Source organism: Nuphar pumila, chromosome 4 (assembly GCF_984573655.1).
Source record: "Nuphar pumila chromosome 4, dmNupPumi1.hap1.1, whole genome shotgun sequence".
In the NCBI taxonomy this organism is placed as follows: Eukaryota; Viridiplantae; Streptophyta; class Magnoliopsida; order Nymphaeales; family Nymphaeaceae; genus Nuphar; species Nuphar pumila.
In genome coordinates, this window is record NC_143252.1 from 104,384,239 (window position 1) to 104,528,417 (window position 144,179).

Here is a 144,179-nt window from a genome sequence, read left to right on the forward strand (position 1 = left end):
GTGTGTCTGATGATACAAAAGATTGTACCTACAATCTAGTTTGAATCTCATAATGCAAGTTGTTTTGACACAATCTAATTTAATAGATGTGTTTAGCATGCTCGATTTAGTAGGAATCGACTCTTAGATAATATTTTTTGGCCAAAAAACATGTTTTTATGAGTCAAAAAAATTAAAGCCATCATAGCCATTGATTTTTTTATCGCCGAAAAAATCTATATACAGGTCGGATTCCAGCGACCCTAAAGCCATTTCTTAAACAAAACATGTCAGATGTGAGACATAGGCCCAGAAGGCGGGGGTCCCAGCCATGAAAGGTTGATCTATGATCTACCAGCTACCAGGTTCAGGGGTTTATCCGTGTAACTAAACCCCAAGAAAAAAAACATCCAATCAACCATGTCATGGACACAAGAGTTAAGACCCATGGGATTCGCCATACATGCTTAACAGCATAATCCTATTTAGAATGTTTAAACAAAGATGAATATAATAACTTAGAATGTTATAAACCCTTTTGTGATCGTAGTGGCAAACACTTAAAATAACAAATTGAATTTCTTTTATCTTCCTTGCATTTTTATAGGCAAAATACCAGCAAAAGAATATAATTTAAAGATACAATTTTTCACAAGGGAAGTTTAAACAATTAGAATATTGATATTTATGTTTTTATTTGCTTAATGGCATATCGTGTTTCTTCTAACATTTTTTTTCAAGAAAATGCCGATATTTGTCACACTGCCTGTCATATGAATAAATGGTGTTTGGTTATGCCCAAAAAATCATTTTTATGATATTACCTCCAAAAAAACTTACACCAGAGATTTTCAAACACAGAAAAAAAGGCTTGAGATTTTCCTCAATATTTAGGGACTTCTGGCTAGTGATGCAAACATTCAAGATCTCGGATGAGAAAATACATTGGAAAGTCGGATCCAGTCAGTTCCTCATAGGGGTGTCAATGGGTCAGGTGTGACCCGGACCTGACCTGTACCAAACCCTATAGGGTCAGGGTTTGGTAATAAATGAGAAGGTCAGATTAGAATCTGGGTCAGGCCCGAAGGGTCCGATTAATATATGGAGTCGGGTACGGTTTGTGAAATTTCATACCAAACCAGGGTGCAACCTGAGTTCCGACTAAGATCCACAATTTTTCAATATAAAAAAGATAAAAAAGTATATATTATTTATGGTATATATGGTTCGGGTATAGTTCATGTAATCCTTATAGGATCCGGGTATGGTTTCTCTCATAGCGGGTTCGATTGGACCCAGGACCAAACCCTGCACCATAATCTCAAATTTAGGTCTGATTCCACCTGGGTCCGAATCAAACCCGACCTGTTGACACCCCTCAGCATAAAATTGCAAAAGCCTCATCCTGAGTCTGAACCATTTGCAACCCTACTTCTGGAGGCTGGCCCTACCAAAAACCTACAGTATTGAATGCCTAAATGAGAGCTTTCATGCCCACAGACTCCACAATGCACACATGCAGGTCAGATTTTTTGCAGCAGCATGGTCTTGGAGTAATGTGAGATGTATTCTTCTCTACAGCCAGTGAGGACACATGCAGATTCTGACCAACATGCCACACCAAAAATTTCAGGTGCATTTTAATATAGTCATTCAGAACAACGTTTTCAGTATTCGTAGCGAATCGGCCTGAATTTGCCTGTTTACACCGTATCGGCAAAAAATCGATGCCAAACGAGCTGAATCGGTTTATCTTTTAAAAACAACTTAAGAAGGGTTAAAAAAAATTGTTTATTAATGTGTCATCTTCTGGTTAAAAATTAGCCGATTCAACTGGATTTGATTCGAAATCAGAATTGGCTGATTCCCTGAATCGTTTAGAAAATCATTCAGGGTACGATACCATTCTGACCATGCATTGATTCAGAAGCTAAACATTATTCAACGTTTCTTGTAGTAGTAAATGCCACCTTCCTATCTTAATAATTGTACATGTTTTGGGTACGATGTTCACTTCTGAATCTTTGTACACCATTGAAGGCTGTCATGATGGAGACAGCCTGAAACAACCCACATTCAGTCATTCATTGTCAAGTATGAAAGACAATTTAAAGGAATATGAGACACAAATTCTGTATGTAATCATCGAAAATATCATACTAAACTTCAAAAATCAATCATCTTTTTTTTATATTTACACAGAGAAACCGCTACAGCTGTGCAGGCTTTGTCTGTCATCGCTGTCCTGGCAACGTAAAACTCCTTAAGCTTACCCCTTGCCCCTCATAGAGTCGCCACACTTTGGCTTGCGGCCTAGGTCCTATTACATTAGGCTAAAACCCCTTTGGGGGCCAGAATCAATCATTTTACTTTTACATATCATAAACTTAATATGCCTGTATGCTTGCTTAGATAGGATCACTTGAATTTATCTAAATCCCATGTTGCAAAATTTGAAAATCTCACTTTATTCTCTACTCTTGAGATGCAAGTTTTATGCTAAATGTTGGATCGATTTTCGGAGCACACAGTTTCACAATCATCATCATGGTATAAAACATGATATAAACCATAATATGCAGCAAAACCGGGAGTAGGCATGTCGGGTTCTGCATAACACCAAAATCCAGGCACAAACAAATAGACAAACAGATGCAAGAAACATAATAGAAACAACAAAGACGTGTTTAGATTATGTAAAAGGCTAAGGCGTACAAAAGTACTCTCCTTAGAAAAGATTCGCCCCCACATATTGTGCAAACAGGGTCCGGTGTCCTTTTCCCATGATACAATAGCCTCGACGATCAGACCGGTGCACTCCGACGGATCGTCCTTCGAAAACAACCTCTACGAACCGAAGTTGCAGAAAACCTCTTTCGGGATAACTTAGGAAAGAGAGAGAGAGAGCAACAGGAAAAGAGAAAACCGCAGAGCTTTTCTTCAGAAATCAGTGCGACTAAGATCTATCGTAACCCCAGCCCTAACCATGCTTTTATAACCCACGAACGGTTACAAAGCGTGGAAGGAACCTGTTATAGAATCCGAGGAGACGTGACCCATTAACGAAAATCGAAGAGTCGAGATCCGTTAACGGAATCCGAAGAGCCATAATGGACACGGACTACGAGAAGTCGTGACCCGTTATCATTTCTCATAACCCATTAAAGAATCCAAATATCCACAGAAACTTTGAGCAAAAAGATACTTTGGTCTTGATTGGATATGGCCTTAAAGGGCCAATTACCCGAACCGGCCCGACCCGGCTCGGCTTGGCACTGCACGACACGACGGGCGCGTGCACGTGCACGCATGTGTGTGGTAGTCATCCCAACCTCTTGTTCTCAGGAACAAGTGTAAGAGTTTACATGTGGATTATAAATCTCACAACAAACTCAAACACGATCAATGTGGGACTCTTCCACGTCATTAAAACCAAACTTTCTCTAAAACAGCCCAGTTTCTTCTTTTGAATTCTCTCTCCCCTCCCTTCTTACACCTAACACTAAACACCTAAACAGGGTCGCAGTCAATGTGGCACCTCTCAGTCCGTAACCGGACATCCAAACCACAACAGTTGTTTCTCTTTATTATCCAATAAGAAAACCCGCGGGTGGCATCTCTTACCACAAAGACGAAGCTGGGTGTACTCCCCGGTGGATCATAAGGAGACCTGATCAAGGGTTTTATCCAATGTTGTCAGTATTGGTATCGGGCCCTGAATCGCTTTGGCCAACAATTCAGCTGTATCGGGGGGCGATACCGATACTCTAGTGAATCATTATCTATCAGCCAAAAAAAACATTACGTGTCAATCAGAACATGACACATGTGAAAACCATTAAAATAATATTAAAATTTAATTTTTAGTATTGTTTACATTTATTAAAAAATAGCCGATTCAAGGGTGACATGTATTGATTTTCTACCGATTGGTTAAATCAATTGGAGGCCAGCCAATATGTGGTTGGTGAAGGTTTTTTTTTTCCTTGGATTATAAAAAAAAATGCAAGTTCAGGCTAGAGGTTGATTGAAACAAACTAACTCTACATGGTCCTAGAATTCATGACTTTTTTGGTCCTAGAAAGGGTGAAGCACAAAACAGGAGGAACATATTCTTCGGTGGAGCACAAAAGGCAAAAGAAAAGGTGAGAAGACAAGCTGATGGCATCATTAGGCCCCCACATGCTCAAGTCACCTTTGGTGCTAGAAACACTAAATTACCCTATTCATGGGTTTGTGTCTATATGCTCAGAGCTTTTGAAAGGAGCAAACTCAGTGATAATACTCCAAAAATTATGGCCAGTAACTCTTTTCATCCACGGTTGCCCATTGAACCTAATGTACAAGTCAAAGATAGGTGGAACAAGTCCTTTTCACACATTAAGCTTTGGCTTTCTAGAATGTAAAAGAAGCATTGCTTTCTCTTTTTTTCAGTTTAAACATATTAAAAAAATTAGTAGTTCCTAGACAGTTTTATCTTCTAACCATTCTAAACACTTAAAAAAAAGCATAGTCGCAAGCATTTTTTTTTACTTAACCCAAACTGTTAATCTATACCAAAATATTTGTAACTTCATACTAAGCAAAGACCACATATGCTTTCTTTACTTTTTTCTTTAAGATGTTTAGAATGGTTTAAAAAACAAGACCATTTAATTCAGACCTACCTGTTACATTTTGAAGTTGTATGTTATTCATGAAAAAGACTGTTCTACCCATGGTTTTAAAACCCAGTTTAAGTTTATATTTTATATAAAATATATAAATATATATATATATAATTTATATTTTAGAGTATTTTATCAATATATTATATATAATATGCATTATATGATATTTTTTATAATATATTTAATGTATAATTTTATTAATAAAGATATACCCATATTTTTATATATAATATTTATATTATATTTCATATAATATATGTAATTATATATATATATATATATATATATATATATAACTCGCCCACCACTTGGCCGACTCAGCTCATAACTTAGTTAAACATGTTTTTTGACCCAGTGATTAGGTGATCCGGACCGAGTCAACCGATTCACTGAGTTGTCCCAGCGAGCTTTTAAAACTATGGTTTTACCAGCAGGAGCTTAAACGTGGTGCAGTGCGACAAAGAAGCAACAACAAAGTGCAATGAACGCAGAAAGAATATGCTCCTTAAGATGGATACTGACAGTAAAGACAAAGGTTAAAAAGTTGAGAGAAGTGGAAGATGATCAAAATATGTGAATTTAGATGCCTTGAGAATATTCTACATAAGACAAAAGCTGCAGAACATCATGAGGAAGATCATGTGACATTATTGCCCAAATATATTAGCAATTTTTTTTATTAATTTTGTAATATCAATGAAAGTTTTGGATACAAACGATCCTCTGTGCATAATGATACCTTTATAAATAAGAGTTAATGTTTGCTACAGTCCATTATATTTACAATCGACCTAGCAAACAACATTTTGTTTCCTTACACATGAGACACTCTAAATGTGATATACATGTTAGACCCAAGGGGTTTGGCGTAGTGGGATGGAGCCTATACAGTTTCACGGGCAGTCTAGGTTCAAATCTCATGAGCGTCACCTCCCGGGTAAGCCCAAGCTTGACGACTCTCTGAGGTACATCGGGGCAGGCTGAGCTAGTGTGGCTAGATCTCTTTACATGGGGCGGTTTCTCCAATTTAAAAAACAAACAAACTGATATACATGTTTTTATTAGTAGGAAGTGGCATTTGTATTGCCAGAATTCGACTGGTATACAGTTTTTTTCGTTGATCCAAAAACCAATGGTTATGAATGCATCATTTTTTCTCAACTCAACAAGAATATAATTTTTTCATCAAGAAAACATGATCAAAGAGTCGATTCCTAATAAATCCAACATGTTGAACACATGTATGAGATTGGATTGAGTCAAAACAGCTTTGGGTAATGTGATTCCAACTCAATTGCAGGTACAATCAATTGTAGAAACTGACCTTATTAAAGCCCATAGAAGATATGACTGAAGATTAGCACCATTTAGCAGCAGGCCTTGTGGGACCCACAAACCCACTAAGACAAACAAGAAAGAACAACTATATGTGTTTGTATGCTTTGAGGGACTGCATATGGTCCCCTTTGAACCCAACCTCCTGGCTTTCATCCCCGCGCCTCGGCCTGAACATGCCCAAAGGTTGACCACTGTTTCGGCTCTGCAGTCCGCACATGCTTGGGGGGGAATTAATGAATTGAGGGAACAGTGCCTCCTGTCCCGTCGCATCCACGGACATTCCAGAACGCACTATCCTGGCCTGTCCAAGCATCATTATTATTATTATTTTGAACTTTGTGACTGTCCGTCCGCCACTGTTTTGTGGTGGGTGAGGGAAGGGGCACAGAGCAGCGGTGGATGCCAAATAAGCACCTGCGGGATACACCAAATCAGCGTCTGCAAGTCCTGCGTTTGCGTGGGCATGCGGACACGCATAAGGCTCGCACTCGGTGCACGGGGATTCAAAAGCCCCCTAAGATCTACCAAGTACCAGAAAATTCACCTTTTTAGGTCGTTATTCCTCAAATCATATAATTAAAACTCTCAGAAACTTGTGAGTCAGCATCTTTCATCAGTTAGTTCTATGTAGAAGTTAATTGTTGCCCTTCCCCTTGGTTGGTATAAGTCATCAACACTTAGAAAGGACCATGCTATAATTATATGGTGAGAGGAAGTTAACGTGGGACCTCTTTTCATGACACCTACAACTACAAAAGAGCTAAAATTTTGAAAGGAAGAAACAAGGAACTCAAGGCAACAAATCATGTGATTTTGCAGCATATTCACTCTCACCTTCCATTGTCACCATGATACCAATGCCACCATTCAAGGCAGAGGGGAAGAACCCAGTTGTATGTAACATAGAAAACCAAATTGCAGCTTTCTACGGTTTCCTAACACGTACAAGGTGCTATTATTTCGATTGAAGTACCTCACTTGGTGGCACAGGCAGAAAGGCAATTGTTGGTGCAGGGTTATTAATTGACAGTTATTGCTAATAACTCTTCTCTTTGAGTTGGCTATTCCAGGTAAGATAATCAATGTACAACAGTTTCATGGTGATATTGCTTCCTGATGGAATCCGTATTCGGTGATAGTGAAATTGACTGAAGAATGTAGAGTGATGTATGCTTCGTACAAATTTGCACAACATGGCCTGATTGCAACTCAGTATCGCCATTTTGTTTTGGTATGACATTGCTTTTGTTAGTTTAGACAGCTATCTTAACAAATGTTGTCAGTATCGGAATCAGAAACGATTCAGGTGAATCAGCCGATATCGATTCTCAAGTAAATCGTTCTGGATAGGCCAAAAAACAATTAAAAATATTGCGTCAATCAGAACATAACACGTGTTAAAGTCATTAGCATAATATTAAAATAATGATAATAAATTAGTTTTAAGCTATTTTTTTGCATTTATCTATTTTTTTGGCGATGCGATAAGTACCAACCGATATTGACAACACTGATCTTAACAATAAAAATGAGCTGCACACAAGGGTTTCATTCACCAGGCAGGGGCACCTTGCCAATGTTAACAAGTTGACAGGACTTCACAAGTTCTAAACCCATGGGTGGCATCTCCCTTGCCACAAGGTCAAAGCTGGGTGTACTCTCAGGTAGGCAGAGAAGACTTTTTTTTTTTTGAAAGGCAAGTTGGGTTTAGGCAAACTCCTACCAAATTTCATTTTAAGCATAGAGATTAGAAAATTTATGTTCAGTCCCTTAATGGGGACCAATCCGGGGGGGTGATCCTTCCAAGTTTTTTTCACCATGTCTTTCTCCAAAGTCTCAGCTGGCTGACCATGTGATGGCAGTTTGTTGTGCACCATGTCTGTTTCCTGATCTCCTTCCTTCACTTTCATTGGTAGGCTTTCAGGTTCATCGACAAAATTCGGGTCCTTGATCGGGCCAGGTAGGTGACATCAGCACAATCAAAGGCATAGCTGGGGGGGGGGGGTTTGCGGGACTGGGCTGTAGCAATGTGACTGTACTACGAATTCAGTATACGTGCAAGTTAACTTTTAGACTTCTATCATACAATATGAATAACATTCTAAAATTTTAGTTTAGGAATCCTACCTTTTCGATGTGTCAAAAGGTAAAATGAAACTCAGGATCCTGAAAGTCTAGTGCAACTATCACACAATACGATCTATTCGTCCCTCTACCGTGCTCCACAAACAACAATAACATTTATCTAAATACGCTTTCGCTCACAAGCGATAAAAGTCCACATGACATTTGGTAACCCGATTGGCAAAAACCAAAAAGCGAAACCCTGACAAGTCCAAATCAAATTGGACAGCCATGTGGTGCAGCTCCACAGGCTGTACGCTGCCTCGTGCATCACCCCAGTGATGACACAAACATCGAGGTACACTATGTCGAGAGAAAGATTTTATATCTTCATGCGAAACGAAACCAAAACATGGAAAAGAATACTAGCATGCACAGGGGACACCTGTTGTCATGGCTGACAGTGGTGTCGACAACAGCCTGGTATGATTCCTAATGTTGAGAATCAAGCACGTAAAACAAGGCAATGATGGTAATGAAGATCAGCTAGAATAATACGTAAACAATATATAATCCATAGTTGAAAATTAAAATAAGGCGCGTAGTTATCATTTTAATCAAAACAATTCAATCATAAATCATTTTAACTTGTCACTTAAATCTGATTTATGGCCCAACCGAAATGTAAATCACTTTATTTGATAAATCATAGGAAAACCTCAATTTCTAAAATGTCAAGCAAAATATAAAGAGCATGGTGTGTTGGTCACGCAGTCGGTGACCCAGGCAACACCGAGCATAGACAGAATGAAAATGAAAACAAATACTACATGGCAGAAAGGAAAACATGAAAATGGACAGAAGAACAAAAGGAAAAAAAAAAGAGTTGCTATTCCAAATGGCGAGACCCCCCCCCCCTCACAATTGGGGGTCATTTTCAAGCGGTGCAGGGGTCCGGCCACCTACGGTGGTCCGAATCCAGTGAAAATAGGGGAAATCGAACCCCAACAAAGATGCACAAATGGGGAAATTAAACCCCAACAACCAAAAGGCGCCTATCAACAACATGCAATGTTGAATAGAGAAGGAAAAGAAGAGTAGCAAACATAAATTTGTATAGAGTGGAGGCACAAGGTGTAACTCATTAACAGGCAAAATCCGGAGCACAACTAGGTCCATAGGTGATAGTAGCTCACATATGGCTTCCGGCGATGGTGGCCCGGTGTGGTGAATAGGGGCTCGGCCGGTAAAAGGTCGCTCGTCACTGGTTCTGCACGAACTGGGGAAAGAAGAAGGGGAAAGAAGGAAAGAAGAGAGGAGGGGAAGAGGATTCATCGGCGAGGTGGGGGTCGGTGTTGGTGCCCGGCTTCGGCCAATTTTCGAACGGGAAAGGAAAGAGGAGGAGGAAAAGAAGATGAAGGGGAAAAAGAGAGGAAGGAAGGAGAGATGGCGTCGACCGGCGGAGGTTGGCGATGGCCTGGCTTTGGTCGATCTCTGTTTGAGGAAAGGGAAAAAGGGGAGAGATTGTCTGCGTGAGAGAAAAATGAAAAGAAAAGAAAAAGAAAAATGTGGGTTTGCGTGTTAGGGCATTTACGGGTGCATCATCGTGTCCGGTTCGGGCCCGACTCAAGAAACTTAAATAAGAGAAAAAAAAGAAAATGAAAAACCATTTGAAAAAAAAATAAAACTAAAAAAAATCTATAATAAAATGAGAAAAGTAAATAAAAATAAAATAACACTAGAATTAAACTATTTGATTTTAAAGAAAATGCTTTAGTCAATTAAAATATTTTTCCAAGATTAATCTTATGACTAAAATACCCTTTTTATGAAAATATTTTGAAAACCATTAAAATATGTTGTGTTAAGTTTGAAACACCTCAAAAACACCTAAATGGGTTTATGACTCATTAAAATGATTAAATTTAATATTTTAATATTATTTTATTTACCACCATTATTGAAATAACCATTTTATCCTTATTTGTCAGAAAGATAAAAGTAAACGTATAAAACACACAAAATTGACAATAAAAGATAAAAACACCAATTTTAACTCGAAAAGAGTCAATTCCTTTATTTATTTTCTCTTGAAAATTTATAGGTTTTACAGAAGCAGAGAAGAATGTTGTGATCAACAAAACAACCCTAAAATGATCTGATTGCCACAATTTCCAAATCATCATATGGAAAAATAAAAGGAAAAAATAACAAATTGAATACTCCTCAACAATCACAACCGAAACCCTAGCAAAACACAACCTCCAGCACACATCCATCACTGAATAGAAACACCGAAAAATAAAATTAAAAACTAATCTTTCTCAACAGACCAAAAAAAAAGAAATAAAAAAAACATATATAACAAAAACAACAATAAAAAGAGATAAACCTCACCTCCATCTAAGGGAGTATCATTAGGGCTGCAATCAAAGCCATCACAGAAACAAAACTCCTAAATCAACCGAAACCCCCCTAAAAACTAACCTAAAAAAGAGGATAAAAAAAAAAAGAAAACAAAGATTCTACTCGAAGATCACAGTGTTCCAAAATATGATGTTGTTATCCTGAGGCGTGTCGCTGATTTCGACATTTGCAGCAGCAAAAATGACAGGTTTGTCGCCTCAACAAATCTCGTCATCATCTCATCCCATCACTCAAACTCATCATCGCTCTTCCCAAATCCACCCTCTTTCTCGTCCTCCCTCGCTAGGGTTTCTTGAGGGAGGAGGAAGGGAATAGAGCGGCAGTTCTCGTGAATGTTCATCATGCAAAGGCAAAAGGGTGAGGTTTTTTTATGAAAATTTTGCAAGAGTATTCCAAGCACCAAAGTTTTAACTACGACTTCAAGCAGCCATAGTTAATACTTTATTTTTACCCTGCAAAAGGTTTAGTGAGAGTGTTAACTACGGCCTGTAGTTAAAAGTTACATAACCTATTATTAATTATGATTCTTTATTTAAACAGTAATTAATAATTACTTTTAATTGTAACTTTTAGCAATTGTAGTTACTTCTTTATTTTGTAGAGTCAGGCTGTAAAATGGCATGTGGCATGTATCCACATAAACACTGCCAAGAATCACTTGTGCAAGCTCATAAACCCTAAACAAGAGAGAGACCATTGGTGTATTTGTTGAGGTTCCAACTAGCAAACCCCACCAAATTCCTACCAACCGTCCGAGCCATGTCTCTTGCTCCTTCCTTTTCCTCTCCTGCCAACATCAACGTCCCTTTCTTTCTCTTTCAGATAGTCTGATTCTATCTATAGCACTGCAAAAAATGACCACAAACTGAAGGGGAAAGGCTCGCGGAAAATGCAAATAAGGGTTGGATGGCATGGGGCATGTGACACGTTACACGTTCTGCGTGTTTGGTGTGTAAGACCTTGGCCTATTACTGGGGAGGGTGGTGTATGTTCACCCTCGATGATTCACTGAATCCCACATCTGTGTTCGGGGGTCCCAAATAGCACCACGTATATAAGCACATGGGGCTTGTATTCCCGTGTATGTTGACATCACTCAGCATTGGAATCTGGTTCAGTTGCAAAGACTTAAGTACCCTTTCTTGCTATTCTTGCCATAAAACGACAGTTTGAGAAAATGATAAAAATGTCCTTCATTCAAAAAAGGAAAACAAACGGTTCGAAAAAAGGACAAACATGTCCTTCATCAAAAAAGTCGAGGATGATGTTGACTCTTCAAAGTCTACACAGCGAAATGAACCTTAGCCGACGATCCGATGGTCATCCGGCGAAACGAATCTGAGTCATCAAAAATGTTTGTTTGAACTTTTCATCGTCATCTTCTTCTTCTTCCTTCTCCATAAAACACTGTAAAACCCCCCTCTCTCTCTCTAGAGAAGAAATCAAGGGAGGCAAATAGTTCCCCCTAGAGAAGGCCATGAACATCAACCCTCTCACACTCTCTCTCTTCTCTTTCTACTTCTGTGCACATCTAGCAGACGATCATACATTGTTTCATCAAACACCGATTGACCTGCACACTGACTGTAGCATCGTTCAACTTGATTCGTTGTGGAGCCTGATTTAGAGTTTTTTCCCTTACAAAAGGGGGTCCCCCCCCCCCCCTGGCGCGGGTCCCGCTGCGCGGTCAGCGAGCCCCTTGGCGGGGGGGCTCGAGGGGCAGCGCCCCCCGGACCAATTTTTTAGGGCCTTGTATAATTTTTTTATTTTCTTTCCCTTTTTTAACTATCGAAAAAGAGCAATAAAGCGTTTTGTTTAATTGTGGGGCTCATGTTTCCTTCGGTTCTTTCTTGCTCGAGGTTTTCGTAACACCCCTTCCCACAATTTTTTTATTTTTCTGTTTCTGTTTCTGTTTCTGTTTCTGTTTCTGTTTCTGTTTCTGTTTCTTTTCCATGATTGTTTCAATGACTATAACGATTTGTAGTATTTTGGGGTCTCCATCGAGCCCCACAACGATTTATAGTATTGTTGGATCTCACTATAGCGATTTATAGTGTCTTCCGCGAATCACTATGGCGATTTGTAGTATTTTTGGGTCTCCATCGAGCTCCACAGCGATTTATAGTGTTTTTGGATCTCACTATAGCGATTTGTAGTGTCTTTCGCAAATCACTATAGCGATTTGTAGTGTTATTCAGTAAGTAAATTGTTGTAAATCGCTACCCAAATTATGACCAACTTGTCATGGCCATATCTCCCTAATCGAAGGTCATATTTCAAATCCGTAAAAAGTGGTGTCTTTGTTATTGTGTATAGTTTATTCTTGTACATTTTCAGTGATTTCTATTGTCATTTCATTCCCCATTTTAACTAAAAATCAGACCTCTATTATTCTGTATTATTTGAGTTGCACAATAAGGGTCTGGTTTATAGTTAAAATGGGGAATGAAATAATAATAGAAATCGCTGAAAATTTACAGGAAAATCTTGAGCAAGAAAAATCGTGAGAAGCGGGACCCGCACTGGGGGGAGCTCCCGGACCCTCCTCCTGTAAGGGCAAAAACTCTAAATCAGGCTCCACAACGAATCAAGTTGAACGATGCTACCCACGTTGGGAGGATCCCCCAAACCCCCCTCCTGTAAGCGCAAAAACTCTGAATCAGGCTCCACAACTAATCAAGTTGAATGATGCTATCCACGCTGGGAGGAGCCCCCAAACCCTTCTCCTATAAGGGCAAAAACTCTGAATCAAGCTCCACAACTCATCAAGTTGAATGATGCTACCTACGCTGGGAGGAACCCTCAGACCCCCCTTCTGTAAGGGTAAAAACTCTGAATCAGGCTCCATAACTCTTCAAGTTGAATGATGCTACCCACGCTGGGAGGAGCCCCCAGACCTCTCTCCTGTAAGGGTAAAAACTTTGAATCAAGATCCAAAACTCATTTAGTTGAATGATGCTATCCACGCTGGGAGGAGCCCCCAAACCCTCCTCCTGTAAGGGTAAAAACTCTGAATCAGGTTCCACAACAGTCAATGTGCAGGTCAGTTGGTGCTTGATGGAGCAATGCAGGATCCTCTGTTGAATGTGCACAGAAGCAGAAAGAGAAGGGAGAGAGAGAGTGAGAGGGTTGATGTTCATGGCCTCCTCCAGGAGAGATTTCTTTCTCGGATAATCCTGCAGTGCAGAGACTGGGTCTTAAATAATCATCTTTTGGGCACTTAAGTCTTTACAATCACTCATTTTCTAGAATCGTTATATTTTTTGGCACCAATAGAGAAGAGGGTACTTAAGTCTTTACAATCGTATCAAACTCTAATGCTCTCTAATGCTAATTAATGCTGACAGGGGATACGAGACACACAGGCTTAAATACGTGGTGCTTTTTGAGACCCCCAAGCATGAGATGCCCTATTCGGGAGGGGGGGGGACATATAACCTACTTCGCTATTACTGGGTTGCAACGTTACTCATACACAACATGTGTCCACTGCAACCCGGTCGTTGTTAACGTAGTCTTGTGTTTGCTGCTTAACCTTCTTTGCACAACACGATTCATGTGATTCCTTAGTGACCCAAGTTAGAGTGGATTCTCTATTCAAATGAATTCTCTCTAAAAAAAAATTTAAATGTAAAAATTAAAATATTACAAAAATGCCATCATTCTTCAACTTTGAAATCCTTTTATTAGTAATGCGTAAAAATCATAATATATATATATATAGTGACTAAAAATATGATAACTATGAATTGGGCATTTCAAACACATTTTTTTTAAAATTTACATACCATAAATTTTGTTTTGTATAACTAGTTTTTGTGCTCTGAAATCATATCTCCGTCTGATTATACTTCATTGTAATAGATTTTTGTTTTTATCTTCATACTTATGGATTTATTTTAGAATACTTGAGATTGCAGTGGGTTTAATTAATATTTATGTTTAATTTAAATATTATTTATTTGCCAAAAAATTTAAAATGCCACTTGAATCTTTGAAAGAGTTGTTTATGCTTCTAAACAAAAGAGGGAATCATCTCCTCCTCGTAAATACATTTGTCTTGAAATCCAATAGTTGTACTTCCCTCGACTCCTTGCAACTCCTTCCCAAACAAAATTTTGCAGACCCCTACCACTTATACAACCATACCATGGGGTTCGAACTTGGGGGCCTTGAAACATGACACCAAATTTTGCATGGGAAAGAGATTTTGAAGCGTTAATAGTCGTTAGGAATCACTTCCCAATCAAAAATTATCATAAAAAATCAGCTGATCTCCATGGACAAATTGTCTAGAAGTACAAAATCATCAATGCTATTTGTCTGTGGCACGCTTGAGGTTTGGTTACAATACAAGCAACCACAAAAGTCATAGAAAAAGCTGTGCCGCCTGCTTGATGTTGGTTTCAATGCAAGCAACCATCAAGGATCATAGAGAAAAGTTGAAAACACGGTGTCCCCATGTTTCAGCTTTTCATAATGCATGCATCGACTGGCCACAGTGACGTAAAAATGGTCCAGTATAGTATAGACCGGAAAGACAGAACCAATCCTTTGCTAGTGTGCAATAGAGTTGGTCCCACAAGGGACCATTGGAATAAAGAGAAACTGGGCACCAGTCAAATCAGTAAATAAGTTCACTTGGGACCAGCTTCCTATTCTGAACTAGGTGCACCCACCAAAAGATCTTCTTATCTCAGTCTTTCAATTTGCATCATTAACAACCTGATGTCAATCATTCACATGCCCTTAAATGGACCCCAAACAACCCCAATAAAGGGGTGCTCCAGCTTGGGCCATCTAGATGGCAAATCCATCACGCCTAAGCAAAAACGATGAGTGAATCGGTTGCGCTAGGCAGTCAATGGATTGGGCATCCAACCCATCAGGGTGCACCCAAATCTGCCCAAATAACAAAACCTCGTGTTCAGGTTTAGGTTTGGGTAATGTAGGATCATGAAAATGAAATCTCAAACCAGACGCATGTAATTTGGAGGGCACTTAGAACACTTTTTTTTATACTATATATATATATATATATATATATATATATATATATATATATATATATATATATAGAGAGAGAGAGAGAGAGAGAGAGAGAGAGAGATGTGTATCTTCCAGATCATTTATCACCCAGACCGTCCCAGACCCCTTAACATACTTGCATGCAATTTTTGTTTAATCTAAACTCATTGATGTGATCTCTACACTTTATTTAGTTTTAACATTTTTTTATGTGTGGATGTGCTTTTTAGCTCAATGAAAAAATCAACAATATATATTACACCAAAAACTTGATCAAGTAAAAATAAAAAACTCATTAATTGATTTGATCCAAAGTAAGGTTTTTAGTAAATAAATAATGATAAACACATCCACAGGTTTGGATTAAACAAAAAAGTTAAGCAAATATGTTTTTTAAAGAGGTCCGGAACAGTCTGGGAGATACACACAGATTATATATATATATATATATATATATATATATATATAGAGAGAGAGAGAGAGAGTAACATGTAGGTGCATGATCTCTTTTGAACATGACCAAAATGAACTTGCGCGGAGTTTCCATTGCGCGCGTGATGGACGCTCCACGCTTGTTTCCGCCGAACAAGGGCTTTAGCGGTGACAAAAGTCTCATCCAAGACCTTTAGCGGTGACAAAAAGTCGCCGCTAAAGGTCCAATACCTTTAGTGGAAACAAAAGTCGTTGCTAAAGGTCTTCTTCGGCGGAACCACGTGCGGAGCATCCATCACGCGCGCGATGGATGTTCTGCGCGAGTTCATTTTGGTCATGTTCGAAAGTGGTCATGCACCTATGAGTTTTCATGTGTGTGTGTGTCTATATATATATATATATATATATATATATATATATATATATATATATATATATCAGTCAGCCAGGGATCGCATATCCAACAAAAATCATAGCCCCAAACCTGATGTGCATGTTAGGTTTCAGTCAACCTTAATAACATTCAGATTAGCATTTTTACGCCCATTCTCAGATATCTGGGTTAAACTCGGTCAGGTCACATGATAAACCCGACCCATTGACAGCCCTAGGACAGGCTTCTAAGCCCTTAAGATGAACGTCAGTACATGAAATTAGGCTGTTATTGTAAAATAATTTTACACCTCAGGTCCAGTCAAGTCCTATTGACTATCGAGCTGACTCCAGGTCAAGGATCAGTCAAGTTCAAGCGCATAAATTGAGGTGGCTAAGGTGGACCAATCCCCCGTGGTGTTCCCAAACATAGTGCTACCTGGTCCGAAGTCGAGTCTTAGGGATGACGATGAGATATATATTTGAAAAAAAAACAGTTTTAGGTTCCTAATGTTAACCCAGGTTAAGATTTTGTTTGGACACCTAGAGCTAGCCACCTTTTAGATACCAATAAAGGTTTTTATGAGAGAAATTGACAAAGTTATAACCAGCCTATATGGAAATCATTCCTTGACCTGTTGGTGATCTTAGAAATAAGACCTAAAGATTTCAGCTGCATCTCTATAACTGTAGAGCTTGCTTTTCCCAAACTCCTTCACCTCATACTGCTTGAATTGCTGGGATTTAGGTTCATGGACAAAGTGAGGCTTCTTTTTCAAACCTTAAGAAAGGGGTTGATTGGTAGCCTCGAACCAAGTTGAGTTTCAGCTGCTATAACCGAATCCACACACACACACAGAGTTAATTGGGTAGATAATATTGGATGTAAAATAATCAGATTCAGTAATATTTGGAGTCAGATTCATAGACCTATACAGAACCAGGATCCAATCCGAGTATATACCCTAATATCAGGCATATACATATAATTGGGCCAAATCTTGTTGCATTTAACATCAGACCGAATCAGATTGGAACTCGAATATGAGAAAGTTAAACTGAATCTCAAAGTTCAATTAGCATTAAAATACTATTTCGCATACCCAATCCGACAAAACAGAACTGGATTTGGTCAAACATCCAACCCAATTCCGAAACATTTACATCCCTAATAACATACACCAACATGCATTTACGTGTTAATTCGACCGACCGGCGGTATTCTTGGCAAAATTGCAACACAATTACCACAAACTCCTGTGTTTCCTGTGTTGGGCTTGCTGGTGCCCATGCGATGCTACAGCTTGAACCAGGGAACAGACTACGGACGTATATATTTACAGATATTTTTTAAGTGAAGTAGCAGGTGGTAGCATGGCTTGAAAAGAAACTGAACCGACTGGGACCTGGCAATTTTCACCAGGGCAGGCCATTTCAATATTACATCATAGTCGTGGTTCAGTTTAGGGCCACACAGTTTAGCCTTTTTTGTTTACCCTTTTTTTTAATATTTACATGGAGAAACCGCCCTCAGGATCAGAGACTTAGCCGCACTGGCTCTGCCTGCAGATTTCAGTCACAGGCCATCTAAAAGTAACACAGTATGTTCATCAATATGGACTTGATTTTGGATCATACTTGGAATCAACGCAAGTTCACATAAACAACAAATGGGGCTAAATATTGCATAGCTAGCATTTCCATCTACTACTAAAATTATTGCAGTTTCATATTTAACAGGATCAGATATAACAATTGAACAACGTACCATATTGATGGGTGCCAGATCAATCTTTTTGGTTGCCAGACCTGGTCCCATCAAACGATTGTAAACCTGTCAACTATATCACACAGACTCTCCATTTTGCCCTCTGTACCTGTGTCGACACACGTAGACACCTGGACACGCCATTTTACCCTCCCTACATACAAGTTTGCATTCACTTTATAATTTATAATTATATTTTCAATTTATAACATTATATTTTCAATATATAATATATATTTTAGATATAGCATATATATTTAGATTATATTCAGTTTATTTTGAATTTATTTTGTATTTATATGATATATATAATCATGTCCCCATACCCACATTTTTTTGGAATTGCCATGTCATACCCTCCGTACCCAGGTGACAGCCTGTCAAAGAACCATGCAATATCATTTTTGACAACAAACTGTTACTAAACCTAAATGGCAGCACAAAGCAAGAAATTTTATGGGAATATATATAGAAAATTTATATACGGGCAATGAATTACAAACCTCAAGAAGTTTGGCTTCGAAACTAACAAATACTACTGCCGGTACACATCCACTCTCTAAAATTCCGGAGCTTAAAGCATACAAGAATCGCCAGATAGTGATTTGAATCAACAGATGAATAAGTAGGAATCCTGAAAAGGTCATGGAATGAAAGAAACAACATATGCTGGAGATGGAGGTGGTGGTTCGTATTGGATGAAAGAGGCTTCTGATCATGCAGCAACTTCTGAGTCAACACCAGCTTTGGCAGCAGAGGTTTGATCAGTTTCCTTGCGAGATGCCTCCCACAGCAGTGATTCAATCCCAAGCTTCCGCAACTCCATTAGACCACGCTCAACTGAAACATAAATATCATGTTTTCCCTTTTTACAGTTGTTTTCCGAGCACCCCACGTTTAAGACATGCTTTGTTAAGACAATGTGGGAATACATGAGAGAGTCAATGGCGGGATGAGTGGGCACTATCCTTGTTGGATGACTTGATCACTCAATGAGGAAGATGAAAGCAAAATGAGAAAAACTGAAGGTTCCTCATGTAACAATGTGCAGAAATTTGGGTGTTCATGAAATAGTGAACAAGTCTATTGAATGGGTAGACTAATAAAGAATAGTCACTTCCGAAAATTAAGCATGATTCTCTATGACACTGCAATTTGCATATACAACAAGCCTCATGTAGGTGAAAATTACCGTCCACGGCATCATGCGAAGTTAGAGATTGCCCACTTCCACTAATCCAGAACTGCAACCGATCATCAGCAATATCTTCCTCCACGCCATGGGTTTTTGCCCTCCTCCAAAAGTATTTCAGCCAGGCCTGGAAGAAACCATCACAACCACTGATTTACACAATAGGAATAGTTTTTTATCATTTCCAAGTCTCCAAATGAAATGAGGTGGTAATAATAAAGAACAGGACCAAATTTATATTTTCTTAACTTATAGAACGACACATGAACAGAATCGTTTTCACAAATGGAATACCAGAAGACACGATATTAGAACCACAACCAAGATGAGATACTCAAAAAGTTAAACAAGATGTGTTCCCTGTGTACGCTGAAAATTTCAAGATATTCTCCCTAAGATTTCTGAAACAACCCAAAGACTACTCTAAGATTCACAAAACCTCAACCAATTCATGATACTAATGCAGATCATCCCGATTTCCTCCCAAAACTTAGAGAAGAAAAACATGTTTCTTATTTTTCTCCATTTTCTCAATTCTTCCTTTATGAAAATGATTGCCTCATCACATCAGGTTTAAAAAAAGTTGCCATGAAACCTGTGCTACCACCAGTAAATATGTAGGCTTGTCGCTAATTTTCCAAAATATATTTTGACATTTTTAATTGAATTTTTTACTGCTCTATGACATCGCATTCATGGCAGAACCATAATGTTTATTTTGACTTATTATTCAAAGTCGGCATATCATTACTCATTTATTAGACCATGATCTCCAAGGAAAGCAAACTTCCTAAACATTTGTTGAAACATTCATTTCTCAAAATATTTTCAAAAATAATATTCGTGATATAAATGTGAATTATATATATGTTTACATGCACATTTATATGCAGGCAAGTATGCATGCATGCATCATGCATGTGCACATTGGCCCTACGGCTATGTTCAGAAGCAAGATGTTGAGAACATGGACATATGCTGTAGCATGTCCAACCTAGCAAAATAGCTCCAGCTTGTACAGTGTGTCTGAACCATTTTTTATCACTTACATGATAATTACACGTCATTTGTTTTTGACAGAACTAAAAAGTGCTTCATCATGAAAACAAATTAATTGTGGTGAAAGAATAATGCAAACCAAGTGGTCGCTAATTCAAAATACAAAGCTGCTAGTTAGGGCTTCGTGTCTGGGGTATGTTGGGCCTGATAGGCAGTGATTTTCCATCGGAGGTCCTTATTTCCAGCTCACGATCTTTGCCGAAGGTATATGATAGCACCAAATTGCATTTTTCAGATTCGGCAGTTCAATCTATATTGGAAGTCAAGAAGTTGAAAGTAAAGTCTTCTCATAGAATGAACAATATATATCATGGGTGAATTCATATCTTTTCCAACGTGCTGATAAACAGATCATATGTAAGATCAGATTGCGGGGGTCTATTAATCCCATGTCACATTTTAAACATGTCTCCAGATGTGGAAAGATTGATCTGTTAACAGGCAAGTCTGAATTGAATATACATTTTCCATCTCCATGGGAAAGGAACGGAGGCAGTGTGCAAATACACTTGAGTGGGGTTGGAGATTAAAAGAAAATCTCTACATATATTTTTCAATATTTTACAGAAATTATACTGTGGATTATATATTTAGCCCTTCATAAATGCAAACAAACAGCATAGCCCAAGAATGATGCAGACATGAAAACAAGAAGCTTTGTGATTAGTTAATCTCATAGAAACCATGCTAAAAGTAATAGTTATTAGCTCATGTATATACGGTTACAGGCTACTCAGATCCAGGAAACCTGTCCATGATATCAGACATGTAGCAAAGATGGAGAGCTGTCTCAAAATGATGATATTCAAGCTTGAAAATAATGATGAATGCACAAGAAATTCATTTGCTAGCTAAAAAAAAAATCTCATGTAGAATAGATAATGGTCTAAAATATAGAAAAAAGATGGCAAAAGCAATTGCCATCTAAATAGATCACCACCATAAGACAACTGATTTAAGCAATTAAAGGAGAAAAACGAAAAACCTGTTTGAAAAGCACATCTTCAGACTCCTCTGGACTTAGTTCTGCAAGAATATTACAGCGCCATTCCAACATTAGATTGATATTCTACCATCATCATACACAAAATTTCAGACACTAAGGCTATAAAGGACCACAGAAGCTCAAGCAAATCAACCCTTTTAACAGTAGCAGAAGTCCATCCTTTGAAAAGCTAGAAATGTTTGCATCTCTTTTAGTGCCATACTATTATTGGAAATAGTCTATGTTTAAAGGGTGATTATGATAGTTGAATGGTGAAAGTTGTGGCTCCTTAACAAGAGGATAGATACAACAACAAACAACAACAACTACGCCTTCATCCCAAAACAATTGGGGTCAGCGATATGACCCAAAAAAGAAATTCATTTTGGGTCTTCCACATGAATCCTTTTCCTCCAATCATTTCTATCCAATGCCATGTCCTCGGTGAGGTTCAAAGCATTCATATCCTTTCCTATCATCTCCATCCAAGTCTTCCTAGGCCTACCCCGACCTCTTTTAACTAATATATTTTCCCATTTCTCCAACCTTCTAACTGGAGCATCATTAGGCCTTCGCCGAATATGTCCAAACCACCGTAAACGATTCTCTCACATCTTATTTTCAATGGGTGCAACACCTACCTTCTTACGTATCTCCTCGTTCCGAATCTTATCTTTTATTGTATTTCCACACATCCATCTAAGCATCCGCATCTCAGCTACACTCATTTTTTGAATATGATGTCTCTTGGCAGCCCAACATTTCGTACCATATAGTAAAGCGGGTCTAATAGTCGTCCTATAAAACTTTCCCTTCAACCGCAATGGCATTCTACGATCACACAACACTCCAGTTGCACTTTTCCATTTCATCCACCCAACCCTTATCCTATGATTTACATCTCCATCAATTTCTCCATACTTTTGAATGATAGATCCCAAATATTTGAAATAATCATTCACCGGTATTTCTTGCTCACCAAGCTTCACTACAATCCCATCACTACTTCGTTGCTTACTAAACCGACATTCCATATATTCAGTCTTACTCTTACTCAACTTAAAACCTCTAGCTTCCAATGTCTGTCTCCATAATTCTAACTTAGCATTAACCCCAACTCTAGACTCATCAATCAAAACAATATCATCAGCAAACAACATACACCACGGTACATTTTCTTGAATTGATCTCGTAAGCTCATCCATCACTATCGCAAATAGGAAAGGGCTTAAAGCAGATCCTTGATGTAACCCAACCGTTATCGGAAAATTGGTTGTCACCCCTCCACAAGTGCGGACATTGGTTACTACTCCTTCATACATATCTTTAATTATACTAATGTACTTGAGAGAAACACCTTTCTTCATCATTGTCCACCAGAGAACGTCCCTAGGTACTCTATTGTATGCCTTCTCTAAATCAATAAAAACCATATGCAAATCTTTGTTCCTCTCTCTATATCTTTCAATAAGTTGTCTAAGAAGATGTATAGCTTCCATAGTTGATCTTCCAGGCATAAAACCAAATTGATTCTCCGATATCATGACAACCTTCCTCAACCTAGACTCAATCACCCTCTCCCAAAGTTTCATAGTATGACTCATGAGTTTTATACCACGATAGTTTGTGCAATCTTGTATATCACCCTTATTCTTATATAAAGGCACCAAAGTACTCTTCCTCCACTCATTAGGCATCTTATTTGTTCGCCAAATCAAGTTAAAAAGATTTGTCAACCATTCTAAACCTTTCTCTCCCAAGCATTTCCAAGCCTCGATAGGTATACCATCTGGGCCAACTGCCCTTCTTGATTTCATTTTCTTCAAAGCCTCTGCAATTTCTTTCTTTTGAATCTTGCGCATGAAGTCACGATTTATCTCATGAAAAGGAATGGAGAAGTCTCCAAGATCTTGAGCATGACTATCATTAAATAGCTTATCAAAATAATTTTTCCATCTCTCCTTAATCTCCTCATCTTTGACTAAAACCCTTTGCGCTTCATCTTTGATACATCTAACCATACCCAAATCCTTCGATTTCCTATCTCTCATCTTTGCAAGCCTATAAATATCCTTCTCGCCTTCTTTGGTATCCAACTTGTCATAAACCTCCTTATATACCTTAGCCCTCGCGTTTCGAATAACTTTTTTAGCTTCCTTCTTTGCTATCATATACTTCTCCAAATTCTCATTATCACGACTCTTACTTAGATTTCTATAACACTCTCTTTTAACCTTAATAGCTAATTTGACATCCTCGTTCCACCATGATGTATCCTTACCTAGTGGTGCACCGCTTTTAGACTCACCCAATACCTCCTTAGCCACTTTTCTCATGCCACCCGCTATCTTATTCCACATTGATTCTGAATCCTCCTCGAGACACCAATCAACTTCCTTAACTACCTGCTCTACAAACATTCCAACAAGAGGATAAATCTTGCTTTAAAATTCCAATTACCCTATTGCCCCCAACCTGTTCATATATGTATACACATGGAAACATGAAAAAAGAAGACAAAGGGCAGACAAAACATTTTAAGCACAACATATCGAGGAAGTAGATTACCCATTGCCTCCAGATACTTTGGATCACCAGGGGACTTTGTGTCTGTACATAATCAATAGAAAAATGAAAGTTAAAAGCAGGAAAATGACATCTTTTTTATGATGATAACTATAGAGATTAACAAAAATATCTACAAGTGTAACTAAGATGAGATGTCTACACTAAATTACTAAGGTTAGGATATTGGTAGTGAAAACTAAGCAAGCAGACAAACATGAACTACAGAAGGGACACTCGTTAGCATGGAGGCAGAAAGCCATGGTTGTGCTTTGGCAGATTTTTGCAATCACATAAATAAGGGGGAAACCTCATGGTTCAGCTTTCTAGGAAAGAGTAATCATTTCTTCATCTAGAGAATTGAGAAAAGATCCATGGTAAAGCAGAATCCTGGTTCCAAATTCTAGAGCAGAAGCATGCCAAAATAATCTACTCAAACATGAAGGCAGTATGCTGTTTCAACTCCAGGGACCATGCCAATAGTGATTCAAGTATACATATGATTACAAAATCTTGTTTACAACTATTGATGATAATTTTGTGATAACTGTCTCAAGGAAGAAATGCACGTAAATATTTTAACATGAAAGCATAAAATTTTCAAAACAGATTTTTCCTACACAATTTGAAAATGCAATGATACTATAAATAAAAAAACTGGAACAGCTTTGATGCTAATCAACAGCCAAAAAGGTGATGTCAAATACCAACTCTCAAGCAACTGCAAATAGCTATCATCAGAACATTCAACACACAATCAGCAAAAAAAGGGGTCACCACCCTGCCTAAAATTTTTAGTAGTTTCAAAATGAACAAAAACAAATGAAAAACCCAGAATACGTGAAGAGATGATGAGTAGAGAGACTAAAGAGAAACAGGACATACAATTTGAATGGAAAGAATGGCACTGTTTAGTGTTTACTCATCAAAAAAGACAAAAGAAAATAGTGAATAATGTGGAAATGTGTATGCCAGTTTTTCAAACTTCTACAATAAATAGACATTTGAGGGCGCATTCAGACACACCCTCATATTATAATATTTTGCATCCTAGGTGACATTGCAGCATTACCCCAATTCTTTTCTAATTTGGTCATGTTTGATTGCCTTCTTGAACATAGTAGCATGACAAAAAGGCAAGCTTTTTGCTGTGAAAATATTTAAATAGAACGAAAATATTTTCGAATGTAAGGTACAAAGAGATATACTTAAAAGTAGGAAACTACAAGTCTATTCTTTTCCACATCATTGTCCCTGAGAAAACAGAAAAGAAAGTTGGCCTCTCTCTTTAAAAATAGGATAACATTCCCCACCTCACACCCACCCACACACACACAACTCTCACCAAACAGATTATGATATCATCACATTGTAATAAATAAAGAGCAATGCCTTCATGCCAAGAACAAGAAAATTACACTTAAAATATTCATATGTTATAACCACGTGATATCTAATTGTATCATAAAGGAAGATACTTGATGAAAATTTCAAACATAGCAGCTGGTAAGTTTTTTGCTTTTTGCTTTCTTTTTTAAAGATGACAACTGACGGCACATTCAGATCAATAATAATAAAGGTCATCATATGGTCAAGAAAGCAGAATGTCTGAAAGCTCTGATGTAAAAAGCAAACCTGAAAGTGAATGACCACCCATTCTAACGGAGTTTGGCCTTCTATGTTGAGCAAGTGCAAGCACAACAGCATCCTCTACCTTGAACCAAAGAAATCAACAAGAATGCAAAATCAGCAAGTGATCCATGACTAAATGAGAGCTCATAAAAAGTCCGAAAACTTTATTTAGAAGGCATTGAAGCGATATGAGCTCAAAATTTATAGCACATGTAGCAGGCAGATTTTTTCCATTAGCCTTACAATAAAAGGTACAAATTCAGGAATGAATTCATATTTCACATGTTAGATGATGCTAGCAAAAATATAAAGCCAAAGCCAAAGTTGCCAGGAAGGGAAACAGAAATGGGAAAGGAGACTTTCTAAAATTCATGCGAAAGTGCAAAAGTGCAAATGTGGACAACATGGACGAAGACTATTATAAGTTCACACAAACTTTACTTTTTTTACTAATATTATGATAAACAATAAGGATTAATAATTTTTTATTAAAATATATGATTACATTGATTACAACTAAAATAAGTAATTAAAATTTTGAATAACACATATATCTCAACTTTTCAGTGAAAAATTTTCTTATTTATTAAAAACTTGCAAAAAATGTATGGAAACATGTTTCCCAAATAAGGGAAACGAGTTTCCCATATAAAGTAAGTAGGTTTTCCATGTGATGTCAAACAGGTTTCTCACTCGATCGGAAACGGGTTTCCTTTGAAACGCATGGTTTCTGGTTTTGGAAACTGTTTTCCAGGAAATGAATTTTCCACATGTAAGTGGAGTTTCCGGTAACCCTGGCCAAAACTTTGTATCTGGAATACCTGTATTGTGGAACAAGCCACAGATTAATGAAAAGATACAAAATTGTTCATCTGAATAAAATACAAGTGTGACAAAACAGCAGTTTATTTAAACATGGAACTTGTTTCAATTTCAAAGTTGATTCAACACCTAAGCATCAAAACAATATTCAATCAATACTAACCCACCCACAACATTCCCAAAGCACAAAATCATCATATTCCTACTCCCAGTACAAATTGCATGACATTTCCAAAAAACACAAGCTTCAACAGAGTTTATTTAGGATTTCAATTATATGTACGGCAGCAGAAAGACATTTTATAAAACTGTAGCACCTAAACAGAGGCAGCAGGCAAGATGAATATGCTTGATACTTGATAAGCTTCTTTGCTTGAACAGAAGCCTTACTTTTTCGATAAAGAACAGAACCTTCACTTTCACAACCAAACAAGTAACAGCAACTCAACCAGACAACTATTACCAAATAATATTATCAGAAAGGGGACCAGGTACGATAGAGAGGTGAATCTGATGAAAGAAACAGCAGCTCTATGATTCAAAAAGGTTGCCAATTATTCCTGTCCTAACCCCAGGATACTGCATCATCAAGCAATCATAAGACTATGAAAATATCGATGTCCTGCAGAAATCAGGTTTTGGAATTAGATCCGGTTCACTCTGGGTCCACAACCTATTGGCATTGTTCGCATGCCCCTCTTTAAGCTTTCCGGAAACACAAAGTCAGATGGCTTTCATAGAAAAACTGAATGTGTTACATTGTAATGAAAAGAGGCGGAAGCACCAATAGAGCAAAAGTCACTCTTAAAGAGTGACCACTAGAGCCAAGAACACAAACACCAAATGCGCACACACAAAACTCTCAAATATAGAAAATGACTTAAAGTCATAAGTTGGATATTATTGAAGAAAGGAAGAGAAGGGTTAAAAACCCATGCTACAAGAGGAGAACACCTCCTCTATTTATAGAGGAGGGAGGCTCAAAGAAGGGACTACAAGGGGGCTCCCTTGTAGTCGTTGGGAGCTCCAACGGTCAGAAATCTGACCGTTGGGGCCCCAACGACTACAAGAGTGGGGCCCCTTGTGGTCATCCAAAAGAAAGAAAAATAAAAAGAAAAAAGAAAAAAGGAAAAAAGAAAAAAGGAAAAAGGAAAAAATGAAAAATACATTGGCTGATTTACAAGAATACCCCTATCGGGTATTTCAATAAAAGAGAATATGTATATATATACATATATGTATATATATACTTATATATATACAGATGTATATATATATATATAAGTATATGTATATATATATACATATTTTAACACGCCCCCTCAAACTTTACGGGGAGAAGACCGAAAGTTTGCTAAGGAGAAACATAAAGCGTGGAGTTGGGAGCGCCTTGGTGAAGAAGTCAGCTAGTTGATATTCTGAAGTAACATATGGTAATGAGATAGTCCTTTTGAGGTATTCGTCTCGAACATAATGGCAATCCATTTCGATATGCTTGGTCCGCTCATGAAAGGTGTGATTGCTGGCAATGTATATCGCACTTTTGTTATCACAGCAGAGCTTGGTGGGAGTGGAAATGAGGACGCCCATGTCAGCAAGGAGACTTCTGAGCCATACGATTTTCATAGTTGTCATTGCCATGGCCCGATATTCAGCTTCAGTGGATGACAGTGAAACCTTCTGCTGCTTCTTGCATCTCCACGAAATGAGGGATTCACCTAGAAAAATACAAAGACCCGTTATTGAGATACGATCATTGGGATTTTCTCCCCAGTCAGCATCAGTAAAAGCAGTTAAGTCAAGAGATGAGGAAGAGGATAAGAAGAGTCCCTTGGATATAGTATTTTTGATATATCGCACAATTCTCATTACGGCTGCCATATGAACCGAAGTAGGTGCATGCTGAAACTAGCTTGCTGCATGAACCGCATGAGCTATGTCTGGACGTGTGATGGATAGATAGGTGAGAGATCTGATTAATTGACGGTAGGGGGTTGGATCCTCAAGTAGAACACCATCTTCAAGTCTCAGTTTTGCATTAATAACTTCGGGAGTCTCAACTTTCTTTTCATCAGATATTCCTGACTTGGTACAAATTTCTGCAGCTAATTTCATTTGAGATAAGATGTATCATCGCGGGGAATAAGCCACTTCAATCCCTAAAAAATATCTCAAGTAACCAAGGTCAGACATATCAAAAGTTTCTTTTAACATGGACTTTACATCATTTACTCCCCTTTTGTCATTCCCAGTAATGATCATATCATCAACATACAGTAGGAGCATAATAATGGAGTCACCTGTCCTTTTAACAAAAAGAACAATGTCAGTATAGCAAGAAGAAAATCCTAAATTGATTAATATGTTACTAAACCTATCATACCAAGCTTTAGGAGCTTGCTTAAGTCCATATAAAGCCTTTTTTAATTTCAAAAAATTTCCATTTAAATTCATACCTGGAGGCGGTTCCATATAAACTTCTTCATTTAAATTTCCATTCAAAAAGGCATTTTTGACATCAAGTTGAAAGATTGGCCATTTTTTAACTGAGGCTATAGCAATAAGAGCTCGAACACTAGTCATTCGAGCAACTGGGGCAAAAGTTTCATCATAATCTACCCCATACTCTTGGGCATATCCCTTGGCTACCAACCTAGCCTTATATCTTTCCAATGAACCATCACTTTTAGTTTTTACTTTAAAAACCCATCTACATCCAATGGGTTTCTTGCCATTGGGAGGATCAATGATTTCCCAAGTTTGTGTCTTTTTAAGAGCATTAAGTTCTAGTTCCATAGCTTCATTCCAATGAGCATATTGCTTAGCATCATTGTAATGAGATGGTTCATGAAATGAGTGAAGAGCAAGTAGGCATGCTCGAAAGTTAGGAGAAAATGAATCATAAGAAACAAATCTATTTGGTATTTTGGAAATCCGATTTGATCTTCTTTGAGAGGTCTCATTGATGGATTCACTTTGGGAAAACTTTTCAAGGGCACAAGGAGGATTTCTTTCATTCCTTCTAGAGTAGACTTGAATTTGTCTTGAAACATTTTCTTCTAAGTTTTGATCATCACTCGGATGTTCAAAAAGATCTTCACTAAGGGATTCACTAGGATCAATATCATCATCTATGATGTTTTCTTTAGGTAACAAGTCAAATAGAAAGGAATAATCAATATTTTCATTTGGTTGGTGCGAAAAACCATTTTCCTCTTCAAGGAATATGACATCTTTAGAGATATAAAGCTTGTTTTTAAGTATGTCAAAACATCGATAACCTTTTTGTTTTTCGCCATATCCCAAAAAGATACATTCAATAGCCCTAGGAGAAAGTTTATCATTCTTGTGAGTTAGAACAAAACATTTACATCCAAAAATTCTTAGTCTTTTATAATCGGGAGACATATTGTAAAATTTTTCAAATGGGGAAAGCTTTTTCAACGAGGATGAAGGAGTTCTCTTGATAAGATATGTAGAGGTTAGAACCGCTTCGGCCCAAAAGGATTTTGGAATATTTCTTGAAATTAATAACGTTCTTGTAGTTTCAATTATGTGTCTATGCTTTCTTTCTGCAAGACCATTTTGTTGCGGAGTGTTGGGGCAAGAACGTTGGTGACAAATTCCATTTTCTTTTAAATAGTTTTGAAAGTCATTGGACATATATTCACCTCCCGAATCGGACCTAAGAATAGATAGATTTCCCAAAAATTGATTTTTGACCATTGCATGAAATTCTTTAAAGAAGGAGAAAACTTCGGATTTGCGACTTAGGAAGTAAATCCACGTAAATCGAGTGAAGTCATCAATAAAGATCACATAATATGAAAAACCTCCTTTAGACAAAATAGGGGAAGGTCCCCACACATCGGAATGAATAAGTTCAAATGGCCGAGTGGTAAAGTAACTTCTTTGAGGAAATGGGGTAGCTTTAGATTTCCCAAAAATGCAATCTTTACAAGTCATGTGATTGTCTTTACAAGTATTGTTCAAAAACGGAAAAAGAGACATTTTTACAAAATTTGGATGGCCAAGTCTCTCATGCCATACTCCAATACTTTTGTCTTTTACAAGATTGCAAGATGACTTAGATGGAAGAGTGAAAAAATCCATAAAGTAGAGGTCACCCCTTCTATAACCTTGCCCAATCAGCTTCCCTGACTGGAGATCCTGCACGGTGCAATCTTTAGGTGAGAAAGAGACTTGGCATCCATGATCGGTGATTTGAGACACGGAAAAAAGGTTTAAATTAATTTTAGGAACGATTCTTACTTTAGGAATGAAAAAGTTTTTAAAATCAAGTGATCCAATACTTTCAATTTTTAATGATGTACTATCGGCCGTTGAAACACAAGAGGATATGGGTTCGGAAAAAACATTTGAAAGAGAGTTTTTATGAGATGTCATATGAAAAGAAGCACCGGAGTCTAGTATCCACATACCTGGAGGTGATGAAGAGTAGGCGATGGCGGCCCCGGATGTTGAAGGAGAAGCCTTGAGAAGATGTTGGAGAACTTCGGAGATGTGATTTAGAGTTTCTTTGATGTCTCCTTCTTTGGTACTTTCTTCCTTCTTTGGAGAATTTTCCCCAACCGCGGCTACCTTTCCTTTGAGTTTTGGACAAACCGGTCTAATGTGTCCCGGTTCATTACAATAATGGCATATTATTCCCTTTCTAGGCCCATTACTATTTTTGTTAAAATGGGGAGGTCTATATGCTTTAACATTCGATCCGGGCCTAGTAACGGCCAAAACTTCATCACTCTTAATGCTCAAGCCGAGTCGAGTTTCTTCTTGACATATCTCGGCAAGGGCATCTTCAATAGGTAGGGCTTTGTTTCTATGGAGAAGAGATGCCCTTGTTCAAATTCCGAGCGAAGATCATGAAGAAATTGAAAAAAATGTTCATTTTCAATTTGTTCCCTCCTTAATTCAATATCTTCCGGAGCCACCCACTTAGGCTCAAGAAGAGCAAGTTCATCCCAAAGAGGAGTTAGAGAGCTAAAATAGTCTCGGACACTCATGTCCATTTGTTTGGTGGAACGGATTTTTTCTTGACAAAAAAATTGTCGAGCAAGATCATTTTGGGTATACATACCCTTAAGGAAAAACCAAGCCTCATTGGCCCTTCTAAATTTGGCAATATTAGCACAATTTTTAAGGTCAACATTGTTCATAAACCATGCCAAAATTTTGGCATGGTTACTTTTTCAATCCTCAATTTTGGATTGATGATCATTAATAGCTTTGATGCGCTCATCGCCATCTAAAGCCTTTTCAACTTCATTTTCGATTTTGGTGAGAACAAGAGAGGGTTCGGGAGTAGTTCCCATAACAAAACCCCAAAGTTTCTTACCTCTAAGATGATTTTCCATAGCGGAGGCCCACATGAGATAGTTGGACCCATTTAGCTTAAAAGAAAGCTCCACTTTAGAGTCACGTTCCATCGGCACCAAAAAGTCCTTCCTTTCTTCAAAAAATGAGAGTCACACGTTCCAAAGAAAAGCCCAATCACCAACCGAGCTCTGATACCATGTAATGAAAAGAGGCGGAAGCACCAATAGAGCAAAAGTCACTCTTAAAGAGTGACCACTAGAGCCAAGAACACAAACACCAAATGTGCATACACAAAACTCTCAAATATAGAAAATGACTTAAAGTCATAAGTTGGATATGATTGAAGAAAGGAAGAGAAGGGTTAAAAACCCATGCTACAAGAGGAGAACACCTCCTCTATTTATAGAGGAGGGAGGCTCAAAGAAGGGACTACAAGGGGGCTCCCTTGTAGTCGTTGGGAGCTCCAACGGTCAGAAATCTGACCGTTGGGGCCCCAACGACTACAAGAGTCATAAGTTGGATATGATTGAAGAAAGGAAGAGAAGGGTTAAAAACCCATGCTACAAGAGGAGAACACCTCCTCTATTTATAGAGGAGAAATCTCAAATATAGAAAATGACTTAAAGTCATAAGTTGGATATGATTGAAGAAAGGAAGAGAAGGGTTAAAAACCCATGCTACAAGAGGAGAACACCTCCTCTATTTATAGAGGAGGGAGGCTCAAAGAAGGGACTACAAGGGGGCTCCCTTGTAATCGTTGGGAGCTCCAACGGTCAGAAATCTGACCGTTGGGGCCCCAACGACTACAAGAGTGGGGCCCCTTGTGGTCATCCAAAAGAAAGAAAAATAAAAAGAAAAAAGGAAAAAGGAAAAAATGAAAAATACATTGGCTGATTTACAAAAATACCCCTATCGGGTATTTCAATAAAAGAGAATACATATATATACATATATGTATATATATACTTATATATATACGGATGTATATATATATAAGTATATGTATATATATATATACATATTTTAACATAAGGTCATCAAATATCACTGACAAATCAATAAACTACTGGAGTCATCTTGACACAACCAAGTCAGCACAGTTCCCCATATTTGCTCTTCCAAAATGCCATTTTATATCACAAATACAAATTGGAGGTCTTGAACTAGAGCAACACAAAGAATGAGTTCCAGCAGTAAGGATGGATAGATGTGTGAGAATCTTCCCTAGAACCTGTCTTGTGAGAAAGAGAAAGCAAAAGAAAATGAGGGTTGCGGCTGTCACGATTTCAATAATGAAATTGTGACCTAAAACATGTATTTATTGTTTTGCTATACACTGGTCTGGTATAATATCCAGACCCAGAAAACAATATATACTATACACAACATGGACTCGGGTCTGGTATAATGTCCAGACCCAAATTATAATGAACCCTACTTTTTCACCTCCCCTCAAGTTGATCATGGTCTTGAACCATGAACAACTTGCCTTTAAGCATCCAAAAACGATCTTTTGTCAAGCCCTTTGTAAATATGTCTGCAACTTGTTTTTCAGTATTAACAAATTCAGGCTCGATTTCTTTTTCTTCAACTTTTTGTCTTACAAAATGTTGGCCGATCTCAATATGCTTAGCACGACTGTGATGTACTAGATTGAATGACACGTTGAGAGCACTTTGATTGTCACACAGCAATGTAGAACGAGAGATCGTTTCTCCCACTTCAGTTAGTAAATGCCTGACCCATGTGACTTCGACGGTAACGGCAGCCATGGATCTATACTCAGCCTCAGTGCTTGATCTAGCGACAGCCTTTTGTTTTCTACTACTCCAAGAGACTTTCTTTCAATAAAAACACAATATCCTGATGTAGACCTTCGTTCATCAGGGTCCTCTGCCCGGTCTGCATCACAATATACAGTAAGTTCATGCACATCCTTGTCAGACGACTGTGGAGAATATATCAACCCATCTCCAATGGTCCCTTTCAGATATCTGAGTATCCTCTTAACTGCCTCCATATGGCCAGTACGTGGCGCATGCATAAACTGAGACACTTGATTGATTGAATAAACAATATTAGGTCGAGTGAATGTGAGATATTGTAACATCCCTATTAGACTGCAGTACCTGGTGGGATCCTCACACAAGTCTCCATCACGAGCACTTAGTTTTTTGTGGAGCACACTTGGAGTTCCTAGAGGCTTGCAATCTTTCATACCTGCCTTGCTGAGAACATCTATCGTATACTTGTGCTGAGTGAGAGTCAAGCCATGAGTCTGGCTATCGACTTCTACACCAAGAAAATAGCGCAAGGCACCAAGATCTTTCATTTTGAACCTCTGACCCAATAAGTTTTTCACTTCTTGGATATGATCTTCAGAGTTTCCTGTGATGACAATATCATCAACATAAATTAATAATAGGGTGGTCACATTCTGACTTCTAAAAATGAATAATGAGTGATCCAGTAAAGAGCGTGAAAATCCATGCTTTTGAATCTCAAGTGAAAAGTTGTCAAACCAAGAACGAGATACTTGTTTTAGGCCATAGATAGCTCTTTTTAGCCTGCACACATGTGTTTTACAATTTTGTTCGAGATATCCAGAGGGTTGTTCCATGTAGACTTCCTCCTTCAAATCCCCATGCAAGAATGCATTTTTTACATCAAGTTAACTTAGCTTCCATCCATGTTCAACAGCCAAAGAAAGAATGATTCGAATCGTTCCCATTCTCACCACTAGGCTGAAGGTTTCATCATAGTCATGCCCTGCTTCTTGGGTGAACCCTTTTGCCACCAGTCTTGCCTTGTATCGTTCAATGGTTTCATCTGGTTTATACTTTATTTTGTAGACCCATTTGCATCCGACAACATTTTTGTCAAGGTGGTCCGGGGACAATTTCCCAAGTTCCACATTCATGTAAGGCTTGCATCTCATCATTCATAGCTTCTACCCATTTGGTAGAAGTGGTTGCCTGATAGTACATGATAGGTTCATCTTCCTTATTGAGGGCAGTTAAAAAAAGCTGAAAATCCAAGGAGAAGTTGTTATAGTTGACCCACCTATCAATAGGATGTCGCATGCGATTGGATCTTCTGACCTCGAGAGTATGAGATGAAGTAGGTGCAGCTGCTGGGGCACGATTTAAAAGGCCTGATGTTGTCATTCTCTGTCTAGTATATGAAATTCCCTTGTATCTGCCCGGTACTGATGATGGTACTTCTTCCCCGTTCTGTGCTCTCGATGTGCCAATAGTCACGAACATTTTTTCATCCTGCTACACACAATCTGGAGAACAGACTGCATTGGAACTAGCAAAAAGTTCTGAATTCTTCCAAGGATAATAAACTTCGATTGTGGTAGGGGACATATTTGTTGTGCCAGCTTGGTGATCAAAATTTTGTTCATCAAAGACAACATTTCTTGAGATTTTGATACGTCTGTTGCCGGGATCATAACACCTATATCCTTTGTAGTCATCTGCATATCCCATAAATCTACACTTCTGAGCCTTGTCCTGAAACTTGTTTCTCAGGGACCGATCAATGTGCACATAACAAACACATCCGAAGGCACGTAAATCATGATAACTAGGATGAACCCCAAAAAGACAGTAATAAGGAGACTTATTTTCCAAAACAATCATAGGCAATCTATTTATCACATGTACGACAGAATGAAAAGCTTTTGTCCACAGATTAATGAGAAGATTACTCTCATGGAGCATACTCATGGCACTTTCGACGATATGCTTGTATTTTTGCTCAGCAATCCCATTTTGTTGAGGTGTGTGTGGACAGGACACCCTTCTTCCTATCCCATTATTTTGAAGAAAATAAATAAAGTCACTAGATGAGAACTCCCCACCTCCATCACATTGGAAGAATTGGATGGACTCAGAGAATTGATTTTTTACTAAGGAAAAGAAGTTTTGAAACAAAAGGAAAACTTCCAACTTATTTTTTATGAAATATATCCAGGTGTATCGATAGTAGCTATCAACAAAAATTAAGTACTATCTGCTTCCAGATCTAGAGACAACCGGGGCAGGTCCCCATACATCAGAACATATTATCTCAAAAGGTTTTGAAGCTCTCTTATTAAGAGAATGAAAAGACAATACATGACTTTTGCATAAAAGAGAACTGGAACACTTCTGACTTTTCGCATCCACATTGAGACTTTCCTTTGGAATGAGATTATTAGAAACAAGTTTCTCAATAAAATGACTCCCACAATGTCCTAACCGACTGTGCCTTAGGTAAGGCTTATTACATTCAGAAATACTAAAAACATTTGCTGAAGAGAAATAACAGGACTCTAATGAAGGCTTCGAATCCAGATGAGTAGAGCGGATGGGGTGACAAGGAGCTTCTTGAAAGACATACATATTGCCTTGTCTCTTTCCTTCAGCGAATATTTCCCTCGTGCGAAGGTCCTTGACCTGCACAGAGAAGGGAGTGAATTCGACTGAAGCATGATTATCATCAACAAGTTTAGAAACAGAGACAATATTTTTCTTGATATTTGGAGCATGAAGGACATCAGAAAGTTCAAGAGTAGAATGTGACATGGGAATGACAGATTTTCCAACATGAGAAACAGAATGGTAGGATCCATCACCAGTGACAATCTTACTTTTGCCAAAATAAGGAATAGATTTAGAAAGTTTACCTACATCGCAGGTCACGTGAGTTGCTGCCCCTGAGTCAACGAACCAAGTTCCTTGATCATTCTGCTTGAAATTCAATTCTGACAAGGCGAATATCAACAGATCTCTAAGCTCCCCACTGTCTTTGATATTGCAGGACTTTCTTTTTTGTTCTGACGGTGGAGTCTTTCCTTTATTTTCAAAATTGTGCCAACAATTCGCCTTGATATGCCCCCTTTTGTTACAAAGAAAGCAAGTGGGGATAGATTTTTGTCCCAAAGCATGGGTCAGCATATTTGGAGTAGGAAGCAATCCACATCCTCCGTGTCCATTTCGCCCTTGTCCCCCTCGCCCCCGTCCTCGACCATAAGTCATGCCTGTGGCAAAAACTTCTTGAGAATTTGCATGAACATGGGTTTCTTCGTAAAATCCCTTCAGAGTTATTTCATACTGAATTAATTAGCTCGCAACTCATCAAAAGTAGGAAGAGCAGGCAGGCACAATAGTGAAGTGACGATCATATTATAGTCGGATCTCAATTCACTCAGAGTTTGTTGCACCATATCACTGTCACTCATTGCACATCCTATAACTGCAAGTTGATCTGTGATAGTCTTCATCTTCTTTAGATATTCCATGATGGTCATGGAGTCTTTTCTCAACAGCTGAAATTCCCTCTTGAAGAAAACCATCCTCGCCTGTGAGACTTGTGAATACGTCTGAACCAATCTTTCCCAGAGTTGCAGGGTTGTACAACTACAATTGTCAGGAATTACAACAAGAACCTCTTGAGACAAGGTAAATGTGATGTATGCAACTACTGATTGGTCTTTCCTTTCCCAGTTGAGATATTCTGCATTTTTGACATAAACAATTGAACTTTCCCCTTTATCATCTTTCTCTTTTCTCGTAACAAATTCTAGCGGAACTGGAGTGGTTCCATCCAGGTGACCTAAGAGACCTTGGCTCCTTATAAAAGGAATGATTTGTCTCTTCCACATCAAGAAGTTTGAGGTGGTTAACTTTTTGGAAACAAGCTGATTGAGAAAACTCGAGGGAAGACTCGATTGAGAAGAATGAGAATCCATGAAGGAAATGGAGAGAAAAATATTTAAGTGCTCAGTCTATTGCCCGAGAAGTGTGTTGGTCACCTTTTTTTTTTTGCAGCTGAGCAACCTTCAAGAAGCAGTCGATCGAAGACTGTCAGATTCAAAGGGGAATCAGGTCTGAATTTTTCCTTCCTCTCTTTCCTTTTTTTTTAAAAAATTTGAGATTGATGCAATAAGAATGTTTCACACGTTGAACAAAATTTTAAACTGACTGTGTTTTTAGACAAAACCCAAATGAATACGATGTGGGCAGACAACTGCAATGTGAATGTCAGTTGTGACAGCGAGAAGAAACAGATTGAAGATAGAGACGCTGGATAGAAATAGAATCAGATTGAAAACTGCTGTAAAAAAAAACAAATGTGGACAGCGAAAAAAAAATGCTCCAGACGAAGAAGGAAAATGCGCAAAAGGGAAGTGATCCAGATCTGGTGCAAAGGCACGATCAGATCTGGATATACCAGACGAAGAAGAAGAGTCGAATATTGGAAAATATTTGAGGTGGTTTCCAATACCAGACGATCAGACCAAGAGGGGTCGACTTTAGGGATTCACATGAAACAGGAGAGTCACGTGAATTTTTTTTTGGATATTTAAGAGATTCACGTTAGACGTGATGATATTAGACTTCATGTGAGACGTGAATCCACCAGAAAAGAAACAAAGGGAACAACAGAATAAAGAATCCCTAGGTTCTGGTCGTACCTTTTTTTGGTTGAAGAAATGAAAGTGAAAAACACGAGAGAGATAAAGAATTGAAACCTCAAACCTCTGGTTCTGGTCGTACCTTTTTTTTTTGGAAGCCCCTTCAAACCCTAGGTGGATCTAGGCTTTGATACCATGTGAGAATCTTCCCTAGAATCTGTCTTGTGAGAAAGAGAATGCAAAAGAGAATGAGGGCTGCGGCTGTCACGATTTCAATAATGAAATCGTGACCTAAAACATGTATTTATTGTTTTGCTATACACTGTGGGTCTGGGTCTGGTATAATATCCAGACCCAGAATACAATATATACTATACACAACATGGACTCGGGTCTGGTATAATGTCCAGACCCAAATTATAATGAACCCTACTTTTTCAAGATGTCAATAAGTCAGCTTCCAAGGAAAGGAATATGAATAGTTAGCAAGTGATCTAGCAATGGAGAAGAACCCAAGATTTATTCATGCCAACAGTTGGTCCACCTTCGTAATTAGGGCTATGAAATTTAGAAGATCGCATCCATTCTATCGTAGTGCTGATCTACTATATCAAATGTTCTCTCTAGGTCAAGCACAAGAATTAAAGAAAGAGTGGGCAGATCCGCCTTTTCTCGATTGCTGCATGGAAATCAACAACACTGTAACAAATTTAGGGAAATAATATGTAGACATCTCAATGTCACTATGCCATACAAACAAACTATGAAATTAGCCATCACAAAGTGTTAAGTAATCCATGTGAAGCCCATTCATGGAATCCTGTCGAAACAGTAGCTTGTGCATGCATCTTGCTTCTAACTCTTAAGAAAATCTGTTTGCAACAAAGATTGTAAAACAAAGGAAAGTAAAAAAAAAACACTAAACAAGAAATGGCATCCACATGCAGCTCAAAGAAAACCGACTTGTGAATAGAAAGTCCAATCTAAAAGAGACGTACCTTTAAACCAGCTAGCTCCCGTAAGGCCTTTTCAATTAAAAGCATGCTCTCTATGTTGCCTTCTCCAGTTAGATCACTCAAATCTCGTGCTAGCTTGGGTCTTTTCTCTGGATCATCATCTCCTGCCCAGCATAACAAGCTTTTCAAGGACTTGATTTATCCAAAAAAAATCATTATGTTTGCATCAGGAAACAAAGGAAGCTATAAAAGCAGGATAATGTTGGAGTTATATTATGTGATTAATAGTTGTAAATGCATGCCAAGTAATTAATTATTACTAGCCTCGATTCCAAGATTCTTCTTTGGCTTTTTGTCCAGCAGAAAGGACAACCTCAAGAGGAAGAGGGGCTAGAGAGGACCAATGCTCATGCTTTGGGCCTGCTATCTCTGCATGGATACCTGCAGGGAGAGGTTGAAGTCAATGAGGTTAGACAAACTTATAGAAAAAGGATAGCTATCATAATGTTTATTATGTAATAATTTTTCTATGACCCATTTTGATAAACTAAAATTTGACAAAATAAAGGACCATTAGCATGTCAAAAGGAGAGATGCACACGCCTAGAGTTTGGTAATTTGGTTCAGTCTGGTACTAAGTTTTAGACCCACACCTGAATTGATTTGTGTTGGGACATGGCCTAAGTTTTATAGCACACCTCCATGAGTAATGAGTCATTGGGTCCAGATCTATGAAGGATTGGAAAGACATTGCGCTGGGCTTAGAATAAGTGGTGATTTTGCGCTGGGCTTAGAATAAGTGGTGATTCAATGGATCAGGTCAAAATCCAGCAGGTTCAGAATGCCAAGGCCTTTCACCTACTTACAGACACACACACATCCTTGCATGTGTGTGTTTGGGCATATATTTGTTTGCTTATGACTCAGGTTTCATCATCACATGTTCAGGTATATATTGGTTAAGTTCCAATGTGGCTTGGTTCTAAAAATGGTAACCCAAGAACCAACCCATTTTACATCCACGTCCAAAACTCAAATCTCACCCATGGTCCATCCAAACTGGGTGTCAAAACAGGTGGCTTTCTCAGATCATCTTGGTGCTACCCGGTCTTCACAAAGCCCAAGTAAAAAATGAAAGCTGTTTGTTTCATTAGTCATAAAATGCAGATTCTTTCTTATTTCAATATTTTGATGTTAGAATACTTATTCAGTTACTTCGCAATGTTCAGAAAAGATACAAAACACACCAGTTAATGTTTTCATGTCTAAACAAGATACTCGTCAAACACTATGAATTGAAGAAGAAAACAAATTTTGCCATCATAAGCAGCAAATTACCATGTTTAACAGCTAGACTCCAATAGCGAGCAAGCCAGCATCTCTTAAGAACAATCTCTTCCTGCAATCAGATCCAGCAAAACCCAATCAGATAATGAACACCATGTGAAAATCACAGGTCAAGATCACATAATCACTGAAAAAATAGTTTTTAAAGTAGTCATACCATCTCTTCCTGAGTCAAAACCATCCTCTGTGTCATGATTCGTAGAGACTTTGCCTCTGATTCTGCTTCCTGAAGCTTTGCTGCAGCAGTTGCTGCCTCTTCTCTTGCACTCTGACTCAAATGACAAAACCATTAAAATCTACATTGCGGAATCAGAATTCAATGGTCACAGTAGAAGACAGTGATCTACAAAGCAACAATCTGAAACATATCCATAACAAAATGAAAAAAGGAATAGTGAATTCACCTCCATATCCGATCGAAGAGCCACGATTTCTTCATCTCTTAGATCCTTAGTTGGCTTCATAGCTTTAAAAGCAGCCTGTAAAAGATAAATACCAACTCTGTAAATTCATTAGCACCACTCGTCCAACCAAAAAAGATGCATGAATAATTATCAAAACAAAAAGAGCAGAACCTTCTAAACTCCACCAGTAAGAATGAACAAAAATCTTAAAGTTTATTAAAAAAAAGTGACAATGTTGACTTCTTTCCACATTCAGCCAAAGAAAGATGGATTGCTAAGAATAGAAACAAAGAAGCACGACCATGTAATTTTAGTCAATACAAAAGAGCAATTTTCTTAAGCTTTGCTTTCCCAATGTTGGAAAACTATGTTGTAGTATTGTTGTTGATGTAGCCATTGTTTTTGTTGCATTTGTTGTTGGCATTTTCCTAGTTAAAAAAGAAAAATCTAGTATCATATAACTCATAAACATGTTACTGTTAAAATACATGTAATCAATATATATATATAAATATATATACATATATATATTCAATCATACCCGATAAGGGTATTCCTGTAATTCTGCACAATAGGGGCATTGTAGTCTTTTTTATTTTTGTTTTTCTTTTTATTTTCCTTTTTCTTTCTCTTATTTTTTTTTTCTTTTTCCTAAAATGCATTTAATGCATTCACATTGGGGGTCCCAACTAGGAGTCGTTGGGCCCCCAACGGTCACACGACACCTTGTTGGGCCTCCCAATGTGATCTCTCTCTCTCTTACTTTTCTCCCTCTCTCTCACTCCTCCTTGCCTATAAATAAGTGGGGTCGTCCCCCTTTGTAAGTATTGGCTTCTTGAAGCCCTTTCTTGCATTTATAAGAATTTATGTTTGCAAGCCATTGTTGGCTTTTGTGTATGTCCTTTTTGGACTTGTTATTTGCTTTCTATATGTGAATGTCCATTGCAGGACATTGTTTTTATTTTCGCATATTTCATTACATGGTACCAGAGCCAAGTGTATGCTCTTGATTCTTGATATAGCTAGTCGACTAGTTATATTTTTCATTTTGTATTTTTCTTTCTTGGTTTGTCTTCTTGAGTTTAAAACAGAAGGAGAACAAAAGATTGATCTCTCATTCAAACTTAATGGTTCCAACTACATGATGTGGGCCACTGCTACGGAGAACAACCTCAAGGGTAAAAAGCTTTGGGGATATGTCATGGGCACTATTCCGGAACCGCAACTCCAACTCACCAAGATTGATGGTGATCAAGAAAAAGCTCTTGAAGGAAATGCCCTCATGAAGGCCATTGAAGATCACCAATCTTAAGTGGAAGATTGAGAAAGCAAGCATGCAAAAAATCTTGCTTGGTTTATGAACAATGTGGAGCTTAAAATTTGCGCCAACATTGCTAAATTTCGGATGGCAAATGAAGCATGGTTCTTTATGAAAGGTACGTATACTCAAAAAGACCTTGCTCATCAATTCTTTCTCCAAGAAAAAATCCAGACTATTAAAGAAGGGAAAATGGGTGTAAGAGATTACTTTAGCACCCTTGGACCCTTATGAGATGAGCTATCTCTGTTAGAACCAAAGTGGGTTTCTAGTAAAGATGTGGAACTAAGAAGAGAACAAATGGAAAAAGAACACTTTTTACAATTTCTACATGGGCTTAGGCCCGAATATGAACAAGTTAGATCTTCCCTACTTCATAGATCTAAGTCTCTTCCTTTGGAAGATGTCATAGCCGAAATATGTTAAGAAGAAACTCGTTTTGGCATGATTAAAAGAGGAGATGAAGTTTTGGTCGTGTCTAAACCCGGCAATCATGTGAAAGCCTATAAGCCTCCACACTTTAAGAGGCAAAATAACTATAATGGCAACTATAGAAAAGCCATTTGCCATCATTTCCAAGAACCGGGTCATATAAGACCTAATTGCCCTAAGTTAAATGAAGCACCAAAAAGTAAGGTTGCCTCCGTTGAAGAAATTACTCAAAAGAAGGAAGAGACTATCAAAGGGAAGGGGTCCTTCTCTCTTGCTCAACTATCGGAAGCACTTCAAATTCTACTCAAATCGCCGCCATAGCTTCTTCTTCTCCTCCAGGTATGTCTTCTTAGATTCTTGATTCTGGAGCTTCCTTTCATATGACTCCTCTTAAAAATGGGTTTTCTGATTTGTGTAATAACTCTAAAAACTCTTATGTTTCAACCGTCGATGGTACATCTTTACAAGTAAAAAGTTTTAGAACTTTAAATTTTTTCAAAGATTTCTTTGTGTCAAACGTAAGAGTGATACCTCAACTTAATTTAAATCTCCTTTCTGTTTCTCAAATATGTGATCATGGATGTGAAATCTCCTTCTCAACTAAGGATTGCTCTATATAGGATTTTCGGCCCGGGAAGCAGATTGGGCAAGGCCATAGGAGGGGAGATCTCTATTACATGAGCAACTTGAAACTTCCCACTAACTCTTTTTGTAATCATGTCCAAGATAAAAATATTGAAACTTGGTACCAAAGACTTGGACATCCAAGTTTCTTAAAAATGTACTTCATTCCTTTTGGAAAAAAAATTTGTAATGAGAAACATTTTGTTTGCAAGAATTGTATTTTTGGAAAAATGAAATCCACTCTTTTTCCAAATAGAACTTTTGTGTCCAAAAGAACTTTTGAGTTAGTCCATTCGGACGTTTGGGGCCCTTCTCCGGTCATATTGAAACTCGGATACTCCTATTATGTTACTTTCATTGATGACTACAATAGATATGTGTGGATATATTTTCTCAATTTAAAATCCGAAGTCTTTGACTTCTTTAAGAAATTTCATATGATAGTCAAAAATCAATTTTCAAGTAATATCTCTACTCTTAGATCCGATTCGGGTAGAGAGTTTCAAATGAATTTCAAAATTATTTACAAACAAATGGAATTTGTCATCAAAGATCATGTCCTAGGACTCCTCAACAAAATAGTCTAGCCGAAAGAAAGCATAGACACATTTTGGAAACCACTAGGACACTTCTTATTTCCAAAGAAATTCCAAAAAGTTTTTGGGCCGAAGTCGCTTTAACTTAAACTTACTTGATAAATAGAATGATATATTCATCCTTACAAAATACATCTCCATATGAAAAATTATTTGAAAGAACACCCGATTGTGATCACGCAAAATTTTTCTTCTCGGTTCTCCTCTTCCTTCTCTTCGCCTTTCTAGCCTCTATTCCCTTTTGAAGGGGAATAAAAGATAGAAAAGAAGAGAGAAAAAAAAAGGAATAAGAGAGAGGAACTGTTTTGCAAGGTCTCATTTGACCAAAATTTTGGAAATGTTTTGAAATTACTCGCCTCCGTTTTAAAAATTCGCGAAAAAAAATGGAGAGACGAAATTCGCTCGTCGGTACGAGGTTTGACCATTCCTGACGCCTTTACCAGGGGTAATCTAACCAAGGATCGAATTTATGCATTTTGCTTTGCCTAAATATTATCTAAGAATTTATTCTAAGTCTAAATGCATAAAAAATCATGCTTGTGCAATCCAAATGCAGAGATGTATGCTTTTGAGAAAAACATTTTAGAAATTTGAAAATTTTCTAAGTGATTCTGAAATAAATTTGATAATGGAGTAAAAAAATGATTCAAAGGTTTGAATTTGATTTGAAAAAGTTAGGTTTTGAATCTAACTCAGAATTTGAAATAGATCTGGAAGCAGAGACTTGAAATCCCCAAGTCTCAGAATGATCAAAATTTAGAAGGATAAGTCTTCAGATGAAGAGAAAAGGGAACTTAGAATTGAAATTTTGAAATTTTGAAATAAGAATGAATTTTTCAAAGTCAGAATAGACCTTGATATTTAGGTTGATTTATGTAATTGCTTTACTTATTTGATTGATAATTTGATATTTAGGTTGATATATTGCATGCATGATGAATCATATTATGACAATGTTAATTGTTAAATGTTAAACTGTTAAAACTTCAAAATTATATATATATATATATATATATATATATATATTTATTTATTTATTTTACATTTTTGCCCCTACTGCACCCCCGCACCCGGGTTTTTTGGAAGTGTCGCATCCCCGCACCCGCACCCGCACCCATGTGACATAGCATAAAACCAAAAATATGGATCTAAATAATATTGCAATGAACATTGTAAGTGAACTAAAAGGGAATATTGAAGCAGAGGATGATCCGTGCACTAAAAAAAAAGTATGATGAACAATCTAATGTAATAACATTCAAGGCCAGAGTGGAATATGATAAAACTGGAATGAACGGAATATAATCCCACGCTATCACAACAAGAAATCAAGTGTTAAAGACAAAGAAGACAGCAGAGAAAAAAAAAAAGAAAAAGAATTAGATGTTGGAATCGATGGATTCCGTTAATGCTATTGTACGAGATGAGTTGAAATTGCTATATGCAATCCAACACCACCCATGGTGCGTGAATGGGGATTTAAAACTGGAGAGTAAGAAGGGAACTCATGGAAAGCAAAGGAGAAAAGGGGATTGACTTACTTGATTCTGTAGAGGTTCTGAAGGAGGGAGTCGCGCTCTTCTCTTCTACTATGGAGGCCTTCTGCCATTGGAGAAGAGGAGATGATCAGGAGGGAGAGAGCGATCGGATGGAGAAGATGGATGTAATTGATCTAATGGATCCCCTCCCCTCTTCTCGATGCTTGTTTATGTAGGAAGAGAAGAATCATCGAGAAGGGGGGAGGTCGTTAGTGATCGACGGGTGAAGAGAGTAGTAGCCGATCGAAGGGTTGAGGAAGAAAGAGGCAGGTCGTTGGCGATGGGCGGATGAGGCCAGTGGGAAGAAGATCGGCCGTTAGGAAAGGCCGTTTGGAGGTTTTCCAAATTTCAAAAACAAGGCTTTCTTTTGAAAAACTTTCTCAAAAAGGGGTTTTAAAACCATTTCTTTTGTATTTATCCTTTTCGATTCGATTTTTTTGTTTCTTTTTCTTTTCATTTCTATTTTTTGTTATTATTTTATTTTTATTTTTATTTTTTTGCATTTTTGTATTTTTTTATTATATTTTTGAAATAAAATTCTAAAACTATGAGAAAATGAAGGATTTTAAACTATTTTTGCAAGATTTTGAAAATATTTACAAAAGGAGGGTTTTCTGAGAATTCGGGTTCTGATTTTGGGAATTTTTAAGAAAACGAGTTTGGACCTAGGTTTTGAGAAAATATTTGAGTTTTTAACCTCGACTTGAGGAAATACAACGCAATGGATTCAAATGAGGAAATATTTGAGTTTTTAACCTCGACTTGAGGAAATACAATGCAATGGATTCAAATGGATATCGGATCGACTGTCTGAGCCTTTCAGAAATTATTTTTGGTATTTTTGTAAATTTAATTTGAAATTTGGATAATGAAGCTCAGATTTGGATTTTGAACTGGATCTGAATCCAAACTCGAGTCAGATATGTAAAATGGATTTGATTCCAGTAAATTCGAGAAATAAACTAGAATTTTGAGTAAAAATGACTCAATTTACCCAGAAAATGGGGCCCAGGGGCAAAAGAGAAATATCTACAAAATTTTGAAAAATTTGGGGTGTTGACACCGATTTTAATAGATTAAGGACTTTTGGGTATAAATGTTTTGTCCTTAGACACAAAAGAGATAAATTATCTCCTAAAACTATTGAATGAGTTTTCTTAGGATATGGAGAAAATCAAAAGGGTTTTAGATGCTTCGACCTTAAAAATAACAAACTATATGTATCTAAAGATGTAACCTTTTTATAAAATGAAAATGGTTTTGAGAAAACTAAAGATATTGACGAAAGCGAATATGCTTTCTTATTTGATCTTCTCTCTTAAGAATATGTGATTCCTCGAGAAGAGGAAATCTCTAATGATTTGTTGAATGATCTAGAGGATATTCCTCTTAACAATGTTGAAAATGAAAGTGATAGACCCATCCAAACCTATGTTAGGCGTGGTCAACAAGTTCCCACGAGTGCCTTAAAAAAATACTCTCAAGGTTTCAACATAGAAGAAACCTCTTTAAGGAGATCCGGCCGAATCTCCAATCCTCCTAATAGGTTTGTTTCCTATGAGTCTCTAACACCAAGGTATAGAGCGTGTCTAATTGCGTTACACTCTTTTCATGAACCTTCACATTATAATGAAGCCAAAAACATTCCCCAGTAGGTTGAAGTCATGAACTTAGAACTCAGTGCCCTTGAAAAGGCAAAAACTTGGGAAATAACCTCATTACCCACTGGAAAGAGATTTATTGGATGTAGATGGGTCTTCAAAATTAAAACTAAAAGTGATGGGTCATTAGAATGCTATAAAGCCTGGTTGGTAGCAAAAGGATACCCTCAAGAATACGTTATAGACTATGAAGAAACCTTCGCTCCCGTAGCTAGGATGACTAGTGTTACGACTCTTATTGCGGTTGTGTCAATTAAAAAATAGCATATATATCAATTAGATGTTAAGAATGCATTTCTAAATGGTGAATTAAATGAAGAGGTTTACATGGATCCTCCACCAGGAGTATGTATTGGTGAAAATAAAATTCTCAAACTTAAAAAGGCATTATATGGTTTAAAGCAATCTCCAAAGGCTTGGCATGATAGATTTAGCAATGTAATGACAAGTTTGAATTTTCGCTCATGCTATACTGACACTGCTTTGTTTGTGAAAAGTGCAGGGTCTTCAGTAGTGATTCTACTACTTTATGTTGATGATATGATCATCACTGGAAGTGATGAGCAATGAATCAATGATATTAAGAAAGTTTTAAAAGAGAATTTTGATATGTCTGACCTTGGTTTCTTAAGATATTTTTTAGGAATTGAAGTAGCATACTCTCCCCGAGGGTACATTCTGTCTCAGATGAAACTTGTTGCTGACATTTTTTCCAAGTCTGACATCTCCGATGATAAGAAGACAGAAACCCCTGAAGTTATCAATGCAAAGTTAAGGTTGGAAGATGGAACACTCTTCGAGGATCCTACTCCCTACCGCCAACTTGTTGGGTCTCTAACCTACTTATACATCACTCGGCCAGACATAGCTCATGTGGTTCACTCAATCAATCAGTTTCAACATGCACCTACAACTGTACACATGAGTGCAGTCTTAAGGATAGTCAGATACATCAAAAATACCATAACTAAGGGAGTTTTTCTTTCCTCTTCGTCATCACTTGATTTAATTGCTTATACTGATACTGATTGGAGAGGAAATCCCAATGATAGAGTCTCAACTACTGGTTTTTGTGTTTTCTTAGGTGACTCTTGAAATGAAATGGGGATCTTCGAAACACGAGCTTAGATTAACAAGGGCAAGTGTCAAGAATGACACTAAAGCATAACCCTTAAAAAGGGTATAACTGGAAACAAAATAAAAATAAAAATGTATTCTTTACTGATATGAAAAACCAATTGCTTAAGAAGCATTGGAATAAAATACAAGAGGGGTTGCACCCCTTTATATACACAGCTGAAAGAGGACTCAATAGAGTTGTTGGACACAGTCCAACAGCTCTATTTAGAGCTGTTGGAATGTGTCAGTCCAACAGCTCTATTAAGAGTTGTTGGATTGTGTCAGTCCAACAGCTCTATTGCTAGTCAAGTCTGGACAGGACTTGACTAGCAACAGTCATTCTAGTTTAAACTGAACTAGATGACATGACAAAAAATAAAAATAAAGGAAAAAAATTACAGAAAAGAAAGAAATGAAAAATGTATTTATATATATATATATATAATATTATTATATATACATATGTGTACAGTTTTACATTTTAACACTCCCCCTCAAACTTACGGTACAATGAGCGAAAGTTTGTCTAAGACAAAGTGAAATCAGGGAGCAGCGAGATGCTTTGTAAAGAAGTCTGCTAACTGATATTCTGAAGTGACATATGGCAGATCAATTATCCCGTGTAGATATTCCTCTCTGACATAGTGACAATCCATTTCGATGTGTTTGGTGCGTTCGTGGAATGTTCTGTTACTGGCAATGTAGATCGCACTTTTGTTGTCACAACACATTTGTGAAGCCTTTGTTGCTTCAGCTCCCATGTCAGCAAGCAGTCGTCGGATCCAAACTACTTCCATGGTCGTGGTTGTCATGGCTCTGTATTCAGCTTCGGTGGATGAGAGAGATACCTTCTGCTGCTTTTTACACCTCCACGAGATCAATGATTCTCCTAAAAAGACACAAAACCCAGTGGTTGAGTGTCTGTTATTGGGATCACCTCCCCAATCAGCATCAGTATATGCAATTAAATTAAGAGAAGAGGAGGAAGATAAGAAAAGTCCTCGTGAAAGAGAGGACTTGATGTATCTGATAATACGCATGACTGCTCCCATATGAACAGAAGTAGGAGCATGTTGAAATTGACTTGCTGTATGAACAGCATGTGCTATATCTGGTCTGGTAATGGATAGATAGGAAAGTGCCCCGACAAGCTGTCTATAAGGAGTAGGGTCTGCAAGAAGTTCTTCATCATCAATCTTCATTTTAACATTAACAACTTCTGGAGTGTCAACTTTCTTATCATCAGTAATACCAGACCTGAAAACAATATCAAAAGCAAATTTAGTCTGAGATAATAAATATCCTCTAGGAGAATAAGCAACTTCAATGCCTAAAAAGTATCTCAACAAGCCCAAATCAGTCATTTCAAAATGAGATTTAAGAAGTGTTTTAATTGTTTCAACTCTCTGTTCATCGCTTCCTGTGATGATCATATCATCTACATAGAGAAAAAGCACAATGATCCCTGCATCAGAATTCTTAATAAACAAAGCAGTGTCAGTTAAACAGAATTGAAAACCAATATCAATCATAACACGACTAAACCTATCATACCAAACTTTTGGTGCTTGTTTAAGTCCATAAAGAGTTTTTTCTAAGCGAAGGACTTTACCCTTAGGAATACTTAGACCAGGAGGGGGTTCCATGTATACTTCTTCAACTAGCTTTTCATTTAAAAAAGCATTTTTGACATCCATTTGAAAAATAGACCATTTTTTTATAGAAGCTAAGGCAATTAAAGTTCGGACAGTAGTCATACGAGCCACCGGAGCAAAGGTTTCTTCATAATCAATCCCATAATCTTGGGCATAACCTTTGGCTGCTAAACGGGCTTTATATCTTTCAAGAGTACCATCACTCTTGGTTTTAATTTTATAAACCCATCGACATCCTATAGTTTTCTTCCCTGAAGGAGGATCTTGAATATTCCATGTAGAAGCCTTTTCAAGTGCATCTAATTCAGCTTTCATGGCTTTTATCCATTTGATATCATTTTTTGCTTGAAAATATATGGATGGTTCTTCATATGAGTGAATTAATGCAATAACTGCCCTATATGTGGGTGAGAAAGACTCGTATGATACAAACTTTCCTGGAGGCCTCGAGATTCGGGATGATTGTCTAGTTGGAATGTTAGAATATTTTTCAAGTGCACATGGAGGATAAGACTCTTGTCGCCTGGAATATTGAATACTAGTATCTCTATGAACTTCTTCATTTTCAACATTAAGATCAATAATTCTTTGATCATCATCAAAGTTACAATCAAGGTCATATTCATCAGATGTTGATATTAGATCTAGCAAAAAGGAGTACTCAGTGACGTCTTTTAATTTTCTAAAATCAAAGAAGCTCTCCTTTTCAAGAAAGGAAACATTTCTAGACACATATAGTTTATTATTTTTGAAGTCAAAACATCTATAACCTTTCTGGTTTTCAGCATATCCTAAAAAGGCACAGGGAATCGCACGAGGGAAAAGTTTATCATTTTTGTCAGTAAATATGAAACATTTGCACCCAAATATTCTTAATCTAGAGTAGTCTGGAGAAATGTTCATAAGTTTTTCAATGAGAGTGATATTTTGTAACGAAGAAGATGGCATCTTATTAATGAGATAGGTGACAGTTAAGGCAGCTTCTGCCCAAAAGTCTTTCGGGACTTGATTTGCTATTAATAAAGTCCTAGTGGTTTCTATAATATGGCGATGTTTTCGTTCTGCCAGTCCATTTTGTTGAGGTGTATAAGGACAAGATCTTTGATGTGTGATGCCATGCAATTTAAGATAATTTTGAAAATCTGTGGATAAAAACTCTCCCCCTGAATCTGTGCGAAAAAATAGTAATATCATTTTGAAACTTGTTTTTAACCATATTATGAAAAGTTTGAAAGTATGAAAATACTTTAGACTTATGTTTGAGAAAGTACATCCACGTATGTCGGGAGAAATCATCGACAAAAATAACATAGTAAATAAATCCTCCTTTAGAAATTACTGGTGCAGGACCCCAAACATCCGAGTGTATTAATTCAAGTGGTCTTGAAGAGAAAAAGGTTCTGTTCTGAAATGGTAATCTTTTCATTTTGCCGAGAATACAATCTTTACAATCAAATGATTCAGAGTTACAAAATTTCCCTAGATTTGGAAAATGTTGGATTTTGGCTATATGTGGGTGACCAAGTCTCTTATGCCACAGTTCCAACTCTATTTTTTGAATATTATAACAAAAAGCTTTCTTCGGCATTTCCAAAAAATCCATGTAATAGAGTCTTCCTTCTCTATGGCCTTCCCCAATCAGCTTGCCTGCCTGACGATCATGTACCCAACAACCATGAGAAGAAAAAGAAATATTACACCCATAATCAGAAATTTAAGATACAGATAAAAGATTTAAATTTAATTTGGGAACATGTCTAATTTCTGGAATAAAATTTTTTTTTGTTTTATAAATTTTTTCAAAATTTCCTATTCCTTCTATTTCAAGAGAAGTCCCATCAGCAGTAAAGACCTTTGACACACTTGTTTTATTTTTAACACATTTGGATAGACTTTGATTATTTGGGGTCATATGAAAAGATGCACCAGAGTCAAGAAGCCAAGAAATTTTACCTAGATCAGAAAAAGATGAGGCTGCTGCGCCGGTTGAAGCTTCAGATGAGGAAGAGGCACCTTTGATGAGAGGCTGAAGAATCTCCATTAGTTGGGCCAGGGAAACTGGTGCATCCTGATCTTTAGGCTCCGATCCAGCAATTGCAGCTCTTTTTTCTCTCAGCTCCTTAAGTTTGGGACATTGTGGCCTGTAGTGTCCAGGTTCATGACAGTGATGACAAATAACTTTCTTCTTATCATAGTCACCATTTTGTCGGTTAAAGTGAGGAGGCCTATATGATCGAACATGATTCCATGGTCTAGACACGACTAAAACGGAATCATCTTCAATTTTTAAAGAACCTTTCCGGAGACGATTTTCTTCCATTGTTAACTCTTCAATAGTTTCAACAATAGAAGGAATTTTTCCCCGGTGAAGTAGGGCCGATTTAGTGGTTTCAAATTCCGGCCTTAATCCAGTGATAAACTGGTAAAAATGTTCAGCATCGAGTTGTTTCTGACGAAGCTCGATGTCTTCGGCACAATGCCACTTTGGTTCTAAAAGGGAAAGTTCTTCCCAAAGTTCGGACAACCCATTGTAATATTCACGAATAGTTTTGTCTCCTTGTGTCATCATTCGAACTTTTTCTTGGAGGTTGCACACGTGTGCAATATCTTTAAGAGAATACATATTCTTAAGGTATTCCCATGCGTTATCGGCATGATCAAATTTGGCAAGACTTGAGCATTTTTTAATGTCAACGCTATTGATAAGCCATGACATTATCTTTGCATGAGATATTCTCCATTCTTTCCATTTCTTCTTGTATGAGGCAATAACCTTGATTTTCTCTTCTTCCGATAGAGGGACCTCTTTATCTCCCTCCTTTTTAGTAAGAGATAGCTTAGGTTCCGAATCGGAACCATCCACAATCCCCCATAAGCCTTTTCCCCATATATGGTGCTTCATGATTGAAGCCCATGTTACATAGTTCGTATCGCTTAGTTTCATAGGCATGATGGTGACTTTATCATTGTCATCCATCGATTACAAGGAGAGAAAGAATAAGGATAAAAGAGAAATAAGAAGAAAAATGAAAAAGAAAGAAGAAAAAAAAACAATACAACAAGATGTGAAATCTTCTCTAATAAAGTGATAAAACACTTCTCTTCAAGTGGCGAACACTTTTGCAAACGGGCACGGAAACCGAGGCAGCTTTTCCTCAAGATTTAGTACTTCCGCGACTCTGATACCATGAAATGAAATGGGGATCTTCGAAACACGAGCTTAGATTAACAAGGGCAAGTGTCAAGAATGACACTAAAGCATAACCCTTAAAAAGGGTATAACTGGAAACAAAATAAAAATAAAAATGTATTCTTTATTGATATGAAAAACCAATTGCTTAAGAAGCATTGGAATAAAATACAAGAGGGGTTGCACCCCTTTATATACACAACTGAAAGAGGACTCAATAGAGCTGTTGGACACAGTCCAACAACTCTATTTAGAGCTGTTGGAATGTGTCAGTCCAACAGCTCTATTAAGAGTTGTTGGACTGTGTCAGTCCAACAACTCTATTGCTAGTCAAGTCTGGACAGGACTTGACTAGCAACAGTCATTCTAGTTTAAACTGAACTAGATGACATAAAGACAAAAAATAAAAATAAAGAAAAAAAATTACAGAAAAGAAAGAAATGAAAAATGTATTTATATATATATATATAATAATATAATATTATTATATATACATATGTGTACAGTTTTACATTTTAACAACTCTATGATTTCTTGGAGATGCAAACAGCAACACAAAGTATCATTGTCCTCAACAGAAGCGAAGTATCGTGCAATGACCACTACAACCATGGAGCTAGTGTGGCTTAGAAGTCTCCTCAGTGATATGGGTATAGTCATCTCTACTCCTTTTAAGATGTGTTGTGACAACAAAAGCGCAATCTATATCGCAAGCAATCACACCTTCCATGAGCGTACTAAACACATCGAGATGGATTGTCACTACGTTCGTGATGAATACCTAAGAGGAACCATAGCATTGCCTTACGTTACATCCGAGTACCAATTGGCAGACTTCTTCACTAAAGCCCTTGTTGCTCCTCGTTTTATGTTCCTTCTCAACAAGCTTTCAGTTATAATACATGTAATCAATACATGTAATCAATATATATATATATAAATATATATATATATTTAATCATACTCGATAAGGGTATTCCTGTAATTCTGCCCAATAGGGCATTGTAGTCTTTTTTTATTTTTGTTTTTCTTTTTATTTTCCTTTTTCTTTCTCTTATTTTTTTTGTTTTCTTTTTCCTAAAATGCATTTAATGCATTCACATTGGGGGTCCCAACTAGGAGTCGTTGGGCCCCCAACGGTCACAATTGTGACTGTTGGGAGCCCAACAACACCTTGTTGGGCCTCCCAGTGTGGTCTCTCTCTCTTACTTTTCTCCCTCTCTCTCACTCCTCCTTGCCTATAAATAAGTGGGGTTTCCCCCTTTGTAAAGTATTGGCTTCTTGAAGCCCTTTATTGCATTTATAAGAATTTATGTTTGCAAGCCATTGTTGGCTTTTGTGTATGTCCTTTTTGGACTTGTTCTTTGCTTTCTATATGTGAATGTCCATTGTAGGACATTGTTTTTATTTCCACATATTTCATTACAGTTACATATCTTAGGACAAACGTGTATCAATGTTCATGTGACATAGCCTGTGGCTACACAAATTAAGCATGGGATTCGAGTGTGTGTAGAGAGAGAGATGATCATGCAACAAAAGGAAGGTACAAACCATCAAAACCATTTTTAAAATCATATTTAAGTGTTTTTTGGAAAAAAATGACCTTATGAATGTGATCTTCATGATCAAAAACCGAAGATCTGACTTTTATTGTAAATATTTTTTATGTATAGATCGGACTTTTATGATCTAGAAAACTTCATAAATTTCAACCTGTTAATTTTTTAGCACATTATAAAACTTTATGTACACATTGAAAAAAAAATTGCTACAAGAGCTGGTTCTTAGGTTTTTTTACCATGGTTGCATTTGCCAAAAAATACATGGTGATTTTATACCATGATACAATATTCTGGCAGACACTCTTGTTTGTTTGGATCTAGCCACCAAATGGTACATCTAACCATATACATGTGTTTAGAATGGTTTATTTACTATGTTAGAAGGTTTTTTCATGTCCAGTAGACCACAAGATTCTATTTTTAAGACAGTGAAAAATCAATGGCATACAATTCATGAAAATAATGGTGGTTTAGAAATGTATAAAACAACATACGTGAGTAAACTTTAACACATGAAAATAGTGAATAGACTGTGCTAAACATGATTCAAAGGTTAAATTTTGCTTTTGGAGCTTAGATCTATTTTATTCAAGTGTGTACCACTGTAAGTTATGGTACAAAGTACAAGGTAGAAGCACCCAGTATATACTATGCCACATGGGTGCGGGTGCGGGTGCGGGTGCGGGGGCGGGGGTACGGACTTTCAAAAAACTTGGGTGCGAGGGTGCGGCAATATATATATATATATATATATATATATATATATATATATATATATATATATATATATATATATATATATATATATATATATATATATATATATATATATGTTTGTGCAGGGGAGGGGTCGAGCCCCCTCCCTACGCCCTCTTTGTACAGGGGAGGGGTTGAGTTGATGAGTTGTGGAGCCTGATTCAGAGTTTTTGCCCTTGCAGAAAGGGGGGTCCGGGGCTCCCCTGGACGCGGGTCCCGCCGACCCTGGGTACGGTCAATGCACCCAGTGCCGCACCCGCACCCACGTCGAGTCGCGTCGACCCGGGTGGAGCACCCTGCTAATAAGCTAGAAATCAGACCTTATGGATGGATTCAACATGGTCCAAATGCTAGGAACCAACTTTTGGATCATGTGTTTTTCACAAGAAAACATGATTTCATCAGTCAAGAAAATATCGCACATTGTGGGCCGTTGATTTTTCAAGGCTCATAAAATCATACTTATGTGTCATAATTGGATGATTCAAAAGCCAATTTCCACTAACCAAAACATGCAGATCATGTTTGTAAGGTTAGTTTCGTGAAAAACAACTTGAAAAAAAAAACTCATTCAGCCTTCTCACGACTTGACCATAATATGTATTTATGTATGTATGTATATAGTAAGGAGACAGCTGCCTACTCTGATCCGTGTCTACTGCCAGGATACCAAGCTTCTGAAGGTTTTTCTTTCATGTTGTTCTCAAATATGACTATACAGATGTGTTCTGTACGCTTGACTTTATAGGAATCAACTCTTGGATCGTTCGATTCTGACACATGGGTAGGTTTTTATAAGATTTGAAATCAATGGTTTACAATTTTCATAAATATTCAACCTAAAAAATTCACATTTTTTCATCGAAAAACACGATCCAAGCATCATTTTCTAGCAAATCAACTATGCCAAACACACATGCAGAGCCAGATTTGCAAAAAACGTCCTGAAAACCCCTGTTTCAGTAGGCACCTACTCTTCTCTCGATATATATATATATATATATATATATATATATATATATATATATATATATATATATATAGAGAGAGAGAGAGAGAGAGAGTCATTAGAATATGAGAACCGGAAATATGAGAACTAATGTGTGAACAACGATTTTCATGGATTTTTGTTTTTTTCTCTTGAATCTAACCGTACGGATGTGATCTACATGCTTGGTTTTATAAGAACCTGCTCTTGAATCATCTGATTTTGATGCATAAAAGAGATTTTTTTAAGGCCTTAAAATCAATGGCTCATAATCATCATAAATATTCAAGCATTCAAAAATTGCATTTCTTCATCGAAAATACACGATCCAACAGTTGTTCCTAGCAAATTCACCATGACAAGCACATCCACAGTTGGATTTACAAAAAAAATGTTGGAAATGCCCATATTTCTAGTTCTCATATTCTAGTCTCTCTCTCTCTCTCTCTCTCTCTCTCTCTCTCTCTCTCTCTCTCTCTCTATATATATATATATATATATATATATATATATATATATATAATATTATTGTACTATCCAGCATCGCAACATACCAATTGTAGTTATAGATAGCACATAATGAGCCATATTATACAAACTGATATTGTATAACAACCTAAACAGACCTAGAAGCTGTCACACGGATACTTCACTTAGCAGATGTATCCCATGTCGACATGACACAACACCCGGACACTTCATGGACATAATCAAACCAGATTCATGCACAGTCAACACTGTGTCATTAACTTTATCTATTTTCTTTTATGATCTTATTTACTTATTTTGTATTCTCTCAGTTCTTTTTCTTTTAAAATGTCATAATTACATTACATTTTAATTCCAACTTAGTTTCGATATTTTATGTTCCTAATTATAGTGATTTAAAATTGTTGTTTTATACACACACACATACATGCATCTATATGTGTGTATGGTTGTGTCCCCGTGCCCTAATTTTTGAAAATTATCGTATCATACTAAACTTATCCACATTGTATCGTGCTCCCGCATCCATATCCATGTCACATAGCCTAGAACATAACATGAACGTAATAACTAATGTTTTCATCATGCTCTGTCATTGTTATCCTTTTAAAATGGAGAACTCATAGTATATGGTGTGATGTGATTCTATCCACATGTTTTGTAGACATTTATATTATAATTATGGTGTCAGAAGTAGTTGGAGACCTGAATGTTGATGTTTTGACCTTCAATTTGCTCGATGGAATGATGCATGTCACTGCTTCATTACCTATTGTATTTCATACTGTCAATCATGAGTGTATAATGTAGTTCAAAGTTAATTATACTCATGACCAATGTCTTAATTTTAAGGTAGTATTTTTCTTTTCAAATACCGAGGTGATAAGTAATAACTGAGACAGTCCTCTCCAAACTATAAACACTACAATAACAGTTTAACTACATTACCTTTTAGTCATGTATATCAAATAATCTGTACATCTTTATTAACGGCAGTTTCTTATTTCTTTAATAATTTTCTGTATTGTGGTGATTTATTTTTAACTTTTCTGAATTGCAGATTCAGATGACACGTATGCACACCTAGGAACCTGGACCTTTGGACTAAAAGGATTATAACGAACCTAAATCATTAGTTTAAGTAGGATAAACTGATAACTCATTCAGAAATAACTTTGTCAATTAGCATGTGTGTGGATAGGGTGGAATCCAATAAAAGTGGGAAGGTTGCAACAGAAAGTGATGGAAGTAGGGCCTAACTAGCAATCCTAATGCCTAGATAACACGTACAAGTGGCAACTGGATTCTGATTAAATGACCCACAATATGCAGATTAACCACGGATTTGATATGGCAGTGGCCATGAGAGTCTAAAGTCTGGTGTTACAGACCCACTGTACCAGGTCGGCACCATGGATTTTGGTATGGCGGTGGCCATGAGAGACTCAAGGCTGGTGTTACGGACACGCCATACAGGGTTGGCCCAAGCAACCTAAACCTAGATGGATCCAGATCTAGGTTCAGTTAAAAGGCTCCCAAATTGGATATTTGAGATGTATCAATGCAATTGCGGCTTAAAGCGGATCATGAGATCCATTTTGTATTTTCAGAATTAATAGGTTAAAGGATCCGTTTTGTATTGTAGGTTCCTTCATTCTGGAATTGGATAAGATTTGGAGATCTATTTGTACCAATAGGTTAATTGGATTGGAAAGATCCAGTTGGATCAATGACAGGATCCAATTCGTACTCAGTTTAGCTCAAAGATCAAGTGAGCCAAGAAGACAATCCGTGGAAATGGAACTCAATTCCAAACAGGTATTTCACAAGAAAATTCAAGGGTGATTCAAGAACAAGGCTTCACGGATCAGCAAATTCATCCAAAGACAACGCGGAGTGGCAACCAAGATCCAATCAAGGCCAAGTCATCAAACTCTACACTAGGATTAAATAGAGTGACCAGCGGCATTTTGGACATGAAATTTATGTATAGGTTCGGGTCTGTGGATCAGGTTTTGACCAAACCTGGGATCTGGTTGTGATAGAATGGGGTATGGGTTTTTTATCAGGTAGCTTGGATTGGGATCATATCCAGGACACATGGGTGGACCCTATGGGAGCTTGTTGCATTGAATGCACCCTTATCCAGCTCAAACCTAACCTAGGGGTTAAGTAAGCTAGAATAGAAGAGGCTTAGAATAGGGTCTACCCATGCACCAAGAAGTTTGTGCAACCCTATTCCTCATGCCCAATTTAACCTAGAGCTTACATAGCAACTAAGACAAGTGCACCTATATGGATCCCTCTTGTAAATCATCTTGTGTTTGGAATAGAACTTGGGCCCTTAACTAATTTAGAGGAAGGATCCCTTAAGATCAGATCAACACATCTGAATGGTGTGTGTAAGAGTCCCTTTCTGTAGCCTCTATAAGCTGTCTCTCTTACCCTCCCTTCCTTTCTCCTTAGGCTAGGTCCAATCCCCCAAACCTAGCCCTTAGCCCCTTCTAACCCAACACCACCTTCTTCCCCCTACCCTTTCTTCTCTTTCAGCCATCTCTCTCTCTCTCTCTCTCTCTCTCTCTCTCTCTCTCTCTCTCTCTCTCTCTCTCTCATTCCCAAACCAGATCCAATCCTTGGACTAGATCCATCTCCCTTGCCCCTTTACCCATTCCTATTCCCTCTCTCTAGTTCCTAACTGGTCCATTCACTGGACCAAATCTTTTTTACTTCAGATCCGAAAGAGGTTTCCTTGTAAACGAGTCTAAGGACCCCTTAACATGTGGATTTGTATTAGGCTTTGCTGACAAGATCTTTGGTCGGATAAGACCCTAGAAGCAGGTTTGTAACACTTAAACGCAATAAAGTAAAAACAATGATAGACTACCAAAAGATGGAATAGGAATGGGTAAAGGGGCACCCATGCACCAAGAAGTTTGTGCAACCCTATTCCTCATGCCCAATTTAACCTAGAGCTTACATAGCAACTAAGACAAGTGCACCTATATGGATCCCTCTTGTAAATCATCTTGTGTTTGGAATAGAACTTGGGCCCTTAACTAATTTAGAGGAAGGATCCCTTAAGATCAGATCAACACATCTGAATGGTGTGTGTAAGAGTCCCTTTCTGTAGCCTCTATAAGCTGTCTCTCTTACCCTCCCTTCCTTTCTCCTTAGGCTAGGTCCAATCCCCCAAACCTAGCCCTTAGCCCCTTCTAACCCAACACCACCTTCTTCCCCCTACCCTTTCTTCTCTTTCAGCCATCTCTCTCTCTCTCTCTCTCTCTCTCTCTCTCTCTCTCTCATTCCCAAACCAGATCCAATCCTTGGACTAGATCCATCTCCCTTGCCCCTTTACCCATTCATATTCCCTCTCTCTAGTTCCTAACTGGTCCATTCACTGGACCAAATCTTTTTTACTTCAGATCCGAAAGAGGTTTCCTTGTAAACGAGTCTAAGGACCCCTTAACATGTGGATTTGTATTAGGCTTTGCTGACAAGATCTTTGGTCGGATAAGACCCTAGAAGCAGGTTTGTAACACTTAAACGCAATAAAGTAAAAACAATGATAGACTACCAAAAGATGGCTTCTTACATGTTAGTGTGAAAATATCTCAAAAAAGATAATGTGCAAAAAAGATAATGTGCATAAAAAGCACAACCACCACAAAGGGACATGTGCACAAAGGCACAAGAACACTTAGGACAAGATGTACTCAAGGTACAAAAAGAGAACACATGCAAAAATATAAAGAATTTTATTGAACAATGGAGAACAATGCTCCAAGCATTGAATAACATTTAAGAAAGGGGTTCACCCCTATTTATAAGAAGAGAGCGTAATGAGATATTGCGGAAATATAAAGAGTGCTTATAAGCACTTACAACAATGAATAAAAGAAACAATATCACAAGTCCACTAAGGGACAATACAAGCACAAGCCTTTAAGAAGGCAACAATATAAAAAGCCTCTTATTGAAAAGAGAGAGAGCTCTCAAGCAAGGTTGTTAAATGCGATGAGGCGAAGCGAGGCGTTGAGCCTGCGCTTCGCCTCTGAGGCGTACGCCTCAGGTAGTGAGGCGTACGCCTCTCACAACTGGTATGGAAGTGAAGCGGTGGGAGGGGAGGCAGTAAGAGAAGGACCACGCGCCCAACTGGTACGGAAGCGAGGGATATGCCGGTCGTCCGGTGGTCGGAGAAGACTGAGCAGCAGCTGCAGCACAGCAACTCCGGTGGCCGGTGGTCACAACTGATCGGAGGTTGATGAGGGGCGCATCACAGCAACGCCTCAGTACCTTGAGCGTGCGCCTCGCCTCTGAGGCGTACGCTTCAGGTACTGAGGCGTACGCTTCAGGTATTGAGGCGTACGCCTCTCACAACACTGCTCTCAAGAATGAAAAATATACAAGGGGTTCACCCCTATTTATACAAGAGGGAGAGGAGAGAAAGGAAGCCCAAGGGCCTCAAAAGGAGAGCCCAAAAGGGGGCTCCCATAGAGTCGTTGGGAGCCCCCAACGGTCACATTTGTGACCGTTGGGGGCTCCAACGACTCTATGGTTGGAGCCCCTTTTGGTCCTCAAAAAATACAAAAAATAAATATAAAAAAGAAAATTACATTTTATCAAAACTCGAAAATAGTTGTTTTTTAAAACAACTATGTGAAATTACAAAAATACCCCTATCGGGTATTGATGTAATATATATATTATATATATATAAGAGGTACATTTTAACACCCCCCCCCCCCTCAAACTTTACGGGGAAATGACGGAAAGTTTGCCAAGAAGAAACATGAAGCGAGGAGCCGAAAGAGCTTTAGTGAAGAAGTCCACCAACTGATATTCTGAAGTGACATACGGTAGAGCAATGGTTCCTCGTAAGAATTCGTCACGAACATAGTGGCAATCCATTTCGATATGTTTTGTACGCTCATGGAAGGTATGATTGCTCGCAATATAGATGGCACTCTTGTTGTCGCAACATAATTTTGAGGCTTCGGTAATATCAACCCCCATGTCTTTAAGCAGACTGCGAAGCCATACAAGTTCCATTGTCGTGGTTGCCATAGCCCGATACTCAGCTTCAGTGGATGATAGTGAAACTTTTTGCTGCTTCTTGCATCGCCAGGCAATCAAAGAGTCCCCTAAAAAGACACAAAAACCAGTAGTTGAGACTCGATCATTGGGATTACTTCCCCAATCTGCATCAGCATAAGCAAGAAGATTCAAGGAAGAAGAGGAGGATAGAAATAGCCCTTTATTGATGGTATTCTGAATGTAGCGGATGATTCCGAGAACAGCACTCATATGCACAGTTGTAGGAGCATGCTGAAATTGGCTAACTGAATGAACCGCATGGGCGATATCTGGTCTGGTGATGGTTAAATAGGTAAGAGACCCAATGAGTTGTCTGTAGGGTGTGGGGTCTCCCAGAAGAACCCCATCCTCCAACCGTAATTTGGCATTAATAACCTCGGGAGTCTCTACTTTCTTGTCATCAGAAATCCCAAACTTAGAGCAGATATCTGCAGCAAGCTTCATCTGTGACAAAATATATCCTCGAGAAGAATATGCAACTTCAATTCCAAGAAAATATCTAAGAAAACCTAAATCAGACATATCAAAATTATTTTTTAACATATTTTTAACATCAATAATACTATTTTGATCATTCTCAGTGATAATCATATCATCAACATAAAGCAACAATATTACGATACTAGTACCTGCATTTTTGACAAAAAGAGCAGTGTCAGTATAACAAGAGTGAAATCCTAACTTTATCATGATATCACTGAAACGATCATACCAAGTCTTAGGAGCTTGTTTAAGGCCATACAATGCCTTCAAAAGCCGAAGTGTTTGACCTTGCTTAATATTAATTCCTGGTGGCGGATCCATGTAAACTTCTTCACTTAAACTTCCATTTAAAAAAGCATTTTTTACGTCAAGTTGATAAATAGGCCATTTTTTGGTTGATGCGACAGCTATTAGGGTCCTGACACTGGTCATTCGAGCTACAGGAGCGAATGTTTCTTCATAATCAATGTCATATTCTTGGGAGTATCCCTTAGCGACTAATCTAGCTTTATATCGTTCCAAAGAGCCATCGCTTTTAGTTTTAACTTTTAAGACCCAGCGACACCCAATAGGTTTTTTGTGTGAGGGTAGATTAACTATTTCCCAAGTATTAGCCTTTTTTAATGCATTTAGTTCAACTTGTATTGCTTCAACCCAATGTGGTATAGATTTAGCTTGATTATAGTGAGCGGGTTCAAAATAAGAATGTAGGGTTATTAAACACGCCCGATAGTTGGGGGTTAAGGAATCATAGGACAAACCTATTTGGGGGTATTGATATTCTAGAAGAATGTCTAACTTGTGGTTCCTCGGTAGATTCAGAAATTTGAGAGTATTTTTCGAGGGCACTAATAGGATTTTCTTGATTTCTTCTTGAGTAAACATTTATATTTGTATCACTATCATTTGAAGATGTTATATCAAGATGAGACACCTCACGTGTATCTTCTATGTTTTCAAGAAAATCTTCTTGTATTTCATCGATAAGATCATGTAAGAATATGTAATCAATTTCATTTGTTTCTTCTATTTTATCAAAATCGTTCTCTTCTTCTAGAAATGTTACATCTTTTGAAACATATAGTTTATCATTCTTAAAATCATAACATCTATACACTTTTTTATTTTCACCGTATCCTAAAAAAACACATTCAATTGCTTTTGGAGACAACTTATCCCTTTTATGTAATAGGACAAAACATTTGCAACCAAAAATACGAAGACGATTGAAATCGGGTAAAAGTTTAAAGAGCTTTTCATAGGGAGAAGCATTTTTTAATTTAGAAGAAGGCATTCTATTGATTAGATAAGTTAGAACGGCTTCGGCCCAAAACTTCTTTGGAATATTCCTAGAAACAAGTAATGTTCTAGCGGTTTCTATAATGTGCCTATGTTTCCTTTCCGCTAGGCCATTTTGTTGAGGAGTCCTAGGACATGACTTTTGATGGCAAATTCCATTTTTGGTTAAATAGTTTTGAAATTCGAGAGATAAGTATTCGCCACCGGAATCGGATCTTAAAATAGATATATCATTTTGGAATTGATTTTGAATCTTTTTATGAAGATCTTTAAAGAAAGTAAATACTTCTGATTTATGACTAAGAAAGTAAATCCAAACATACTGAGTAAAGTCATCAATAAAAGTAACATAATACGAATAGCCCCCTTTAGACATAACCAGAGAAGGCCCCCAAACATCTGAATGCACCAATTCAAAAGGTCTTGACGAAAGAAAAGTTCTAGTTGAAAATGGAATAGACTTCATTTTTCCAAAAATGCAATCTTTGCAATTAATTTCTTTTTCCTTACAAAATTTGTTTCCAAAAGGAAAAAGATACATTTGGGAATAACTTGGATGACCAAGTCTTTTATGCCAAGTTTCCATGTTTTTTTCTTGGACATAAGAACAAAAATAATTTGTAGAGAGATCGAGATGGTCCATATAATAGAGGTCTCCCTTTCTATGGCCTTGCCCAATCCGCTTCCCGGATCGGATATCCTGCACAAAGCAACCATTAGATGAGAAAGATATTTCACATCCATGGTCGGCAATTTGAGAGACCGAAAAAAGGTTTAAATTTAGTTTGGGAACAACTCTTACTTTTGGAATACAAAAATTTTGAGAATCTTTAAAAGAGCCAATACTTGAAATTTTTAAAAAGGTTCCATCGGCCGTAGAGACACAAGAGTCCTTTGAATTGGTGCAAACATCAATAAGTGCATTTTCATGGGGGGGCATATGAAAAGAGGCTCTGGAGTCAAGGATCCAAGAATACGTAGCGGGTGATGATGTCGAAGCAATAGCCGCACCCGATGTGGAGGAAGAAACTTTTAGAATTTGTTGAAGAGCCATAGATATTTGTCCAAGAGTTTCTTTGAGGTCATTGTTCTTGCCTTCATCTTCTTTGGTGGTAGTTTCTTCAAGAGAGGTCACCTTAAGCTTGAAAGTTCCATTAAGCTTTGGGCAAGCGGGTTTAATGTAACCCGGCTGATAGCAATAATGACAAACAATCATTTTTCTTCCTCCATTGTAGTTTCCTTGTTTCCCAAAATGAGGAGGTTTATAGGTTATAACATTGTTACCCGGTTTTGATACGGCAAGTACTTCGTCAACATGTTTACTCATGTCAAGCCTTGTCTCCTCTTGAGTGATTTCGGCAATAGCATCCTCAATAAGAGGAAAAATAGATCTATGGAGAAGTGAGGATCTCACTTGCTCAAATTCGGGACGTAGCCCAAAAAGAAATTGAAACAATCGTTCTTGTTCCATTTGTTTTTGTCTTAAATCAATATCTTCCATAGAAACCCATTTTGGCTTCAAAAGAGCCAATTCATCCCATAGTGGGTTTAGAGCACTATAATAGTCTTGAATGCTAGAATCACCTTGTTTGGTGGTTCTAATCTTTTCTTGCAAGAAATATGCTCTTGCAAGATCCTTTTGGGTATACATACCCTTAATAAAGGACCAAGCCTCATTGGCTCTACGAAATTTAGCTATGTTAGCACATACCTTAAGCTCAACATTGTTCATAAACCACGCAAGGATTTTTGCATGATTGCTTTCCCAATCTTCCACTTCTTTTTGATGATTTTCAATGGCCTTGAGGCGAGCATCTCCTTCAAGAGCCTTTTCTTGACCTTCTTCGTCCTTTGTGAGCATAAGCTTAGGTTCTGGAATGGTACCCATGACAAAACCCCAAAATTTCTTTCCTTTGAGATTATTTTTTCATTGCCGATGCCCACATCATATAATTCTTTCCATTGAGCTTGAAGAATAAGTCAATTTTTGCCTCCATGATGTTGCCAAGAAGTGAGAAGAGATCCACCAAATATCAAATACACGAACCACACCTTTCCTTCAAGAATCGAGTGGCTCTGATACCATGTAATGAGATATTGCAGAAATATAAAGAGTGCTTATAAGCACTTACAACAATGAATAAAAGAAACAATATCACAAGTCCACTAAGGGACAATACAAGCACAAGCCTTTAAGAAGGCAACAATATAAAAAGCCTCTTATTGAAAAGAGAGAGAGCTCTCAAGAATGAAAAATATACAAGGGGTTCACCCCTATTTATACAAGAGGGAGAGGAGAGAAAGGAAGGCCAAGGGCCTCAAAAGGAGAGCCCAAAAGGGGGCTCCCATAGAGTCGTTGGGGGCTCCAACGACTCTATGGTTGGAGCCCCTTTTGGTCCTCAAAAAATACAAAAAATAAATATAAAAAAGAAAATTACATTTTATCAAAACTAGAAAATAGTTGTTTTCTAAAACAACTATGTGAAATTACAAAAATACCCCTATCGGGTATTGATGTAATATATATATATATAAGAGGTACATTTTAATAGAGAGAACCTTGGAGGGGCTCCCACTAGACGTTGGAGGGGTCCAACGTCTAGTTTGGACCCCCTTCAAGTTGACTTAGTCAACAAAGAAAAGAAAGAAAAAAAAAGAAAAAGGAAAAGAAAGAAAAAAGAAAGTTACAAACATATACACTAATGTGGATATGCGTAAAAAGAGAAAAAGACAAAAAATACCCCTGGGGGTTTACATGATGTAAAAATTATATATATATATATATATATATATATGTGTGTGTGTGTGTGTGTGTAAAATAAAACGAGATACAATTTAACACCCTCCCTCAAACTTAGGGCGCAATGAGTGAGAGTTTGCCGAGAAGAAAGTTAAATCTTGGTGAGCAAAGCGCTTTGGTTAAGAAGTCTGCCAACTGATATTCTGAGGTGACGTAAGGAAGATCTATAACTTTTTGCAAATATGCTTCTTTAACGTAGTGGCAGTCCATCTAAATATGCTTTGTGCATTCATGAAACGTATGATTTTTAGCAATGTAGATTGCACTCTTATTATCACAACATAACATTGTGGGTCCTTGGACTTGAATCCCCATGTCTTATAGTAGTTGATGAATCCACACAATTTCCATGGTTGTTGAGGTCATTGCTCGATATTCTGTTTCTATGAATGATAGAGACACCTTCTGTTGTTTCTTACATCTCCATGAGATCAGGGATTCAACTAAAAAAATGCAAAAACCTATAATGGAGTAACGATTATTTGGGTCACCTCACCAATCAGAGTCAGTATATGAAATTAAATTTAACTCAGAAGATGAGGAAAGAAAAACTCCCTTGTTTAAAGTTCCCTTTATGTATCTGACAATGCGTAGAACGACGCCCATATGGACGGATGTAGGGGCATGCTGGAATTGGCTTGCAGTGTGCACGGCATGTGAGATGTCTGGCCTTGTGATGCTAAGGTACATTAGGGACCCCACGAGTTGCCGGTAGGGAGTGGGATCCTCCAAAAGTGTCTCATCATCGATCTTCATTTTTTATCCCACCATTTCAGGGGTCTCACAGATTTTATCATCAGTAATACCTGATCTGTCAAGAATCTTACATACAAGTTTAGTTTGAGACAAAAAATAGCCTCTATGAGAGTAGGCTACCTCGATACCAAGAAAGTATATCAGATATCCCAAGTCTGACATTTCAAACCTTTCTTTTAAAGTGTTTTTAATACTTTTGATGCCCTTTATATCACTACCTGTTATCAACATATCATCAACATACAACAGTAAAATCACAATACTTGCATCAGACTTTTTGACAAACAGAACAGTGGCAGTGTAGCATGATGTAAAACCATCTTGAACCATTACTTCATTAAATCGATCATATCAAGCCTTAGGAGCTTGTTTTAAACCATAGAGCGCTTTTTGCAAGCAAAGAACTTTTTCCTTTGGCACGACCATGCCATGAGGAGCATTCATGTAAACTTCTTTATTAAGGTCCTCATTTAAAAAAAGCATTTTTAACATCCATTTGGTAAATGTTTCATTTTTTAATAGATGCAATGGTGATCAAACATCTTACAGTGACCATCCGTGCAACAGGGGCAAAGGTTTCTTCGTAATCAATGTTGTATTCTTGACTATATCCTTTTGCGACAAGGCAGGCTTTATATCTTTCAAGAGTGCCATCACTCTTCGTTTTGACTTTAAAAACCCATCTACATCCTATTGTTTTCTTTCCTTTTGGAAGCCATTGAAAGACCCAAGTTTCGGCTTTGTTGAGGGCTCTAAGTTTGTTGTCCATGGCATCCCTCCACTCTGTCATTTCCTTAGCTTCTTCAAAAATTTTAGGTTCTTGATATGAGTGAATGGCACTAAGACATGCCTTATGTTTTGGAGAAAAAGACTCATAGGATATAAATCTAGAAGGATTTTTCCTAGATCTTTCAGTTCTTCGAGAGTGGTTGGAAGGTTCACTAAGGTCACTATATTTCTCTCTCACTTTTAAAAGTACTTTTATCTCTATGTGTATAGGTAATTGGTTCAACAATCATTTCTTATTCATGTTGGATGGGTTGAGGAATACTTTCACTTGTATCCTCATTCTCATTCAATTCATCGCTAAAAAGGTTCTCATTTCTAAATAATAGTTCAAACAAGAAAGAGTAATCGGCATTATCTTCATGAGTTTTGTGTTCTTCAAAACCACTCATATTTTCTAAAAAGGTTATGTTTCTTGAAACATATAGTTTATTATTTTTAATATCATAACACTTAAAACCTTTTTGTGTTTCCGAATATCCTTAAAATGCACAAGGAATAGCTTTAGGAGATAGTTTATCATTTTTGTCGGTGAGGACAAAACATTTACAACAAAAAATTCTTAACCTATTGTAATCGGGTTCTTTTTTATACAAGGTTTCATATGGAGATATTTGATTCAAATTTTTGGATGGAAGTCGGTTTATGAGGTAAACCGATGCAAGAGCCGCTTCGGCCCAAAGTCTATGTTTTCGTTCGGCTAACCCATTTTATTGAGGTATTTTGGGGCAAGACCTTTGATGAACAATCTCATTATTTTCAATATAACTTTTGAGATCATTTGAGAGATATTCTCCCCCAGAATCGATTCTAAGAATTTGTAATTTACTATTGAATTGATTTTGTATCATCATATGAAAGACCTTAAAAGTAGAGAAGACCTCATGTTTATGTTTGAGGAAGTATATCCAACTATATCTTGAGAAATCATCAATATAAATAACATAATATGAAAACCCTCCCTTAGACACTACGGGTGCGGGTCCCCAAACATCCGAATGCACAATTTCAAAAGGCTTAATTGAAAACATAGTTCTTTGTCCAAAAGGTAAGCTTCTCATTTTACCAAGAATACAATCATCACAATCGAAGTTGTCTTTACATAAAGTTTTAGTAAAATGTAAATAAGAAAGCTTGACAATATTTGGATGTCCAAGGCGTTTGTGCCAAACATTTATATATTTATGTTGGGCAACATTACAAAAAGAGGGTTTTGAAATTTGAAGAAATTCCATAAGATAAAGATCTCCCTTCCTAGAGCCTTCCACAATCAACTTCCCGGACCGGTGATCCTGTATCCAACATTTATTTGATGAGAATTTGATATCACACCCATGATCCGATAGTTAAGAGACAGAGAGCAAATTTAAATTTAGTTTTGGGATAAATCTAACTTTAGGAATAAAAAAAACCTTGTCTTTCAAAATCACCAATTCCTTTTATTTCAAGAGAAGCCCCATCCGCGGTAGAGACAAAAGAGGATGACAAATTTTTTGAGTATTTAGAAAGTGCAAAAACATTTAGAGTCATATGAAAGGATGCACCTGAGTCTAAGAGCCAAAGAGTCTTACCGGGAGGAGAGAAGGTGGTCATGGCGGCTCCGAAGACGGATCCCTTGAGGAGAGGTTGAAGAGCTTCCATGATTTGATTTAGAGACAAAGTAGCATTGTTGAAAGTTGATGGTCCTTCCTCCTTGGTTGGTTGGAAAGTTGTAGACATAGCTACCATCTTTTTCCATTTAGGGCATACCGGTTTAATGTGTCTCGGTTCTTTGCAAAAGTGCCATATGATTTTACTATAATCTCTTCTTCCATAATGCCCACCATTTTCTCTTCATCCTTGATTTTTGTTGAAATGAGGGTTTATAATTTTTAACATTATTCCCCAGTCTTAAGACGGCATAAGCACCCTCATCCCCATCCTCATCCTTAGAGGGAACGGCCAATACACTTAGATTGGTTTTATTCATCCCCAAACTAGTTTCTTCTCCACTTAGTTTGGTAAGCACATCTTCCAACGGAGGAGAAGAGAAAGAGGACAAGAGAGAGGATCTAGTTTGTACGAACTCAGGTCTAAGCCCATTTAAAAAGTTGAAGAAATGATCCTATGCTAATTGTTTGGCCCTCAATTCAATAGCCTCTCCACTCCATTTAGGTTCTTGGAGAGCACGTTCATCCCAAATAGTGGATACCTCGGCAAAATATTCTTTAACGGACATTTCTCCTTGTTGAAAGGTTAAAGCCTTCTTTTGGAGATAGTATTTATGAGACAAATCCTTGAAGTATACATTCTTTCAAGATACTCCCATACTTGAAAGGCTTTTTTGAACTTTAAAATATTGGCATTTATTTTCGTTTCAACGGAAGAAAAGAACCATGAAAGAATTTTGTAGTTCTTCATCTCCCATTCTTTATGCTTTTTGTTGTATTCTTCAAAGGCTTTTTCTCTCTTTTCACCATCAAGAACTTTGATTTTACCCCTCTCAATAATGGTGATCTTAGGTTCGGGTTCGAGAATGATTTCTTTGACGTATCCCCAAAGACCTTTCCCCTTAATGTGAGTCTCCATATTCTCGGCCCAAACATGGTAGTTGGAGCCATTTAATTTAAAACCAAGTGAAAAATGATTCTTTTTCACCCATTAGAGAGGAAAGAGTGGAGAAAAAATGCGTACCACTAAGGGTCTTTCAAATCTTACTTGGCGTAAAAAACTTCCAAAATATTGAAGGAAGAGAAGCCCCCACGCCTTTCACCAAGACACCAAAGGCACATTTTTAGAGGTACTTGCAAATACGAGGAATAACACGATCTTCAAGCTTTAACCTTGCTCTGATACTAGGGGTGGCAAAATCTGACACAACCCGCTTCTTAGCCGAGTTCGGGTTTGGCTTAAACGGGTTTGTATCGTAAACGGGTCGACCCGCCTAACCCGTTTATTAAACGGGTCGGGTTCGTGTTAGGGGTATGCTAACCTGCCAACCCGGCTGACCCGTTTAATAAACGGGTTAAGCGGGCGGGTCAACCCGTTTACCCAAACCCGACCCGCCAACCCGCCCACCAACCCGTTTACCCGACCCCTACCCACCCGCCAACCCGTTTACTCGTACCTGACCCGCCAACCCGTTTACCCGAACCCGACCCGCTAACCCGCCAACCCGTTTACCCAACCCGACCCGTTTATTAAACGGGTTAACTGTGTCGTGTCGGGTTACCCATTTAATAAATGGGTCGGGTTCGTGTTTGCCACAGCTGACCCGTTTAATAAACGGGTCGGGTTCGTGTTTGCCACAGCCGACCCGTTTAATAAACGGGTCGGGTTCGTGTTGAGGTATGTTGACCCGCCGACCCGATTGCCACCCCTATCTGATACCATGTGAAAATATCTCAAAAGAGATAATGTGCATAAAAAGCACAACCACCACAAAGAGAAATGTGTTAAAAGGCACAAGAACACTTAGAACAAGATGTACTCGAGATACAAAAAGAGAACACAAATGCAAAAATATAAAGAATTTTATTGAACAATGGAGAACAATGCTCCAAGCATTGAATAACATTTAAGAAGAGGGTTCACCCTTATTTATAAGAAAAGAGAACCTTGGAGGGGCTCCCAGTAGACGTTGGAGTGGTCCAACGTCTAGTTTGGACCCCCTCCAAGTTGACTTAGTCAACAAAGAAAAGAAAGAAAAAAGAAAAGGAAAAGAAAGAAAAAAGAAAGTTACAAACATATACACTAATGTGGATATGCGTAAAAAGAGGAAAAGACAAAAATACCCCTGAGGGTTTACATGATGTGAAAATAATATATTTATATATATAACGAATATACATATATGTATGATATATATATATATGTGTGTGTGTGTGTGTACAATAAAACGAGATACAATTTAACAGTTAGATGCAAGGAAAATCTTTTCCATGCATGTTCAGTTCAATTGAAACACCAAATAAAAAATCTTGGAAGAAATAAGCTTGAATTGGACAAAACAGAAAACAATGAACGTAAGCAGAAGACACAAAATATAATCTTAATATAGTGACACATATACAATGGAAACATGTTTATCCTCTTCACTATAATTCAGACAATTAGAGATTTTATGTTTCACATAGGTACTCCTGATGAAATTTGTCCACAGAGGAAACATACAAGAAGTGTAAAGATTTATTGAAATCACAAAGCACCTCATCAGTTAGGAAGCAACATAATCCATATGGACTTTGTAGTTTGTACTACACTAGCAACAAGCATCAGCCTCCAAACCATCTTCAATCAATACCAAATGAACTTACAAAACAAAATCAAATGGAATATAATTGCTGCAAGTGACAGTATCGTGAAACACTTATTCATATAGATCAAAAACCAGAAATGTCTATCCCAGATTATGACAATTAGCATCTCAGCATGTCTTCAAAGATTTCGTGTTACCTCTCGTTGCCGTAATGCAGCCTCTTTTCTGCAAAAGAATCACATAAGGTGTCAACAGAATGTGATGGAATCAATTGGCCGACATATTTCATATGAATCCTAGTCTTTACCTGCTCAACAATCGAGCCTCTAATGATATACCTTCTCCCAGGGAAGCAACCTAATGAGAAAAGAGAATGCCTAATAAGCAAGAATAAAGGGATAGAAGTATCTTGAACTTTCCGTGTACATCTGAAAGTGACAAAATGAGACAGATAGAACATCCACAAAGAAAAAAAGAGAGGAACAACTAGATGACTTGGTACCTGAACAACATTACCTGTTTTTCAAGCTCCCTGGCTCTGGCTTCTGCTTCTTGACATCTCTTTTCTGCAAGTCGAAGCTGAGTACACAGGACAGTATGAGAATAATGCTTGCAATAAATACAGATATGCACAGATGCAAATGTTACTTGTCACAAGAGCATGTTGAGGAATAGGAGACACCTTATCAAGAATGTTTTCATTCTCTTCTTGGAGCATATCAAGCTGCATTTTCAAAATAATCGTATCATTAAAGAATGATAATATTTTGAATTTCATGAACATACCACGATCCTCCTTAGGTATAGGCAACCAAATAAAATTCCTAGATCGTTTACAGGAAAAAATTTCAATCAACGAATCTATAAAAAACTTGTTGGCAAGGAAGCAGTAATATATAAATTGCAGAAAGCAAGACCTCGTCCCGAAGAGCAGAAGCCTCACGTTGATTCCCTGCATCCTGTGAGTTCAGTTGTTCTATATCTGATGTAAATCTGGAACATAAGAAAATTTCATGAACTGCCTCTCAAAATACTGAAATTTGAAAGGGGAGGGAAGAATGACAGAATGGAAAGATACATACTTCAAGAAACATTGAAAAAAGACACCAAATAAAACCTACACGTGGCCAAGGAAGAAGCATGGTGCTTGCAGAATGGACAGGATTAAAATAAAAATTTTACAGTAACATTATTAAGTGACTTCAATAAAAAACAAAGCTAACCAATTTCTCTATGTAAAGCCATCACTATGTGTCGGCATTCAACAGATAATGCCAAACATATTCTGAGATCTCTGCAACCAAAATCACTCAAAGAGCAAAAAATTCAATAGCATGAAACAGTACAGAGAAACTTCTGTTGATAAATAGCTTTTCTTATAGATGCTTGATGATTCTATATTCTCTAAGACAAAATAAGATGCACCTAAACTCATTTCCAGATGACTACCCCTAAAACCAATGCTGTATCATACTGCATTGTATGATACGTATCGTTACAATGAAAAATAATGATACGATACACACTTTGTATTGCAATACGAGTGTGTATCGTATGTGATGCAGAGCAGGATGGACCCAAGTCCATACAGCCTGACCCAGGCAGCGGACCCGATTTGCATGAAGGGATTGAGGATCGGACCCATGCAGTGGATCCAATCCAGAACATGGTACCGAGACGTGGGGATGTGGCACCTCTGCGTACCTACTCCAGACGAGCACGAGGCACGCCAACCCGAACGACCCAGATCCAGCAGGAAGAAAGCTCGGATCCCGTCTCGGGCCCATGACTGGACCCGAGACCCAGATCCACCAGCCGACTTTATAAAACCCTCTCCTAGGGTTTTGTGCGCAGAGAACTTTAAAGATTAGCAGCAGCCACTCTTTGTTTATTTTTAGAATTGTCTTTTCCTTCCAGTCATGCCCCTTTTCCCTATTTTATTTTCATTTCATTGTTCGTTCCCTGTCATTCTACATTTATTTACATTGTTCATTGGATTTTATTATCAAATAAAGTTTAAGGCCCATCATTCACGTTGGGCATTCTCTCCTGTTCTGCACAACGCACGACCGTGAGGGTCGTGCCTTCATCAGTCGACAACAACAGCGTAACAGCCAATCCTCCTGACTGCATCAAATGGTATCAGAGCACCGGGTATCATCTGTCGCCGGCAACATGCCTCCAGACGCGAGGAATGATTCGGTAACCGAAAAGGAGCAAGAGGGCACCGACAGCGAGGGTCCAATGTCACGTATGATGGAAATGATGACTCTAATGGAAGAAAATTTGCTGCGTGTCAGCCATGATGCGGCCAACATGTCGAAACGACTCGATGGGGTTGAAACTCGGATCACGGTCATCGAGTTGCGGGTGGAACCACACACGACGTCTACACAGCAAATGGGTATGGGAGTGGGCGACGGTGTTGTCGTCCTCGTCGAAGTTGCGGCATTCGACCCAGCCCGACAAGCCCATCAGCCTGTCGTGCCACCGGAAAACACTAGAAGGGAACTGCGCAGGGGTGCCAACCACGTGATGCTCCAACAGGGAGTACAGACCTTTGGCGTGACTGCCACTCGAGTGGGGGAAGAAGGGCCTCCCAGCGACAGCCTGGGTGAGCAGGCCTGGCACTGACCCGCGCAGCAGGGGCTGCAAGCCGGGCACGGCCTACGTGACCCAAGCGTGATGCCGGATCAGGCAGCAGGCGTGCCAGCACCAGCCCGAGCCGGGGTGGGTCTGTCGACCTTCCCAGCGTCTGTGCGCAGAAATTCTGTCACAGCCCACTCGCAAGCTAGGGGGACTAATCCCCTATGGATCGGGCTCGACCCCTCAGGGTCCGGTCAAGAGCCCACCTTAATTGGGCCCAAGCCCGGCTACTGAGGACCACCCTTTGGGTTCTCGGGAGCGGGTCCGGGCCTAACAGCCCAATACTCAGCCTACCCGGTTGGGTTCGGTTCGCAGTTCGCTCCGAATCCGACCCAACGCGTTACTTTTGAACCCCAAAATGGATCCTACACCGACCCAAACCTGTATGGCTGTATCGGACCCGGACGGAGCTCCAGCTTGATTTTGAGCTAGGTCAAAACCAGACTCATAACCATATGGATCGTGGATCGAGTTCAAACGAAGCATTTTATCCCCACAACTCGATCCCTGATCCAAACTACCCAAATCTGGGTCCGACGAGTAGTTTAGGATTAGGCCCGATCCATATCCCGTCGAGCGAATCACCCCAGTCCTATACCAACCCGACCTGATACCCGAACCAACCCATTAAGCCTCTCCCGATCAATATTTAAATAGTTAAAAGATAAAGGTCAATGCATTTCTCCATTAAATTATTAAAGAATAATACAACATGATTACATGTCTTTCCATGTATATAAATCCTTTGTGGAGCTTCCATGTAAGATTTAGTCAGTTGGTGCAAGAATTCAGACTTGATGGACTACTGAAATTTATCTTACATCTAGTCCAAACAAAATACTGTAATCCACCAACTATGTTTCTAGAGTTCAAAATAGTTGACAGAAGCTCTATCATGAGATTCAATCCCGTTAAACACCATACAAGTCATGCAAGGGCTGATGCCAGAACCATGCTTTCCAGCTTCAACCAATCTGTGTTGACTAACACATGGACAATGGAATTTAACTCCAGTACAATCAGTCAACCGCATGAATAAGACGAAGTGGATCAAAATCTTCCATATCGAACACATGATTGAAAGGCTATTTTACTATAGCTATGTCTTCCTTTTTCATTATAACTTTATGCATATTTTCCATAAATAAATAGCTAATAATTGTGCTCGAAAGGATCTTACTTGACAAACATTGAAAAATCTACACCAGCTCTATGGAACCCTTGGCCACCAAAAATACTTCCAAAGCTTAAAAAGATCATTGAGGTTTGCAACATAACAGAAAGATCCAGATAAGAAAACCATGGTTCTTCTCAAAATAACTAGGGGGAGAAAAAAAAGGCAAGAAACTTTCCTTCATCAAATTGATCGAGAATTCACCATGAATTTGATAATTCTATTAACTATGCAAGATCAGCTTAGTCCTAGCATAAAACCTCAGTAATTAGCCAGGGAATTACATAAACTTTGCAAGGCTAGTTACATTGTAGAGAAAGTACCCACATATTATTGAGTCCTAAGAGCACTGACAAATTCATACTGCCTACGTACACCATTGGAAGTACACACTTAATAGGGGGCTTTGGTCTGTAAATTTCGCTCTAGCCACTTTATTGGGTGGTATATGTAGAAAGTCTCAACTTCATGGCAATGTAAGAATTAAAAAAGACAAAATGCAGCTATATAAGTGCACCATATTGAGACTAACTAGTTTCAACGGTATCCGGTTCAGTGCCACAACCATTTATTCTGGCTGTGAGAGAGAATTCTTAGTTCGTCATTCTGGCCACAGGTCTAAGACTCATCATCACCAAGCAGCATCCATTTAGATACAGCTAGTACTGCAACATTTCACAATATTGGGTGATATGGCAATAATACTCCTTTTCTTATTATGTTTGCACACTTTCTTTTATTGCTTTACGATACTAGAGGTAAGTCTTTCGCTATGGGAAAATATTGAGGTAAAAACTAGATATTTGAAATATAAATCTATAATATAGAGAAAACTCCAAAAACAGGTCCAGCATTAAAAAGATTACCCATAATCCAAAATAGAAACAGAAGTAATCAGCATTTACTAGTTCAATGCAGCAATTTGTGGATGAAGAAAGTAAAATAAAAGGATAACGAATTTAAGTAATGCAACCAATATCTCAAACATAGTATTACCTTTTATCTTTTCTCCTATCAATAGGAGGTTCTATCGGTGGTAGTGCAGATGGCATCCTAAGCACGGGCCTAACAGGTGGCACCATTGTTGTTGTTGGACGAGTAGATACTGAAGGCCGGCCAGTTGATGTGGAACGAACAGATGGAGTCTGTTCTACAAAGTTCCGACCTAACTAATAAAAATATCACTGACCCTGTTAAGCTACGACCATGGCAAACACAGATTGTGTATCTGATTCAAAATCAATTCAGCCTCAAGTGATTATCATAACAAATTGCAGAATCCATAAGAAACAAACAGCGAGTCCCTACCACTATTAAAACATATATCACATTAAGGCATAAACAGGAATAGAGAACATGGGACAAAACTATTTTCATGGAGTTCTAGATTAAGAATAGCATATGTGAAAATATGTCAGGAATAGCTCAAGCATAAGCAAAAAACAAAAGACATATTTACTAAGTGTGCTTCTTGGAAAGCAACGTTTACTTGTCTCATTATAAGTTGCTTAACAATCAAATTTTGTTTTAATGAAGTATGTATCTAAATGACATGAATTCACAAAATCTCAAGACACCCTCTAAATTACTATATATATATACACACACACACACATATATATATGGCATTATTTGGGAAAGAACGACACATTGTTAAAGAATATTTTTCAATCGTTGTTACTAACTCCATTAATCGTGGCTCCGCCCTTAGTGAATAAATTAAATATTTTTTTTAAACTTGCTTGTAAACCTACTGAAATGAACTTAAATGGGTCTTCGGCAAAAACTTTAACACCACCACCCCACACGCACGCACACACACCCACACAGTGTACGCTCCGTATGGAACTTTCGCAGAAGAATTTTAAAGAAAAAATTATCTCCGAAAATTCTCAGAAGGACAATAGTATGACTTAAAAAAATAATAAAAATACTTTTTTATATAATACAAAAACAAAAGAATACATCAAAATGTTTAAAAATAAGAAACTATGTCGATTTAGATTGTAAAAGGCAAAAAAAAGGAAAATGAAGTAAAAATGCCGGCATTTTCAAAATCTCACAACTACTTTCATAAAACTTACAAAATACTGTGGTTTTTTATTTATAATGGATACGGAAAACCTGGATCCAAGCCCCACACAAGCGAGCGAGCGCGCATACTCACTCACTCAATTTCACTCAATTTTTCTGGCAGATGACACACAAACAACGAAAATAAGTTGACGCAATTTGACAGAACTCCTCATGGTTTGATTCTCAAAACAAGAGATGCCAATTCTTGAAGTAAGCAGAAAAAGCTGTCCAACTTAGCAAATTTAGAGTAAATTGAATCAACTCCTCGCGTTAAAACTTCATTTGAAGAAAGTTGAAATATACACAATATAAATCGACAAAATAATCGAATACGATCGTCCAAAAATAACATCGTTTATCAGGAAAAAATTATCCGAAAAAGGAAACGCGCATCAAAGGCAGTATCCACTTAATTTGAAGGAATACCGCAGAATCGTCCTCTACTTCGCAAAGGAAACGCCAAAACGATATGGATCCACAAAATTCAAGGATGAACTCCGAATTGACGCGCGATTTCTCCAATTCGGGACAAAAACCAGAAGAGCGATCGCCGAGCTTACCGCAGGAGAGGGAGATCTGCTCGTAAGCTTTCTCGCCGCGGCGTTGCCGCCGATTGGGGAGGCGGCGAACGATGATCCATTGTACCGGAAGGGCAGATCCTCCTCCTCCTCCTCCTCCTCGTCCGCCGTCGTCTGCGACGCCATGACCTGCGCGAGCCTCTGCGCTGCGGCCTTCGCCGCGACGTTCTGCGTCTTCTTGATGTTCGAGAACCCGATCGATCCGGGCCGCGTCTGGTGATGCGCCGGCGACATGGACGGAGACGACGATCCCGTGCTGCTCGACCCGCCGCTCCGCTGCCGCGAGTACACCGGGCTTCCGCTCCTGAACCGATCCATCTCCCCTACTTATACACTCAACCAGAACAAGCTCTAGGGTTCTCAATGAACCAGAGAACAGTGATGAAGAAGACTCCCCCAAGTTCCAACGGCGTTCTGGAGAAGTTCCACAGAACGCTAACTGGGCTCCTCTCTGGGGACTCACGAACTGTCCGATCTCGGAACGGACGGTCGACGGTGGCCGCAGAGAAGGGAAGGAATCGGGTGGGAGGGAACGGTTCTTCAAAATAGAGTTGCTGGGATCAGACCGCCGGTAAGCCCGACCGCTTTATATAGCTTCCGTCCTTTTTTCGCACTGTACACCTGGTAAAATTTGCTGACGAGAGGAATACTCGGTGTCTTCCCGGGTCGTTTAAGGCAAAACACGGCGGCGGTAGAAACGCCGATGACCATCGAGGTTCTCGGGAAAAATCTCGGCGAGAAAATCTCGCAATAAATTGGAAAACAAAAATCTTGAGAAAATGTCGGTGTATTTAATAATAAGACAAATAAAACATATATATGAAAACGTTAAAATTATTAAAAGTAAGGGCTGGTAAACGAGCACAACAAACCAATGTTGTCAGTATCGGTATCGGCCTTGGATCGTTGGGCCACCGATTCAGATGTATCGGCCCAGATACCGATACTTAAGTGAATCGTTTTATATCAGCTAGAAAATAATAAAAATATATTACTTGACACATGTTAAAACATTAAAATACTAACAAAAAACTAAATTTTTATATTTTTATATTTATTAAAATATGGCCAATTCAAGGGTGAAGCGTATCGATTTGTAGTCGATACAATGGGTATCCGCCGATATGCATCTATACTGATAACATTGCAAGTGAATTCAAGCTTGGCTCATTTATTGTGGGGAGCAAGCCCATATGTACCCACACTAGATGGCTCGGCTGGGCTGGCTTGCGAGTCAAAGTTTTTTTTTATTTTGATGATCAGAGGAAACCACTGTACTTGATCGAGGGCTCATCAGTGCGAAAAAATAAGGATGCATATGGGTCGGATCTAGGATGGAAGTTTTATAATTTTTTGTTGTTTTGGATCCTATCATGATCTCATTTTTCATGTATTTAGCCGTTATGGATAGGTCTCCCTTGCATCCCAAGTTAAAATGCATGTTTTCTTTTGCCCACATGGCCTTGCAGCAAGGCAAAAGCATCAGTGTGTTTTGGTACCACAACCCACTGCCTACATTCACAGGATCCTCCTCCCGGCTGTCCTGCGCCCTGTCTTGCCCTCCGCGGCCACCCCACAATCACAGACTATCTCTCGCCCTCTACCCCTACCTGCAACCTTACATAGGCACAGCTACAGACACACAGGGGTTATTGGGCCAACCCCTCCCCCAACTCCACCTCTTTCTACTTTGGGTATGGCTCCCTCCTTCCGACGACCCGACCCCACAATGGCATGCACATATGGACTTGAGACACTAAGGCAGCCTTCGATCGTCCAGCACATGCCGTTGTTGAAGCGCCCATAGGACAAGATCTCTCTCTCTCTCTCTCTCTCTCTCTCTCTCTCTCTCTCTCTCTGCACACTTTAATTAATATTTTTAATTAATATTTAATTAGTATTTTTATTAGATTTCTTTTATTAACATATAAAATTATGATTATTGTTTGTTAGGATTAGGATTTAGGTTTTTTATTTACTTTTTTTTTAAATAATTGCATTTTGATAACTTGGGTTTAGGGCTTTTTGTGTTTGTTTGTTTTTATTTAGCATTTAGGTTTTTAATGAGATAGATATTATAGTTATTTTTGTATTTATTTAATCAAATTATACATGATCCACATGGTTGATTTTAGTTAAAATTTTGGGGGTTTTGTCATTTTTTGTTTCAGTTAGTTTATGTATAAAAATTATAAATGATGTTTGTTAGGATTGAGGTTCATTTAGTAAATTTTTAAATAGCATGAATATTTAATTAGGTTTCGAGTTTTTTTATTTTTTGAATAATATTTATATTATATTATATTTTTAATAAGATAAATATTTTGTTTATTTATTTTTTATTTTTAATTAAGATTCTACATGCTTGATTAACATAAATGCATAATTGATGATATAAGAATTGGGGCTTCAATTTTGTATTTTTTTAAATAACATGAATTTGGGTTTATGCTTTTAGGGTGTTATGTATTTTTTTAATTAGCATTAAAATACGAATAATGAATACTTTACTTTGGTTAGAACTTAGAATTGTAGTTTTTTTATTTTAATTCACATAGATGAGAATTTAGTTTTTGTTTTGTTTTAATTGGCATGCATTTTTTTTCAAATAAATAGGTTAGTCATTTTATTAAAAAAATAATTAAATATGTTGGTTAGTGATTTGATTACAGAAACAATTAAATAGGTTTCATTTAATTATGTTAATATACAAATGACATTAATGTTTTTTATTAGAAAATGAGTGTATAATTAATGATAAAGATAAATGGGTGAAAAATAAAAATTATTAAATATTTTAGATGTTTTTCTTCATTTTGAGTGGCCTACAATTTTTAATTATTTATAAAACATTTATAACATCTTTTGTAGATTTTAAAAAAAAATAATTAATTAATTGACCATTTATTTGTAGGATGTTTGTGTTCCTTTATCAAGTCTAGTTGAATGCATTTAAAGATCGAGACTTGAGCTTAGTCATATTTTATTATTTATGAAAGGTACTTTCTTTGGTCTTTATATCAAAAAAAGCTAAATTGTAGAATATACATTAATGTTATTATGATACTTAGTAGTTCTTAAATACTTTTTTTTATTATTGAAAACATATTGTTTAGTTTTAGTCAAGGTTCTTAATTATAAATATGACACTTAGTAGTTCAAATTTTGTTTTTACTTGCTAGTATAGTTTATTGTTATAGAAATTATTTTTTCTTTTTACTGTACCTTTGTGCCCACTTCGATTAAATTTTCAGTTCAACCCTTGGGTCCCACCCTATATTTTTTGAAGACATGTTCGTTTCAGCTTTTATAAGAAAAAGAACCTTATGTTATTTCATATGAAAGAGAGCATCTTTAGGAAAGGGTTGGCACCATGAGCAAAACCTGAGAAAGAAAGCCTCAGGTGAGTCCAGGTCGGGGTCTCAGTATAGGTCTGGTCTTTAGTATGTGTCGACCCGGTTCGGGTCGAATACCCGTGCAATCGTCGGGGTGGGACAAGATTGAGTGACCGATTGATTTAAAGAACTTTTACAAATGGAAGTTGGCTGAGTCCAGGGTTTTAACTTATGCTAGACTATTTAAAACAGAAGGGATCCAAGGAAACCGACAAGATCTGGATCTATGTCCGATCTGATCCGGTATATTCACAACGAGATTTGTTGGTTTCGAGTCCGATGGACCCACTGACCTTCTCAAAGAGTATGGCTAAAGCTAGTATGTTCAAAATAGACAACTCTCCTTGTCATTAAAATAATAGACAGATCTTATGCAAGGGAATGATTTGGTTGCAAAGAAAGATCTTACATAAATGTGGGTTTGAACTTATTTCTTTGCTTATCATTCATTAAAAATGGTGGAAACTTGTATCAAAGTTAGGGGATGTCAAGAGCATTGTGACAAATATCTCAAGATTTATGAAAATCTTGCGATATTATTGGGACAAATTGCTTGAAAGTTTAAAATGGTAATTTCTCGTGAGATTTTCAAAATATCGTGAGATGTATGAAAAAAGATAAATACCGCAATTTAAACATGATATTTATGTTTTAAACAGCTATTTATCATGAAAACCCATATATTTTTATTTTTAAATAGTTTTTATCAATATTTTCTTATACAAATTATTTTATTATATTTTTTAATTTATTTTTTATTGCCAAGATTTTGCCAAAAAACATGAGATTTATGAAAAAAATCAAATTCTAGCAAGTTTTTTGTAGAACTATATTTTGCCGTTTTTAACTTTTGTCACTATGGTCAAGAGATCAGCAGGGTTGGGTTGGATATCTCACAAATACTGAATCCATTTAATTAGATTTGGTAGACAACAGGTGATCACATTAATTTTCAGATTTGGACTCCTTATGTAGTTTATACCCTAATCCAAATCGGATGGATTACCCAATAGAAATACATATAAAACATACTTGTTTTGGCTAATTGGATCCAGATTCTGTATTATATATATGTGAAAAAATATATGGTAGTTCTGTATCATGATACCATATGGTGATACACTCTCGTTTGCATAAATCTAGCCACCAAATGGTAAATCTAACGGCACATGTGTGTTTAGCATAATTTATTTGGTTTGTTAAAAGGTTTTACCATATTTAATATGCCATAAGATTCTATTTTTTAGACAATGAAAACCAACATCTCGCAATTCATGAAAACAAAGATGGTTTGAAAATTATATAAAACATCATATTTGAGTCAACTTTAACTAGTAGCAATAAAAAATAAAAAAATGCTAAACATGATCCAATGGTTAGATTTTTACTTTTGGAGCTTTCATCTATGCACATCAAGCATGTACCACCAAAAGCTATGGAAGTGAACTGCAGACATTCCCTACAGTTATTTGACAAAGATTGTGAGGCTATAAAAGAGTTATTTCATCGTACCCTATTGGCTGACTAAGTTCTGATGTTCAAAACTAATATCTATTGTTTAATGCAGCCAAAAATCAATGGCCCAAGTTGCACCGACTTCCTTGCTCATCAGTGAAACCAGCCCAGTCCGTACAGTGAGAAATGATGAACAGAGCATTCGATCCGATCATGATGTCATGGTATGGTGTCCCTTTCGACCATCACCAAACTGGGCATGCTACCTGGAGAAAGAATGATCAAGTCATGAACTTTGGCTTGGTCAAGAGGCTCGAGCCAAGGCCGGGTCAAGGGTCGTTCCAAGTGTTATTGTGATCTGGGTTAGAGGGGCAGTCTCCTTTTCCTTTTTTCTTGGAAAAGCTGACCTCTCTTCTTCTTCTTCTGATAAGCAAGCTGGAGTTAGGCAGACCTCTTGATAAGTGGCAAAGGCCACTACTGGCCACAGTCTTGATTTGGATATCACATTGTGTCAAGAGGTACCTCATTGATAGTGGCCCTATTTCAATGCCTGCACCCTAAAACACTATGATGAAAGTTTCCTATTAGCTTAGACCTTGTGGCAAAGACATGCATCCCGAGTACCACACTGCTGCCATCTTTCACCACGAAAGCCTTAAGCCAACCCACCTAGCCAAGGGTACACAACTCCTGTAAGTAGGGCTCTCTGACTCTTGTAGAAGTGTTTGGTGTTCTCCTTTGAGTTGGGTTCCAGTCATCCCCATCATTATACCCCTCTTAAATCTTATGACTCAAGTTGTTTTGGTCTAACGGGACCCTATAGACCGATTCGGCATGGTCGATTTGGTATGCATCGATATCATTGGATCTTATTTCTTCAAAGAAAAATATGATTTTTTAAATTACAATATTTTATGTTTTGTCAACCATTGATTTTTTGGATTGCCAAAAAACGCATGCACACAAGTCAGATTTCAGTGATTTAAATGTCGATCTTCTTTAAATGAATAATGTAGATCATATGTAGACTCCGATCGATTTGATCAAAACAACTTGCATCAATGAAATGAAATCCCAAGGAGGCCTATGAAGATAAGGATGACATAGGGGATGAGTGAAACAAAATTTGCTATCCTTTTACTGTTTGAGAATGAATTCTTGTAAAGTACTTAATGTGGTCATAGACTATGTCATACGACCTTCACTAACCGAAAATGGCGCGTGAGTTACTTAAATGGGGTGACATGGAAAGGCTAATTTAGTAGATCGTACTATGTCATAGTTACTAGGAGGAAAACTGTTGGCTTGAAACTCAAGGCGTGCAAGAACACGCTACGCGTATTTCCAACAAGAATAATTGCACGTTGAACGTCTACACATTCATCATTGATGTGATGTATTTTAGAATTTTACAGTCTTTGATGTCCTTTTAGTCTCGATCTTTTAACTGATCTTATATAGTCAACAAATCATAGTCACAAATATCGGCGATGTTTTAAAAATTGGTGTTTCTATGATGGTATTGCGCTACCATAAACTTAACGTAAGACACTTGATTTATGTTGATTTAATAATCAAAAGCAAAACTTAACCTTTATATGATGTTTAACATGTTCTATTTTATTATTTTTATGTGTTGAATTTGACTCAAATAAATATTATTTTTAAACTATTTTTATTTTCATGAATTGTGAGCGGTCCATTTTTCATTATCCAAAAAAATAATCTTATGGTATATTAGACATGATAAAACCTTCTAACATATTAAATAAACCATGTTAAAAATATATGTACAGTTAGATCTACGATTTGGCAGCTAGATCTATACAAACAAGATGTGTGTACCACCATAAGGTTTCATGGTACAAAACCACCATATATTTTTCTTTTAAAAATTATGAATTTTATTAAACTATTTTTGGCAACACATTAAATACTCAAAATGCCATTTTCAAATAGCATTTTATTGTGAATTTATAGTGATAGTAAAACCATATTTGCGCTTCTAAAATTTTTATATTTTCTTATAATTCTGCATATTTTTATGTTTTAAAAGCTTTACATTGTAATATTTTGTGAAATTTTTCTTGAGAAAAAATATTAATTTATCACAAGATTTCTCGTCCCCTCCTACAAAGTCCTGATAACAAGATTTCTTACATCACTACAAACCTTTTCAAATTCACGTTTTATCATAAAAGTTCAAAGTTTTGTGTGCGGTATATTGCTCCTGATATTTTCAGAAAAAAAACTGATAAATTGAGCAATATTTTCAAAATATCTCCTATTTCAAACTACTGCAATCTTATCTTGTTATTGTTGCAATATTAACACCTTCTCAAATATTATTTTTTCTTTTATATATTTCCTTGAATTTTTAGATATATGATGCCTATTTTAACGGGGGTTTTCACCAAGAAAACAAACATCTTTTATTTATAGTACGAATTTCAAGAAAAAGATTAGGTGCAAAGTGATTGCACAATTTTAGTGTGCCACAGCACCTAATCACCCTCCATCTTGGGCATAGGGCCTGTCAGTTGTGGACCCAAGAAATGATGGAGGGCCATCAGGTGCAAGGGCACACTATAAGTGTGCAATCACATTGCACCTGATCTTCCCTCAGAATTTCCCTCACCAAGAAAATCCCCTTTGTGAAATATGTGACACAATTGGTTAGAACCCGAGCTAAATTCAATTGCCTAAAGTCCAATTGGGGTGAGATATCTATCCAGTTTTGGCTAAAGAAGACTGGATCAACAAGTTAGCTATGAATTAACAGTGTTTTCTTTTATAAGTAATACTTGGATTTGGATTTTGGATCTGGATCATGATGGAAGTCTAAGTACTTTCTTTAAACGCTACTTTCAGTCCCTGTTGCTAAAAATCAATGGATTGGATTTTATCTGATATATGATTGAATGCGGCTTTGTTTAGGATGTGAATATGGTTTTGATTTTTTGCTACTGAATCCGACATATCCGGATTTGATGGATATCCAAATCTGATTACATCTAAAAACCAGATTTGGTGTGAGATATCCACCATCCGAGTCTGAATCTGAATCCGAATCCGTATAAACAACATCCGATTAGTTGAATCTGTTATTGGCCACATCAATTCCGAATCTGAATCGTGTACCAAAATGGCCCGAAAACAGGCACAACTTGACTCTTTGGGCCTACAAATTAGGCCCATACCCGAAACGAACCATGTTTAATGGACTCGATGGACCCAACAAACCCAATAACAGCCTTAGTGGAGGACACGGTCTTTTTTCATAAATAATTGTTGCAATTCACTGCAAAAATCCAACTTCAGATCAACAGGCATCACAATCCAAAAAAAACAAAAGCATTTATCTGAAAATTAGCATCCAAATTCAACCAACTCACCAAGGATAAACACACAAGTTAAAGAAAAAGGAATGGATTAGGTTTTCAGCAAAAGCAATCAACACTACCAAGTAATTCATAATTAACCACACATTTCAAAGAAAACTAAATCTTGTGATGGCAAAGCAATGCAGCAAGAAAAAAAAATAATTATCTCAAATGCTGAAGTAGAGTAAAATAACACAAATAAAATACTCAAAAGCATGAAACCAAGGAGAGATCAAAGCCAAATTAAGGCAAGAACCCTTTTTATAAAATCTGAAATTAATTCCGTTAGCTACTTTTAAACAGGAGACACTCGTCCACTTTTGGAGGGACCGATTAATGTCCAATTTAACGAATTGAGATTAGGTGTGATGTGATTGCACACTTTAAGCGTGCTGCTGCACCTGATTACCCTTCATCTGCTGTTGCCCACAACATCTGACAGGCAGTATCCCAAAGATGAATGGTAATCAGGATCCGGAGTAGCAGCACACTAAAAGTGTGCAATCACATTTCACCTGATCCTCCCTCCAACTTAACGACAGAAAACTTTTAAATATAATTTTGGTTAACTATATGTGCTCGTAAGAGTTGGCGACTTGACATGCAACAACTTCCTCCTACAAAAAGAGAAGGCAGAATTGACAACTTACCTCCTGCAAATGAAGGTGTTCCGATGGTGAGCTTCCTCGCGGAAACAGCCGGCTGCAGCACACCAACTCCGGCTGCAGAAGATGCACCGAGCGTTTGATCATCGTCCTCTTCGCGGCCATCCTTGTCTTTGTTATCCTTCTTCTTGCTTTCCATGAGTTGAAGCAGGCGCTGCGCCCCGTCTCTCTTGGAGATAATTCTTCTCTCGCTCAAGAAGGCGGTCGGGCCGGGCTGCAGGCTGTGATGCGTCGGCGATGTCGACGGAGACGAGACGGCGCTGCTGGACCCTCCGCTCCGGTACCACGAATAAACCGGACTTCGCGTACTCCTCAGCCGCTCCATGTCTCCTGTTTGTGGAGAGATCAGACGAAGAATTCAGGTTTGTCTATGTTTATCAGATTAATATGATTGAATATGATTCTTTTTGGAAAGAAAAGATCCCCTCCTTCAATGGAGTGGCTGGGAAGGGATTGAAGGGGAGTTGCAGGATGCTAGTTATCTCCCCGTAGAGAGTTCTGTCTGATATTGAAGTCAATGGTGGCTTAGTAGGTTATGGAGAAACAGTGGGGAACCCTATTGTTATTTTTTCAGTAATTTACAGAGAGCAACCTAGTTTACCAGCTATTTACAATAGCCACATAACGTTCTGATCATGGCACTCAGCCTCTTACTTTTTTTATTATTTATGTTTCAAAGGCACGGTTAGTCCTGAAATCATTGAGGCTCTGTTTGGGAGCGGAGGATTCACCGATTCCCAAGCATCTCCATTGGAGGCATCGGTTTGTGAACTTTCGTTACCAGAGTCGGGCCAGACCCAAGTTCCGACTAAGATTCACAATTTTTCAATGTAAAAAAGGATAAAAAAATATAAATTTATCGGGTATGGTTAGAATCTAGTTCATGTAATCCTTGTTCCTGGTATGGCTTCTTTATAGTGGGTTCGACTGTGTAGTGTAAGATCTAATCGAGGTGCTAATGGATTGGATATGGGACAAATCATGGTCGATCCAGATACAAATTTGAATTCGAAACAATATCTCGGTACATGGAGTTCACGTTTGAATAAGATCCGATGAAAGATAATTGAAACTAAATCCAAAAATATAAATGGTACTGACGAATTCAGGAATTTTTGCAGCAAAAAGCTACAAACGGATCTGATTTGTGAAGAATCTGAACGTAGATTTGACAGAAAATTTCTGTCTGAATACAAATGTGAAGCTCAAAAAAGTCTGATTGAATGGATCAAAATCCAATCCAATTACATATTCGTCTTGTTTTCCATATCCGTATCAAAGAATATGGTATCAGATTCGGATTGGAGGTCCAACTGAACCCAATCCATTCAAAACTTTATCAATTCTGAAGATCGCAATGGTTTCCTAGGCTCTACACATGCGTTCCCTCTTCCTTCTTGTCGATCCAGACCCATCCAATTGGCATCGATCCAAAGACAGTTTGGGTCGGATCCCATCCATGTTGGAGATGATTGGTAGCTTGAATGAGATGAGTCCATTGTGGACAAGAGTTAAGGCCCCCATGTCATCTTCAAAGGAGTGGTCTGGTAGTGCTATGGATGAAGAGAGTTGACCACGTTTAGGTGCCTGATTTTTTTTTCACGTTTATAAAAAAATGAATTTTTTAAAGGATAAAACCATAGAGGTGCTTCGGTATGATTATTTTTTACGATGTTGATCAGATTATTTTATTGTGACTCGGGGTGTCAACGGGGCCGGGTTTAAGCGGGTATGGTGATAAATAAGAAGACCCAATTAAGACCCGAGTTCGGATCCAAAGGTCCGATTAATATATATATGGAGCTGAGTATAGTTTGTGAAATTTTATAATAGACTCGGGCCCGACCCGAGTTTCGATTAATACCCATAGTTTTTTTTATTATAAATTGGATAAAAAATATTATTTTACCGAGTATGGCCCGAATCTGGTTCATGTAGTTTTTATCGGATCTGGGTATGGTTTCTCTTATGATGGGTCTGATTAGACCCAGATTTGGACCCAATACCATATATACCCAAAAAATCGGGGCTAGGTCTTGTTCCACTTGGATCAGAAACAAACCTGACCGTTGACACCCCTAATTGTGACAATATTGTAGCATGTTATGATAAATTTCACATATCTTAATATCGAGACCTAAAGAAAAATGACATGATAAATTCAAAAAAATGATTTTTAAAAAACTTGAAATATCAGTGTATAATTTAAACTTGTAAAAATGCCCAGGAGGACCCAATTCATTTGGTAGGGATGATTAATGAAAAATATCATGAGTTCCTAGTGGGTAAGAGAGATCTAACGTTTTTATTCCAATGAGCTCATGAGTGACTGATGTGGTTGTCTTTTATTATAACAAAAAAGAAAATCGATTTGTAAAAAAAAAAATATGATAAAAACTGTAAAAAATGTAGAGAAGTATTGATATTTCATTTTGATAAATTCCTACTTTTATATCTACGTCTTATAAATGATGTTCGGGCTTGTCAAAATTTGATATACAAGCAGAAGAGAAATGTTATTCCCACCAACGGGTGCTCAGCTTGTCTTTCAGGACCAGTTAGTGCACGTCACCTTGTGTTACATTTCAAGTTATATAACTGGTAGAAGTCTGCCTAATCCCAGTTTTGAATGTATGAACAAAATGTTATTTTCACCCGTGCACACATGATATAATTTTGACTAAAAGTTTAGGGTTTGAGTCTCTCAAAAGTCAGGTAGAATGATTTTTTTTGTTTTTTTAGTTTTAGAGTTAGGAGAATTAAGGCCCTCTCATTTTTTTATAAATATATTAAAAGGCAAGTTGGGGTTAGGCAAACTCTAACGATCCGTGATCTCCCATTTCTCCTCTCCTTCCTCTAACAATCAAAGGTAGCAATAGCAGAAGGCAGTGACGGCGAAATAACCAAAAAAATGGGGTCCTACCCCCACCTCTCCCCGTTTGAACTGAGGATAGAGGTTAAAATCAAAATCCATGGAGAGCAAAATTTTGAGAAGGAGCGAAGGTGAAGACTTTGTCTCTCACCAGTCACCCCCGCCTCAGTGCACTGCCATCTACCAGATTTGACTTGTTAAATCCAAAGATTTTCCTTGGACCGAGGGCACATCATGTGCAATGTGATTGCACACTTTTGTGTGTAGACGCAGCAGCACACTTTCACATTGCATCCGATCCTCCTGTTGGAAAGGGGTTGGAAGATAGATATGAGGATTTCCACCAGTTTGTCTTTTACGTTAAGGATGATCTGGCCCTCTGACCTCATGCCACATCAACCAGCCCCACGCCAGCTAATCCTTTGATATGAGGTGTGAGCCATTCAAACATCCCATTATTGATCTTTTTATTTTATAATGAAATGAAATCATGACATTATCAAAACACCACTTGAATCCGTGACTATGATTGTGATTTGTTCCCGTGGACCAGCCCCCCCCCCCCTCCCTCTCTCTCTCTCTCATTTTTTTTAATATTTTATAAACATCCAAGTGCTCAAGGCATATGTATATAAAAGTGCAAAGTTGCATGAATGAATAGGCTCAGGGTCAAGCTTGGCATCACATGCCCACGGCCAGCTCAGTTGAAAGCTTGGTCTCCTGATCCATTCTAACTGCATGGGCTTATTCCAACCTTGGGCTTATATATATATATATATATATATATATATATATATATATATATATATATATATATATATATATATATATATATATAGAGAGAGAGAGAGAGAGAGAGAGAGACTATCCTCAAAATCAAAGACCTAATCACGCTAATTTTACTTATCATACTTATGTTTGTTGTCCTGACAGCATAGAACTTTAGGGTATGTTCGATGGCTTGTCCATGGTTGGACGAAATGAACAAAAAAGAATAGAACAGAGCATTGGTTTTGTTCATTCTGTAACAACTGTTCTAAGTCCAACGTTTGTTTGAACTGTACTCAAATGCTATGTTCTAATTGTTCGTTGTTTGATGATGATGTGCGAACAACTTGGACAATCAAGAATAATGGGTCAATGGTGGTTGTTTTTTTTGAAGGGTTTAAAGAGAGAAAGGTCATGGTGGTTGGCGATGGGTGGTGGCTGGTGATGGCCAGAGATAGAGGGCACAGAGAGGGCTCGACTGAGAGGGGGGAGATCGGAAGCTGATTGAGGCGACCGACGATGGTGGTCGGCGATGGGTAGTCACTACAAGAAAAATGTGGATTAGCGACAGACTCTATTCATCACTAATTCGTCGCAAAATAGTTTAGCGATAGATTGACAATGGATTAGCGATTTATAGTGTTCGTCGCATAATTCTGGTCGCTAATTAGCGACAAAACTGATCTGTTGCTACTTTCGTCGCTAATTTACGACGGACATGATCTATCACAAGTCCATCGCTAAATAAGCACTGATTTGAGTTTGCGATGGATTATATTTTGTCGCTAAAATAACAACAGAATTAACAATGAAATATAATTCATCGCAAAACATCAAAAATTCATTGCTAAATATTAGCGACAGATATTATCCGTCGTTAATCTGTCACAAAATTTTAAAAAAAAAATAAAAAAAAAGAGCCCCGAGGCATGCACCTCATACGCCTTGAGGTGTGTGCCTCATACGCCTTGAATTGTGCCTCAAGTCGAGGCGTACATGCCTTGAATTGAGCATTACTCAATGGTAAGCTCCTTCGCTAAATGATTAAAAGGATAACAAGCATCAAGGCATGCCAAACCTCTGAACATGAACAAATTCCACTCAAAGGTGCAGTAGATTATATTACCCAATGAATATTAAAATCAATTTCAACAAGGATCCATGTGTTTTGACGAAATATCAAAATAACAAGAATCTTAACCCGTAATCCAATAAGTAGCAGAAAAAAATGTGAATAAAAAAAATAGCACAATCTTAAGAGGATATGAAGTCAAAACTTCCAAGCATAATTAGGAATACGAAAAACTAACATGAAGAAAGCAGTTTCAAACTTTCAATTACATATAAGCAAGGATGACTGTCTATACATGAATAGGTATGTTCCACTTAATCGAGTGCAACCTACTCACAAGTTTTTTATTCCTTCCACAGATAACAATAATCTGACCTATTGGCTCTCCAATATACTCATTATATAATGAATTTGCAAGAGCATGGGAAGTGGCTTAAATGGGCCCCATACCTTCACCTCCCCCCATGAGTAAAACAGCAGGTAGCTGCTCATCCATTCCCAATTCCCTTCTTAGTTCATCCTAAAAGGGAGTGTCAAAAAGATGAGGAAAAACATAAAAGCGCATAAATTGAAGTTCCATGACAAAGAAGATAGCCTTAGTCAAATTATGACAGAACATCTCAGAATAAATGTAAATGGAACATAATAAATGAATGACAAGCAAATGAACAATCTTAAAAAAGAACCTTTGGCTAAATAGGCTTAACAAAAGAAGGCTGCACAGGAAGGCCGTACACCCTAATTTGAAAAGCCAGCAATCTGGCTCTTGAATCCCTTTTTGCTACCTCTGCATTTGGGCAATAACATCTAGTTACAAGCTTGTGAAACCTGACAAGAGAAGTGAAATTAGAGGTATTATACTTAATCAACATAAAAATCCCTTCAGCAAATAGATTAAAGAACTATATGATATGAAAGACGCCGACAGAATGCTAAGTTCACAAAAAGGGAGTTATACCTTGTAGGATGGAAAGTTCTTAGATCTGTTACAATAGTAGTGAACACTATTCTCTTCAAAAGTCCTTTTGCTTGCAAGATTCGAAGCGGCACGTGCTGCATTAAAGGATGTACACTAATTATGATATTTGGTTGTCACTTCATCAATCCTTTTGCAACCTATCTGGAAAAGTGGAAATGCACATTAATGCACCAATAGATGTAAGAAACATGCAAATGTTTACCAATTACTCCAGCTTCCAAAATGATAATGTGTGTGAAACTGAAGCTCTCAGACTCTTTCCTATATCTCAAGTCCAATCTCAAACTCATTAATAATCTTGAATTGAAAGTTCTAAGTGTAAGAAACTAAGCACTGCAAATTTCCAGCAGGTGATTGTCCCATAACAGGCTCTAATGTAGGGATCAGACCAATACTCAAGGAAAGATTCAACATTCAAACAAACATGCACCTTTATGAGAAAAAAATATATTACAAAGGCCAAGTATGTAAGGTCAATAGATTTCAAATGGATTACTTTGTGATGGACAAGATAAACGAAACATATTAAGATGTCTTCGGGTCATTTCACATTCAAATAACATACACGTTCAACAGAATTTGACTTCATATAGAAAAAAATTTCTTGGCATAGATTTGACAAATTTGGAACATGCTACAAATACTTGGGGATTCCTATCCAAAAAAAAAAATAAAGGAAAAAACAACAACTATAGCCTACAAAACACAAGTCCACAGTTGAAACCATAATCAATCCCATATATCCCTCATGTCCTATGTTCTCTTTTAATGATATTTGTTAAGCAATTTAATCCACAAAATATATGAATAAATTGAAGGCACTTGTACAATGCACATTCTCCCTTCAGTAGCTTTGACATAGATAAGTTTACCCATGTTTCAATCATATATAAATAGTTAACAGTCGGCGAGCACTCAACACCAAATACAACTGAAAGCGTGAAACAATATGGTCAACAAGAAACCTCACCGAGGTATGAAAACGGAAGTCACCGTGAAATGTGGCTGGTGGACCAAGCGCGTAATATGTCATTCTCCAGAGTGCCCCATGTTTCACCAAGAAGCTATAGCTCCTAGGCAACTGGTTAAAAGGCCAAGGTGTATGATCCGACCCCAAATCTGTAACATATACCTGTGCCAAACATCTGTAAATAGTACTTGTTCCACACCGTCGACTCCTCCTCCTGCTCCCCTTCCTTTGTCTTCAACCTCGACCCCTCCTTCCTCCCGCAGAAACCTTGCCTTTCTTCCCTCCTCAACGTCAACTGCTCCAACCCATTCAACGCTGGCATCGATCTCGGCTGCCACGGAGGGTTCTTGGCCTCCTTGCACGGAAACCTTAACCCCAATCTGGCCATCAATGCAAGCGATCACCTGGGCTTGATGATCCTCTGTTGTGGGTTCGGCGCCCTAAATGGGGGAGGAAGGAAGAGAGAGATCGTGCCCTAAACAAGCCATTTTATATCACAAATTAGCGACGGATTCGTGATAAAAAATTTCCATTGCAAAATCCATAACTACTTTGAGATAGATTAGTGAAAAAAAATCGTTGCTAATCTGTGTCTAATTTGTGACATATTTTGAGACGGATTTTTTTTGTCACAAATTCATCGCTACTTAGCTACGGATTTTAAGACAAAAAAATTTCGTCGCTAATTCCGTAACTAATTTCAATTTTATGGACGACTAGTTTTCTCTAGGTAATCCATCATAAATTGGTGACAGATTATTTTCATCATAAATTTCCGTCGCTAATTAGCATTTTTCTTGTAGTGGGTGGTCGGCGATGAGTGGTGGTGGTGGCCAGAGATAGAGGGCACAAAGAGGGCGAGAGAAAGAGAGAGAGAGAGAGAGAGAGGAGGGGGGGGGATCAGGAGCCTGTGATTGAGGTGGTCAGCGATGGTGGTGGTGCGAGATAGAGGGCACAAAGAGGGGGGAGATTGGGAGCCTATGAGCTTGTGGCGATCGACATTTGAGGTCATCGAATCTCTGGTGGGTTCAACCTCATCGCAATCAAGATCACCACCGCTCTCCTGCAACAGAGCATCTTTGCCGCTCTTTTGGTGGAGAGAGAGAGAGAGAGAGAGAGAGAGAGAGAGAGAGAGAGAGAGAGAGAGAGAGAGAGAGAGATTGTGTCCATCAGGCAGGCCATGGGTGGTGTGCAATGATGGTCGTAGGTGGTTGCTTGCCAGAAAAATGAATGTGAGTGGTGTAAAGGAGGGTGGGACAGCGTTGGGTCTTTGGGCCGGAGGCGGTGGTGCCGCCACCTGCCGCTTCAGTGGAGCCCTTGCACAAAGAGAGCACAAAGAGAGAGATGGATTGACGAGCGCAGCACGCCCGATGATGCATTTATTTTTGTTCCCTCGGCTCTTGTTCATTTTGTAACATGGGGGAGGTAGAACAAAAATTACAGATAATTATGGATGCAACGGATGCGCGGAACGTTGTCCGCCGCGTCCAACATTTGTTGAAAATCACTGTTCCCAACAGAATTTCTGTTCGAATCCCGCTGGGAACGGCATATCAAACGTGCCCTTATGGGCTTACCCTTTTCTACCAAGGAGTCACCATCATAGGCGGAGCTAGGGGTGGGCAGTCCTGCCTCCCGAAACAGTTAAATTTTTTTTTTGCCAGTCCTAGCCCAACCCTGATTCCATATGAAATAGATTTTTATCCATTTTTTTAGCCCAGCCCAGCCCTGACTGCAGCAAATAGTTTGATTTGTCCATATGAAATAGATTTTTATTAATAATTGTAGCCATTTTTTATTTTATCTCAAAAAAAAAAAAACGGGGGCGCTGCCCCCGAACCCCCCTGACTATCAAACCATTTTTTTTTCCTACACCCCTGTTTGCCCCCCCCCCCTCACCTGAATCCTAGCTACGCCACTGGTCACCATGCTTCAAGGGGGTGACGCGGGTGAGATTTAAACCTAGATCACCTGCCTGGTCTTGATATCAAGATTTACATGAAAGGAACAGTGTTTTACTTGTAACTCAAGAGACACACAATACAACTATTTCTTTTTTCATGAAAGATGAGGAAGAAACCACCCTCGAGATATATAAGAGACTTATTCCAGTTGGCTGAGTAAAGCATGAGCAAAGCATAAGAGTGGAGTTTAGCAACGTTCATTCAAATCCAATTCATATTTTGGAGTCTTTGTTTGTCATTTGAAACTTTTAATTTAAACATTTAGATTTTTTTTATTTTAAATATCCATATCTTTAGAATATGTTTGATCTATTTAGAAAGTTATCAAGAGGTGGTAGTTTGTTACTTTAGGATTAAAAAACTTATATCTATAAGTAGATAGAGGATCTAGGAGTTTAGGTAGAGTTGAAGATGAGATAAATTTTAATTATTTTTTTTTTATTTTAAGTTATTTTGATTTTCTGTTATTTCTTGGTTTTCTTTTCAAATTGTCTAGATAATTAGTAGAGATAATTATAGTTTGGTAGGTCTTCGCAAATCAGGCAATCGATTTGCATCAGCTGATATCAAGGCACATGACCTTCACCTCAATTCCATCGATGATCAATCCTGTCAGATTTTATGTTCAATAGCATGACTTATGGCTACGATGGTCACTGACTGCTACCCTTGTCGGAGGCCCACCATGGGAGGTGGTTGGAGAGGGGTTTCCTAACCCTAACTCTGTCCCAACCCTCATTCCCTATTGTGAGAGACTCGCAATGCGTGGGTGGAAACTGGTTCATTACTGAACCAGCTCGTATCACCCAGTCCACCCTCACCACTTCAAATGATTGAGGCAAAACCCGGTTCTGCTAAACAGAACCGGTTTCTAACCCAATCTCATGTGCATACCACTTTATTGGACCTATATGATCTAACCTAGAATTCTCCAAAACCCGTTTTGAACCCCTATCCATTCCAAAAGCCTTCTCTTTCAACCAAATACAACTTAAAAGCCCAAAACTCCCCAACCAACCCATGATTCAAATGTGAACCAAACCCAAACTTTAGACCCAGACCCAACAGATGCACCCAGTTCTAGTGAACCAAGTTATAGAGAGCTCATGAGAGCCAGGGACTCTACAAGTTTCTGACATGGACTGAGATGAAGAAGTTGATGCAAACTAGACTTGTTGATGATCCATATCCAATCATATGTTCATATTACCGCAAATGTTTAAACCCAAGTAAATGATACCCATCAAAAACCAATCCAACTAACTCTCCTTTAGAAGTCTTTCAAAATATTTCTCAAGACCCAAATCCAATTAAAAAAGATTTAGCTCCAAAATCATGTCTTAAATCTAAATCTCTTATATTGGATTCTCATAAATACACTGGACCCTCATATATACTTGAAAACCGTAAATTGAGCTTGAACTCGAGCTAGTTGAATTCAATCCAAAAAAAAACTTCTTATGTCTTATCTCACAACCAGATACAAAAATGTCTTATACCCATCATGCCTAACACAAGCCTGCTCAAAACTTTCAGCTTTGTTGGATCAGATTAGTAAGGTCTTCCACAAATTGTCATGGATGATGTTCCTTCAAAGTAGATCCAGATTTTGTCTCGACCATATGCTTCAAATCGGTTTGACCCATTTCACTTTGGAGGCATATCATTGGACTATGAAGATTTGAAAAAAATATTCTTGACCTTGACATGTATATTTGACCAAATCTGGCAAGGTGCCTTCTCTCATCAGTGCAATGACTAGACCCGGATTCATATTGTGGCTCATAACCCACAAAGTGAAACATAATTGAAAAAAAGCTCAAGCAGAATCTAGACTTGAGAGAGTCTTCTCCAACTCATGGATAATGATGCAGGAGTGAAGTAAAAGAGTCGGGTTTAGCAGGGTCCATTCAAATCTATTTAAGATTGTTTTTGCCATTTGGAACTTTATATTTGGACATTTGGATTTTTTTTATTATTTTGGATCATCATGCTTAATTAATCCATATCTTTAGGATATGTTTAATTTATTTAGAAAGTTACCATGTTTGATAGTTTGTTTCTTTAGGATTAATAAACTTATATCTATAAGTAAATAAGGGATCTAAGAGTTTATGGAGAGTTTAAGATGCAATAAGATTTAGTTATTTATTTTCTTTAATTTTTAGTCATTTTAATTTTTCATTATTGCGTGCTTTTTTTTCTAATTTTTTTAGATAATTAGTAGAGATAATCGCAGTTTTGTAGATATTCGTGAATCGAGCAATTGATTTGCATCACTAAGCACCACACTTACGAACGCTATCCCAAGGTACACCCCTTGCCCTCGGAGAGTCGCCAAGCTTCGGCATGCCAAGGGCTTATCCCTTTCCCTCATTAAAGCAAGGGGTTGGGGTTGAAGCTCATGGAAATAGAACCCTAACCACTTGCCTAGCGGCCAAGACTCCCTCTACTACGCCAATCCCCATAGCTCCACACATGACACAATAATGGCAAACCTCTTTTGGATGTGTTGTCCATATGGATCATGAAGGGCCTTAGAAATTTTTGTGGTACCCGTATGGTACTTGGGTATTCAACAATGGTGGTTGGGTGACATTCATAACATGAACCTGAGCTGAGTGGTAGGTACCTGGGTTAGGGTGGGCACCACTTGTGCACAACCCAGTTAGGGTGACCCTAAGCCGAGTGGTGGGTACCCTCCCTCCTCCTCTCTGCCCCTCCCTGGCTCCCCTTGGCCCTACAGCCACAAGGCAAATGTGACAAACCCACTGGCCACAGACCCCACCCACGACCCACCTCACTCGAAGTTTCGAAGGGCTCCAACCATCACCCTAAGTTCGGAAGCAACTTTCGGCGCACCATGCACGCCACTGCCGCAACACACATAGGACCAAGTCCTCTCTCTTTCTCGTTTATGCTCAAGTTGGTGTCCAGCGTTCTGCTATCCACCATCTGATATTTTTTTCTTTTTTGCATGTCTTTTTCAGGATTAGGGGTTTTAGTGTTTTTTAAATTAGTTTTTTATTATGATTTTTAAAAGTTAGCATAAAAAATTAAAATTGTTGTTTGTTAGGATTATGATTTAGGTTTTTTATTTACTTTTTCTTAATTACTTGTATTTCAATAATTAGGGTCTAAGGGTTTCTTTGTTTTTTTTCAATTAACATTTAGGTTTTTTATGAGATGGATATTAGCCAATTATTTATGTATTTTCTTAATCAACATTAGACATGATCTATGTGCTTGATTTTAGTTAGAAATTTAGGAGTTTTGTTATTTTTTTGTTTCAATTAGCTTGTGTATGAAAACTATGAGTAATGTTTGCTAGGATTGGGGTTTTCATTTAGTTGTTTTTAAATAGCATAAATATTTAATTAAGTGTTAGAGTTTTTTATATTTTTTCAAATAGCATTTAGTTTTTATTTTAGTTTTAAATAAGATGGATATTTAATTTAAGTATTTTTATATTTTTAATTAACATTAAATATAATTCTACATCATTGATTATCAAAAATGCATAATTTATGATGTAAGAATTAGGGTTTTGATTTTGTATTTGTTTGAATGACATGAATTTTGGATTGTGCTTTTAGGTTGTTATGTATTTTTTCTTTCTAATTACCATTAAACATGAAAAATGAATGCTTAACTTTGGTTAGTATTTAGAATTTAGTTTTTTTTTTCAATTAGCATAGCCAAAAAAATTAGTTTTTTTTTCAATTAGCATAGCCGAAAAATTTAATTTTTTTTTCAATTAGCATGTATTTGTGTTTTTCTTAATTGTTTTAGTATTTGATATATGTATATTTATTTTAGTATTGAATATAAGTATAATGTCATATAAATTATTTTTCTTTGTTATTGTGCATTTGTGCATTTGTGCATTTGTGCTCACCCTAGTTTAAATTTTTGACTTCGCCCCTACATGTTGCAAGATGTTCTGATCTTTTTAATCACCTTAGGGCCGATGCTTTGTTGGACCCTATGATGTAGCAACCTTTGTAAGTTGATAAGCATATGATCTAAAACTCATTTTTTGCTAATCAAACTATGAAGTCTTAGATCCATAAAAAATAAAAAGATAAAAATTTTCAATGAATTGTACACAAGTCAATCATAATAAATTATATATAGAGAGAGGGCAGTGATAATATACCCAACCCGTACCTGTTGTTTTTTTTTTCCCGAAAACCTAACCTTATGGATGTGTTCTGCATGATCGATTCACTAGAAATCTACTCTTGGATTATGAATTTTGGATGAAAAAATGGTTTTTTGAGCCTCAAACGTTTTGAAAAATTGTAAACCATTGATTTTAGAACCTTATAAAAGCCTATCCACACGGAATCAAATGATCCAAGACTCTATTCCTATGAAAACAAGCATGTAGAACACATTTGTAAGGTTAGAATTTAAAAAAATACCAAAATTTTCAAAAAAAACCCATCTAGTATGGGTCGGGCATGAATGAAGTCTGGTAGATTCTCATTTTCTTATATATATATATATATATATATATATATATATATATATATATATATATATATATATATATATATATATATATATATATATATATATATATACCCCCTCTCTTATATATGCATTTTTCTATCATGTGGTGGCCTTCCCAACATGGGATGCCTTTCTCATGGAGTCTTTTCTTATTGGTGGGAATCAAACCAACGATCGTAATCAGTTTGTCTATAAGTCAAGTTTTTGAACGAGGTAAAGGCCTTGGACCTCAAAGAGCCCTTTTAAGAAGAATGTGCTACAAATGTATCTAGGAAAAAGCAAGGATTCAAAAGAAAATGCAGTAAATAAAAAAGAAAATAAATTATAAATTAAAGAAAAAACTTAAAATAACTGTTTTCAATATCCCAATAAAGTGCCTAACTACAAAGATCTCTCATCTATTTATAGATACAACAACAACAACAACAACTACGCCTTCATCCCAAAACAATTGGGGTCAGCGATATGAACCAAAAAAGAAATTCATTTATAGATAAAGAGATTTTAATCCTATAAGATTAAGTTTAGTAATTTGATAAAGATAAACTAGGTAATAAAACTAGCAAATTTGTACATGGACCTATTACATAAACCTACTAATCGCTACAAATGATAAAAAACAAAAACAAAATAAAATAAATATACAAATCTAAAATGATCCAATAACTCAGTTCATGATAAATGATCCAAAAGCAAAAATAAAATAAAATAAAATATATGAATCTTAAACGATCCAATAACTCAGTTTATGATCCCTTCTTGAGAGCGGATCAGGTGATCTGCCAAATCACTTGAAGAAAGTGATTTGACATCTTCACCATTCATTGCTTTATCCCACAAGGACCACATATTCCTACATTGTGGATGGTGAGGATGCCAACAGATCACTTGATCTGCTCTCTCCATTCTTGCTCCTGCGTCAAAAAATGTAAAGACAGAAAATCACTACACGCACAGTATTTTTGTTTTGTATTTTGTGTGGTCCAAATTCTTTGTATATAGTACATGGGCCCGTTCACTGGATCCACACCGAATAAACCTACTAGTACTAAAGGGGGTCACACATTTCTCAAAAGTTAAAACCAGGCCGACGTATCGGCAGAATTTTGATACGATTCAATGCCGATTCAGCTATTTTTTAATAAATGTAAAAAATACTAAAAATATTTTTAATAATATTTTTTTAACACATGTCAACGTAACAGTTTTTATTATTTTTTAGCCGATACAATACAGCTGAATCGGCAGCCCACCGATTCAGGTCCTAAATCGATATTAAAACCATCCTGCCCCTCCTTTTGAGCTGGCGGGGAAGCTATTTGGTGTGAAATGTTAGCCCAGATGGAATGCAGCGTTCAATAAGTTCAGTATTTTCTCACGGGGGCTCCCCTTGTCTCTTGTCTGGTAGGAGCAGCTAGTGCACGTCACCTTGTGTTGGAAAGTTGCAAGTTCAAAACCCAATGGTATAGTTGTATAACTGATAGGGATTGCTTAACCCCAGCTTGCCTTTCAAATAAAAAGGTTTAGCATTTTCTTGCAAAGTTGTTAGTTTCACACTTCCTAAAAAATCCTGAGAAAAGACACCATTTTCATGAGAAAAAAGTGTCATTTTTGTGAAGCAAATGGGCCCTAAGATTAGTAAATTGGCGACATGACACGAGGAGTAAATTGGAGTATCCTTTTGTGAAATAACCTTTAAATGGGAAAGAGAGCTGTCACCTGATAGAGTTTGCACATGTTGTGTTCTTTTCAATTTTGAGGGCAAAAAGGGCGACCTCTGCCACAACCCAACTACCATCAATCTTAGCACTTTAAAAGATTCTCTCCATGGTGTGGCCCAGTTAGTATGGGTGTCAACGGGTCGGGTTTGGTTCAGACTCAAGTGAAATCAAACCCAAACATTATTTGAGATGATGGTACTGGGTCTGAACTCGTGTCTAACCAGGTTCAGCATAAGAGAAATCATACCTGGATCTTATAAGGATTATATGAATCAGACTCGGTAAAATAATATTTTTTACATTCAAAATTTATGAATTTGAGTAGAAACTTGGGTCGGACCCATGTATGGTATAAAATTTTATAAATCATACCCGGTTCCATATATTAATCGGACTTGAAGGGTTTGACTCAGATTCTAATTGAACCTTCTTATTTATCACCAAACCCTAACCCTATAGGGTTTGGTAGGGTTACTCCAATTTACTCCAAGAACCTTCTTATTTATCACCCAGAATTAGATCTGATCCAGATGAGCCATCCCAAAGTCTCTATTAGAAGAGCCATCCTAGAGTCTCGAGTAGGACTGAAGGACACCCTTCCTTGTGGGATTCTTATTTCATTTGAGATTCTCTCTCTTACTCTTAAACTCTTTATTTTCTTGGACTCTTAATTCTTTGGGTTTTTATTGCTTTCATGACTCTTTGTTAGCTTATATAAATATGTGTTATTATTATGACTAATAATCAATCAAGTTTATTGAGTGAATCTTTATTCTTCGTTCTTGATCAAAGGGATCGGTAATCTTTTCCTCCCCTGAGGCCGGGCTCTAACAAAGAATTTAAAAAAAAAAAATGAGACTGTTGTTGTTTTATTAAGGTAGAATTGTAATTTAACATCTCAGTCAACTATTTTTGCTGAGCTAATAATAAACCGAAGCAGGTGTAAGAGGTGGGCTAAGAAATCTGGGGCAGTTGGATGTAATATTTCAAAGGTTGGGTAGTCATATGTGATCTAGCTACTAAAAGGTTGAATAGCTATTCGTGACTTACTCACAGAGAGATTCACCTTTTCCATGTCCAACACCTGTTACAATTAATTTGATCCAAATCCAACCTCTTGATCCAGTATATATCAACAGATCCATACCTAGGGATGCCAACTGGGTCTGATACATATCTATAGTCACTTGACAAAGAGCGTGCGGATTGACCGTTTAAAAGCATGGGCTAAAAACAGATCTGACACAATCTGGATCATGGTAAATCCAAATCCAAATTCATATGTTAGACGGCATTCAAAATTTCAACCCGGTCCAAACTAGATCAGATAGCAGAGTTTAATCAAGATTCAAAATTTAAATGGTTCAATAAAAAAGGGTTGAAAACAAGGTTTTCAGATGTAAAAGGCAAACAGATAAGATTCGATACAGATCTTAGTATAGATCTAAACGAAAGTAACAAACTGAAAATTCAAATCTGATTAAAAACAAAAATCCTGATCATGTAAATGTGAACCTGATATGAATTTACATTTGGATTTTACTTTAAGATCCATATCATAGAAAAATGTGTCAGACTCGGATGTGAATTCCAACCAAAATCCGTTTCAACTGTACCCTTTCTTTCACATGTACCAAAGTAGGGATGCAAACGAGTCAGATCCGAAACAGCCAAATACAAGACAAGTTGGATCCAAATCAAATCTGAAATAAATAAAAATTACAAAATGTCCATCGTGGATCCACCTATTGGAATCCATAGAACAAAGATAAAAGGTGGATGACACCAGACTCTGTATGTGGGTCCCACTTTCCATTGCTCCCATGGAGAACATGAGGTCACCAGCATTAACTGTAGTGCTTTAAAGTAAAAAAATAAATAAATTTGTAACCATAGTCACAAAAGTTAAAGACGGCAAAATATCTGTGAGAAATTGAATTTTTTGACAAAATCTTGATAATAAGAAATAAATTTAAATATAAAAAATAAAATTTTACAAAGAAAGATAAATAAAAAATATTAAAAAATAAAAACCACACTGGTTTTCACAATAGCCGATAAAAACATAAATATTGTGTTTAAAATATGATATTTATGTTTTTGACAAAAAAACTCACGAAAAAATTTAAAAATAGCGTGAGAAATTACTCTTTTTTAACTTTCATGTAGATTTGTCACTATGCTTGTAAGTTGTAACGTGAATCATGAAGCATGCAAAATAAAAGGATAAGAAGGAACAAAATCTTCAATCAAATGAGCTGTCTGCTAGGATACTCAGGGGGTGGAGGAATAGAAAAACACGCCTATAAGGATTGGAAATTACCTCTTACCATGCAACTTGGATTCACAGATGGATTGTCCAGATCAATAATATGGGTCAGATTTAGTTTAGAACCGGGTTGGATTTCTGATCTATTTGCACCCCTAATTAAGCAGCCCGATGATCCTTTACTTAATTTGCAGTTAAGCCCCCATTGATTGCCAGGGAAAACAACAATCCATGATTTTTCTTTGCCGATCCATATTAGCTTAAGAGTTAAATACTCATACTGAGGGCTTACTTAACTCAAATAATATCACAATACAACACAACAAAAAAGTTTTTTTACCAGCTTGCCTTTTTAAAAAAAAAATTGCTTTTTTTTTTAATATTTTTACAGTTTTATGTATTTTTTTTTCTAAAGGCAAGCTGGGGTTAAGCAGACCCCTGTCAGTTATATAATGATGCCATTGGGATTTGAACTTACAGCATCCCAATACAAGGTGATGTGCATTAGCTGCTCCTACCAGACAAGCGGATCCCCGTCGGTAGTAGTTTTATGTGAACACATTTTATGCAGGGCGCTGCTTAAGACACCCATCTTGACATTTATCGAGATGAGTGTGGTGTCCATCTCGAGAAATGTTGAGATGGATGGTCATGAGCAGTGGTGCTCCATAAAAATGACCTTTTTACATTATGATAAAATGATGCAGATAAATTTTTGCATCTTTCACAAAAAAATAAACTGTTTAATTTATCGCAAGACTCTATTTTGGCAGTGTGTCCCTGGTGACACAATCGGACACGCGTGGACATGGATACATATGTCCATTATAATAATATTAATTTATATTTAGAAATATTTTTTTATTGAATGAAAATTTAAAAATTTTGTGCCTTTTTTTTTTTTTTTAGAAAAAATTGAGCTTGTGATTAGATCTCGTATCACCCATCCCCATATCCACGTATCTTTGTGACATTCTTTCTCCGATAAACCCGGTCCGACTCTCAAGTCTCAACAAATTAGGGATGACAGTAGATCGGGACGGGAGCAGGGGACAAGGTCTCCACCTTCGCCCCATTTCAAAATTTTGCCCTCCATCTTTGCCTTCATCTTTAACACTGGTTTTGATTTTAACCTCTATTTTTTAATTCATTCTCCCTTTAATGTTCTCCATCCTCGGTTCAAATGGAGCGATGCCTCATTTCTCCAGTCCTTCAGCTGATGCTTTCTGCTGTAAGATGAATGTGAGAAAGGAGGGTAGAAAAACGGAAGCTTGCACGGCTCGTTAAAAAGAGATAAAAGAGAAATGAGATATTTGAGAAAGAGTTTTAAGGTGGGTTAGAAAAAAAAAAAAAATATATATATATATATATAAAAGATTTTATAATATGTATAAGAATATAATAATACTTTTCTTAAGAAGAACCGGGACAGAGACGGGATTGGGGCAAGATTTAGTCCATCCCCACCTCCATCCTCACATGGGTTTTGATTTTAACCTCAAACTCCGATCCAAATGGGGGAGGCAGGGTGGGGCCCCGTTACCCCCGGTCTATTCATTGTCATTCCTGCAACAAACCCGAAGCATCCGAACCCCCAAACCAACTTGACCCGAACCAGAAAAAAAAAAAAAAGACTTAGAGAAAGCAAACCACAAAAACTAAGGGTATATCCGTAAACTCACTTGGGTTCATCTACTCTTCTGTCTGATGCGTAAGATAGAGTGAGAGATCAGAGAAGTCTGATCCATCACCAGATCTCAGAAAATCGCGACCAAGTTCCCGAAATTCCGACGGAATCTCGATCCGGAACTTCCCAATCCCTCAAAAAATCCGAAAAAAAGGATTCTCGGCCGCCCTCATTTATGAGGGGACCTCGGGAGCGGAAACCATGAACTCACCGCCATCCAGTTCCGAAGAACCGGCCCCGCCAAACGCTGTCCAGGATCGCGATCGAAGAAGCCTAACGGCGATCCCCCAACCTACAATACCCGCAAGCCAAACGGTGATCTTCTAGGGCTTCGGTCCCTAAATGGGTTCGGCGCAATCCAACCCCAAGCCCGAGGACGAAGATGACGACGACGAAGAAGAAGGGATTCTCAGGAGAGAATCGCGTACGGACAAGATCCAGCCGTTGGAGAAGAAGCTTCTAGAACAAGAGCCCGAGGTTCTTCCCTGTCACCCTTCGGCGTCCCCTCTCTCCCCACAATTGTCCGCCCTCGGCACGCCCCACCTCGGCCCCTCCATCAAGGTCTGGGACCCCTGCCACGTCCTCTCCCCGACGCGCCTCCCTCCGGAGGGCCAGGCGTACGCCACCGCGCTCCGCCGATGCGATTCGGTCGACGAGGCCGCGGCGGCGGTGGCCGGGTTCGACGAGGACCTCAGGACGGAGATCTTCCTGATCAACCACGGCGAGTGCGGCGTCAGCGTCAGGCCGGATTTGGTCGGCGGGAGGTGGCCGTCGGCGGGGCTCACCGCCAACGGGAAGCGGCAGGCGAGGGCGCTCGCCGTGTTCCTTAATTCACAGGGTGTCCGGTTCAGCGTCGTCTACTGCTCGCCGCTCGAGCGGGCCCGGCAGACCGCGGCGTCCGTTTGTCAGGTTTGCTCGACACTCTCCTTCGATTCGTGCGGATTTCAGCTTCTCCGTGTTTTGCCCTTTTGAGGGCAACTAATGATCCACTATTTGATTTGATTAGGTTTGTTCAATTGAGAATTTTGGTTATTTTATTTCGATCGATACCCTGATGCGTCATTAGATTTGTTAAATTCGAGTTATGATTACGTGACTTTCAGTCAATGGTGATTGGATTATGCTGGACGTGATCTTTGATTGATATTGCTCTGCATTATATGAATTTGGTCTATGGGCATTTATTTTGATCGAAGAATTGAAATGCCGGTAATTGATTTTGTTTGAAAAGAAAAAAAATGTAGGTTTTGTTGGTATGTTTGTGGTTCAGTGATTGAATCTGATCTAAAACTTTTGTTGATTGTGATATTGGTAGATTACCGAGAACTAGTGAGTTTGGTTTTTTATTTGGTGGTTTTGATTGCTGATTTTGTTTCTCCTTGTCAATCCTCCTGTTTTGAATATATTTGTGGGGGCTCGATCAGTGTTGCTTTCGTGATGTTAACAATATAGGTTCGTAGTGGGGAGATCTACTATTAAGAACGATTGTGTAAAGTTTATTAAACAATTAGCTAACAATTTTGGCTGGGAGATTGGTCGCTAGCTGAGATATTTAGATGGGAGAATTGTTTCTTAAAGATACTAACTTTTTCCTGTCATTAGACATTGTCAAGTGTCAACTGAGTGAGATTTTTCAGGGCAACATCTGCTAATTGGGATTGAGTGTATGATGGCAAGGTCAGAAAAATTGGTCAGTTTTAGCATTGGTGACGTTCACAACAGATAGGGAGTCTAGGTCTGCTCATCTTCTGTTTTTTATTCATGCTTAGGGTCGATGTAGAATCTGATGGGGTGTTAAGGTTGCAAATAACGTTTATCTAGTTTGATTCCCCCCCCCCCCCCCCCCTCTAATGTATTGTACTGCAGCTTCATAAAAGTCTAGTAGCTAAAACGTGGCAGAAAGACTTATAACCACTGTGGAAAACATGCTCAACATAAAACGGTTGAATGCCTTGGAAGTCACTTGCACCCCTGGTTAGAAACTTGCTCACCTACCTAAAGCTTGTTCTTTGCATTGCAAATCACATTATTTATGGAAGGAACTGATCCATTTGCAAGCCACAGTATTGTGGTTAACACGCCATGTCCTGTGTGATTGCAAGCATTGACAACTAATTTCCCAGCCAAAATTGTTCAACATTATTTATGGAAGGAACTGATCCATTTGCAAGTCTCAGTATTGTGGTTAACTAGCCAAGTCCTGTGTGATTGCGAACATTGACAACTAAAATGAAGAATTTGAGTGCTCAAATTCCCACTTATAACACCTGTTTGCTATTGAATTCCAAGCATCACCTTGCATCTAGCAGAACCATTTTAACTCCTCTTCCTTTGAATCTTGGAAAATTAATGCTATTTTCATGCCCTCCAAGTTGATTGCAGTATTTAATTTGAATTTTTATTTTTCTTTATTTTTTTTTAAATCAAGGAGACCTATTCCAAGTCCTTTTATTGCTTCTTTAAATGCATATGGATGTAAAGTTGTAAACAGTCTGGCTGCCAATTGGCTGCTTTTTCTTCTTTAGATTTCTCATGTTTTGCTTTTGTTGATCCCCAAAATCTAGTTTGTGTTGTATTTTTTGTGAAAAAGAAAACTGTCATTTATTAAACTGTCCTACTTCAATGATTTTTTATTCCTTGGTACATACATTGTAACATGTGGAGTGGACTTGTTGCTACGTGCCTTATATACCCTCTTTCTAGAGAAGTACATAGCTGTTTGGTATTCTATGCACCATTCAAATATTAGATGGAAACAAGTTAGTGGGCTTTGAAATATGTGCTTGAAAACGTTTTATCAACAGTGTCTTGATCTTGTTTGTGCATGAAGTTGCTATAACCAAGGTTGTCTGATCTTGTTTGTGCATGAAGGGGCTATAACCAAGGTTGTAAGTAGTGTATCGTTACCCGTATTGGTCGACCCAATAGTAACACCGTATTGTATCATAAAATGTATCATAATTTTTTAATAAAAAATCCAAAAAATCAGAAAAATTTAGCAAAAATTCTAAAAAATCCTATCACATAAAATAATGATAAATTGCACAAACTACATACATAAAATCACATATGAAGCATTTATGTCTTTATTACATACCACATGAGTCATACTTTCATATTACATAAACAAAAACATCTCACAAGAACAATTTTTTTAATAAAATATGATACATCAATAATCGTAATCATCTTCATTATCTTCTTCTTCTTCTCCTTCTTCGACATCCATATCGTCTCCAAGATACGTGGGGTCTTCATCATCTACCTCTTGTGCTTCTTCCATGTTAATCCATTGAGTGTCCTCTTCATTCAAAAGAGTCTCTCCTTCAACTCATGCATCCAATTCATCAAAATGTTTCAAAATGATGGGATCAAATTGCTTTTTATGCCTCATTGCTGATAACTTTAGGAGATGACATGAAAAAATTAGAATTAGTTAAGTTTTGAATGAAAATGATAAATAAACTTTATAATTTTATATACCTCTGCCTCAGTCGTAAGTTATAGCAAACGTAGACAAGGTCATTGAGCCTTTTGTGCTTCAATCCGTTTCTTCTTTTGATGCAGATTTGTTTGAAGACACTCCAGTTTCTCTCGCATCCACTTGCACTACATGTTTGATTTAGAGTGCGAATGACAAAAGCTTTCAAATTTGGAACATCACTTCCAAACATGGTCTGCCACAAGTCTAAAAAAAACAAGTAAATGAGAAATCAATTATAAGATGATAACCTATGTCACATGGGTGTGGGTGCGACACGGGTGCAGAGCAATTTCAAAAATTTTGAACTCGGGAACACGGCTATATATATATAATAAGATTGTAAATTTTAAAGCAAAAATTAAAAAGTAATTCTATTGAAGTAACAACACAAACTTACCAAAATATAACACATAAAGAAGCTTGTGAGTGTGATAACAGCAAAACTTATCATAAATCTGCCTCATCGTCTGAATTAGAGGGAAGAATAGGATTGAGGTAGTCCATGTTGAGAGTATGCAAATCATGTTCTCCCTCAAAGTCAAAATCTTCTGGATTTACATCCCAATACTTGGATGGTCCACAACTACATCAAAATATGACTAACTTGGATGGTCCTACCAACAAGCGGAGCCCCCTGTCGGAAAACCAAACGGAGGTACGGGGATCCCTACCGAAAAAACAAATTGAGGCAGGGGGGCGGAGCCCCCTACCGAAAAACAGATCAGAGGTAGGGGGCTCCGCCCCCTGCCGAAAAACACGAACGAGGCAGGGGCGGGCCCCCTGCCGGAGGAAGAGGAAGAAGAACGAAAGAGGGAGGAGGGATATACCTGAGAGGACCGGTGGTTGGGGTCGCCGGTGGCTGGCGTCGTCGACGGCTACGGTAGTCGGGGTCTGGGTCGTCGGTGAGCCTGAAGGGGACGAGGAACAAGGGATGGGTGTGGGAGAGGGAGCGATCAACGGGGAGGGGTCTGTCGTCTGCCCCTCCTCCTTGTAGCCTCTTAAGGGTGGGGCCCCGACCCCGATACCGTCTTGGATTCGGGTCGGGTCCAGATTCGGACCCGACCCGAGTCCAAATTAATTTTAATAAATAGATAAAAATAGACTCGGTCAAAGTTGTCCGAGTCCAAAATGTGGACGAACTCGACCCTGATGCGTTGATCGAGTCCGACACTTAGTTGATCGTGTCTGCCCCGTGTTCGAAGTTGCACCCGTGTCGAGGCGTGTCGACGCGGGTGCGTCGACCTTTTAGCCGAGTCCGTGTGACTTAGACGATAACATATATACAATCATACAAAACATCATAACTAAATAAGAATTTGAAATTAAAATTGAATTAGAGAAAATAAATTACCTGGACGCACTGTGGCACGATTTCGTACTACTTCAGTTTTCTCCATATCATATAATGCATTATCATAAGTTTTCATTTTCTTATAAATTTGATCTTGAATGCTATAATCAGGGTTCAACCTTTTGATGCAACCCAAAAGTCTCTTGTTGACTTTCCTGTCCATTTTAAAGGTAGGGGAGTTTCTAAATGCAGGATTTAAATAATATGTTGCAGCATTAAGATGTTGATGAAGTTGCCTAGTCCACCTATGATCAATGATGTTTCATATAGTAGGTTTGTATAATTTTTTATTCCCTTTCAAATTATCTCTAATGGCTTTTTTTGTCTTATCCATGACCTCGTAGAGATAATCCATAGTTGGTATGTCTTTCATGTCAATTAATCGAAGCACTTTCACCAAAGGTATAGTTATTCTCAATAACTTCACGTATAAATCCCAGAATTCACTTTTGAATACAATATCTATAATTTCTTTGGGTTTTCTTTTTTGTCCATGGGGATATGCATTTCACTCATCTAATGAAAACATATTTTTTAGTGCAGCTTTATTCTTTACTAAACTTTGCATCGTAAAAAAAATTGTAGCAAATCTAGTAACTTCACTACGAATCAATTCAGCACCACCGGTGTATTTTCTCATTAGGCTCAAAACCAGAATTACCGAAAGCGCCCCTACTATTGGGGAAGTGCGCTTCCCCGATACGCGCTTCAGAAGCGCGAAACGTGGCGCTTCCGAAACGCGCGGGGAAGCGCACGCTTATGACAGGAAGCGCGTCTCCCTTTAATGGGGTACATGTACCCCATTAAAGGGGTACACGTCCCCCATTAAAGGGGTGCACATTTTACCATTTTACCCTTTTTTTTAAAAGAAAGATTCTTTTCATTAAGGGTAAAATGGGAAATTTTAAAAAATCGTGAAATAAAAACTCGAAAGGGCTTAGGGTTTTTTTTCACGCCTCTCCTCCTCCCTCTCTCGCTTAGCCGATTTAGCAACCTTTTCCGGCGACATTCTCCGACGACCTTCTCCGGCGACCTCCGACGTCTGACAATCAGTTGAGTGGTTGATTTTCTATCAATTTTTTGGTGATTTTTGGATATTGAGGTTTCTTATGTCCAGATTTGTTTTTTTGTTTAATGTAATCCAATCGGTGAGTGTTTGGGTCTCGGATGGATTGTATTTTGGTCGTTTTGATGTATACCATCAGACATACGTGATTTGGGTTGAGATTATTCATGTTTGGCTGAGTTCTCGTGATGCTTATTAAGTGGTACTAGAGGCGTTAACCTGGATTTGGCGTGATGCGCTTATCGGCATTGTGAGGTAAGTTCATCTCATTGTATTGATGACTTGGATATCATGTATGATATTTGTGGTAGTATGGATGTGATATACTCAGTTTGGATGTGAACTTATTGTTAGTTCTCACTTACTTTTGGTGCCTATAGTTGAGTATTCATATTTCATATTTTTATGAAGCTAGTTGTATGATATTTTATTGGTGTTATCGTGCCGAGTTTTAGATATATTTTGCATATTTTTTCTTGGTGTTCTATTTGTGTGCAGGGACATTAACAACAAATACAATATCTCGAATCTCCAATGCTCAGCCAATTTTACAATGATGAGCACTAAATTCATGTATACGATCTGGCAATCAACATAAAATAATAAAAAAACAATAAAAATTGGGAATCATATCCCAAAATCGATTCCCTTTCGCTTCTCATTTGAATCCTATGTCGCTTCCTTTTTTGCTTCTTAGGTCGCTTTCGAGACGCTTCCCGGTTCGCTCCTAAGTCGGCCCGCGCTTCCCGCTTCCTAAAATTTTAGAAGTGCCTCGCTTCTCGCTTCCGCTTCCCATATCGCTTCCCGCTCCCGCTTCCTCGACTATCAACTCTGCTCAAAACTCATGTATGATTGTAAATAAATTTAGTATTTTCTTGGCAACATTCAATTGCCTGATTTACCTCATTCATTGTCCTCAAGCATAAGGTCTATGCAATGGGCAACACACGAGGTCCAAAAGAATGACAATTTTTTTTTTGTCAATTCTTTACCTGTTGCCTTATAATTTCCTACATTATTAGTAATGAACTGTATAATGTTTTGAGGTTGTACCTCTTCCACAACCTGGTAAAAAACCCTAAACAATACATCTGCTGTCTTGAGTGTATCAGACAAATTAATTGATTTTAAAAACATGGTTTCTTTGGGACTATGAACAAAAAAAATTATCTAGGTCCTCTACTTTCTATCTGTTCACCTATCTACCATGATTGTACACCTAGTCTCTCTCCATGACTGCCACATCTTATCACAATAAGTCTTCACTTCATTCACATTAGCATCTAAAATATTTATGCTTAAAGTATGATACGAAGGCATCTTGTATTCAGGCCCGATATTGGTTATGTCATCTGTCATGGCATGAAAATAAAAGAAATTTGCCGCATGCATCACGGAACCATCTTTCAACTGCGACATTCTCCTACTCAACTAAATGTTGATGAGTCATAGCGATACGAATGTCGGATTGCACCTCATGGAGCAGTCTTAGGAGGGAAAAAGCTCTTAATAGAGCCTCTAGCTCTACATTTTGGTCATCTATGTCACATGGGTGCGAGTGCGGGGGTGGGGCACTTTAAAAAAACTTGGGTGCGGGGGTGAGGCAAAAATATAAAAATTTATATATATAAAGTCCAAAAGTTGTACATAAATGACCCTAGGTGTGTTGACTGCACCCAGGGTTAGGTTGATCGCACACGCACCTACGTCTCATCGCGTCGATGCGACACCTAGTTGGTCGAGTCCCTATGACATAGCTGGTCATCCTTTCGAAGAACTCCCCCCCCCCCTCTTCTTTCTCCTCCTCGTTTTTTTGTACCCGTGACATTACTACTGGCACTAGTCACACATTTTTCTTTTGCTGTAGAATTTCTTACTTCTGGTCCTATACTATGGGTTGTAGGGTTGTAGGATCAAAAGTAGGGAGCTCATCTTCGTAATACACATCACCCCAAGGCTCCACATACCTCATTTCTATCTCATTTATCTCTCTTTCTTGTTTTTTTCCTCTCAGATCATCAAGTAATTATCAACATTGTCATTTTACATCATGCGACAATTTCCTTGACATGCATGCGACAACATTATGATGTGTCCCTACTAAATGATGCTTCAATCGAGTGATACCACCTGAAAAATTATTTTGGCAATAGTTGCATTTGATTTTTAATCGGTTTTCACTCGTTAATTGAGTGCACCATTGTCATGCCGGATCTTCCGATGCCATCTTTCCCCAAACATAATCAATAGCAAGCAAAGAATAGGGTTTTTTTTACCTTAACCCACTTTCTTGAGTGAAAAAATGAGTGAAAATACACTCCTGAGAAAATCGCAAAATCCCTCTCCCTTGCGCACGAATCGGCTCCCAAATCAATCTCACAGAACCTAGGGTGTATGGGTTCCCTTCCAATAGCCTTTACACGTGTAGAAGTCGGCCTTTAAGAGGCCTTTTAAACCCAAAATGAAAAAGACTTTGTTTTGGGTCTTGTGTATCATCCGATACAGGTCAATACAAGGGTGTGCCGTACTGTCACGGGCTAAATTTCAGATACCTGTGCAGCGTTGGAGAACCTTGACCCAGGAAAAAGCTGTGCAAAAAGTTTGAGCATAACAGTACGATACACACTTGTATCATGATACGAGTGTATATCGTATTGTTAAGGCAAAAAATAACGATACATATTGTATCTTATCGTACGGATAACCTTGGCTATAACTATATGCTTCATGCCCTGCATGGTACAGCATCTCCTAAGTAACCTGTTTAGTGAAGCACTACATCAATTGACCAAACTCTAGATCCAAGACATTCCCCAGTCCCAACATTGAAGTCACCCATTGTCAATGGTTTCTGTCCTTAGTCTGTTCAGGAAGAAAAAGACCGTGTGTTATTGTTTCTCATTTATGTATTATTCCAACTGCTGTCATGGGCTCACAGGAATCTAAGAAGCACAGCATAATCTTGAGTTATAAACTTTTCCTTATGCAGATATATAAAATATTAACTGGGATGTGATAGATGTCTAGTTTCTCTCTAGATTTGATACTAATATGCTAGTCTAAGTGCAGAATTTTGAACACATACATGCACAGCGTGGCCTTTTCAATAGGACAGCAAGATTTTGGATACTGTTAACTTTTGGTACCATCAACAATTACCCAAAGCTCGTGCAATGAAAAGGAGATAACAAGAAGTATTGAGGCTGCAATCCCACACATTCCAACAATAGGGCAACGTGTGCTCTTCTATTCCCTTTATATTGATGTATATGACATATTACAAAACTACCCTCAAGAGCATAATACAACAGAATAAAACATTAAGGGCAGAATCCAGACCCGATCCAAGGTCACGTCTCAGCAAGATACATCACATGATTCGCCTATCATACCATAGCTTGTTCTTTGGTGCAGTAGTTTCATAGTGCATACAGTTCTCTTGTTCTCTTTCCAAAGCTTGAAACGTGGAATATCTTAAAATCCACACACACCTATGAAAGTAACCCTAGTTTTCTTACTCATTTTACTAGTGTTTGTATGGAAAGGCAGTCATGTGACGCATAACTAGCTATTTCGATGTAATAGTTGCCAATTGTTTCAAGTTTAGCTGTTCTTTTAATAAAGCATACATGCCAAACGGTTTCACGTGTTTTGAAGTTGTGATTATGAGCTAGTAGGTTGGGTACAGAGTTAATGACTTCCTATCTTTTCGGGATTAGGGAGCATCATAAACTGTTATCAAGAATAGGTTTATGAAGAGGTCAGGTTTAGGAATCAAGTACCTGTGATGTTCTACTGATATTCAGTGGAATACAGATATTGATATGGTTAAATTGGAGTTTCCTTCTGACAGTGCAATGGAGATTCTACTTAGATTCAATGAAGTGGAGATTTTGTAGCTGGAGTATCTTGAACCCTATTGTTTGGGGGAATGCTAGTGATGGTGGCCTTCACACCAGTTTATATGGTTCCTTGTTATGGACGAGGTGCAGATTTTTTCTGGCATACTCGAATCTTGTCAACACCAGCAAAGAATCAGTTTGACAATTTGTTTCAGTGCCCATCCGCTGATATTCCATTTTGGTTCATTTTTAACATTTGGCATCAACATTCGGTTATCTAAGTCTGTTTCATCTATTGATTTTCCAGTTTACTCGAGTCCTCAACTTCAAGTGAATCAACATAAAATATTTTAAATTTTGCAGGAACTGTGCTTTTCAGAGGATCAAATTCAATCCTCTGATGCTCTGGCTGAGATGAGCCAGGGTCAGTGGGAAGGTTGCCCCTGTTCTGAAATATATACTCCTGACATGGTCAACCTGATTGAAAGTTTGCAGCCTGATTTTTCTCCGCCATTTGGTGAATCCCTTAGGCATGTTGAGTTTAGGATGATTGAATTCCTCAATAATACAGTTATTAGAACACTGCAGAAGCCTAGATCAGATTATTCCAGCCAAAACTCACATATGCAAGCCCACGCTCCTCATGAAAGGGATGGCCCCTCTACTCTTCAGTGGGAACTGTTCCATAGGCACAGGCAAGCTTTACGGAAGAAGTCTTCTGGTAAGAGCCGGCTGCAGTATGTGACAATGGGGGACATTGAAACGGACGATGATTCTCCTCGAGATGTCAACATCAGGCAAGTTCATGATGCAGATACAAAGGCTTCCTTCTGTGTAGGTGTGTTCACCCATGCATTGCCAATAAAGTGTCTGCTCACTGGTCTTCTTGGGTGCAGTCCATTAATGGCTCACAAAATTTGTATAGATGATTCTTCTACAACAGTTTTGGAGCATTCATTGAGAACAGGTTGGCAGATAAGAAGGTGGAATGACGCTTCACATCTCAGGCTTCTCTAGTCTGGAAATAGGGGTCCCCGGCCTCTGCTGCTTTCTTGTATTCTCTGCTTCTCTGTTGTGAGATTTCTTTGTTTTGGCATTGCCCAACAGGCGTGCTGATCTTGTAACATGCTGAGTCCTATTTATGTTTGGGTGTCTCCGTGATTGTTTTGGGTTGTCGATAAAACCTGTGTGATCCAATGGGAGCTCAAGATTCAAATGTAGTCTTTGAGATTGATTGGAATCAAAATTAAGTGGTTCTTGATTGCTTTCTGTGAGCTTCTTTAGAGCTGTCATCGATGCCATCAAAGCTTTTCCATTCCATGCTAGTAAGATCCAAGTTTACTGTCTTGTTGTGCACGACCCAAAAGCAAAATATGTGTTGCTTGTTTATTAGAACAGATTTTACAGATTCCTGCCAAGCATTGGCATTCTAGCTTGATTGATTATGGATGCAGTGTCTTTGAGCATCTGCAGAGGCTATTCTGGGCATGGTCTGTGCTACCATAGGTAGGGCTGTCAATGGGTCGGTTTTGTATGGGGTACCCGACTTGACGCCAACCCAAATTCTCAGGTGTGGGCATAAAAAATGCTGACCTGAATAATATTTGCGCTTGACCTGAACCCGACCCAAGCAATATGTGGGCTGGGTTTAGGTTATGATTTTCGCCGGGCACCTGACCCGACTCAGCTCTTTTTGCCAGATACGTGACTCAGCCTGAGTATTTTATATATATTTTAAGTAAAAGTAAACTTTTGAAAGGATGAAGCCAGTGTACGAATGTCAATGGGTTGGATATTATCCAATATTCAACCTGAATCCAAAGGATTCTCCGATTAATGATCAATCTGGACTTTATATCAGATTTTGCATATGAATCTGAGTTGGAGTCTGTCTAAGATCCGAATCCTAATATAATCCAAATCCGAATACAAGTAACATGTTGGATTTTAAGTTGGTTCGATCCAGATTCGGTATTAGCTTCCATTTGACTCCAAATCTGATTATGAAATCGATTAGGTCAGACTCTGTATTGCTCAGATTGACTTGGGTCCAAACCATTTACATCCCTAAACAAAAGGGCCCGAACTGTTTCATAACGCCTGAGAGCCCATCCCAGGTATTAGTCTTTATTAATACTTTCAGTAATACATATATTTTATATTAAATACCAAAAATATATTTTTGTCAATTAAACAATAACGAAATTCATTTCCTTCTGCTAGTTAAAAAAAATGATGTATTTGTGTCTAATATTTGTATCGAGGCTCCATCCATGACAGTGTCCCATGAAACGCCTTTCCCACACTTCCCCGTGGGAAAGAGTTTCCAGAGGAAGCACTGAGCACTGCAGGAAGACACAGTCATGTTTTTGCTGATCTTTTGTTTCAGTTAGGAGGGAAAGGGAAGCCATTTTCATGTGAAATTGGCTTCGTTTACCAAGAATCAAACAGACCCTTTGTTAGTAATTTGGATCAGGATTGAATCCATTTGAATCCGGATTGGATCCAAATCAATTTTCTATAACTAACGGTTATGGACGTCAAATATGCGGGGATTTGAAGTAGCGAAAACTCTCATTTAGTCGTGGGCTTATCTCTAACTGTTAATTAGTTACGAAGAAATCCTTTTATTATACCTGCATGGTTAAGGATGAACATAGATGGGAAAACATGCTGCTTTGCTAGCCCAGATAGATTGATTATGTTGTTGAAACAGAATCAGTTTTTGGTTCAGTCAAGCTGAATAGGGGTTCTGGAATCCGAACTGGTCTGATACATTTTCCTATCCAGTTCTGGAAACTATATTGGACCTGACCCATTTCGGATCCGGTTGTAAACCGAATCGGGTCAAGGTTCTGAACCAGTTTGGTACATTTTCCAATCCGGTTCTGGGAATTGTATCGGACCAGACCTGTTTCAGATTCGATAATACACCAAATTGGGTCAAAGTTCTGAACCAGTTTAGTTCAGAGATTGGATTCAGACCCATATCAGGTCTGGGCGAGTCCCCTGTGTCCGACACGACATATGTCGGGTCACTGTGTTTTTTTTCGGATTTTATGCGTTGGTCGCCGACGAAAACCCCGTTCGGGATCAAGGGGATTTTCACCGAAAAAGACGGGGAACAGGTTTTGGGTTAAATCCAAACCCTCCCGAAAATCGCAGATGGCTCTGACCGTCGGCCATTTCGCCAAAAAAACCCTCAGAAAAAAAATCAATATATGCTTACAGAGGGCGTTTTCCCTCATTTTTCACTGACTTCCGCCTCTATCACTGTGTGGTGACCGGAGCTGGGAAGAAGGTCGGTTCTGGCCAGATCTACAGGCCGCACCCCGTCGAATGATAGAAGGGGGTCGGGGCTGGCCGAATAAGCTCGCTAGAGCTCGACGAAACCTCTGGTCTGCAGTTTGTTCTTCTTTCTCCCGTTTTCCTTTTCTTCGAAAGCCTCTAGCATGGAAGATGTCAGCAGGTTTCGTCGGATGCACCGCCACCTGTCCTGCCGGGACATCACCGTCTTTTTCGCCGGAGCCACCGACCTCATTGTCGGATGCTTTAGAACAGAGAGAGAGAGAGAGAGAGAGAGAGAGAGAGAGAGAGAGAGAGAGAGAGAGAGAGAGAGAGAGAGAGAGAGAGAGAGAGAGAGAAAAGAGGCTTTGAGGTGGCTAGGGTTTTTCGTAAATGATGTGTATTTTGTAAGTGCTTATTTTAAAACCTCATTTTATCATTGAAATTGTTTGGAAAATCGCCAATCAAGTAATAATAACCAAATTTCCACTTTCGTGGTGAGTACGGATCGATCCACATGAAACAAGATACACTCAGATTAAATTGAACAACTACACTTTATTGACACGGAACTCGTTCAAGTATAAAGAATAGTACAATGAAACCAAAATTGAACAAGAATGAGGAAAAAAAATGTGCAGTGACTCGAGCCTGCTAATGCAAGGGAATTTTCGTCATTTCACTTGATGCAATAATCTATCACTTGGACGATATGCTCTTAACTCGAACTTAATATCACCTGCACGCCACGAAAACAAAGTTAGAACAACTATTTAAAGAAATCAAAATATAGAAAGATAGTGTGAAATAAATCTAAATGACAAATTTAAATGGAATCTAATATGACAAGTAAAACTATACTAACCTATAATGTGTAATCAATACAGACTCGCTACCCTGTGGTGGTCCTCATCGGAATCCTTTCCCCCTTCTCATTCTCCACAACAGTGAGTTCAGATTTCTTCAGCACAACCTGAATCGAAATGACCCACTGACTATCAAAAATAGGGTATATGATCTCATAATCCAACCACTTGACCACTTCATTTTTCACCACTTCCTTCATATTAGGGTTTAATCCTTGTGCTCTCGCAAGATGTCTATCAGTCTCTGTTCCTACTCCTCTGTGAGCAGTGACGAGATGATCACATGCAAAGTCTCACCAACTCTGAGGTATGCATACTTGAGTGAATCCGGTAAGGGTTTCTACTCAAGTTGTGGGGGAGACTATCGATAATTTGGCTGGGGTCTCAGCAAGTGGTGGGAGAGGCTCAATGCTCCTTCTCCAATGATGAGATCCTGACTATGCGAACGACACATCTACACTAACTCTATAACTATCATCTCCTGTATAGTACATATCAAGGGACTCCTCTGTCATATACAACTCCGGATGTGCTTCTACTAAATCTTGTGCTATATCAACCTAGAAGCACTCTGTATCTCCCACTGGACCCATCGCGACATTGAAGATGTTCAACCTGACCTTTCGGTTGCCGAACGACAAGTCCATGACTCCGGTTCTGCAGTTGATGCAGACATTGGCAGTCGCCAGAAATGGTTTGCCTAGAATGATCGAAGTTTGGTGCTGGCTATCAATTCCCTCCATGTCGAGGATAATGAAATCGACCGAAAAGTAAAACTCATCCATTTTCACTAGCACATCTTTCAAGATACCTCTCGGCACTTTGACGGAGTGATCTGCTAGTTGGAGTGTAATTGGGGTCGTTCTCATTTCTCCTAGCCCAATTGAATCATAGAAATATTCGGGCAGAATGTTCACGTCTTCTCCAAGGTCGAGCAAGGCACGTTCTATCCTGATGTTTCCTATGGTGCACGAGATGATTGAGGCTCTAGGGTCCTTGAGCTTTGGTGGAGTCTGGTGCTGAAGCATTGAACTCACATGCTCAGTCAGATGGACCTTGGTAAGAACTCTTCCTCTAGATTTTCTCTTCTGGGTACAGAGTTCCTTGAGGAATTTGGCATAAGCCGGCACCTGCTGGATGACATCGAGCAAAGACAGGTTGATCTGTACATGTTTGAAGATCTCAAGCATGTCGTGAACCTTTGTGCCTTCCTTTCCTCTGTCAGTGAGAGATTCTAACGCCTTGGGATAGGGTGGCTTGGGGATATACATCGGGGGGTCCTCCTCTTTGTGAGAAGACTCACCTCTATCCTGATTCTGGACTGGGGGCGAGGACTGAATCACAGCAGATGATATGATCGGTTCTGGTTCATTCGTTCTCGCTCTATTCTCGACATGGTGCTCACGTCCGCTCCTAAGGGACATAACAACTTTGGCCTTTTGTTGTGAATATGTTATGTACAGGCCTCCTGCCAATGGTTCCTTGCCTTTCGGGTTCATCACGGCCTGACTCGGCAAACTGCCCTCAGGTCTCTGACTTATCGCTTCTGCTAACTGTCCCATCTGCGATTCTAACTTCGTAATCAATTGAGTATGAGAACTCAAGATCTGGCTGCACTTCTCGAAGGCATTCTGATTAAAGGTTTCACCTCTTGGAACGCCTGGAGAAGTCTCTCCTCAAAAGAGGTCTGCTGCGCAGGCTCTTGTGAGGGCTGATGAGAATAAGAAGGGGTGATCTGAGAAAAGCTCAGCCTCTGAAGTGTCTGAGTAAATGGTGGCGATCGAGCAGGCTGAGAGGGGGGAAACTGGTTGGAAGTCTGGGGAGTCTTCCATGAGAAATTGGGATAGTTACGCCACCCTGGAGTATATGTCGATGAATACAGGTTGTTCTGGGGTCTGGCATAACCCTGAGCGGCCTAAACTTGCTCTTGCACAAATTCAGGATACTGAGCTGCCGCAGAGCACTCAGTGAAAATGTGTGCCGGACTGACACACAGCGCACACACCGAATGAGGTTGGGATGGGCTCGATAGAAGTTGGTCCAACTTCTGAGAAATCATATCCACTTTGCTTTGCAGCTCAGTAGATTGACCAATCTCTAGAACACCACCCCGCTTGGGTCCGCTGGGTGTGGCTCTCTCAGAGCGAGAGGTAGAGGCATGGTGCAAAGAGTTCTCGGCAAGAGTATCGAATAGATGCCAAGCCTCATCCTCGCTCTTCAACATAAAAGTCCCTCTACATGACACATCGATCATCTGACGATTCCGGTCAGACAGTCCATCGTAAAAACTCTGCACCAGCTGCCATCTAGGCACCTGATGGTGGGGACATTTCCTAAGGAGTTCTTTCATCCTTTCCCATGTTTTGTGAAATTGCTCGCCATCCATTTCAGAGAAACTGGTGATGGCTTGCCTGAATTGGTTTGTCCGATCGATGGGAAAGTACTTCTTCAGGAACTCCTGTTGAAGTTGATCCCATGACCCTATTACTATCGTATCCAAAGATTTTAGCCAATACTTGGCTTTATCCTTCAGTGAAAATGGGAAAAGGGTCAATTTTAAAGTGTCGTCCTCAAAATTCTGAATTTTCATCGTGAAACAAATTTCGATAAACTCATCCAAGTGTCGATAGGAATCTTCGTGACTAAGGCCATAGAAAGATGGAAGCATCTGAATTACACTGACCTTAATCTCGTAATGAGGTGCCCCAATAGCTGGTCTGCGAATGCATGACGCCTGGGTGTACTCTGTAGGTAGGAAGTACTCCCTGAGAGGGCGCATCAGAGCTTCGGGTTCTAGGTCTCCCATTTCAGATCGGGTCCGAGAAGAACGTAAAGTTCTCTATGGATCCTTAATGAACGGTTGGAGCAGGACACCCAAATTTCTACACCCTTGCATACACTGACACTAAGTCCAGATGTGTGCACGTAACCTACTATCTACTGATCTAACTACAAAAATAGAAAGAAAAACAGAAAGCAATAAACAAGTATCAAAAACTAGAATTAAAACTAAGTACAGCTAAACTACACTAAGCATGTTTAAACAAAATTCAAATGCAGAATCAAATCTACTCTAAGTATGCTTAAGTACAACGATAGAAATTCACGCTAAGTTATCTAGAACTCACCTGTCTAATCGCTCCAGAAGAATGCAAGAGTTGTGAATCCTAAATAAGCAGAATGTGAATCCTATATGTACTTACTACGTTAATCCTATATTAACTAGAGCAACCAAAGTACGATTAACTAAACAGATATCAATAAATTGCACTATTCATAGTAAAAGAGCATAATCGACGTTCCCCGGCAACGGTGCCAAAAACTTGATGTGTATTTCGTAAGTGCTTATTTTAAAACCTCATTTTATTGTTGAAATTGTTTGGAAAATCGCCAATCAAGTAATAATAACCGAATTTCCACTTTCGTGGTGAGTTCAGATCGATCCACAGGGAACAAAATACACTCAGATTATATTGAACAACTACACTTTATTGATATGGAACTCGTTCAAGTATAGAGAATAGTACAATGAAACCAAAATTGAACAAGAATGAGGAAAAAAAATGTTCAGTGACTCGAGCCCGCTAATGCAAGGGCATTCTCATCATTTCACTTGATGCGATAATCTATCACTTGGACGATATGCTCTTAACTCGAACTCAATATCACCTGCATGCCACAAAAACAAAGTTAGGACACCTATTTAAAGAAATCAAAATATAGAAAGATAGTGTGAAATAAATCTAAATGACAAATTTAAATGGAATCTAATATGACAAGTAAAACTATACTAACCTATAATGTGAATATATGCACACTAACTACTAGTTACTAATGTGAATGACTGTGAAGTAATATCACTAATTACTTGATTAACAATGTTGATTATTTCAAATCAACTAACTAATCTTATTATAACTACTAAGTAAATCTAATATCAGAATACTAAAATCATCTAATTACAAAGATGGTTAATTAATTCTAACTATTAACCAACTAATTAATCTAATTACAAGGATAACTATTTCACTTAACTAACATCTAACTAATTCAGTCAACTAATATCTAACCCTTAATAAACTAACAACTTAACAGTGCAATCAGTATTGCATAAAAAAAATTCAGCCATCGAGTGATAGTAAACCTTTGAATTGATGTGAGAATTCTAGCTTTAGCATTTCATTAACAACTTAGTAACATTCAAATCATACTAGCTAGAATTTCAAACATTCAGCTAATGGGAATCCCACGATAGACACTTAATCCACAGTAAACTAGAAATTCAACAGACTTGTAGCCACTCATTCAATAACTTCAATCATCCAATCTGATCTATAATTCAACATTATATCAAACTGTGATAGCTTTCTATATTCACACTAACCCTCACCGAAAATCATGTACAGGCGCAACAATCAACATTCAATAACAGTCAAGACTCATCCGACGCAGCAAAGACAAACAATCAGTAAAAATTTTCTGCTAACTCAATACTAACAATGACATTCAGCTGGAACAAAACACTCACAAACAGTTAACTGCAGGAAATCCAGTATTTCGGCCAATCAATTCACGGCTAATACTCAAACGTAGTTAACAAACATGAATAATTTTATTGAAATCAGCAGTAACAACAGTAAACATATTGCAATGAAGTTCAGTGATTAAAACAATGAAAGTTAGCAGTTAAGAACAGTAAAAAGAAAACTCTATTGAACATTAGATGTTCATTTTCACTGAAAATGAACACAATAATCACACAGCTAAACCAAAGGATTTCCAATGATTTCCCGCAATAGTCTCATCAAACAAAAGATTTAGATTACGCAAACAGAGCACAAAGTGCACTGTAACACTAAATTTTCCAATGCATTCCAGTCATAAAATGCACCACTGGCCGGATATCAAGACTTTATCAGTAAGATAAAAAATCGATATTACTGATCCAGTGATTAGCAAATTTGTTTTTGGGTTAGATTACCAAGGGATCAGAAGACAAAAACACACGGCTCAGATAAAATTCTGCCTATTGATGGATTTCCAATACCAGTGGATATCAGTATCCACCAGAGTTCAAACACAGGCCTGAGTTCCAATAGGCTAACAGGGGATCTTCAAAACAACAAATACAAACTAATACTAACTTGCTCAGATCTATATAAAGCTACAAAAATTACAAAATCAAACATCTAGACTAAACTATTTATACTAAATAACTAAACTAATGGATTAAAAGGGATTGCATCAGTCAGCTAGAAAGTAAACAATGTTATTCTCGACTAGAATGCAATCAATGAAAAAAAAAAAGAAAAATACAAACAAAAATGATATACCTAAACTAGATTTTGGTGTTGGCTGATGCACCATCAGTTATGCTAAGGCTGAAGCAACTTACATTCAAAAAAAGATGCAGAAACAGAAAACATAACACGTGTATTGGGTTTCATACTAAAAGAAGAGATGAGATGAAGACGTACCTAACTTTGGTCGTCCGACGAGGGTGGAGGTAGAAGGGAGCGGTTGATGCTAAGGGAGATGCACGACTACACTCGCGAGGGGAGGCTCTCATATCAACATAGCTATTGCTGCTGCTGCAAGTGTCACGACCAATGAAGGTGCCGACGAGTGGAAGATGAACCGAGTCTTGCTCGGGTGGAGAAGAAACCTGGAAGGGCAGAGCCAGGCGTTCCTAAAAGGGGCAGGCAACACCCCAATTAGGAAAAACTCCTTCGTTGGCCTATAGATCCTGCAAAAACAACAATCAGATGTTAGATTATGAAAGCATCATGAAGGGAACAAAGATGGAAGAAGAAGAAGAAATTCATAGACAAAAATGGTGAAACAATGGAGAAAAGACTTGGAAACTCGAAAAAATGGTGAAGGAAGGGGCTGGAGATGGAAAGGGAGGGGTGAAGGGGGCTGAAACATTGCACTGTGCGCAAAACTCTGGGCAAAAAATGATTGCCTAGGGTTTTGTGCATTTATTTATATTAAACATTCTTATTTTTGCTTTTTCCAAAAAAAGACTTAAGACACAAATATTAGCTGGGCGCCTTTTTCATAGGGGGTTATTTGCAAAACTTCTTAAAATGGCCTTGGATCGGATATAGGTTGGATCTTGGTGCCTTTTCATTGGTCCAAGCCCCAGGATGGCCGATTGGATCGGCTCTTGACCCGATTTACCTCAAAACCCTAATTTGTGCACTATAAATGTCATAACTTGCTCAATTTGACTCTGATACAGATGAAATTTGAACCGTAGCCTCATCATGTATAAATGCATCTAAGTATGAGTTCTAAACCTATAAATGATGCATTTATATAATAAAAATATATTATATTTATGCATATTTAATGCATCATCAGTAAACATCATAACAATGTTTATATACTCGGGAAACCGAATCGGGTCTTGATCCGATCCGGAATACCCGATTTTTCCCCGGATCTGAAAGTGATAATCGGATAGGGTCTGAACCTGATCCGAAATACCCGTTTCAATCTGAATCTGAAAACATAAGGTGGTGCTATAATAACGGGTCTGGGTCTGAACCCGAGTCTTCTTGTTTCGGAATCTATAGACCCGAAGTCCAGGAACAACTATCCCGGACACCCTGTGCGACTGTCCCGAAACATGGTGTTCTGGAACGAACAGAACGTTCGAAACAACTGTCCTGGAAGATCAATTTTTGTCTGAACAGAACGGTCTGTTCTAGAACAGATAGAACGACTCAGAACAAACTGTATCGGTTCATATGGAATCTGAGACCGATAGGGAGCATTCTGGGACCAGTTTTGAGTGAATTTAAAATGGTTCCTAGGGTTTTGGAGTTGTTTTTTTCACTTGGCAAAACTGTTTTTTTCGTTTTGAGACCGTTCTAAGGGTGTTTCTTTTATGGTTCATCAAGTTTCGAACCGATACATTTATCTTTGGGATTGTTCGTCATGTTTTTGGACTGGTTCTTGGGTTCTAGGGCTGACAGACATATTTTAGAGCATGCATATCATATTTATGAGGCATTTTAAAGCATATTTAGTTATATTACTGATTCATTATATTTTGGAGTCGGTTTGAATCCTTATATATACATGCTTCTATTGATGTTATGCCTGATCATGCATATGTATACACATTTTTTGAATGCATAAGTATATGTGTAGTATTGTCATTTAGTATGCATGATTGTTTAAGCATTCACATCAATGTTGATATAGGGATTAACATGGAATATACATTTGTATGTTTCTGGTTTCACCAAAGTGAACTGATGTATATTTTACAAATGTCTAGTTAGAGATTTTTTTAACATTGAAATTGTATTGGCCTCATAAAAATAATATGTCATCCAAAGATGGTATTTTTATGTTCAGAGGCTAGTAGGATAAAATGAAGGAAGTGTCTCCCAGCACATGAGATGTATAGTACCCAAAGGTACCATATCAATTGTCTCTGGGTACATGTTTCCTTAATTTTATCGAATAGTGGGAGGCGAAGTGCATTTGCATATTATGAGTACCCACCAAAGTAGGACCATAATGACTCCTGACACTTGTCTAGGAAAGAGTAAATAATTGAGGGCCTTATTCATATATTTATCTTTCCATTTACATGTCTTATTACGTGCAATAATATTATCTTTTGTCTATGTAGTGCCTAATATAGTTTTTGGCTCATCTAGTATCCCTTTTCTCTATGGTTCTAACTTATCAGAATAGAAATAAACAATTTTATTTACTTTAGGGTACATGGATTTAGACCTATCCCTCAAGAAGGAAGAACCTGCTGAACTAACACCTACTAGCACTTCGAAACAGAAATCCAATTTTGAAAAGTAGGAGTGTTCTAACCTCCTCAGTCTGCTTTTGCTGCAGTCTAGGGTAGCTAAGAACATAAGGAATGTCATTCCCACATGTAAGACTGTAAAGGATTTTCTAGTTGCTGTAGAGGCACAATTCGTGAGTTTCAACAAGGCTAGGGCTAGTACCCTTATGTCTAAGTTAACATCTATGAGATACATGAATGGGAGAAACATCCAACAACACATACTAGAGATAAGGAACATAGCCACATAGCTTAATGACATGAAGTTGACTATCTCAGACTCCTTCCTTGTCTACCTTATTATGGCATCATTGCCAACTGAGTACGATCCCTTTAAAATCTCCTACAACACAAATAATGACGAATGAACTTTTAATAATTTTTTGTCCAAGTGTGTTGAGGAAGAGGATAGGTTGAAGAACGAGAAGGTGCATAGTGCACATATGACTTCTCATAAGGTTCAGCAGAAGAGTGAACCGAAAAAGAAATCTTTTAAGAAGAAGCCCAAGAAAAAGTCAGCCTCCCAACCCAACCAAGCACTTGCTAAGTCTGATGTTCTTGCAGTAAAGTGTTTCTTCTGCAAAAAGAAGGGACATAAAAAGGCAGAGTGCGTAAAATACCAGCTCTGGTTGAGCAAGAAATGTAACTTGTCATTTGTTTCTCATGAATGTAATTTGATTGATGTTTCAATTAATAGTTGGTAGATTGACTCAGGTGCCACTGTGCACATTTTCAATTCTCTGCAGGCATTTCTGAACAAGAGGGAACCAACAAGTCATGAAAGCAATATATTCTTTGAAAATAAGATACGGTCTCATGTGAAGGCTGTTGGGACCTGCAGAATAGTATTAGATAGTGGTTTCATTTTGAATTTGGTAGATACTTTTTATGTTTCATCTTATAGCAGGAACCTTATTTCTGTATCAAGACTTGATAAATTTGGATATTGTATGAAGTTTGAACAGTCCAAATTATATATCAATAAAGATAATGTCTTGATTGGTTCTGCATTATTGTGTGATGGATTGTATCGTCTGGAAACCCAAATTCATATTTAGAAAACTCTTAATATTAATTAAGTAATTGGTAATAAGTGTAACCTGATAAATGATCAATCTTATCTTCTCTGGCATTGTCGTTTAGGACACATCTCGAAAGAGAGAGTCAAACGACTTATGAAAGAAGGGATTTTGGGATCCTTAGACTTCACAGATAATGAACCATGTTTGGATTGCATCAAGGCTAAGCAGACAAACACATATAAGAAAAATGCCAAAAGAAGTGATAAATTATTGAAAATCATTCATACTGATGTATGTGAATTGTTTGCCTCATGTTTTACGGGCCAAAAGTATTTTGTCACTTTTATTGATGATTATTCTTGGTTTATATATTTGTACCTCCTATTTGAGAAATCTGAGGTCTATCATGTTTTCAAAGACTTCAAGAAAGAGGTAGAAAAACAAACAAGAAGAATAATCAAAATTGTTAGATCCGATAGAGGTGGAGAATACTATGGGCAATTTACTGATATGGGACAACAAGAAGGACCATTAGCTTGATTTCTGAAGAAAGAAGGCATTGTCATTCAATACACCATGCCCGGTAGTGCATATCAGAATGGTGTAGCCGAAAGGCAAAATCAAACACTTAAGAAAATGGTCCGAGCAATGTTGAATTATGCAACATTACCTATAACCTTGTGGGGTGAAGCCTTAAGGACAACTATGCATATTTTGAACAAGGTTCCTATAAAAACTATTCCAAAAACTCTTTATGAGTTATGGACAAGTAGAAAGTCTACCCTTTCTTATATGCACATATGGGGTTGTTCTGTAGAGGCTAAACTTTATAACCCTCACATAAAGGCTTTTAACCCTAGAACAACCAGTGGTTTTTTCATTGGTTATCTAGAAAGGTCAAAGGGTTACAGGTTTTATTGTCTATCCCATACACCATATATAGTAGAAACGAATGAGGCAAGATTTCTATAAAATGGTTCTGTTGAGAAAGATACGTTATAAAAACCTTAATTTTGAGGAATCTCAGGATAATGATAATACCCCTGATATAGATGATAGATTGCCTATCATTTTTCAACCAAGTGTTGAACCCACATGTGATGCACCCACTATAGAAGAACCATTAGTGGATAATACTGGAGAGTACATACAGAAGGATCAGGAACCTCCACCTGTATGAAGATCCACTAGAGTTAGAAGATCTGCTATTCATCCAGATTACGTGGTGTATTTATAGGAGCCCGTAAATCTCATAGATGATGATCCCACAATATTTATGGAAGCTGTTGAAAGTAAGCAATCCTCACTTTGAATTGAGGTCATGAAAGAAGAGCTAGACTCCATGGCCAAAAAACAAAGTGTGAGACCTTCTTACATTACATAGGGGAGTCAAACCTGTTGGGTGTAAATGGGTCTTTAAGACCAAAAGGAACTCCAAAGGTAATGTTGATAAGTATAAAGCAAGGTTTGTTGCAAAAGGTTTTACCCAAATGGAGGGCATTGACTATAGTGAGACATATTTGTCTGTCTCAACTAAAGAGTCAATACAGATTGTACTTTCCCTAGTAGCTCATTTAGATTTAGAGCTACACCAAATGGATGTGAAAACAATTTTCCTAAATGATGAACTTGACGAGGAAGTTTATATGGATCAATCTCAAGGTTTCTCTAAAAATGAGTCTGAACATTTGGTTTGCAAGTTAAATAAGTCATTATATGGACTTAAACAAGCGTCCCACCAATGGTACATTAAATTTACCAAAGTCGTTCTGACTTTTGGATTTATAGAAAACATCATTGACCGATGTGTGTTCCTCAAGACAAGTGAGAGTAAGTTCATGATCATGATATTATATGTAGATGACATATTACTTGCAACAAATGATAAGGTCATGCTCACTGAAACCAAGGAGTTTTTTTTCCTTCATTTTGAGATGAAAGACATGGGAAAGGCTGCTTTTGTTCTCGGCATAGAGATCCGTCGAGACAGAGCAAAAGGTATTTTAGGTCTCTCTCAAAGAACCTATATAAATAAAATTCTCAAAAAGTATGGGATGGAGAATTGTTCTCCTACTACGACACCCATACTTAAAGGGGATAAAATGAGCCTCAAGGATTGTCCTCAAACTAAAGAAGACAAGGCACTCATGAACCAAATACCATATGCTTCAGTTGTTGATAGCTTGCAATATGCGCAGACCTGCACCCGACCTGACATATCCTATGCATTTGGGGTTCTTGACAGATTTCAGTCTAATCTAGGTCATACCCACTGGACAACTGCAAAGAAGGTCATGCAGTATTTGCAAGGGACAAAAGATTATATGTTGACCTACAGAAAATCAGAGCACCTTGAAGTGATTGGCTATTCGGATGCTGATCTAGGAGGATGTCCTGATAGTAGAAAGTCTACAACAGGATATACCTTCTTTCTTGCTGGCGGTGCTATTTCTTGGAGGAGTGGGAAGGAGTCCACTATTGTTGCACATACTATGAAATATGAATTCAGTGCACTATTTGAGACGACGTCACAAGCTATCTAGTTGTGAAACTTCATATATGGACTCAAAGCGGTTGAATCCATTAGGAGACCACTTAGGGTATATTGTGACAATGAAGCCGATGTGTCCTTTTCTAACAACAACATGAGTACTACATCATGCAAGCATATGAAATTAAAGTACTTTGTTGTCAAGGAAATGACTGAGAATCAACATGTGTGTATTGATAACATTGGTACCAAAGAAATGGTTGTAGATACTCTTACTAAGGGTTTGACCCCGGGATTATATGCTGAACATGTAAAGAGGATGGATTTGTCCATTTTGTTGTAGTCAGATACACATTTTTGTACATGTGATCACATATTGTAATAAGGTTGATTTTTTTGTTTATATTGCATAAAAGTTCTCTATTTATATAGAATTTTGTTGAGAATTATAAATCAGACCCGAATAGAATTAAGGCCAATCTATTCAAGTTGTAATTCAAATAATTTGGGAATAGCATATTTTTGTCCAAGTGAGAGATTGTTAGTAATTTGGATCTGGATTGGATCCATTTGGATTTGGATTGGATCTAGATCAATTTTCTATAACTAACAATTATAAACGTCAAATTTGCAGGGATTTGAAGTAGCGATAAGTCTCATTTAGTCGTGGGCTTATCTCTAACTGTTAATCAGTTATGGAGAAATCCTTTTATTATACCTGCATGGTTGAGGACAAGCGTGTAGAATAAGGGTTTCCTAAAGGTTTAAAATACACGGTTGGGTCCCTGCTCTATTTTCTCGTTCGGTGTTGTGACTCACTTAAGGCAGAGAAAACCTAGATGAGAAGGCTCTCCCGTTTCATTCAGACGCCCGAGTTTCATCATCGAGCAATGACAGGGACATCCGGTACATGTGTCTTTTGTTTCTCTGCATTTTCTGTTTTAGTACAGAATGCATGTACCAATTGTTTTTGTTTTGGGGGTCGATTTGACCCTACACCCTTACATTAGTGACTCGATATAAGAGTTAGAGTTGGATTAGTAAGCCTCATCATATTTACACCAAACTGATTCGACTCTAACCAAGTCCAACACAGCCCATTGAACACTCGATCGATTTATACTTCACTCAACATATCAGATGGATCTGACCTAGGGATGGACAACGGGCCGGGCTGCAGGCCGACACAGGCCAGCCCACGGCCCGGCTTGGCCTGTGCATGTGTGCATTTTCTGTTTTAGTACAGAATGCGTAGGTGCTGAACCCACGCTCAATCGCGCTGGCCATCCATCGCGCAAGTTGATGGATGGTCAGCGCCCAAAAAACAGAAAAAAATGGTAACGCTAAAAACAACCTTTTAGCAACGCGTTTGAACTAGAGGGACATAAGGATGCGGGCGGCATTAAAAATTTGTAATGCCATGCGCATCCCTGTGACCTTTACAGGTGGTTCAAAAGTGCTGCTGAAAAAGTTTTTTGCATGTTTTGACGTTGTTTAGCCTTTTTTGACATAAATTTTTTGCGACCATCCGTTAATGTGCGTGATGGGTGGTCAGTGGGATTAAGCACAGGCTCAACACTTATGCATTAAGCACTTACTCATCACTATATATATATATATATAAGCCTGGCTTTGACAGAATAGGCCTACGGGCCGTGGGCTGGGGTTTTCCCAACAGGCCGACCCGGCCCATTGCACACCCCTAATCTGACCCCTACGTCCCAGGTTCTACTCCCACTGGGTTTGTGGGTACCTTTCACTGCTGGGTTCTGTAAGGCTTTGGGTGTCGGTGACCCCAACTGGAGCTTACCCACTTCGGTGGTGAACTTCTTCATATAAGTATCTGAGATACATGTGGTACTCGGTTCCAAACTTGGATCTAATTCACACGGGTTTAAGCAAGGTCCAGTTTATTAGACCTGATTCAAAACCAGGTTTGATAAAGTAGGGCCACTTTATACCCAATCCAGTGTAAACTTGGATCGGATAATCTATATGGATCTATGGAAACTGCCATACCCATGAGGATGGATCCTTACTTGGATACAAGTTCATATCCAACTATAACCTATGTAAACAGATTTGGATCTCCCTGCACATGACCCGTGACCTAATCACATAATTCCATTTTTCATTTTCCCAACATTTACGTATAAAATGTGCTGGACCAGGGTCGGCACCAAATCCAGGTTTAAAATACCCAGGCACTCCTACTAGAGCATAGATCCAAATAGGGTTTCAGATTCTGCCAAACCTAACCAACCTCCAAATCCAATTCAAAGCTCACCGTGAAAGTCCCAAGTTCTGCTATGATGTGAGTGACGGTGGTACTGGAATGGATACATTTTACTGATTCCCAGTTCTGACCCAGATGCAAATAGACCCGCCCATGTTTGTTTTGGATCTGACCCAAATTTGAATATATACTATTGTGAAATCAGGTCCACACCCAGGCCGGATTTTCGGAGCAATTTCATCCCTACTCTTGGGCAAGTTGACTCACTGCTCTGGGCCTATGAGCCCACTGACTGCAACTCGGGTCAACCATGACCAACCCCAGGTCTGAGCATTCATCCGATCTGGGCTCATTCGCATTGGGTTGGCATCAGATCCAATACAGCTAAAGATTAACACAGGGATGCTAATGGATCTGGTTTTATCCAATATCCAACCAAATTCGACTCTGTCTCTGTTTTAGCCCGATTTGGTAAGCCAAAACCAGTGTTGGCAGTATCTGTGCTAATCAGCCTGAATGGTATCGTATCGGTCAGAAATCGATACGGGCTGATTCTGCTTATTTTATAAAATTCTCAAAATTTGTGAAAAATATTTTTAAAATTTTTAAAATATTATTTTAATATTTTGTAATACGTGTCATCTTCAGGTTGAAAGTTGGCCTATTCCAGTTCGATTCAGCTCCGAATTCGACTCGGTCGATTCACCTGAATTGTTTTCTATTCAAGGCCCAATACGATATTGACAACATTGTCTAAAGCATATCTGATTATAATTGAATGGAGATTGATTGTTTGCTATCAAATCCGATGGATATCTGGATTTGACGACTTGAATGGACCCAGTCTCAATCGGAGGTCTCCCATGATCAATGTGAAGATGGCAGAATGACAACCTTAAAACAATCCGATTCTAAAACCGATTCGGTTCGTTGAGTTTGTGGATCAAGTTTGGGAGACACCAACCAAAACTCGAACCAAGTCGAGATAAAAGAGTGAGAAAATCGATGCCCACGGACTCCATTTCGCACGAATCACGAGCCTGTCTTCCTCGAGCAAACCAAAAACAAGCTCAATACTCCCTTCTAACTACCGTATCGGTCAACCGATTCTATTCTCGAGTCTCACGAGTCTGAAACCGGTTTTAAAAAATGTCTGGCCCGTCAGACCACGATGCCCATTGTGGCAATGGGTTGGGTTTGAACCAATTCGACCCTATAGAGTCATGGTTTGGTGTAAAGGAAGTCCAATTAAAATCAGGACCAGACCCAAAGGATGCGATTAATATATGGAGCTGGGTATAGTTTGTGAAATTTTATATTCGACCCGATAAGACTCATGTTTTTTCAAAGTTGATCAAGCTTAACCACGATCAATTATGTACAACCCACAAAAGTCAACTCAAACCAGAAGCTGAACCAGAAATCCAAATCAGGGTGGACACAGGTAGGGGTGGGCATTACCTATCGGTCAACTGCCCGGCCCATCAATAAGGGGCCGGGCCAAAAGCCCAGTTTGGGCCGGCTCATTGGGAAAACCCTGGCCACCGGCCCACCCGTTGGACCCATGGGCCTAATCGGGCTGGGCCGGGTTTATTATATAATATATAATATAATGTATTATATTATATATTATATATATTATGTCATATATATAATATACATTATGTGATATATAATGTATCATATATGTTATGTTATATATATAACATATATAATAACAGGCTGGCTCGGCCTGTGTCGGGCCCTGGGCTGCCCGGCCCAGTGCCAACCTCTAGGCACAGGTGTATGACTGTGTGTGCCCAGGACACTGGGCCAACTAGCAGAGAGAGAGGGAAATGGTGGGTTTAGGGGAGGCACACCATTTGGTTTAGGGTGGGCACTTGCCAACCCTTGCCCATGTGCAACTCCGCCCCTCACTCAAACAGGTTCAAGTCAACTGGATCTGAATTCAACTAGATTCCAAAATGGACTTAAAAGTTTGATCAAATTGGGTTGACTTAAGTTGGCACAAACCAACCTTATGTATAAGGCCAAACAATTTTCATTGCCGTTTAGTCGGATTCAGTGTACAAAATCGGATCCAATAAATAATCAGATTTAAACTCGGTATTGAATTTTGCACCTGAATCAGAGTTTGAGACCAAATAAAATCTAAATCTGAATACATGTAAATGTTGCATTTTAAGGTAGTTTGTTCTGGGTTCAGTTTTAGCTGATGCTCATCCAACTCTTAAACAGGCTTTGGATCCGATTATGATAGATCTAATTATGTTGGACTCTGTAATGCCCACAAGGGTTTCGCTCATCTGGTAAGGGCGACTTGTGAATGTCACCAAGTCCACCAAGGGCATGTTTGGTTCGTTCCCACAGAATCTCTTTCTCAGGAAAACTTGAGAAATCGATTCTAAACATGAGATTTCTAGCAGTCATGATTTCGAAATCACGGCAACTTGAGATTTGAAATCAGAGTGGAAGGTAGAAGCTGGGTGTATTCTCCAGTGAGCAGGGGTACCTCAAGGGTTTACTTCTACCCAGTGTTGTGAGAGGCTGAGAGGCGTACACCTCAGTACCTGAGGCGTACTCCTAAGAGGCGAAGCGCAGGCTCAACACCTCGCTTCGCCTCATCGCATTTACAACCTTGCTTGAGAGTCTTACGTTGTGAGAGGCGTACGCTTCAGTACCTGAGGCGTATGCCTCAGAGGCGAAGCGCAGGCTCAACGCCTCGCTTCGCCTCATCGCATTTAACAACCTTGCTTCTACAACTAGAGGCCAGCTAAAACGGACGGGGCTGGGCGTGGTTGGTAGGAGCTGTCAGTTCACGTCTCCTGGTGGAACGTTGCAGGTTCAATACCATAGTAAGTTGAATAATAACTGGTGGGATCTGCCTAACCCCAGCTTGCCTTAAAAAAAACAAACATTTAGAATCAACCAGACCGAGTTTGTAACCGAGTCATTTGCAAGAGTCCGAGTCACTAACCTTGAACAGTTGGTCATTATAAATGACCACCCCCAAAAGATTGAAATCAGAGATCACAAGTGTTGACACTCGGAGAAAGTAAAAAAGATCACAAGCGTCGCAGAAAAAGTAAAAATAGCCGTTTTGTCCCCATCCAAGACTGCCACCCATGTTGTCGTTTCTGACAGTTTTGAAGTTTGAGCTCTTACCAATTCACAATAGGAAATCAACAAAAACAATAAAAAAAACTCTGCACCAGAAAAGCCAGTCCTCCCACTCAAACTGAAGGTAGAAAAGAAAACCCTCTCTCTTGGAGTTCACCATTCACAGTGGAAAAGCAACAAATACTCTCTCTCTCTCTCTCTCTCTACACCAAAAAATTCTGTCAAGGAGAAGCACCAATGACTCCATTACAGCAGTCATTCATTCTCTCTCTAGCCATCTTCATGGTAAACATGGCAACATCTTCCTCCGTCATGCCTACCATCTCTGCTTCACCTGCTGTGATGCCTGACCCTGTTGTCACCGCAATGCCATCACCAAATCTATCTCCAGACATCACACCCCGTTTTCCTACTCCAAACACTCACCTGTCCCCCCCGGCACCACCCTCCTCTGAAGAAGCCCCACCAAATCATGCAGATGCTTTGGCTCCAGGCCCAGGTTCTGATGAAGCCCCAGCCTCTGCTCCTATGCCAGGAGGGAGCCTCACTGTCTCAGCTAGATTGGGCTGCATCACCTCCACATTTGTAGCCATTTTCTACTTTCTCACATTAGCCTAATTCAGGCTTTTTGGAGCTTCTTGAATCAGAACTGTTGCTACCAAGTTTACATGTGTTGGTAAGGTGTTTTCTGGGGACATCAGCAGCTTCACATCATTACTGAATCATTCAAGTCTTAGTTAGGGTGACGATCTGAAAAAGGTAATAGCAGAAGTGAACATCATTATTACCTTTTGATGATTGACTATTTATATTTTTATTGTTTCTTTTGTATTTTCTGGTGATCTAAATATGGGTAGAAGCTTCAAGTGTAAACATTATGGTTCTTGTCTATGCTAAAAGTGTTTTTTTGGATTTATAACCCGAAGCCTGGTTGGGCTGCCCCGACAACCTAAAACTCTCAAGGCTAGAGGCCAGGACCCCTGCCCTCGGGGCATATGCTATGAGTTGGCTTGCGCAGAAAGTGATATCCATAGGAATCGACCCTTGACTGCCGGTCTAGCAGCCAAGGCCCCACCCCACTAAGCCAATCCCCTTGGGTCTATCCTAAAAGCTTTTTGCTGTTGTCATTTTTGTTCATGTAATTAATTAGGACACCCAAAATGAAGTGCCATTTGCAAATTTCATAACACAAATTTAAAATTGTGTTACCATCAAGACACAAGAAAAAAGCGACCTTGCCTAGGTTCATGAACTCCAGAATCTTCGCTTCCACTTTTTGAAAGAAAGGGAAATCATAAAATTGGTCATATTTCGCATGATCCTCGGATTTGAACTGCATTGTCTGTATAGCTGCTTCTTACAAGAAAGTTAAAATTCATGAACTTGGTCATGTTGCACGTGATCCTTGAATGAATCCTAAAAGCATTCTGAAACGTGATATCCGAAAAAATCCAGATATCCTAGGGGTTCTCCTAACATCTAGATCAACAAAAACTACAAGTTCGGTTGATGGAGGGAATTGTGCTCTGTGAATGGTCTTACATAGAGAGTCCAAATTCATTAAAAGGTGAGGAAACTGAAGAAAAAAACTAAGAAAAGCCTGTTCTTCCATTAGATGGAATGTGGAATCGTAATTTAAACGTGGCATCGAACTTCTTGGGATGTGAGGATTCAGAAGTGTAAATTTGTGAAATAGAAAACAGAAAGTGGAGGTTTGAGCCCAACCACCATATCCATAATGTCCGAGAGAGGCCAACCTCTGCTGCAACTGCCTAAAAATCACAAGGACACGGGACACTTCATTATTGTGTTTGTGTAACTTTCCATTAAAAATATCAGACAATGGGGTATAATGTAGCATGGAGACTTCCTGGGGGCAAGGGGTAAGTCCATGGGTTTTAGGCAGTGATCATAAGTACAGCAGGCAGGCCAGAACTGCTGGGTATCTGATTCTGGGGTGGTTTCTCCTTGTAATTATAAAAAAAAGGTATAATGCTATAATAAATGAGAGCATCCCTGTGCATAGACACCTAATATGTCAATTCTAGCATCTCCGCATCTTGTTCCTCAAGTGGGCGTGTTGGAGATGCAGTGGGGCGGGGTGGGCGCAATAGCCCCGCCCCGCCTCATTCCCGTTTGAACGGGGGATGGAGGACATGAAACGGGGATGAAGGCGGGGGTGGAGGTTAAAATCCATCCCCGTGCTGGGATGGAGGCAGGGATGGAGGTTCTAATCTTGAGGCGGGGATTGTGGCAGGGACGGGGCGGGGCTATTGCAGGGAAAAGTGGCGGGGACGGGGATGAAGCGGGGATCGTGGCGGGGACGGGAAAAGTGTACGTTCATCCCCGCCTCCATCCCTGAACGGGATGGATTTTAACCTTCGTCCCCGCCTCCATCCCCATTTCATACCCTTCATCCCCGGTCCAAACGGGGCGAGGCGGGGCCCCGCTTTCCCCCGGTCCACTGCCATCCCTATTTCCCACCTAGGAATGGCAGTGGACCTAGGCGAGGGCAGGGGACAAGGTCTCCACCGCCACTTCATTTCAAAATTCTGCCCTCCATCCCCGCACGGGTTTTGATTTTAACTTTCATCCCCGCCTTCATCTCCGTTTTATGTCCTCCATCCCCGGTCCAAACAGGTTGAAGTGGGGCGCAGCCCATTTTCCCTCTGTCCATTGCCATCCCTAAAGAAGGATTGTGGATGGGGCGGGGCAATGCGGTGATCGGGAAGGAGATGTGGCAGGGTGGGGAAAACATAAGTCCATCCCCACACGGGTTTTGATTTTAACCTCCATCCCCGTTTCATGTTCATCCCCGGTCCCAAAGTGGATGAGGCGGGGCGGGGCCCTGTCTCTCCCTGGTCCACTGCCATCCCTACTCCCACAATCCAAGTAGGCAAGCTGATTGGATCCGGATCAGCAAAATAGATAAGAAAGTGGAATCCCCATCGGGTTGGAATAGCCAAAAATCATAAAAGTGGCATACAGGATCCAGTCCGTTTGCATCCTTAAATCCAAGGGCTCATTTGTATGGAACTTGTGTTAAAACTCTGCCTATGACCACAGAGTCACCTTTCTTGGCATCATACTCCATTAGATCAAGCCTACCATTGAGCAAAACCCCAGTGATATCTCTAATACCCAATTTTATGAACCATGAGCACATCTCTAAGAGATATTTGCTTCAAAGGCTGGTAAATGAACCAAACCACTCATAACCAGACTCGGTTTATCTCAGTTATCAGCTGGTTCAGGTTAGCAAATTAGCACATATTCAGCTCAACGTAAGCTCATTATGTCTGACAAGCTGAGCTTGAAAAGGGGCGGCTCAGCTCGAGCATAGTGAGGAAAGTATAAAATGGAAATTTGTCAGCTGTATTTTTTTGTGAGGTTTAAAAAAAATTTACTTTTTCTCATTTTTTGGGAAATTCTTGGTTAAAATAAAATAAAATTGAAAAGATATAGAGCAAAATATTTGAATAAAAAAAATAGACGCCATATCAAAGTCTTATTTCAAAACTGTAGAGGACATTTTAGTTTCCACTTTCCAAAGCTTGACTTTTGGAAGACATTTTATGGTCTTCATGGTTTCCACTTTCCAAAGTTTGAATTTTGGAAAACGTCTTTGGTTCTTAATCGATGAGAAAGAACTTTATTAGCAATCAATGTGTGTTTGTGTGTGTGTGAGAGAGAGAGAACCTTAATAAAATAACGATAACAAAGTGAGATATTTGAGTTGCATAAAATGATTTACGTTATCTAATGCATCTTAAATTACTCTAAACAAATTGATGGCTCGCAATTTTTTTAATCTCCAGTTTAAAACATTAATGGCCTGATAAATCTCGATATAATTATAGAATCGATGTTCCTGCGTCATTTTATAAATATCAGTGTATTTAACTGTTTAAAATGACAACCCAAATATCGCTTTTTTTGCACAGTACTTTCAAAATATCGCTGATATCTGTCACTATCAGTTCAGCTCTAGCCCATGCGTGAATCGAGACTCAAGCTTGGGTTGAACTCGTGAGAGGGTGAACCTGGGATTAGTCCCAAGCTCATATGGAATCAAACCAAGCCAAACTTGAGCAACAGAAGTCCAGTTTATTAGACATGTCCACCAGCTGCAATGGGCCAAGGTGCAACCCTTACAAGATTCCTATTCTCATGTTCAAATAAAAAAAGGTCATTGCACTTCATCAGTTCTCTCTCTTGCCTAAGCTCCAACATTAGCTAGGAATCCTTGCTTCAAAACACCCACACCCAAATTACTACCTGATCATTACAGCGGATGCATTTTAGGCCCTTGGATCTCAGATACAAGGTCTCACCTCCCTAGGGATTAGAGACCCAAGTAAGACCATTGAACAGTTTGAATAAAGGTATTGAGAGGTGATATGAATGATTGTAAACTGAAGTAGTAGCTCCAAATAAGGAATAGGAAAACAAGATTTATAGGACTGACTCAATGGGCCAGGAATAAGGCTTGATAATAATGATCAACTTCTATGCTAGATTCCATCAATGAACTTAGAAAGTTGAGTGCAAGTCAAAACCTTCAAGACCTTGAACTGAGTTAAGTCTAACGTCTGCACACTTTTTGTGTGTGTGTGCACGAGCATGCCTGACTTGGCTCTTTGTTCTCTCCAACTCCACTTATGCTTACTCCAAAACCCTTGTCTTTCACTCAATTTAAGGAAGTAAAGGCAAACCAACTTTTTCCTGCTGGTTTTCTTGTTTTTTTTCACTACAAGAAAATGCGTATTAGCGACGGATGCTATCCGTTGCTATATATGTTAGCGACAGCTTTTGCAATGGATTAGCGACGGATAGCGTCCATTGCATAACCCTAATCGCTAAACTGCGACAGAATTTATTTTTCGTCAATCTGTCGCTACGATGGATCATGTCTGTTGTTAAACCGCCGCTAAATAGAGATTGATTTGGTTATGTGATATAATTTAATCCATCACTAATTAGTCGCTACTATTTAGCGAGGGATATGTATCTGTCACTAATGTCCATCGCTAATTTGGCGACGGACATTAGCGACCGATTTAATTTCATCGCAAACTGCCGACTGCTTTAAATTGGTGATGGAGTAGCGACAAATATTATCTGTCGTTAATTCATCGCTAAGTTTTAAAAAAAATTAATTTTTTTAATTTTTTAAAACTCAAAAAAAATTTCTCGTTATACAATCATATAACCTGCTTATAAAAAACAAAATACACATAAAAAATACATATAAAGGTAGAACAAATGTAACACAAGTTCTAAGTTAGGCAAACTTTAACAACCAAATACAGTCATTGCCAAGTTATAATTAGTTACACGTATGTCAAAGAAATTAAACAAATGAATCTAATCCTCGTCAAGATTTTGGGCATCATTTTCTTTATTTTGTCCATCTGCGCCTCCCTCCATGCCTACATCAGCTCCTCTACACTGATCATCTCCAATATCCTACAAGAGAAAAAAAATGTTAGTATTTATAAACAAAATATAATGAAATAAATTATATGCAATGCACTTAATCTAATGCAACAAAGTAAATGGCTGAATGACAAAGAGAATAGCAATAAACTGAAGGACATTAACAGAATTCAAATGTGTTCTAAGACTGAAAAAAATTTACAGTGACTCAATCATGCAGATATGCGTTTTAAGTTTGTCAAAGAATTTTATAGTGATTCATGCATGCATATATAGTTTATAAGGCTGTCAAATAAATGTGTTATGTATCACAATCATGCATATATGTGTTGCAAGATAGTAAAAAAGCTTTCATAGTGATGAAATCATGCTTATATGTGTTCTAAGGCAGTCAAAAAACTTTATATGTGATTCAATCATGCCTATCATGTTCTAAAGCAGTAAAAAAATGTTATAGTTATTCAATCATGCATATATGTGTTATAAGGCATTAAAAAACTTTCATATATACTAATATCAGGCTCATATGTATTATAAGGCATTAAAAAACTTTCATATATGCTAATATCAGGCTCATATGTGTTCTAAGGTTGTCATAGTGATGAAAGCATGCTTGTATGTGTTCTAAGGTTGTCAAAAAACTTTTATAGTGATTAAATCATGCATATATGTGTTATAAGACACTAAGAAAAAATTATAGTGATGAATTCATGCATATATGTGTTGTAAGGTTGTAAAAAAAACTTTCATAGTGATTCAATCATGCGTATATGTGTTATAAGGGTGTCAAAAAAATTGTATAGTGAATCAATCATGCATATATGTGAATCAATCATGCATATATGTGTTATAAGATGTCAAAAAAATCATAGTGAGGCAATCATGCATATATGTATTCAATCATGCATATATTAGTTTGAAATCTAACAACATGAAACAAATGATATGAATCCTTATACCTGACGGGCACCAGAGCTCATGTTGAATGCAGACGAAGTTCTTCTGTCCTGAAAAAGTTGCATAACTCATTATGGACAATGTTGGGAATGACACCACAAGAAAAATGCCAATTAGCGAAGGATATTAGCGACGGATTTTTCTCGTCGCCACTTTGCGATGGATGTAGCGACGGAAACGTATTCGTCGCTAAGATTTGTAATATTGACGGATGTAGCGATGGAAAAACATTCGTCGCTACATCCGTCGCTATGTAGCGGCGGATCAGCGACGACCCATTTTTGTCGCAACACACGCAAGGATTAGCGACAGATTTAGCGACGTATAGTTTTTCGTCGCTACTTAGCGATGAAATTAGCGACGAAAATATTTTGTCGCTAATGGGCCATATAAATTTACGATGGAGTTGCGATGGAATTAAGTCGTCACCAAATCCGTAGCTACTTTTCGCGTAAATCCCTAATCAGAGCCCCTTTTCCTCTTTCCTCTTTCGTCTCTCCCGCCCAGCCGACACAACCCTCTGTCACCCGACGCCATCCTCCGGTGCCTGACGCACTCCCCGGCCGTCGCTCGTCGCTCCCCGGTCCGCCGCCCGACCCGTTGCCCCCCCGGTCCGCCACTCGTCGCCCCCCATTCCACCCGACCCGTCTTCCCCCGTTCTGCCGCCCGGCCTGTCGCCCCTTGTTCTGTCGTCCGTCGCCCCCCGCCCGCCCCAGGTAAATCCCAGTTTTTTTTACCTGCGGCAAGGGGGGCGCCAGCTCTGCGTTTTGTTTTTTCCGGCGGGGGGGCGACCCCCTGTCGCTTTTTGTTTTTTCAGGCAGGGGGTCGACCCTCTGC

General features: G+C 38.4%; 2 protein-coding genes and 2 pseudogenes across 2 annotated transcripts; 2 read left to right on the forward strand and 2 right to left on the reverse strand.

The window, feature by feature from the left end:
* Positions 1-18,530: 18,530 nt before the first annotated feature.
* LOC149840402 (coiled-coil domain-containing protein SCD2-like) lies at positions 18,531-79,410 on the reverse strand. The gene is made up of 17 exons (XM_090003152.1): positions 78,626-79,410; positions 76,986-77,158; positions 73,087-73,162; positions 72,852-72,893; positions 72,686-72,748; positions 72,477-72,526; positions 72,367-72,394; positions 40,784-40,858; positions 40,537-40,647; positions 40,371-40,431; positions 39,357-39,473; positions 39,075-39,196; positions 25,515-25,593; positions 23,883-23,924; positions 21,315-21,355; positions 19,271-19,397; positions 18,531-18,918 (listed from the first exon to the last, which is right to left on the reverse strand). The coding sequence occupies exons 1-17, from the start codon at positions 78,959-78,961 to the stop codon at positions 18,794-18,796; spliced, it is 1,668 nt and encodes a 555-aa protein (XP_089859278.1). The 5' UTR covers positions 78,962-79,410; the 3' UTR covers positions 18,531-18,793.
* Positions 79,411-92,542: 13,132 nt separating this feature from the next.
* On the reverse strand, positions 92,543-94,590 carry LOC149840403 (putative monogalactosyldiacylglycerol synthase 1, chloroplastic; annotated as a pseudogene).
* An 11,789-nt stretch (positions 94,591-106,379) lies between these two features.
* On the forward strand, positions 106,380-117,369 carry LOC149840404 (uncharacterized). Its single transcript, XM_090003149.1, has 2 exons — positions 106,380-107,270; positions 116,468-117,369. Exons 1-2 carry the CDS (start codon positions 106,704-106,706, stop codon positions 117,119-117,121), a joined length of 1,221 nt encoding a protein of 406 aa, XP_089859275.1. The 5' UTR covers positions 106,380-106,703; the 3' UTR covers positions 117,122-117,369.
* Positions 117,370-131,153: 13,784 nt separating this feature from the next.
* LOC149840405 (secreted RxLR effector protein 161 pseudogene) lies at positions 131,154-131,642 on the forward strand (annotated as a pseudogene).
* Positions 131,643-144,179: the final 12,537 nt, after the last annotated feature.

Coding starts and splice junctions, on each gene's coding strand:
- LOC149840404 (XM_090003149.1), top strand. CDS start 106,704: ATGGGTTCGGCGCAATCCAACCCCAAGCCCGAGGACGAAGATGACGAC. Junction 107,271..116,467: donor CCGCGGCGTCCGTTTGTCAG/GTTTGCTCGACA, acceptor TAAATTTTGCAG/GAACTGTGCTTTTCAGAGGA.
- LOC149840402 (XM_090003152.1), bottom strand. CDS start 78,961: ATGGATCGGTTCAGGAGCGGAAGCCCGGTGTACTCGCGGCAGCGGAGC. Junction 72,894..73,086: donor CTTCTGCTCTTCGGGACGAG/GTCTTGCTTTCT, acceptor TTGAAAATGCAG/CTTGATATGCTCCAAGAAGA. Junction 25,594..39,074: donor GGGAGCTAGCTGGTTTAAAG/GTACGTCTCTTT, acceptor CTTTGGTTCAAG/GTAGAGGATGCTGTTGTGCT.